Source organism: Myotis nattereri (genome assembly GCF_964212035.1).
Source record: "Myotis nattereri genome assembly, chromosome: 3".
Lineage (NCBI taxonomy): Eukaryota > Metazoa > Chordata > Mammalia > Chiroptera > Vespertilionidae > Myotis > Myotis nattereri.
Genome location: NC_138077.1, coordinates 90,811,508 through 90,955,686, shown reverse-complemented (window position 1 = coordinate 90,955,686; position 144,179 = coordinate 90,811,508). Strand labels below are relative to the sequence as shown.

Genomic DNA, 144,179 nt, shown 5'->3' with positions numbered 1-144,179 from the left:
CCACATAAAAACATTTTTAAATTAAAATGGTATGCTAAAATAATAAACTAAATAAAGATAAAATGAATCCCAAAGAAATACACTAAATATTAAGAGGCAAATAAACCCAAATATACTAAATGTTTTCAAGAAAAAGCAACAATAAGAGGGCAGAACAAATACAAAAATTATATACTAAATAACAATAAAATAAAATATATATGTATAAATTAAATATTTTAAAACACAATAATATCATATTATATATCTGAGAACATTGAATGAAAATGAACACAAAGAAAATTCTGTTACTTTTTATTGAAAAGAAAAAATGTATTTGGTTATTTGAGAATCAGAATTAAAGGCTTAAAAAAGAAAGAAAATTATATCATATGAATTTTCTTCTGACCTTTACAATCATCATTTTTCTGTATTTCTTTGTAGTTTTTACAAACAAATTTTATGGCATAAGTAGATAGATAAAAATATTTGATATTTCAAGGTAAGAAAATGTGAGGCAAGAGACAGTTGTGTTAAATGCAGGATAAAGCAAACGAGTAATTATAAGATATCCCAATTATACCTGTGTTTTTGAGAACCAGACTTATTAGTGTGGAAAAAAATTAAGATAAAAATATATACACGTATTTCCTAACACAGTCCTCAGCAGAGTACTAAAATCAATGACTAGCCTAGAGCAATGAGCATCCACACCACTCAAATTATAATCTTGAAATACCATTGCCCACAAAAGAGACTAGGACTTCTTGGTAAAATGGCTATTTCCAAGTCTAGAGCAGGAAATATTCAAGAAGAGCCTGAACATTTTATCATATTAGAAATTTTAAAAGTTATCAAAACTATCAGTTATGACAAACATAATTAGAAACCATATCTAAGAGATTTCCATTGGCCAATTTTGAGAAAATTTGAACTTCAATAAGTATAATATGTGCAAATAATTGAACCTGTGACTTGTGTTTAAATCATGAGTTCTTACTGAAATTTTAAAAAATAGCTAACCAGTCAACTATGAGGAATAATAGAGGACTGTTTCATTATTTTTAAAACTAGTCAACAAAAAAAATCAAATATTTATCCTGACTTTTCTGCATGAACTAAATCAAGGGGTAATTATATAGTAGATCAGAAAAACAGCTCTACAAGAGACAACCTAACTTATTGTCTGGTGTTGAAAGGACAGAGTGCCACCATGGTTATGCTAAAGGCCTTATATATAGACTAGAGGCCTGGTGCATGAAATTCATGCGGGGGGGGAGGGGTCCACTAAGCCCAGCCTGCACCATCTCCAATCCGGGACCCCTCAGGGGATGTCCAACTCTCGGTTTAGGCCTGACCCCTGGCAGTTGGACATCCCTCTAACAATCCAGGATCACTTGCTCTTAACTGCTCACCTGCTGCCTGCCTGATAGCCCCGAACTGCCCCCCCTGCCAGCCTGATCACCCTTAGCCACCTCTACCTGCCAGGCTGATCGCCCCTAACTGCCACCCCACTGTTTGCCTAGTCGCCCCACGCAGCCTTGCTGTTTGCTCGTTACTGTTACTGTGACAGCATCCCAGACAATTTGCATATTCCTCTGTTGTTAGTATAGATTGTGCAACACAAATGTACACTGAAAACCTAAGTCTGATCAAGCCTCTGGATCCATATGACATTTTACAGGAAATAAAAAAGCATAGAAATGTTGAACAATGAGTATACAAGTGGCAAAATTCACAGTATGGAAAATCTTACATACCAAAGGCTTGGTTCAGATCCTTCAACTGTTACAGGTAAGGAAAGTGATTAATATAAAATAACGGATAGCAGATACATTTGTAAGAAGGAAGGGATTGTGATGGTGATAGAGCATATACATGAGAAACTAAGGAGGCTGGTGATGTTCTACATTTTGATGGGGTTGTGTGTTCCAATGGTGTCTGCCTTAAAATAATTTTGCTATACATATTGTTCATATGGTTGTGTAGATTTCTATTATCTGTCATATATTTCAGTAAAAAGTTAAAAGTAAATTAACACTGACTATGAGAAAAATATATTATAGGAAAAATAAAATGTACAAATAATAATTTTGATTAATCATGCACTTACATAAAAAACTAGAAATAATAATACATTACTATGAATTTATAATATAAAAAATTTTGGCATAATGACATAATATTTCTTAACAGCAACTTGAAATGACATATACATGAATATGAACATCAATTAAAATTAGTGTAAGATTCATAAATTTAGAATAATGAATGAAAGTTATAGGTTTGAAGGTAAGCAAGGAATATGGTAACAAATTCATTTTGGTGAAATATAAATGAATAAGCTAGTTTATGATTTCATAAAATGTAGAAAAAGATATTTACAATTAAATTTGTCCATCAAAATCAGAAATGCTGGTTATCAACAAATGTCAGAAAAAAATCACAGTATTATATACAAAATAAATGAATATGGAAAAAAATGTAGTTTAATTTAATAAGCAGACTTATAAACTGCTATAATTTAAGATGAAGTCTTCAAAATAGTCAACAGATTAGAATGTTAGTAAAGAATGGTATTCAATTAGAGGAAAGCAGAGAAAATTCACAGTGTAGGTAAAACCATCATCAGCACAGTGATACTGAAACAGAATTTGTAGCTTTTCTGGGTCCACCACCATCCTATTGTGGTAATTAAACAACTTATTGAGTTCCATACATACTCACTGTTGAATGATTAATTTTATTTAGGTTTAGGAAGAAAAAGAAAAGTTTTTCCTTATTATGATTTTTTCCCATGAATGTGAGTAGATTTCAAAGGAGAGGCTCTTTCTGTGATCATCGTTTTAATTAAACATGTGAATAAAATAATATTTTAATGCAGCATTCTACATGCTTATACTGCCATAACTATAACAGAAGGATAACAAAAGAAGGGGAATTGATGTGAATTAACAAGAGAAAGGCACTAGCTGAAAAGAAGAAAAAGGGAACACAGAAAACAAAACCAAAGTAAATATACTATAAATACATAGAATCTTAATATTATCAACTTCCTAGAAATATAAATAATAGGTTAAAAGTATCATTTTAATAAAGATATGCTTTTTAAATTTTTTCCTGTCTTTATTGATTAAGGTTTTATATATGTGTCATTATCCTCCCATTACCTCCCCACCCCCTTGCTCATGCCCTCATCCCCCCTGCTGTCTGTGTCCATTGGTTGGGCTTATATGCATGCATACAAGTCCTTTGGTTGATCTCTCCCCTTTATCTCCACCCTCCCCTACCTTCTCTCTGAGGTTTGAAGGTCTGATCTATGCTTCTCTGTCTCTGGATCTGTTTGGTTTTTTTTTTTCATTAGTTTATGTTGTTCAATATATTCCACAAATGGGTGAGATCATGTGATATTTATCTTCCTCTGACTGACTTATTTCGCTTAGCATAATGTTCTCCAGCTCCATCCATGTTGTTGCAAATGGTAAGAATTCCTTCTTTTTTATAGCAGCATAGTATTCCATTGTGTAGATGTACCACAGATTTTTAATCCACTCATCTGCTGATGGGCACTTAGACTGTTTCCAAATCTTAGCTATTGTAAATTGTACTGCTATGAACATAGGGGTGCATATATCTTTTCTGATGGGTGTTTCTAGTTTCTTTGGATATATTCCTAGAAGTGGGATCACTGGGTCAAATTTGCCCTTCCTCTTCCCGTACATGACTTAAAGCAGTTTTAAAATATGTATATTTAAAAAGTAGTAAATTGGGAAAATGATAACCAAGTAAACGATGAGCATTCATATCAACCACAATGATGACTAGAAATAAAATAAAAAATCTCCAGAAAGCAGGCTGGAACACATGGGAATATGTGATATAAATGACAGAGATTTCAAGATTGCAATTCTGAAAATTCTCAATGAGATGCAAAAAAGTATCGACAGGCAATTTAGTACACTCAGAAAACAAATCAATGAACAAAATGAGTGCTTTACTAAGGAGATTGAAACTTTGAAAAAAAATCAGAAATCCTGGAAATGAAACATGCAATTAAGGAGATTAAGAGTAAACTAGTGAGCATGGAAAACAGAACCAAACAGATGGAGGAAAGAATTAGTGATATTGAAGATAGTAATCTAGAAATGATGTACAGGGAAGAAGAGAGAGACCTGAGCATAAAAAAATAAGAAAGAGAAACATTAGTCATTGTGGAGGAGGAAGAGAGGAAACATAGAATGTAGAATCTATTAAAACAAATAGTGGATGAGAACTTCCAAAATCTATGGAAAGAACTAGATCCTCAAATCCAAGAAGCAAACAGAACATCTACTTACCTCAAGCCAAAGAGGCCCTCCCCAAGGCACTTGGTATGGAAGCTTTCAAAAATTAATAACAAAGAAAAAATTCTCAAAGCAGCCAGGAAAAACAAGGAAGTGACCTAAAAAGGAAAACCTATCAGAATTTCATCTGACTTCTCAACAGAAACTCTACAAGTCAGAAGAGAGTGGAACCAAATATTCAAACATCTGAAAGAGAGAAATTACCAGCTGTAAATAATATATCCAGCAAAATTATCCTTTAAATATGAAGGAGAAATAAAAACATTCTCAGACATACAGAAGCTGAGGGTATTTATTATTATTTTGGTTAATCCTTACTCAAGGATATTTTTCCATTGAATTTTAGAGAGACCGGCAGGGAGAGGAAGAGACAGAGTGAGAGAAACATTGATGTGAGAGAGACACATCAATTGGTTGCATCCTGCATGTGCCCCAACCAGGGCTGTTGATGGAGACAGCAACCAAGATACATGCCCTTGATCAGAATCCAACCTGGGATGCTTCAGTCCATAAGCCGATGCTCTATCCACTGAGCCAAGCCAGCTAGAGCTGAAGCTGAGGGATTTTATAACCACAAAACCTCCATTGCAAGAAATACTGAAGGGAACTGTTGTACCTGAAACAACATAAGGTCACAACACTATGAGTAAGATAAAAAACAAAACAAAAAAACTTACAGCATAAACAAGAATGATTTGTGACAACAAAAACATAAAAAGTCAAGAGGGAAAGGTCTGTACTGACAAAAGAAGATGAAGATTAGATGCACTCAAGAGGAAAAAAAAAAACAACAACTATGGTATACACTGAGTGGCCAGATTATTATGACCACCCCATCAGTACTTCGTTGGGCCACCTTTTGCCTTCAATACTGCGGTGATTCTTCTTGTCATTGACTCCACAAGATGTTGAAAGGTGATGCGAGGAATCTGACACCATGCCTGATGAATAGCACTGTCCAGTTCTGTGAGATTTGATGGCTGTGGAACCAGCTGCCTGAGACTCTTTTAACTTTGTCCCACAAATGCTCAATTGGATTGAGATCTGGTGATTGCGGGGGCCACCTAAGCAAGGTAAAGTCTCCCTCATGTTCTTGAAACCATTCCTGCGCAATACGAGCACCTTGGCATGGCACATTGTCTTGTTGGAAGAAGCCACCTCCATTGCGATACGCCATCAACATGATAGGATCAGCAATAATACTTAGGTATGTTGTGCTATTCAGACATTGTTCCACATGAATTAAAGGGCCTAAATCATGCCAGAAAAACATGTCCCAAACCATAACCTGCCCCCACCAGCTTGAAGGGTTGTACTCATTCATGTGCAGTGCACGCTTTCATGCTGGCTGTTTCTGCCAAATTCTCACTCTGCCATCTGCGTGATGCAACTGGAAACGTGATTCATTGGACCACATGACTTTTTTCCAATGCTCGACTGTCCAATCCTTGTGTTCCTGTATGAACTGGAGATGTTTTATCTTGGTAACTGCAGACAGCAAAGGTGTTCGAACAGGCCTTTGGCTGTTTTGCTGATACTCGCTCCATAGCTCCAAGCGCCAACAATCATCCCACGTTCAAAGGCTGTTAAATCGCATTGTTTACCCATATCTTCAGAAAAAAATCACTTCCACTGTCGTGGTAAACAACCTGCTTCTCTATTAATAATGTTCTGGCCCTCTAGCAACTTTAGCGTGAAAATATAGCTAATTTGCCTACAAACATCAGGTGGTCATAATAATCTGGCCACTCAGTGTATATACAACTTCATTCTTTATAAACCTAATGGTAACCACACACAAAAATCTCCCAAAACCAGGACATATAGCTTAAAGGAAGAGGAAATATGTATGAAATATCACCAAACAAAAACAATAGACAGAAACATAAAGGAAGAGAACCAATGGAGACACAGAGCTACCCAAAAACAAAAGGTAAAATGGCTATAGGAAAATCCTCATACATCAATAATTACCCTAAATGTAAATGGTCTGAATTCATCAATAAAGAGGCACAAAGTTGCAGAGTGGATAAAAAAAATGCAACCCAAACATACACTGCCTAGAAGAGACACATCTAAGCTGCAAAGACAAAGGTAGACTCAAAGTAAAAGGGTGGAAAATGATTCTCCAAGCAAATAACATCCTCAGAAAAACAGGTGTAGTCATATCTATATCTGACAAAATAGATTTAAAGATAACAAGGGACAAAGATGGACACTTTGTACTGATAAGGAAAACATAAGACTTCTTAATATATATGCACCCAACCAGGAAGCACCAAAATATATTAAACAATTATTCACAGAACTAAAGGGAGAAACAGAGCAAAACATAATCATAGTTGAAGACCTCGATACTCCATTGACAGCTCTTGGACAGATCAACCTAACAGAAAATCAACAAAGAAATATTAACTTTAAATGACATAATTATAAAGATAGAATAATACAAAAAAACCTAATTAAAAAAAAAAACTAAAATCATAGTTGAGGATGAAAAAATTAGGTGGAATTTAAAAAAAAAAAAAATAGTGTGGTGAAGGCCAGGGGTGGGGCAAGGGGTCAATGGGGGAAAGAAAAGGGAGCATCTGTAATACTTTCAACAATAAAGATAATTTTTTAAAAATAGGGTTTTGAAGTGTCTTTATTTGAAGACCCTCTTAGAAGACAGAATACATCCATTATACATGGGTTTATAAGTATAGGTTCCAGATAAATATTTCAAAATTAAGGGCTACACTTTGTAGAAATGAAGGAATAGTCAAGGTTGTATAAAGGTAGAATGAGATAGCTTTCTAGGCTTGTGTTCTCGTATCTAAGGTAAGAAGTTTGGATGTGTGATTTCTAACATCCTTTGCAATTTTACTGTGGTACGGTGTTATCTATATCTATATATATAAAAGCCCAGCAACCGTTACAGTAGAGCGACCAGAACTGCCGGAACGACCAGTGACTATGATGGGCACTGTGGCAGCCAATCAGCCTGATCCTCCAGGCCCTGATTGGCCATGCCCCTCCTGGCCAGCCTGGCCCCTGATCAGCCCCTAAAACCTTTGTTGTGAGCCTTTTTGTGAGCCAAATTAATAAATTCCCACTGATTTGACTAGTGAGTCAACATTCAGGTTGAGTCACCTACTGACTCAGTAAACCTGGCTGGAGGGAGGGGGGAAGGAAGAAGAGGGTGGGAAGGAGGAAGGGGCGGGGGAAGGAGGCAGTAATCAACACAACAGCTCAAAGGCAGGACCCATAAACATCAGAGTGAAGTGACCACACCCAAATTAAAAGCACATGAATGAAGTCAAGAAGTGATGAGAAAACCCAGGTTCAGTTTCAGAAATTAGAGGTCAAATTAAGAGAATTACACCAACCACAGAGGGAGCTGCCCTCCCTCCAGCTACCCCCACCCCCAATCAAACCCCCCACCCTAATCGGGGGTGGGCCATCTGGCCAACCTCCTGTGGCCCCTCCCCCCCCACCAGCCTAGCCTGATGGGCCCCCATCAGGACAGGCCAGCTAGACCCCACCTATGCACGAATTCGTGCACCAGGCCTCTAGTATTTTAGATATCAATCCCCCCTCCCCTCTGCCCCAGTGCCTTTGTAGGGCCTATTCCTATGGAATAGATCAGAGGTGGGCAAACTTTTTGACTCAAGGGCTACAATGGGTTCTTAAACTGGACCCGAGGGCCGGAACAAAAGCATGGATGGAGCGTTTGTGTGAACTAATATAAATTCAAAGTAAACATCATTACATAAAAGGGTACGGTTTGTTTTGTTTTTTTTTTAGTTTTATTCATTTCAAATGGGCCAGATCCAGCGTGCGGGCCGTAGTTTGCCCAAGGCTGGAATAGATACTTAAGGTGCAGAAAATAAGATGAACCATGTTAATACATCTGTTTGCCAGTGATATAAAGAAAATGCTCTAAGTTCTTTTATTTGCCCTTGTCTTTTCCAACTCCTGTCAACGTTAGGTTCAATTACTACCAATACACAGGCTCTACTTTACTTAGCTGCTGTTCTAATCCTGAAAAACAAATGTCAGAATATTAGGATATCTTCAGACTTGTCAGTCTGGGCAGTCAGTCTGAGGTTAGTTTTGTTGTAAACCTTGCTATTTTTCTGAACATTTCCCATTGTTTATGATTTAATTAGTATTCTGTTTAAAAATAGACCTAATGGAAACACTTTTAGCCTGTTTTATTAATGATACAGTCTAGACTATTTCACCCTAGACTTTTCCCTTCAAGGTGAACCCTCTTGGATCTCAAAGATAGCCTGAATCAAGCCATGTATGTCACCTCCCTTTAATTATTCTAGTTGGAATTAGTTTTTACGCAACAACAAGGCCAACCCTATACCCAAGACTCTTCTTTAGTGGGCCAGTCCTAATCAAGGTGTGGGATTCTACCTCTTCCTATAGTCACTACGGCTCTTTGAGCAGAAAGCCTTCTTTTTTGGTGAAGAGAGAGGGAAATCCTATCCTCACTGCAAAGAGGCATTTAAGGCAACATCACCAGGCCTCAAAACAGTTTGTTCCCTTCTCTTTTCACCTCTCTCCCCCATATGCCCAGATAGTATGAAACAGATGCTCATTAATTCTTAAAATTCCTTTAAAATATATAATACACATTCTCAGATTAGTGAGGTTAAGACACATGGTAGTTATATAACTTGCAATATGCCCTATTATCAACTGCACTATTAGCAAGGTAGGCAGTCAGGCCTAAATTTTTACCCAAAGCCTGAAAAAGAAATACCCTTCAAACTGCCATTGGTTGTCATAATCTGAGCAAACAAATGGTATTGTTGCACACTGTCAACAGCCCACATTCTATGCCCTGTTTTGCTTTTAACAGACTGTGAAAAGACCAACAGCTGTTACTGAGTTAAGAAGAACTAAAGGATTTACAGTAGGTGGTACCACCTGTGCTTTTCTTGTTCTACCCTTTAAAACCTGCCATGTTATTTTAGAGCTGGGTGGAGAAGATGGTGGTGACTCAATGTGTGTATGTGGGGTGGGGGTGAGTAGTCAACTGTGGCTCAGTTCTGGTTTGCGGAGTAACATCAACTTTACATGTCACAGTAATGTGTGTTGATCAATATCTTTTCTTGCTTTTGCTTTACCCATTTCAAGTATCTAGGCAAACACCATAAATAAAAAACAAATCTGAATTCAGCTGACTTCACTGTAAAATGAAAAAAAGATTTACGACCAAGATATAATGCAAGATTCTCTATGTATGCAATTAATGATCTCTCCTAGCTTCTTTACCATAAAGACTAGAAAAATACACTTGCCAAGTCACTGCCAACTTGATCCTCTTAGCTGTGGAATTTTAAATTTAAACAGCCAATCGGTGAAACATGTCTTCTATTTCTAATGAAGTGTTTAAGGGATTATGGAAAAGAGAAGTCATTTGGGGACAAAAATAGTTTTAAAATGTGGCAGCTTGAGTTACCAAACACTTATATATGACGTTTCCCCTAAATGCTAAGTTTTAAAACATGATATTCAGAATAATTTAAGGCATATAATATAAAGTTTTGTTTTTTTTCTTCCCCAAAAGCAAATGTATTGAGTGCCTCAACTGAATCAAGGAATCCCTATTTAACCATGAGGTGATATTTCTGCACCTTGCCATTCTAAACTAATCAATGTTAGATAAATCCAACTGGGATTTATTCAATGAAGAACCAACAGGTGATAAACCCCTCTCTTGTTTTTACTTCTTTTCACATTTTCCATAGTTAATATGAAAATTTGCTCAATACTAGGCCTGAGTGGGGCCTGAGGTCCAAATATCTAAATCACGTACAACATATATTCTTTAGTAATTTGTATTGATTGATGAAGATGGTAAGTGGCAAAACAGAAAGGAAGCTTGGAGACCAACAACACAAGGCAACGTGGTGGGTATTTTCTCATCCGTTGATACCAGAATCCATTAATTAGTTCTATTCATTTCTTCACATTATATTCAAATCTTGCTCCAATTTTGTTTGTTTTCTGAAGAATACTTGCCTGAATAAACTACCTGTCAATATAGTATATTCCAACCCCATCTATTTTTAACAACCTTTCTTGCCCTCTGAAACAAGGAAGCAAAAATAGTATTCTTAGACCTAAAATATATAGCATAGATTGAAAGCATTTTCCTTTGGATGACTCAGTCTGGAACTTCAGCAAAAGGAGCAAGGCTGTTTTTCTGCTGCTGTTTTGGAAAAACGCTTGGACCTATCTGAACATGTTAAATATAACTTTCATCTATAACCTTTACAATAGGTTTCATTTATAATCATGAATTAAGTACAAAGTCAAAGAATGGCTCAAATTTACTCCATCTCAGTTCTTGTTATTCATCTTAAACTTCTCTATTAGTTGTTCCTTGAGACTTTTTTCTCTATAGTAATATTAATAAATAATATCATTTTCAGATAGTTCTTAATTACTCTAAGCACACCCTTTATTGAAGGGCTATTTACTTATAATTTTGTGTTTTTCTTTTCATTGAGACACAGCACATGATGGCAACAGTGCTATCCCACACAGTGAAATCTTCCACTCTGATTACATTAACTGTTGGTACTGCTGCAATGAATTTGTCTAGATAGCTATAAAATACCTTTCCCTTATCAGCATTTGTCTTGTCCAGGACATAGTCACTGATGTTGGTGGCACAGTGTTTAGAATCAAAGTGAATAGTTTGGGGTATTTTGTGACAAGTGGCTGTCACACTGACAGCTGAGACCCATCACTAGGTAAAAGGAACAACTCCCTGAAGGCTGCATAGTCAGGGTCGTTCACCGTAAGCCACCGCTTATCAAGAATTACCTAATGTAAAGAACAGATCCCTCAAGTGATGTTTTTCCCAGCAAAAGAATGTCAGGCTTTCTTTTACTCCTCCACAATTACTTCTGCTGACTTGAGGAACATACTTCAGGAGACTGCTAGATAGAGCAGTTGACATCTGATAGCTCACCTCTGCAAAATGAGAAGGGAGCTGATATCACAATGCAGACTCATGAAAGATACTCTAGTGGCAGACAGTAGGGAGGCAGGGACATGTGCTGGGGGGTGGGAGAGGCCAGGGAGAGGTCAATGGAGGGAAAAAGGAGACATATGGAATAATTTTAGCAATAAATAATTTAAATTTTAAAAATATGGAATAAAATAAAAGTGAATAAATGAAGTCTCTAAGGACTTAATTGGAAGCATTTACTAAATGAAATAAGTCTTAAATAAAAATATTTTTGAAAACATAGGTCACAAAATTTGTGCTACTAAAAGGGGTGAAAGATAAAGAGGACAAAGAATTTAGATGGCGGTCTTGATTTTACAAAAGATGAATGCACGAATGAGAAATGTTCTGCTCAGAATCATTACAAAATTTAAATGAATACCTTGGGTTACCCCTCAGTCCTCTTGGCCTCTTGGCCAAGTTTCTTTTCCCAGAAGACCAGGCTATATCAGATTTTAATAATCAATAACTGCCAATCAAACCATATTTCAGACAATGAAATTACATCAAAGTGTTTTGCCTGTCTAGAATGGGATAAGGATAAGGCCATTAATTCTAATGTGAAAACACTTACCATTCTAAGAATTTTATTTATGATACTGAATGTACAGTTGACAAGAGTTATACCTAAGAGTAGAAAGATCATACCATTTCATCTAGGAATAAATAGGGTTCTATATGGACTTACCACAAAACATACCTACCTACTAGACAGCATTCTTTTTCTTTTGTTTTTTTGCAGTTCATTTAATAACATACATTTGTATTAGTAAAAATTGTACTTAATGTGTTCTGAACATTATGAAAGTTTTCAAACATGGTCATAGTTCATACCACCTGCTCAAATCTATTATAACCCTCCTTGAATCTGGATTAGACTTCTGACTTGCTACAGTAGATTCAGAAATGTTCTGCCAAGTCTCCTCTTCAAGGAAAGACTTACTGCCCAGCTGTGAGGTGCACAGTTATCAGTAAGCTGACAGTTTTCACCCTGCTTCAGTTATAGAGAGCCTTAACACTTAAAGTAGTTTTCTTTCCAGGTTGCTTAATTTCAGTGCACGAGCAAAAGAAGAGAATAAGGGCCCAGTCACTGTGGCTCAATGCAGGACAATGGGACAGGCAAGGCATACTCCAGAGTTCACCACATTGGCTGAGACTGTTGAACCTGCATTGCATATAAACTTCCTCAGCCAAATTCTGTTTACTCTGTTTCTCTCATAGATGTAAATCTATAATAAATAACTTATACCCCAAATACCATAAGAATATCTGCTTCTGGAGAACATAACCTATGACTTGTTTTGGCCAATAAAATGTGACATAAGTGGCATCGTACCAGCTCTGAGACTGGACTTCAGAACCAAGATAAAAAATCCTATGTAGCCCTAACCGGTTTGGCTCAGTGGATAGAGTGTCGGCCTACGGACTGAGAGGTTCCAGGTTCAGTTCCAGTCAAGGGCATGTACCTTGATTGTGGGCACATCCCCAGTAGGGAGTGTGCAGGAGGCAGCTGATGAATGTTTCTCTCTCATTGATGTTTCTAACTCTATATCCCTCTCCCTTCCTCTCTGTAAAAAAATCAATAAAATATATTTTTAAAAATTCTATATAATAAAAGCCTAATATGCTAAGTGTCTGGTCGTCCAGTCGGCCGTTCAACCAATCAAAGCATAATATGCTAATGATATGTTAAGGCTGCTCAAATGCTCACTATGATGTGCACTGACCACCAGGGGGCAGACAGTCAACCAGTCAACCAGCCACTATAACGTGCACCAACCACCAGCAGGCAGTTCCTCCAACTGGTAGGTTAGCTTGCTACTGGGGTCCAGCTGAAGAGGACTGAGTGAGACAGGCTGGACATGCCCTGGAGCCCTCCCACAGTCCCCCCCCCCCACCCAGGGGACAGATGCAGAGAGCTGAGTGGTAAGGAGCAGCAAGCAGGCAGGCAGTAAGGAGCAAGAGATCCCAGACTGTAAGAGGAATTTCCAACTGTTGGCATAGGCCCAATCCTAAGCAGGCCAAAGCCAGCAGTCGGACATCCCCCAAGGGTCCTGGACTGCGAGAGGGTGCAGGCCAGGCTGAGGGACACCCCCCCTCCCCCCAGTGGACAAATTTTGTGCACCGGGCTTCTAGTATGAACAATAAAATGGCAATAAATACATGTCTATCAAAAGTTGAATGTTAAAAATAAAATAAACAAACAAGCAGAACAGATACAGAGAACATTTTAAAGGGTGCCTGGTGGGAGGGTGGTTGTGGGGGATGGGTGGAAAAGTGAAGGGATTAAGAAGTATAAATTGGCCCTAACCGGTTTGGCTCAGTGGATAGAGCATCGTCCTGTGGACTGAAGGGTCCTAGGTTCAATTCCGGTCAAGGGCATGTACCTTGGTTGCGGGCACATCCCCAGTAGGGAGTGTGCAGGAGGCGGCTGATCGATGTTTCTCTCTCATCGATGTTTCTAACTCTCTATCCCTCCCCCTTCCTCTCCGTAAAAAAATCAATTATATATATATATATATATATATATATATATATATATATATATATATGTATAAATTGGTTGTTACAGAATAGTCATGGGGATGTAAACTATGGCATAGGGAATATAGTCAGTAATATAATAACCATGTATGGTGTCAGATGGGTATGAGTTTTATCAGGATAATCACTTAGTAAGTTATATTATGTCAAATCATTGGGTTGAACACCTGAAACCAATATGTCAACTGTAATTGAAAAAAAAAAAAAAAAAAAAGCCTTGCAGATAGCTGGGAACCATACCAAGGCACCATTTAAACAAGTCCTGAAGTGTTTGCTGAAAAATGAGAGAGCATGTGAAGCAGATATGAACCATTCCAGCTGAGGGCTTCCAAAGTAACCAGAACTCAATCCACCCAGCACTTGACTGTAGACAAATGAGTAAACTCTTCCTACACTCAAAGATTAGCTCAGCTGAGCTCAACCAAAATTTCTAAATAACAGAAAAAAGGAGCTAAAGCTATTTTAAGCTATTAAATCCTTTTAAGCTATTAAATCCTTAGGATGATGCCCAGCCCAAGTGGCCCAGTGGTTGAGTGTCAACCTATGAACCAGGAGGTCATGGTTTGATTCCCTGTCAGGGCACATGCCCAGGCTGTGGGTTTGATCTCCAGTGTGGGGTGTGCAGGAGGCAGCCAGACAATGATGCTCTCTCATCATTGATGTTTCTTTCTCAAAATATATAAATATATTTTTAAAATCCTTAATATGTGATTTTTCAAATAGCAAAATCTATTTGATTATATAAGCATACTTAACATTTTGAAAAATAAACTTGAATTTGTTTGAATTTTTAATGCTTTAATTAATTTTTATAAAACGACACTATACTAATTAACATACAGCTCACATTTAGCATCGGTACTTCCACATGGATTCACTCAGCTCTGTGCTTATCTCTGGGGGATGCCTGGAAATACAGCACTGACTTTTGGCCAAAATAAAGGCATTGGGCTAACTAATGATTTAGTGTGTGCTGTTTCACATCTGAAACTCCCTTGTGGCACCCCAGCCCAGTTGGTTTATTGATAGCTTACTCCTAGAGTAGCCAGTTAGACAGCCTGACTTAACTCTTGTAAACAAAGGGTCATGAAAGTCCCCACTACAAACTTTGAAGTAGATCTCCCCAAATCAGTACTTATTGCACAAGTTTTGGTGATTCAATCTAGAAACAAAACACATTCTGTGTTCACAGCAAGTACTTAAGGGATATGCTTCTGGAAGCTTTTGGACCCCTAATTCTTGCCCAAATTCTCTTTCTCCCGAATTCATCTTCTTTATAGTGTCCTTTGCCTTTATTAAATGCCTTAATTAACATGCTCTATGGTTGTCTCATGAGTCATTTAAATTAACCATTGTCCTTTTTTGCAGGTGTGTGTGTGTGTGTGTATTTTTCTAGGTACTCTTTGCAAATTCAGAAGAACAAGATTTATGAAATTTCTTAGATGGTATAGAATTAAGGAAAGCATATTTGCACACAATCAAGATCAAAGTTGAATATCGTTTTGGTTTTTGATAAGGGTCTTTGTAAATGTCTATGTGTATTTTCACTTTTGCAAGGGGTAATACTACACCTGAACTATTGAGCTGAGTACAGCACAGTACTCAATGGTTTAATGTATTTAACATGATCCAAATGCAAAATACAACTGAAGAATAGCTTAATTCCACTAATATTGTATTCCTTTATATTTAGGTAATAGATTAATAAATCCTTTCCTCCTTCATGAGAATCTGACCTTAGGTTAATTTTATAACTCTGTCTACCTGGCAGCCTAATAAAATTAAAATATGTTGTATTTCTAAGAAAGAAAAATTATAGTAAAAGCTAGAGGCTTGATGCACACAATTTGTGCAAGGTCCTCAGCCCTCATAGCCCTGGCTTTGTCTGGAAGGTCATATGGAAAGTCATTCAGCTGTCTGGTCTAATTACCATATTTATTATTTTATTATTATTGATGACCTCTGTTGGCAAATGTCATCTGGACTAAGAGATCTAGAAATGCTTGATAAGAAGCCACAGATTCATCATTCCCTGAGTCGGATGATTCTAGGAATATCTCTTGAGAGGACTCTGAAAACTAGGTCTATGAAATTGTGACAAAATACATTGGCTTTTGTGGTACCTGACATATTTGCCTCCTGTCAGATCCTGCACTCACCTGAGGTACATTTCCTCTCCTTGCAGTTGAACAGTATGGGGTATGAAACAACCACAGAAGAGGAATGCTGACAAATTGTGTTTTATATTCTAACTAGAGGCCCGGTGCATGAAATTTGTGCAGGGGGGTGGTCCTCAGCCTGGCCTGCACCCTCTCCAATCCTGGACCCCTTGGGGGGTCACAATTTGGGACTGCTGGCTTCTAACTGCTCACATGCCTGCCTTCCTGATCACCCCTAACACTCTGCCTGCCTGTCTGATCACCCCTAACTGCCACCCCCGCCAGCCTGATCACCCCTAACTGCCCTCCCCTGCTGGTCTGATCCTCCCTAACCACTTCTGCCTTGGCCCCCACCACCGTGGCTTTGTCTGGAGGGAAGGAAGGATGACCGGAAGATGGCCGGTCGACCTGGTCTAATTAGCATATTACCTTTTATTAAGTATATTGATAGCCTGGTGACAAATGTGGTTTTTAAAAAATATATATTTTTATTGATTTCAGAGAAGAAAGGATAGGGGCAAAGAGATAGAAACATCAATGATGAGTGAGAATCATTGACCAGCTGCCTCATGCACACCCCACACTGGAGATCAAGCCCATAACTTGGGCATGTGCCCTGACAGGGATTCAAATCATGACCTCCTGGTTCATAGGTTGATGTCCAACCACTGAACCATGCCAGCTGGACCACAAATGTGGCTTTTAAGAGCCTTAGAATTTGACTGTCACTTGATTCTATGAAAATCCCTTGCACTCCACATATATACAGAAAAACTATGCTAATAAATTGTGAGTAGCTCTTCACTATTTTGAGCGCTATCATCTGCAAAGGCTCTGTTTCCAAATAAGGATATAATTACAGATATTGAGGGTTAGAACTTCAACATATTTTGGGGGGATACAATAAACCCAGAAGAGAAACATAATTCTGCAGAACTAAAATCATAAAGGTCAGACAGATTGCCTAGTTAACTAAAAAGGTATCCCTGGATGTTGTTCAGTTCCTTTTAAGTTAGAAACAGCATAGAGATAGTAAATGTTTCCTTCCATTTCCAGCAAAAATTTCCTCTTTCTTTTTTTTTAAAATATATTTTATTGATTTTTTACAGAGAGGAATAGAGAGTTGGAAACATCGATGAAAGAGAAACACTGATCAGTTGCCTCCTGCACACCTCCCACTGGGGATGTGCCCGCAACCAAGGTATATGCCCTTGACCGGAATAGAACCCGGGACCTTTCAGTCTACAGGCTGATGCTCTATCCACTGAGCCAAACCAGCTAGGGCCAAATTTCCTCTTTCAATGTCCAATTGATTTCCTCACATGATGAAACCAAAATGATGTGAAAAAGAAACACTTCCACCCCTTTCCCACTCCCCAAAAGCTTATTATAATACAATTTCAAAATGTATGTTTCAAGTTGCATGACAGATATTGAGTAAGATGACAATGTAAGCAGAATATTTAGAAAAACAGTCTGCAACACATACAAGTATAGGACAGTAGTCTTTCTCATGTACTCCATGAGTGGAACCTTTATTAGAGTACATTTCTGATTTATGTACTCGTTAAAACAGATACAAAGAAATGGGATATAATCCAGTGTATGAAATCAATATCTTAAGAGGTATAAAACAATTAAAAGATCAGTTTCATAATAAGAAAGTATATGACAAATTCTACTCATTGTTCACGGTTAAAAATGTTTTCATGACGATTTGCTAATCAGAATACTTGAGGTTGCTAGTCAAACACCTAGCTTAAGTATTTTAAGTTTCTAAAAGCTATTAAGAACTCCTTCATGGGTATCGGGGGGCAGGCTGGGAGAGGACAATGGGGAAAAGGGAGACATGTAATACTTTCAATAATAAAAATTTTTTAAAAAGAACCCCCCAAATAATCCAAATACATGTTTTAATCATATTTTCAGCTAAAATGCACTTTTAAAAATAAAGGTGATGATATTTTACTACCAACGTTATCTAAAATTGATTCCTGACCTATGTAATGTTACATATCTTTACTTTTTAATAGGCCTTGCTGTGAGGAAATATTTATTGCCACATGAGTCTTCAAAACATAAACAAAACGAGCAATACTTGGCAAAATTCCTGGGTCAATGATCTGCAGGGTAAACCTCCAAACACCTCATATTAAGCCAACTATTTAAAATAGTTCTAGAAATTTTGAAAACACTAGAGGCCCAGTATACGAAATTCGTGCATTTGGGAGGGGGGTCCCTCAGCCCAGCCTGCACCCTCTCGCAGTCCAGGACCCCTCAGGGGATGTCCGCCTGCCTGCTTGGAAATCCCTCTCACAGTCTGGGACCCCTCGCTCCTTACCACCCGCCTGCTCGCTGCTCCTTACCACTTGGCTCACTGCTACCTTAGCGCTGCCACAGGGGCAGGAGAGGCTCCAGGCACCACCACTGCACTCGCCAGCTGTGAACCCTATCTTTCTGTGTAGTTGTCTGTGGACCAACTGCTCTCTTCCTTCTCATTTAGGGCGAGAAGCATGTGAGGGCAGAGTGTGCTGTCATGGAACATTGAGGGCTGCCCAGAGCTGAGGGGAGTAGCCAGGCCCATGGGGTGAGAGGTGGACACAGAGGACCCTATCTCACCCAATTGTGGGGAGGGCTGGCTGTCCTTCATCTGCCTGACCCCACCTAGGCAGGTACCGAGCAGGGTGTCCGCCTCTCCATTCTCTATCCTTCTCTCTAACACCTGTCACCCTTGCCAGGCCTCCCCCAAAGTGAGTTCAGCTCAATCCTGGAATGTAAAAGGGCATGGGGTGAGGGGGGCTCCACTCCAGTGCCCCCTGATTCCCAGTGACAGGACCTGGTCTCAGGACGGTGGCCACAGCTGCAGAACATAAATCTATTTCAAGAAAAGTTGGGAATGCAGACTTTCATATGAACCCCTATTCCAAAAGGTGGCAGTTTATTCACATTGTGGCAAAGACACCTTCAAGAGTAACATAAGTGGGTAAAGTCAGGGCCAAACCAGACCATTTCCTCATCCAATTTCTCTGAGGTACCTAGACAGAACCAAGTCTCAGGTCTTCGCAGGACACTTTCGGGGTTTTTTTAAACCTAAAGGACAGTAGTCTTTCTCCATTCTTATTCTTTAGGATTTTTTCATTGTAGGATAAAAGGATACGCACATTGGGACAATCCTCTTGAGATACAATATTCCAGTTGCACCCATGTGACGATGACAGTACCCCTCAGAGGGAGGGAGCCAACAGATGGGGAGCAGGGAATTCTGAAAACCAAAGCAACGGTTCAGAACACAGAAGAAGTGTTTGGTGTTCTTCTGAGAAACTTGGACTCCTTCCTCTGCGGTCACACAACTGTCATAGGCCAGGCAGTCACTCAGAAATATCTTGGCATCAACCAACTTACGGAATTCTCCCTTCTCTCTGTTGTCCTGAGCCGGACTCCGGACGTTGACTGCAGCATTCTCTTGGCCATCATTTTTTGTTTTTTGTTTCCCCCAAATGTTACAAAGTTTATATGAATATAACATACAAAGATGCAGCCTCCTTTTAGGAACAGGGAAGGAAGGGGTGGTTAAGTAAGGCACATGGAGCTGCAGCAAGCACCAGCTGTGGGGAGGGCCAAGGGGGAGAGGAGCTGGGTACTGGGGCCGAGGCCCTAGAGCCGTTGCTAGAGAAGTACGGACCCCCTCTGCCACGTTCTGAGGCTGAACTAATTGGTCAAGCTGAGGCAGAGGAGGGTGGCCATATCTTCCATCTTCTGTGCTGTTTACCCTTTCCCACCCAGCTCTGTTGTAAAACCCCAGAGCCCTGGATTCCAAAGGCCCATCCAGAGCAGAGGCCCTGGAAGGGGGTGAGCGGAAGTGAGTAGGGCAAGTTTGAAAGACAATATGCCTGTGTGCTGAGGGATGGCCAGAGACAGTGGTGAGAGGTAGCAGGGGAAGGGCTCTCATACCTACCCTTCTGTGGGAGCCACAGGAGAAGGAGGCCAGGGGAGTAGGGTAGGGATGGGGCACCATGACCCCAGCCTCTGGGGCATCCCTGTCTGTCCTCTGCAGTGTACATGGAGGAAAGGGGCAGCCTCTGAGGAGGGGCCAGGCCAGGTGACTATCTTGAGTTCTGGCTCAGGTGATGGTCCTCACCCTGAGATGCCGTCTAACTGGTGATGGACCCAGGCGTGACTGACTGATGGACGGACTGCCGCCATGCTGTGGGTGCCTGGGACACAGGCCTAACTCCCGCCTCTGCGGGTGCCCAGGACCCAAGCCTGACTCCCGCCTCTGTGGGTGCCTGGGACCCAGGCCTGACTCCCACCACTGCGGGCGCCCAACACCCAGGCCTGACTCCTGCCGCTGCGGGCTCCTGGGACCCAGGCCTGACTCCCACCTCTGCGGGCGCCCAGGACCCAGGCCTGACTCCTGCCTCTGCAGGTGCCCAGGCACAAAAAGCCCCCCTGCTGCGCACGCAGCCTCCTGCTGGCCTGTTAATATGCAAATTGGTCGTTACTGTGATGCTGTTAGAACCAATTTGCATATTACCTCTTTATTACATAGATGTTAATTTTTTAAATGTATGTAAATCACATGGGACACTACTGAAAACATCAAATAAATCATTGAGCATTATAGTGAGACGGTGCTAAAGACCTGCATTTGTAAGACCTGCTCAGCATGTGTTCCACATTGTGTTAGATTATCCTCCTGCAGTAAACTCAGGTGGTTCTTCAAACCACAGTCCCTATACAGATTCACATTTCATTAAAGGTATCCATCATGTCACATCAAATTATTGCCTTAGACACATGTTATAAAGAATGCCAAAATAGTCGGACAGTTTAAGCTGGCATTTGTCTGTTCCATACACATAATATTTATTTTAGCTTCCTTTTTCCATTTCTGAGATATTGGATAAGATTTTCTTTACTATAGTAAACTATTGCTTAACTTCTCCCTTGAATTTCAAGCTAGAGATTGTAATATAAACATAGTCAATGCAACTTTCCTAGGTGAAGGAGAGACATTATGCTTTAAGGGGTAACCATGTCAGTCCTCTAGTTCTCTTTCCATGTTTGAAAATGTCTGTGCTATCTTTTGATTAATTCAAAATAGTCTTTGCATGGGCATGCTAAAAATACCAAAAATTCCTCCCCAATTTTATCCATGTTTAAGGACCTTGTGAGAGTTCCCTTATTCTAAAAAGTCAGCGAGTAAGAGAACTTTCTCCTATGGCAGAGCCATTAACCCTGACTTAACACATTTTAAGTTCATTGTTTCAGGCCTTTCAAGAACACCATCTCTTTTAATTCTTAAGGATGCTATTAGAATTCACATGATCATGACTCTGAGGCTTAGAGAATTAGGTTGATTTTTAAGATCACAGATCTAGTGGTGAGCTGTCGCATATCTGTGATCTGTGTCACTCCAAAGTAAAGCTCTGCCTGTCCCATGAAGCTGTGCATTTCTCCCTTTAATATTCTATTTCATCACTGGAAAATCATAAAAACAATCCAAATATTTATCATTTGTAAAAATCTGTTTTGTGCTATGGTCATATTACCTATTATTTAATACTAGTGGCCCGGTGCACGAAATTCATGCACTTTGAAAGGGAATTAATTAGAGGAAATATTTTAATATTGCTATTTGCCCTTTCTCTATATTAAAAGTGTGAGAGATAAAAGGAAATGAGTACAATGCATATGAAAATAACACATAATTTTATTAATAAATAAACAGTAATAAAATGATATAACAAACTCATGATGTAAAAACAACACTGATGCAAATAATTACTGATAAAGTGATTAAACTTATTCTAATATCTCCCTGTACACCACATTAAGAGTAAAAACACTTTCAGAGTGCTTGACTAATTTCCCTTGGGATAAAGTATTTATAACTTTAACTTTAACATTACACGCTCTTCGAACTCGAGAGAAAGCAACATATAATTGACCATGTGCAAAAACTGGTTCAGGTAGGAATATGCCTACTATGTCTAGAGTTTGTCCTTGTGATTTATTAATAGTCATTGCAAATGCTGGCATCACGGGAAACTGTCGTCGAATTAATTTAAATGGGAGTCCAGTGTCAGATGGGGACAAATCAATTCTTGGAATCAGAACAACCTCACCCTCTGCAGATCCTGTTAATACCTCAGCTTCAATAATGTTAGGTAGTAATCTTTTGATAATAAATCTGGTACCATTACAAAGACCCCACTTACTATTGAGATTTCTCAATAGCATGATGATTGCACCCACTTTCAATTTTAATTTATGACACAGCATTCCCAAAGGAGTAACACTATTAAGAAATTCGATGGGAAAATTTTCCTTTTTAGCATCATCTGTGGAGTCAATGGAATCATCACTCAAATATGTGTGAAAATCTCCATCGAGTATATCCAAAATTTCTTCATTTAACTTTTAAACATGCTCATTTTTTGGACAAAGAATTGCACGTTTAGATATATTTTTAATATTATCTATAGATATACTATTTCCAAAGGTGGCTTCAATAATAGATCCATTACAAATCATTTCATGGGGAATTTCAATAATATCTGTTCCTAAATGAAAACTGCTATCAAGTTTGCCATCTCCAAGTTTTACTAACCATTCACTATAAGCAGAATCCTGTGCTCTCATATTTGTTGTAAGAGACAACTTTCTGAAACATCCCCAAACATTGCAGTACTTTAAACTCGTTTGTACTATGGCCGACCGCTTAGCATGTGGTACAATATTGAGACATTGTCGAAAATCCCCTCTGAGAAGGAGAACTTTCCCACCAAATGCAACATCCAAATTCATAATTTCTCTTAGTAATCTATCTATGGCATTTATAGCATGACTGGATGCCATGGTGCATTCATCAATAATAAGAAGTTGGGCCTTTTTAATGATTTTAGCAACCTCACTCTTTATATCGAGTCTTGAAATTGAAGTTTCATTTAATGGAATTGGTAATTTATATTGGGAATGAAAGGTTCTTCCACCAAGAAGTAAATTTTCAGCAATTCCTGTAGATGCTGTGGGTAAAACAGTACCACGATGACCTCTAATATAATGTGTTAAAACTTTATACAGATATGTTTTTCCACTACCACCTGGACCATCCAAGAAAAAGCATTTGGGGTGTACAGTTTGATCTTTGATGGCTGAAGTTATGGTCTGAAAGGCTGCCAACTGTTCATCATTCAGAGAATTTATCAAAACCTCTGCCCTTTGTTACTCATACAATTGATCACATGTATTTGCATTCGTTTAGAAAGGATAGTCCGGAAGTTTGAAATGTGAACATTTCATTCCATGCAATGTGAATACCTCCTGAATTTTGTTAAGGGCATGCGTTTCACAGTTTACACAGGCACCTTCTCTTCGGAGTAATTTCCAACAGAAATCTTCAATAAAATGAGATTTATTCTCATCCCATAATTTGTCTGCAGCAGAAGGATATCCAAACACACATATATATGCAAAAAGTTGCCGTAGTTGTTTGGGCATATTAAGGATGATTGCATCGTCAATCGTATCTTTCCAGATAGTGTCATCAAGTAATAATCCCCGGTGTTTAGCAGCTTCACGAAATGTATCATAAGTTACACCTCCTACAGTTCGCAGATCCTCAAAACTTACCGCACCTTTTACATGCAGAAGCAAAAGTCTAAGGTAATATCGTTCTGGTTCTCTAAAGCTCACAGTGAACAGTCTACCTAATACTTTATTTCCAACCTTTCAGCATTTTGTCCACAAAGAATTAGTAAACACATAATGCTGTGGGATCGCCCAATAATAATAATTATGTGCATCAGAGTCTTCTCTATTCAATAAGAACCAAGCCATCAAAGTCGAGTTATGCCTTTTAGCCCTATCTAAAACTTCAGCAAAATCATCTGCATGAAAAAATAAATTCTGATCATTTGGCAAATGAATAGCTAATCTTGTGATTGCATGAGATTGGTCATGCATTCGCATTCCAAAAAGTCTCCAAACAGCCTCAGGAGTGCTCACATACCTGGAGTCAATGAAGTCCTGTACCTCATCATGACTGATAATATTTTTCTCAGAAATTTGAATATTTGCACAGTCGTGCCCTTTATAGACATATTTAAATAGATACTTGACACTTCTAATTGATACACAGACTTCAACATTTATATGACAGTTATACTTGAGGCACAAATACGGGTTGTAAGGGACAATCCAAGTATTATCGACAATTTTATTTCCAATAGAAATGGTGCTACCAGATCTTCGTTTGTATTTGGGATATCCATCAATATTTCCAATGGTCGCATTTTGAAATTCTTTTGGATATCCCTTTGAACATTTTCCATTTTCCATACATGGACTGCTTGGATTTTGCATTCCACATGGTCCATGTACCATATTTGTTTTTACAATCTGAAAAAGTCGAGGACACTGGTTCTCATCTGGAATTTCTGCCTTAACTATATGGTCAATGTCATCTTCTGAACGTAATTTGGACTCATTATCTAATATCCATAATATGTGAGCGTGAGGCAGTCCGCGTTTCTGAAATTCAATGACATGAATCTTAGCTATTACTTTGCCAAATAAATGGAATTTACAGATATCATTTAAAAGAGCGTTCAGCTTAATATTAAAAACTCTGGCTACCAAGTCAGGTCTGTTTTCAACTTTTTGCCAGCCTTGTAAATTGTTTGTAATATCTGCCCATTTGGGGTTGCATGTCATGGTTATAAATAAATCGGGCTTACCATACTTCGTTACAATTGCCATAGCATCCTGATATCGCTGCTGCATATTTCTGGGACTACCCTCAAAAGATGATGGAAGTATTATCATTTTACCAATTGGCACATTGTCATTTTGAGATCTAGATTTGAGATAATCCATCAAACCACTATATTTTTCAACTCTCAACTTAGATTGGTTTGCTTTGATGAAGTTTATCCGATTGGCCTCCATTTTTGAATACGAATCCACAATAAACTGTTGAGTTAATTTTCCTGCATTTAAAATAGGATTGAATGTTTCCCTCACAGAGAGATGAAATCCATAATACTGCATTTGTGTGAATCGTGTCCTTACATTTTGTCTGGTATTATTGTTGGCTACACTGTTGTCTCTGAGTCTTAATATCTGTTCCCCAGCCTTTTTCACCATGTGGAAAAAGAATAGGATATGTCATTGCATCTAATGTAGGAAACAGGATACTGATTTGTTTCGTTTTAGTGGCACTTGGATTATTAGGATCTGGTTTACAATGAATGAGCAAGTCCCTTTCAAAAGGAGGTTCTCCATCTTCGTTTCTGAATATGACAGCAACCTCAGTTACACGGGGAAAATTATATCTACCCGGGTCACTGTTACGATGGTATTTAATTGCCATTGTTACTTCTGTGGGAGGAATACCTTTTGCTGCTGCTTCAGATTGGGCTTCCTTTTCTACCTCATGTAGCATCTTGTATGATTTTGTTAATTCATTTATTTCATGCATGAGGTTGTTAATGTTGATCATGAGTCTTTCTGAGCAGCCCTGGTTTTCTGGCATTGCTAGTCTTTTACTTGTAGCTTCAGCTGTATCCAAAATATAGAGTTGAGCAAACTTCTGGGAAACACCATCCGAAGGATGTAAAGTTTCAGTATGGTGATAAACTTGTCTGTGTATTCTAAGACAGTATGGCCCATATCCTGATGGTGATGCAATATTAGCACCCATGGAAGCAAAAGCAAAAGAACTATTTATGGATCAAATATTTTCCATGAAATTTTTACTGTCAGAATCTTCGTTTGTCATTAATCTTTTTAAATATGCCGGGTAATCTGGAAAATGTATATCATTTGGACAGACTTTCCCTTTGCTACAACATCGAGTAAATTTCCCATCAGATGGTTTTTCATCGGAGAAATTTAGGGATAGGCAAAATTCACATCGAACTGTCATTCCACCACAACTATGTTCGAGGATTGCATCCTCATGCACTCCATTTTTGCTGAGAAGGCAGTTCCTACTGGTATTCCTAGTACTTGTTGATGACTGTTCTCTAGACATATTTTGTCGTCGTCACCACCGTCTTTCCCTTTCAAAGGCACGTTGCTCTTTAGACATTTTCTGTCGATGACACCTCTGTCTTTCGGCCTCAGAGTGACGTTTTTCCAGTAGCTGTTCTTCAGATACATTCTGTTGCAGACGTCGCCTTCTTTCAAGATCAGACGCACTTTGCTCTGCAGACATTTTCTGTTGATAACACCGGCACTTTTCGGCTACAGAGCTACCTTGTATCAACCGTTTATCTTTGGACATTGTCCTACCTGTCTATGGACACCGTCTGAGATGCAGGAGAATGAGAGTCCTGCCGGTCAGGCCACTGAGAGCTATGTGACTAAGGGCTGATTCTGGCTGAGTCTGTGGGGGTGGGACTTCCTCCTCCCTGCTGTCACTTTCCTCAACTGTGATGAGGAAGCTGGGGTGACAGGTCACACTGTCCCCGGAAGCCTGGGTCAAACACTGGAGGGCCGGTAGGGGCCTTGACTGGTGGTGAATTGCAACCAGTCTGGATCTCCCCCAAGAGGACCTTGGGGCTGTGACTTCTGGCCACCACTGTGGTTGCTGCACCAGCCCCGATTCCCCGGCGGGAGAGCCTGTTGGGCGGGAGAGCGGGTTGGGGTTGAGTCACCCCGCCGGCCTGCGTCTGGGTCTGCTGGCTGGATCGGGTCGGGCGACCGCCGGCACTCACGCCCCCAACTGGCTCTCGCGGATTGGGGGCGTGAGTGCAGGCGGATGACGCAGCTGCCCAGCCGGCCCGTGTCCAGGTCTGCAGGCAGGATCGGTCCCGGGCGACCACCAGCACTCACACCCCCAACCTGCTCTCTGATGGCCTGTACCATCCTGCGTGCAGTATGCAAATTAGCCGCCATCTTTGTTGGCGGTTAACTGCCATCTTGGCTGGTGGTTAATTTGCATATCAGCCTGATTAGCCAATGAAAAGGGTAGCGGTCATATGCCAATTACCATGTTTCTCTTTTATTAGTGTAGACTAGAGGCCCGGTGCATGAAATTCATGCACCGGCAGAGTCCCTAGGCCAGGCTGGTGATCAGGTCCAATCTGTGGGGCGACCAGTGGGGTGGTTGGGGCCTCCTCTCTCACCCGCCTTGGCCTGGCACCACCCGCTCACCTGCTTCATCATCCCACCATGGTCCCGCTCTCATTGGGGTCCATCAGAGCCAGCAGTGCCTCCTCTGCTTCCCGCTGCCAGTGCCTCATCGCCATGTTCCATGCCGCCCCCTGGTGGCCAGTGAATGTCTAACTCCTGGTCAATCGAACTCCTGCCTGTGGGGACAATTTGCATATTAGCCTTTTATTATATAGGATAAGACATCTTTGAGAGTGTAAGGGCACTATTCATAATTATGCCAGAAAGGCAGGCACACAATGGGTGGGCAAGGTGGTTCTCCTCTATAGACTTCTCACAGGGGTGTTCTCATGCACTGCTAATCCCGTTCTGTTTATTTTCCATAGAGTAATTATTTGTGGCTTCTCCCTCACCACAGAAATATACACAAAAGTAAGGACCTGTTTTTGCTTACCCTTTTATTCCTAGAACCTAGCACAAATTCCTGAAAATTACTAGACAATAGATGATTTCCTTAATGTATAAAAAATATATACATATTAGAAGGGTCCATGACTCTTTGGTCAAATGGATTAATGGTTGAAGGAAAAAAAGCAAAGAAGAAAGAAGCTATGAAAAATATAATTAATTAAAGTAAACCAGAATTAAATGTTTCTTAGTAATATATGTAGAACCTTAATTTTCTAAGTATTTAGTTGAAAGAGATTAATTTCTCTATCAATTGCTAAAGTTCAAGTAAATCTCATTGTGATAGTCTTATTTTCTACTTTATTCCTGAGCTTTCACATTTTGATAATTATTGCAGAACTTCAAATATATGGATAAACATCTTGGATTTATGAATAATGAAAAATTCCTAAGTTTATATCTGACATTCATTTCATTGAGAAAATCTGAAAAGTCAGTAATTTTTAAATATGTGAGGCAATTACTCAATTATTTCAAATCGTAAGATAATCATCCCAGAACAAATCAAACTTCAATGTGGATCAAAGAATTCTAAAATATACAAAATATTTTAAAAGAGAAAACATTTTTTTATAATTTCTGGGGTTGATCAATGAATAATAAAAGGCACACTTACCTAATCAGTAAACAGGAGCAATTTGGAAAAAAAAAAATAGAGAATGGAAATTTAAATGTGGACCTGAATTGCTGCAAACCTTGTGCACCCAGTGTGAGTTCTATTATTGAAAGTACCAAAACTAGTCTATGATATATATTTTATGAAATTCTCCTTTAGGCTATCCATCTGTGATAATATCCCACTGCTACCTTTCATATTGACTTTTCCTTGTCTGTAATATAAGGAGAATGAAGCTAAAAGATTATTCATGATAGAAAGGAGCAACTAGCATTAAAGTAAAATGTAAAAAAAAAAATCTGGTGTAAGTGGTTCTTTTCTATAGCTTAGGAAACTTTTCCTCAGGTTAAAAATTCTTTTTGATATGTTGCAACCAGAGAATTTGTCTCATAATTAACTATCTTGGGAAATTGAGGGATCCATAGATTTTCACGTCCCCTGTGTGCAAAGTTGCTTTCATTTTGTTATCTTTGTAGTCATTTCCTCATCTCTCACCTGAACCCTCACAGCTGATACTACCAAGCAGAGCCTACACACACGCGCGCATTTTATCAAGGGGAAATTATCTCATATTCTAGACTGCAACAGATTCCATGTATGATCAAAATAGATGAGTTAATAGCCTTTAAATCATTTGACATGTTAAGAAAGACATCATGCAAATCAAAAGTATTACTCTGAAAAGCATTAAATCTCAGAAAATTAATTCTAACTAGTTTCAAGACATTTCCTTTATAGTATGTATTTCTTACCACACAGAATATTTCTACTTGAGGTGCCAAGGAAGCTATCATTATTAAAAGACTGATGATTAATAGAAACACTGCAAGTGTTCAAAAATTCATGTCTGTTATTAAAACCATTTGTGTTTTCATTAGAAAACTTTTCTACCACAGAAGTTTGGTTAAAGTGTGTTAATTTAATGCTTTTAAATAACAATTCATGTGCATTAATGTACTTATACCTTTTTCTAGAATTTTTATGATCTTCTTTCTATGCTTGTATTTAATTCACCCACACAGAAGATTGTGTGCTTACCAACAATTAACTCCTTGGGTATCTCAACTAAAAAAAGATGGGTAAGACATCTTAGGAGATGTAAAGTCTCATGCTATGGGATTAAACATTCAGCAATACAGTTATACTGAAAATAATAACCATATAAAAATAAAATATAAATGTCAAATAACTGTACTTCAAGGCAGGATTCTTTAAACTGTCACACTGAATTAGACAGAGAATGAGACAGCTTGAATAACTAGGTTGAAACCTTTAAAACAATTTTAACCCTGGCATGCCAGTGAAGACATTGATTGCTGTACATTAATGAAACCTTTGATTCTCTGATTAAATAATAATCTATTTTTCTTCTTTCTAAACTAAATCTTATGGATAAACTGTAAAAGCACACATAAACAGTATACATCTTGTCAAGAATGCCTATGTGTATGAAGGAAATATAATAGCCAGCCCATCAATTTCAAAATATTCTTTCTCTCTTCTGCTAAAATCTCTTTTAAAAAAGTGATGAAGACAATCAAGAATGTATTTTACACTAGAGAATCAGAATAAAATCTTGAGAAATAATTACTATACCTTTTTATGTAAGCCCAGATAAAAAAGTACTAAGATACAGAATATATAGATCACTTCCACAAGGAAAACTTACTGAGTTTTTTAAAGTACTGATTCAAAAATTGCTGTCATTTTATCCCAATCTCAATTACAGTGCCATACATTGATGACCAGCTTCATTATGCCATTTTATTTCTTAAGTATACTCATGGAAGCAACAATAGAGAAGACTTGGCTACATATTTTATTTCATAAGAATACATCAAATAAAAACTATTATATGTCCTGAAATCTTACACAAAAATAATAAAATATTAAGGTACCTTAATTTCATTCATTACAATGATCTCCCAACAGTTTTGGAAATTTACTGCATGTGTGTGTGTATATATAATGTATCTTTATATACATGAACACATGTATATAATTGTATTGTATATTATTTTTGATTAGTACTTGACATCCAACCCTAGCAGGCTTTCAGTATTACAAAATCTGAGAAGCGACATATTGTAAACCTCAGATTTTCTTGAAACTAGAGTTATGAATTCAAATTAGATTCCACCAATGAGAGGCACTTGTTCAAGTTCCTGAAAATGAGTTAGAGCACAGATCATCTTCCTGCTGTAATTCTTACAAGCCAGAATAGTCACAGAGATGTAAGTATTGGGGACTTTCTCCAAAGTCTAGATAGACATCAGCTTCAAGAGAATCTTGAGGCAGTTGAGTAAGATTCTGTCTGTATCCCAATCACTAGCCATCAACTTCACAAGTGGAAATAGCTGAAGAGGCAGAAGCTGTGTCTTCTCCTCTGGGTTAAAACTAAGGTATTAGCACATAATTGAAATTACTAATCCATTGACAGTCACTTTACTTTTGCCTTTCCAGATACTGAACAATTGTCAAGCATGTAATGTCTTGCGTGTCGTGGACCATTATCCTGAATGATAACACAAATAGGAAAAATCAAAATTCTCCCAAATAGGCCTTTGAAAGACTGTGGTAGAAGTGTAGAATCTTCCATTATCTTTGTCTCAATGCTATATCCCCCTCCTTACACTATGTGCTTGAATAAAATATTCTTTTCTGCAAATATTGAGAGGGAAATGAGAGAGGGAAAATATTACAAGCAGGAACTCTAAACATATATCAGTGAGGAAGGCTTTGAAACCTCAGTAGAACATGTAGATTGTGGGAAGTGAAGACTTTAAATTTAAAGTAGAGAACACTTCCATTCTGTAGCAATAAAGAATTTAATTAATCACTGAGCCTCTTATTTTTTGTTTATAAAAATTATGAAATTGGACAGTACATGGGTATTTTGTTTACCCTGAATCCAATTTTATGAATAATCATTGTTCCTTGATTTGACAACTTTTGACGCCCATATGGGTAAGGTATGCCGAAAGCCCTGATTTCAATGCTTTAGTAAAGCATACTTAACGCGGCCTGAGCATTCAAGGAGCTTCATTATCTTGGCCATCAGTATGGTTCAAATATCCTTCCAATTAGAGTCCTTCCTTGGATTATAATCTATATATATCTTCCCTGGTATTAAAAGCTGCAAAACCTACTAAAGTTTGGAGTTCCCAGGGCTGCCCTATACCCATGTGGAGAGACTTACATCTGTGAATTAAACCCTGACAAGATGAACAAAGCCAAGAATTTGAATCCTTGGATACAGATGTGCTAGGAGGGCATTTATACTGTATCCTTTGAAGTAGCACAAATACGTTTTTAGCTTAAGTTTAAATTAGCACTTGTAATATTGGAACTCAGTGGATCCTAATACAGATCCAATCATTGAGTAAAAACTCTGAAACCATTTTAAATAAATCAGGAAACAAAAGGCAACAGAAGGGCCCTTGGAGCTTAGGAAAAAGGAAGGCAAAGAGAAGAGGCCTGTGGGAAGAAGATGTGGCAAGGGCTGTGTGCTCCAGAAAGAGCATGCCTGGGGAGAGAAGGGGGAGGGAAAGCACAGGCATGCTCTAGAGCAGCCGTGGGCAAACTACTGCCCGCGGGCCGGATCCGGCGCGTTTGAAATGAATAAAACTAAAAAAAAAAAAAAAAAAAAAAAAAAAAAAATACCGTACCCTTTTATGTAATGATGTTTACTTTGAATTTATATTAGTTCACACAAACACTCCATCCATGCTTTTGTTCCGGCCCCCCGGTCCAGTTTAAGAACCCATTGTGGCCCTCAAGTCAAAAAGATTGCCCACCCCTGCCTAGAGTCTAGAGAGAGTGAGCACTCACTGGCTCTTTTGTCTTGAAGTTCTCAGGTGAGGTTCTTAATAGAATGTTCATCAGCTTTCCAGGTGTGTTCCTTTAGGGTCATGATTGCTTGGTATCAGGGTAGGGGGTCATCAGTTATTAAAGCTGATCGTAATGTCACCAATAGTATCATTTTGTCTGGTTTGCTGTTTTTCTGGACCTGAAGCTGAAATGCAACTGAGGGCCTAGATATTTTCTCTAGTTTGACCAAAACTCTTTCTCTGTGGTCAACAGACCCAAGGCTTATTATTTGATGCTGGTCAGAACTGTGCAAGGTCTTATGTAGGAGTCATATGAGACTATTCTCTGCCCCCGCTTAGTCCGCCCTTAATGGGGTCTACTGCATGGCTGGCGACATGCCAGAGGAAGGAAGATCAGGGGAGGCTCTGAACCACATGGCCAAGGATATTAAAGGTCAGGGCGTTAAACTACATGACCAGTGATATACTAAGAGAGAAAGGTCACCCCTGGGAGGGAGGTCCCACCCTGCAATTGTCTGTTGCTAGGCACCCTAGGTTCTTTGCCATGGGTGACCTTCTGTCTCTGGTCTATCATTCCTATTCGGTGCATGTCTAATTGTCTACCACATCACAGTCATTCAAAGGTAGTAATGTAGATAGTAACATAAGTAAACCCTCATGATAAAATTAAAACAAGACAAGTGAAGCCTTTAATAGTAGAAATAAGTTTGAAAGTCATTTTTAATCCTTTCTGAAACAAAGTAGATTTTAACTTAAATGGAGCAGCTTATAATTTAAATAAATAATAAACTTTATTAAATTATATATATATTATATATATTGTGATGTGTGTATATGTGTGCATACTTGTGTGTTTATTTACTTTTTCCCTGATATTCTAAATTGTTCCACCTTTGTTTTCAAGTAAATTTTTTAAATATGCCTATTTCATAACTAAATAAATTTGAAGAATAATTTGAACTTTTATCTTTCTGTTTCAATTATACATTACTGGAAACAGACTAAATAACCATTCTCATTCATTTTTAAAAAGTCCCACTAATTGGTACAGTAAAAAGCATGTTATATTGACTCAGCATGTTTCTGTATTCAGAATGTTAACTTTTGCTAAAGTTTAGATAACTCTTTTTTTAATCTATTTAATTATCCTAGACTACTTTTCTCTTGGGAGTTACTCACAGAACAACAGAAAAAGAAGTAAAACACTTTTTTATTTTATTCCTACTGAGTTCTATTTAATCTTTTTTTCTTTTTTCTTGGCTAACATTTTAATATTGAAACTCAAATCTAAAATTAATATGAAATTTTACACTCTATGTTTTCTTAAGTAATATCAATTACACTTTCACCTTCTCTATGAAACATTCTCTGATCATCTCAGTTGAAAGTAATTCTCTCTTGCTTGGAGGTTTTGTAGTTTATATTGCCAAATATCTTGTTTGAAACTTACAATTAAACATACTTTTGTAAAATTGATTTTTAGAGAAAGAGAGAGAGAGAGAGAGAGAGAGAGAGAGAGAGAGAGAGAGAGAGAGAGAAATATGTTGTTCCACTTATTTATACATTCATTGGTTGCTTCCTGTATGTGCCCTGATTGGAGATCAAAACCACAGCCTTGCATATTGAGACTATGTTCTAAACCAACTAAACTACCCAACTAGAGCCTAATTAAGTTTCTTTTTAAAATGCATCTTTTATATAGTGTCTACTCTTAGGAATAAGATATAATTCTTTCTTGGTTTCTTTTCTTCCTATATTACCCAATTATTTCTATTCAACATGAGCTCATAAATACTCATTGATAATGGACCACAATTCACCACATCTAACAATATAAGAAATGAAAATGTGTATCTTCCTAAAGAAGAAGTATATACATACTATGTAGATCTCATCATCACAGTATTCTAGATACACACTATCCATGGCCAAACTGGCTAACAGAAATCCCTTTTTCTTCTTCAAATTTTCTGAAAGTGGGCCATACACTCTGCATTTCAGGAGCTTCAAGGACACTCTTCCCTTTTCTAGGATATACTAAAGAAGATAAATTTGTAAGCGAAAGGGAAATACTATTCATAATGCTGTGTCTTAAGCTGAAAAGTATTGGGAATGATTTTTCATAGAGACTAATGTTTAAATTGTAAGTAAGCTTAATGTAAAGGATAGTTTTATTCTGTTTTAGTGGGATTATTAACTAAAAGGATTTATTCTGTATGATTGGAGAGATAGAGCAATATGAAGAATATATTTCCTTTGAAAAAAATGCTTTATGTGTTTCCAACAATTGACTTGCATTAAAAACTTTTATGCACAAATGTTTGGTGAGTTTGGGACTGGCTATACTAAATTCTTCCCAATCTTAAAGTAGATTGTTTTAAAAATAGCAATACCAGCATAAAAGCTATATAATGTTTCAGAAGAAAGAAACAACTACTAAGGAAATTTTCTATTTTGACTTTCAAGCCTTGGCATAACTCTTTTACAGAGCATGGAGTACATTTTAGCTGAATATTCGGGAGGGGAAAATATGACCAGTTAATTTGGAAAAATATATATATGGAGAGAGAGAGAGAGAGAGAGAGAGAGAGAGAGAGAGAGAGAGAGAAAGAGAGAGAGAGATCTAAGACAACATGCTTCACTGATAATCTGAAAATTCGGATTTAAAGAAGGAAAGAAGTACAGAGGGAGAAACTATCCATTCTTTTGGAATTATTAATGCTTTCTAGAAATATCTTGATCACTTTAAAATGTTTCCCTCAAGTCTGATTCATGCAATTCTTTTGACTTTTTAAAGACTCCTCCTGAAATGTCAGCCACTTCCTCTTTATAATCTATTTTTAACATTCACTCTTATTTAAACATGTCAGTTTCTCTTCTTGAAACCAAAGTCTTTGGAGGAGGTTATAGTCCATGACAATATAAAATGGAGTGAATGCCAGATAAGCCCCTCCTGCGTAAGTCATTTATTTTCACATATTTATTGCCTTGTGTGCTTTATTATATCAAATTAATGTCTATAAACTGTTTCACACTGATACCCCTATAAATATTTAGTCTGGTCATCCCTGGCATCAATATTAATTAAAGGTGCTTTGTAAGAACTGTTTACAAAATGTTTTGAAATGTCCAGATGATAGTTGTATAAAATGCATCACATTGATTAATATTTATTACCTGTTTAAAATTTATATAGTACTATCACATTGAAACTTCGACATTTTGACAAGAATACAATTTTAACACTAGAATAAAAGTGAGGAAAGAAAGAGTATCTTATTTTTTAGGTCAGCCCATGCCCAGGGATAAATTCTATGCAATTAGGTAAATGTGGCTTAAAAAGATGACTTGAAATTTGTAATTAATAGTAGCACTCCTGTCTCTTGTCCCCCTTATTTTTCTAGCTAATTTTTACTCTCTACTTCCCCTAAATATTGATTTCACACTTACACTCAATGACACCCACTCACTTTGTTCTGAATCCTATGACACTCTGCTCCCTCTTTCTTGGTCCATCTCTCTGATATTCATGTTCCCCCTCTACTCATGCCAACGCGCCTTCTCCCTCTCTGACACATACATTTTTATTCCTCTAGTCTCCTTCCATGTATGTGTTATTGTCTTTTTCACATATAATTTTTGGGTGGAAAATCTATTTCAACTTAAACACATAATGGTTTGAGGAATGAGGGTCTGTTCAATTTGGAAATTTTACACATGGGCAGGAATTTCATATTTAAGAATTATTTTCTATAAATTTTATAAAGGACTACTGGAAGAAAAGTAATATACTCCAAGAATAGGCAAGATATGGTCTAACTTAGTAATTATATTTTATATCCATAATCTTACCACATATAATGAGCTTTATGAAATTTGCTTTTCTTTTCCATAAGCACTTAGTAACTTTTTAAACCTTTATGAAATGCTACATTATTTTCCTGGGATCAGCACAGCAATTTCAAGGACTTCTCACAAAAGGAATTGTGTGTGTGTGTGTGTGTGTGTGTGTACACATTTAGTTTTATTGTAACAAAGCAACTTGTATACTTTTAACGTTTAAAACTGAGCATCATCTTTCCTTTCCTGTGAAACAAAAATAAAATTTTAAAATAAATAGGAACAAAATTACAATAGAGAAATGTCAATTCTGAATAAGATCCTACAGGTTCTGCTGATTCTCCCATTGAGCAGCAGGGCTCAAGTCATCATTAGGAGAGAATTTTATTTAAAAAGTGTCATCTTAGACTTCAAGGATGTCCATTAAACATCACAATTAAACATACCAAAGGAGAAGCCATGCTGTAAAATGCCCACTTATCCCACCCAAATATCTCGAACCCACCCTTTGCTGACCTTCTATAACACCCCCTTTTTTAAGTCTTTTTTTCTCTTTTTTTAAACAAGAGAAAGTAGACAGACACATATTGGTAAATGCTAACTGTCCATATTCACATAGAGACACAGTGTAATCTCTGAGCCCAATGTACAGAGAAAGGAGGAAAAAGTTAGAATTCTATGCACTACTACACAGGGGCCTACCAACCTCCAGCTCCCAGCAGAGCTAAGGGAGTAGAAGGTTTTTCTTTTTTCCCACAGAGCATGGTGGTGTTGATTCCATTAAATTTTTCTTGAGACAGGAAGGGATAAAAATGAATTTGGAACAGAAAGGGGCAAAGATTCTTTTCCCACTGCTTTCTGCTCAAGGTACACCCCCCCCCCCAAATAAGGTGAGAACCATGGTGTAAAGGAGAGAAAAGAGTCCTCAAAAACAGGGCGACTGAGTACAAGAAGGGGAAAAAAATAAAAATTAGAAAAGGACTGTAACTTGCTCCCAGGGACTGGAGAAAATTAAAAAAAAGGTTGGAATCCATCACTGTTCCTTAGTCATCTTCTCCTTCTTCTTCTCCTTCTTCCCCCTCATCATCATCTTCATCTTCTTCACCTTCATCCTCATCCCCTTCTTCAATATCTTCCAACATTTCTTCTTCTTCTCCTTCTCCTTCTTCTCCTTCTCCTTCTTCTCCTTCTCCTTCTCCTTCTCCTTCTCCTTCTCCTTCTCCTTCTCCTTCTCCTTCTCCTTCCCCTTCCCCTCCCCCTTCCCCTTCCTCATCATCCATGTCAGGAACCAAGTAGTACTGTAATGGATTTGGCCAAATGTCATCTTTGATGACTTCTCCCAACTCATCTGCACCTGCATCAGAATGGTCAGTGAACCAGGTAAAGAAGCTTTCTGGTTCCTCATGCTGTCTCTTCCTGCTGGCTGTATTCTGTGTTTGACTTGAACGTTTTGTCAGATCCTTTCCAGATTTACATTTGATTTCAGTGGACTTTGAAAATGGATCACCACTCTCATTCAGATGAAACTCTTTTGAGAGAACTTTATTTTCGAAGTAAGGATTTTCATCAACATTAAAATCTGTTCTGTAACCTGATTTAATATCTTCAAATTCTGTCACTTCAACTCTTGTCAAATAATGCAGTGCCTCTTCATCCTCTTCCCCAAGCAGTGCAGACACTTCTGGATGGTTGACAAATGTTGTTACCCCAAAATTTGGGATTTGGGCAATCAATTCTGACCTCTTCTGAAAAAATGGTTGGCAGAGTTTGTTATATTTCTGTTCTACTTTCAAAATCTCCTCACTGGCTTATTCATTAAGTCTGTCTATTTCATTTTGTACTTCATCAATATGTTCAATCGCTTCTTGCTGTTCTTTTTCTCCTTTTGGCATGTCCTTAGGGGTCGGCTTCTTCTCCAGCTTGGGAGCTGGAGGCAGTTTTGGTTTCTTTCTTCATTTGAAGTGGGAGCGACGACTGACGTTTGGGGGGCTATTTTGTGAGGAAAGTCTGAGGATCTAGGCGCTGGGAAGTTGCCAGACACAAAGGCACACTGAGCACTCAGAAAAGTAATTTTTACTTTTTAGAGCACTTTCAGGGTCAAATGCCAAAAAGACCTGGGTGCTTTTTAAGAAGCAAAATATTTTTAAATGATCTGAGATACCCAAATGTTTAGACACCATATAAAAATAAAAATAAAAATTGACTATATTAGCTCTGTTTTCTAATGGATATGGATTACTTAAACTATCAGGCATTATAAAGCAACTAGAGGCCCAGTGCACAAGATTTGTGCATGGGTAGGCTCCTTAGGCCTGGCCAGCGATCAGGGCTGATCTGTGGGGTGACCGGTGGTGCAGTTGGGGGCCCCCACTGGCACCCAGCTTGGCTGGCCTGGGACTGCCCACTCGCCAGCCCCACTGCCACTGCCAGTTGGGCCTGTGGGCTGGGGGCAGTTCCTGCATTGAGCATCTACCCCCTGGTCGTCAGTGCACATCATAGCATTTGGCCATTTGGTCAATTTGCATATTAGTCTTTTATTATATAGGATAAACTTGACTATTTTTTGGTAATTTTTATGTGTGCTTGTCAGAGATATCCTATTCTGACTTGATAATCACCTGTCCACACTCTATAAACTGTCATATAATTCAAAAAATATTCTGGTGATTTATGTCAATAAAACAGCATTTATCTAGTTTATTAAAGATAAATCTGATGATATCTTAATATATACAAAGGTTCTGTCATATAAAAAGTCATCCACATTTACACTTAGGACTTTAAAGTCAGGACATAGAGAAAAGTTTCTGTAAAAAGGCTCAACTTGATAAAAATAGCACTCTGGTTGCATCGCTCCTCAGAAACTTGGAGAGAAGGAAAAGGCATTGTGATAACACATTTGTTATTGGTTGAGGAAATAAGCAAAACTTTCAGATGGTGATGTATACATTATCTTAATAGTTTAATTTGTTTTTTATTTCATGTTCCATTGAAGATTATAATTTGTCTTAATATGCTGAAAAGTTATATAATTTCCCTCCAAGATATGATCAGATATGGTCAATTCAAATTCCATTTCCCTAATGAGATTAGTAATAAATACAGTCAAAATGCTATAAAGAAACATCAGCCAAGCATTTTACACCAATTTTATCCATGTTTTTTTTTATAATAACTATCATTGTTCTTAGTTTTGATAAAAACGAGGAGTATGGTATGAATTTGTATGACTCTATATTTCAGCATAACTTTAAGATAATTATGATGCAAAAATAGAGTAAATTTAATTGTTGTCTTAACTCTAGTATATATAGGATGTTCCCCAAAAAATGTATACACACACTTTGAATACTTACAAAGGCATTGTTTATTAAAATACATTTCATTTTAAAAATTGAGCTATTAGCTGTTAAAGTGTTTATACGTTTTGGGGGCACATTCCTCTCTAGAAAATGAATTTATCTTTCCTCCAGAGTGGTTGAGAAATGTCATTTGAAGACATCCAATCAACCTTAAACTAACTATACCAAAAGGCTGTGATTCATTAATAGCTAAATTCAAGATGAATTTTAACAAACACTTTAAATAAACTTTTAAAAATGCAATATTTGAACACTAGAAATTTGAATTAATTTTTATTACCAATTTAGAAAAATAAAAATAATTCAGTAAATGTAACTTATATCCTAAACTTTTAATTAATATCAGGGACTATTTTATTATCATCATGAGAAAGCAAAATTAAGAAATCAATTCATATGACAATATGAATGATAACTTCTACTCTGTAGTGCATGATAACATCATTCAAAAAGAAGTCAATGATTCTTAAAAGAGCAATTTGTAGGTTTCTCAAATTGCTTAGTCTAAGATGCAAGTTTTTTATTTTTATTTGTTTGCATTGCTACAAAGATATGATAGGAATTAAATTGCATCCACGCATAACAACATGTAGATAGAGCTGTGTTGTGCATAAAGGAACTTTATATTTTTTTATGAACAGTTGAAGGTAATCATATTTGCACTCCATAAAGTCCACTTTCCAATTCATCTGTTGCCATATAGTTGAAAATTTACTTCTGCCCTTTTGTCATTATTTGATACCCTGTTCTGTAACAATCTGCTTGAACCTAGTTGCTAAAGCAATCAAAACATCCATAACTTTTAAAGAATTCTAATTGAACAATGAAAGCACCCTGAGCCCTCTACCAAATTATCAAGAGCTTATCAGCCACACTGTCAATAACAGCATTGTGTTCTCTTTACCAGTTTCTGCACTTCAGAATGAAAGACACTTCTTTGTGCTGAAGTGAATTAGGGATTATATTTTGTAAGAACCACTATGGGTGATGGACGCCTAAGTGATCTCCTGCTGCTGGCCTTGGACCGTGAAGCAGCCAAGAATACTAATAGCAACAAACCAAGAGCAGCTTTTGCTAGTTTAAGATCACGCCAGTCTCTATTGAGGTAAACAGGGATTTGATGGATGCAATGATCTGTCTGCTCTTACAAGCAGCACATAAAACTTATTTTAAATTGCTTATCCTCTTAGATTTCATCTGAAATGCAGGACAGACTGTGACAGAACTGATGATAATATTGGAATACGACTTTGAGGCACACAATTAAACTAGCACACTGCTTTTTTATCACTGTGTCTTTTTGCTTTCTGTCAGTTACCATCCCTGCAGAATTTAATGAAAGCAAAATAAAAATTTAAAAGAAAAAAATGAAATGAAAAAAGTGATGCTTCGGGGAAGACCTACTGCTTCAAATCAGGGATAAAGGGAGAATATAGCAGTGTGGGTTGCAGAAGCAGCATTTAGGGCCCTCACTTAACTGCTGATTTCCCCACTATATTCTATCAGTATGTGTGTGTCTCAGATGTGCAGTACCTTGCAGCAAGAGACTCTCCTAGAGAGAAAACCTGTTTTCAGAGTCTCTGTTCTGTGGCGCCTTCCTCGCCAGGATTCACAAAATGAACTCTTGTTTTCCAGACTCAGCATTTATTCCTCTTGTGTTTTGCTACTGAATAATAGTTATGTACAGTTTGGCCTAAAAATGGCACCCTGGAGTGAATTGTTGTAGCAGTAACTAATGTGAAAAGTTGATTTACAGATTTCCCTGTGTCAAATGTTCATTTCATGGCATTATCACAAAGCATTTCTTCAAGCAACAGAAAAATAGAGGACTGACATTTCTAGACTAACGTGCTGAAATTCTTGTAAGGAAGGGTAAGAACCAGGCAATAAAAAAGTAAGTGCAGAATGAGGCAAAAGGCGGTTTATAGTTGTATGTGAAACACAGGTCAATATTGTACTATTATTTAGTAATTATTGTATTATTTTCTACACAAACAACTGTAAATCTACTTTTGTTCTATCCTGTATTTATTACCAATGCTTCCATACCTGTCTGATCAGCTGACCTGGTACCAGAAGGATGGCATCATATCCACTTGGAAAATGCCAAATATAAAAGCTATAGCTTATCAGGGACAAAGCATGGGGTATAATGGTTTTATTAGTCAGATTCTCCTCAGTGATACCCAAAGCATGCATAAAAGAACTACTGTCTTTCTGTGTACAGCTGTATCTTGTTGTATTGTGCTTCATTTATTTTGTTTTACAGATGTGAGATTTTTTTCAAATTGAAGACAAGACCCTCCATCAGCAAAAAGAATATGACTCACTTTATTGCATCACTCACTTTATCAGAAGCCCCTCAAACCTATGTTTCCCTCCTTCTTTATAATCCATCACCTACTCAATAATGTTTATCTTTTTTAAAAATATATATCTTTATTGATTTCAGAGAGGAAGGGGAGGCAAAGAGAGATACATACATCAGTGATAAGAGAGGATCATTGATTGTCTGCTTCCTCCACGCCCCCTACTTGGGATCAAGCCTGCAACTAGGCATATGCCCTGACCAGGAATCAAACCGTGACATCCTGGTTCATAGGTCCATGCTCAACCACTGAGCTAGGCCAGCCGGGCAATAGTGTTTATCTTCACTGCCCTCAAACCCAATGCTGTTTCAATTATTTTTATTCTCCAAATTCTAAGTTCTTTCCCTCTCAGGCTATATCTGGATCCTCATTTCCAACCTACCCAGTGGAAAGAAACCTCCCTTCCAATAGTTTTCCATTGGTTATGAACTGGTGAATCATTTAAACTAAGTTATTAATAAAAGACAATTCTCAATGTGTAGCTCCTTCCAGGAACAAAAATCCGACCTGAAATTAATAAAAAGGTAGAAAATGAAAGAACGATGTGTGGAGGCAGTATATTCTCTTTTATGCTCCTCAAATGCCAACACATCCTAAAGGAACTGTGTTCTCTCTCATTTGGAATAACTCTCCCAAGAGTACTCTCTTAAAATGAATCCATAGAAACAACATGCATCCCAAGGTGCTGAGGACAATCCCCCTGGGATCCTACACTGTACTCCCTTGTGGACTGATTAAGGCATTGCATCTTTGCTTCTGGTAGCAGGTGGCACATTATATCACTGTGACAGATAGCTGCTAAAATTGAATTCTCTCTCTAGTATAATAAGCAAGATATCAGAAAATTTGCCTAAAAGAGTGAATAGAATTAATTCAAATAATTGCTTTTGTTTAGTTATATATTCTTTTTACTTAGGTGATCTTTAAATCCCCTTTGGGTTTTATATCTAGCAACTGCTATCTTTATGTGATAGCACTGAGAGATACCATTGACCTGGACCGCAGACTTATGGATGGACCTCCTAAAGCCGGGTTTATTTCTCAATTAACCTTGATTTACTAGCCTAATGCTAGGTGATAATGGAGGAGAGCTGCCTACAAATTCTCTAAATCACTTTGTATACCACACAAGAGATACTCTGTAAACAAATATCCCTGATATAGAGGATCATCAATACAAAAATCAGTTTAATGCTTGCTAAGAAAATGTTGTTTTCCCTCACCTAAGCCACTGCTGAAAATGATACCAAAATAGTTATAACCATAAGCATATATCATATATTTACATAATGCTTTAGAATTTTCAAAGAGGTTATGCATTTATTATCCTATTTGATTCTCACGACTACATGGGATTTTTGAGAACTTGTTTGGAGATTCTAGGAGGGGAGCGCAGTTACTCTTATACCCTTGATGGAAGACTGTGTCCCCTCCTCTCGGGGGAAGCTTGTCCTCTTTGACCTAGGGTACAGCTGTGGGAGGGACTCACATAGATCGGTGAGGGAGGAGGGGGACACCTGCTTAGCCAGCCAGATCAGCCAAATATACCCTGGTGATCAATGGGGTGACAGATGTCGCAGCCAGATTGCCCTCACATCCTACATTGAATTTTTGGATTTAAAAACAGTATATAAAGGTTAATGGGTTATACAATAGCATGAAGTATTGTAGAGCTAGTAAATTAGAGAATATTCCTAGCCTGAACATGTATATTTGGATTATATTTTAGCATTTTATTGCATTTGTTATAATACTTCTTACTATATGAAAAGATATATAAATATATAAAATTGATACTTAGTAAACAAAGCAAAACTAGGATAAAACCCAGATTTTCTAATTTCTTATGCAAGTGCTCAATAGGCTTCCCTCTGCACTTCACACCATGATATTCTGACTCCTATTTAAAATAAACAACCTCCATTATCAATTCAGTAACCAAAGCTGCCAGTATTGCCAGTCTTTTATATACATGCCAGAAGGTATCAATGACTGTGGATTTGGACATGTGTCCTCTTGAATTATCATAAAGTATTCATGGAGTTCTCACAGTGTTTGATGACACTGTTTTAGGTCCTACTGAGAAAAGTGCACTGTTCCCTGCTAGGAAGATTTTATAAAGATCAATGACCATCAGATAGTAATTATTTATAGTATTGATTAATATAGAGTCTGTGATGGGAAAAGGAGACTGTTAAAACTAAAATAAGGAGCATATTACAAAAAAACCCCCAATATTTAAATAATTAATTATATTTCTCAAATTAGATTATTCCTTAATTATAATTTGTACTATATGAATAGTTCTAACAACTTAGTTTTTCCCCATAATCTAATATTGCTTTCTAAAGCTAATCTGCCTGAGTTAAAAATAACTTTCCAAACATGATAACATATTATTTGTATGGATTTAATAATTTTCCCAAAAAAATTATATTGATGCTTTTTATGTTTAATATAAATGTTGATGCTGGAAGTCAGGTATTATTATAATAATTTTATAGATAGATTCACAGAGAATTAAATTTATGTTTTTTTAAAAAAAGGTTTTTGGAGATTGCACAGTATTTGAATATACCGAGTGCTGACTTGAGACAATTATTCCACTAGTACAAAGATGTAATTAAGAAAATATAAAACCAAATGTCAGGTATGTCCAGTCACAAAATTAGAAAAATTGTACACATTGCTCATTGTTATTTTCTCTTCATTGCTAAGGAAACATTCATGGGATAATAATTATGCTTTGGGGCATATCTGCCAAGAAGTACATTTGGCAATTTACTTCATGAAGGGTTCTGTTAAAAAACTAGAAATACTGAAAAGGCAGTATTATGGTTTAGTCATTATGGGTTAGTCTAATTTTGCTGGATACTTTACATGTTTTTAGAAGTTCATGAAACTCAAGGATATGTTTTTATTCCAACACAGACTTCAAATCAATTGTCAGTTGTTGTTTTTTTCCTAACAGGCATTACGTAGAAGTTTTATCAAAAATTTTTATTATAGCCCTAACCGGTTTGGCTCAATGGATAGAGCGTTGACCTGTGGACCGAAGGGCCCCAGGTTCGATTCTGGTCAAGGGCATGTATCTTGGTTGCCGGCACATTCCCAGTAGGGAGTGTGCAGGAGGCAGCTGATCAATGTTTCTCTCTCATCGATGTTTCTAACTCTCTATCCCTCTCCCTTCCTCTATGTTAAAAATTCAATAAAATATATTTTTAAAACATTTTTTTAATTATAAAAGTTAAACATAGGAAAATAACCTTCTTCCTCTTCCATGTCAAATAAGAAAAGTCACATGATCTATGCTCAGCCAATCATTTAGAGATATTAACTTCAATAGTTTGCTTGTAGTTAGCAATTGAGATTGCTGACAAATTCAGGACTAGATAAAAAAATGGTATGTGCATAGGTGCACATATATTTATCATGTTTTGACATTTTAATGTCTACAGCACACACAGATTGTGAAAAATTTGCTTAGATTCATCCATTCTTCAATTGTAAAATATGTCTGTAGTGTGTCTTGATCAATGCTGTTTTGGTCGAAAAGAACAGAAAACTAATTGAGTCAGCCATTTGTGAATAGATCCATAAAACAAAGGTAGAAAGAGAGACACTTATTCCACTGAAATAAAATGATAAAATGTAAGAAAGGAGGTAGATGTGGTTATTTTTGAAAAGGAAAAGCAGATTGGTATGGGTGTTGATGCTGCTATAGCCCTTAATCTCCCAGGAAATGTTTGATTGATAAGACAGAACATTAGAGCTCTGGGCTTCTGCTTCTCTGCTTTGAATGCTAGAGATAGGAAATTTGAAAAATATCAAAAGATTCCTGCTTTTACAGGAAAAGTGGAAAGTGTGACCTTGCTATTGTAGGTGGTAACATGACAAGCTTGATTATCTCCCTCTTTCTTTTGAATCATCAATTCCACTCTTTCTTCTGAGTCATTTCTATCAGGACAGAAACATGCTATCTTATGCCCATTTAAAAAAAAAAAACAAAAACAAAAAAAAAAACCACTATTTTCCCAGATGCCTCTCTAGTCATTAGTTTCTTTCCTTCTCTTTATCAAAAGTTGTCCAAATACTTCTCTCTCCTTACTGCCTGCACTTTCCCAATTCCTACTGTTGTGTTTGGATTTCTTCCAAGCCTTTGTCCTAATTTTTATCAAATCACAAATGACTGCCATGTGGTCAAATCCTGAGTCTTCATCTCTATCAGCACTTCAACAACTTGTCATGGTGGTCACTCCTACAGTCATGAATCATCTTCACTTTGACTTCATGAGCTCATATACATCTGGTTGGCATTTGGCCTCATAAGCCATTCCTGTTTAGCCTCCTTTCTGAATATTCCTTCTTTACCTAAACTTTAAATGTTAAATTATATTGGGACTTCAATTTTAGACTTTTTTCACTACATTTATTCCGCAAGTAATCTTATTTGGTCTCATGGCTTTAAATGGAATCTCTATAGACTACTTCCCAAATATATGTCTATACAGATGATCTTGCTTCCTTAACTACAGCCTTAACTATCCAACTGCCCATTCAAAATCTCCCTGCGGATACCTACTTGGTAAATCAAACTTAACTGAGTTGGGACTACCCCAAATGTTTTACCCCTAAAATCTTGCCCATTTTGATCAAGGCAACTCACTCATACAATTGTTTGAACTAACATTGGAACTGTTCATGATTTTTGTTTATTTTTCACACTCAAAATTCACTCTATTAGCAAAATCATGTCACTGAAACTCAAAATGCATGCCAAACTCAGCTACTCTCAATATCTCCAGATGAATTCCAAGAACCATTGTTTTTACTGAGCTACAGAAGTAACTTCTTAACTGATCTCTCTGGTTCTAATTGTACCTCTTTGCAAACTATTTTCTACAGGGTAGTCAGAATGTTCCTTTGCAAGCATACTCCTGTTAAAACCATTTGTCCAATAAAGTAGATGTTCTGATAGTTACCATTTCAGAGAAGAAGAAGAAGAAGAAGAAGAAGAAGAAGAAGAAGAAGAAGAAGAAGAAGAAGAAGAAGAAGAAGAAGGAGAAGAAGGAGAAGAAGAAGAAGAAGAACTCAACATACGGAGCTTATAGACCCAGGACTCATACTCGTTCCCCATCTCACTGTTTTTAGAATATGATTTTGCTACAATTTTGAAATTATTTGATCTCCTGAAATGTAATTCCAAAATCGTTGAATATTTAAATTGCTTATAGTTTTTTGTTATTATACTTTGATATAGTGAACATCTGGAAATATATCTTCATGAGAATCTCTATATATTCATACTATAAATTCTAAGAAGGCCCTAGCCAGTTTGGCTCAGTGGATAGATAGTCAGAATGCAGACCCAAAGGTCTCAGGTTTGATTCCAGTCAAGGGCATGTACCTCAGTTTCAGGCTCTTTCCCAGCCCAGGCCCTGGTTGGGGCATGCGCAGGAGTCAATCAATCAATGTGTTTCGCTCACATCAATGTTTCTCTCTGTCTTTCCCTTTCTCTTCCTCTCTCTCTAAAAAATCAATGGAAAAATAGCCTCAGGAGGATAATTTTGAGGATTAACAAAAAAGAAAATAAAAAATAAATTCTAAGAATGGGAATTATTAGCCAAAGAATTTATAAACACGTTAAAGGCTATTGACAAATATTATCAAATGCCCACTAATAAATTCATATTAATTTCTTAACCTACCAAAGAATATAAAAATGCAAGTTTGATGCATCCCCAGACAACACCATGTACTATCTATTAAAATAAATGCAAAAACAAGATGACATAACTTTATTAATATGAGATGACAAAGTCATGTTTTCCCATTTTACCTTATTAATGAGACTGCACATTTTTATAGCTCTGGAGATCTTTATGTATTTTGTGATTTTTTTTCTTTATCACTACTCATTTTATTCTGAGTTGAGAATCTTTACCTTATCTTTCTATCCTTTGTTTAGCAAATATTTGTGTAAATACTCTTTCCCAGTTTACCTTTTGAATTTTTTTTGAATTTTTTTATGATGCTGACATTTATGTGATCAAATATGCACATATATTATTGTTTGTTTTACTCATTTAATATTTAATAATTGGTAGTCTTTTTCAATTCTGAGATTTTTGTGTGTTTTGCTTTTACTTTTCACAAATGTAACCTTTTATCCATTTACGAATTATTTGGGAGTATATTCTAAGGCAAGTCTCTTATTTTTCTTTAAATGGTTAACAATCTGCTAGAAAACAAATTATTTAATAATCCTTCATTTCCCCATTTTTTTTTTTGTATATTCAGATATCAATTCTATTCTCCCAAATTCTTTGTTTGCACTCATTACTATACTACATAGGCTGCAATATTCTTGCTTTGTAAGCAGTCAGGGGTTTTGTCTATATTTCTAATATTTTATCGTAGAACTAAGCAAGTACCCAATAAGTGTTTTGTTTTTTTTTAAAGTATGAATGAGGTGAGTTACTGTCATACAAAACATGGGAAGTGGAAGAGATGTTTGGAATGGATATGCTCCAACTCAGGGTCTCTGGCCACCAAGCCTGGGCCTCTTAAATGTTCAGCAATGCTCAGGAAACAGAAAAGAAATATTTATTTCCAGTTCTCTTGAGTTTATGTTCGGAAAAGAAAATTTTCTCCAAGAGCAAAATCTTACACTCTTCATCAACTGCTGGTCAATTATACAGTTTGGGAAATATAAGAATAAAGTTAATCTGTTGCTTTCTTAAAAATAGCAGAAAGCATTTGCTTCCATCAAGGCGGTGGCATAGGTAAACATGGTATTCACATCTGCCCATAACAACATCAAAATAATAATTAAGCTATAGAACAACCATCATTGAGAACCACCAGAAATCTAGCTGGACAGAAGATCTATAACTAAGGGTATACAGAAGCCGCCTGTTAAAAGGGGTGGAGATGTGAAACAGGCAGGTCCCATCCCACGTGTGACAGTTAAAAAATCAGAGGAATATCTCAGCTGAGGTGGTCCCCTCTGAGGAGTGAGGAGACCCAGCCCCACAGTAGCATCTCCAGCTTAGTGTTCCAGAGCCAGGAAGAGCAGTCCCCATAACTTCTGACTGTAAAAACCAACAGAGATTGTGGTCGAGTGATATGGCGGGCTGCTAGATCTCAGGTGTTCTTCTTAAAGGACCCATGCACATACTTACCAGACTCATTCATTTTTTTTATTATTATTTTTTTATTGCTTAAAGTATTACAAAGGGTATTACATATATGTCTTTTTCCCCCCACCCTTGACAGTCCCCTAGCCGCCCCTATGCCCCAGTATCTTATGTCCATTGGTTATGCTTATATGCATGCATACAAGTCCTTGGGTTGATCTCTTACACCCCTCCCTCCTGTACCCCAACGCTCCCCGGCCTTCTCACTGCAGTTTGACAATATGTTTGAGGCAGCTCTGCCTCTGTATCTATTATTGTTCAAAAGTTTATAATGGTCTCTATTATCCATGAATGAGTGAGATCATGTGGTATTTTTCCTTCATTGACTGGCTTATTTCACTTAGCATAATGCTCTCCAGCTCCATCCATGCCATTGCAAATGGTAAGAGTTCCTTCTTTTTTTACAGCAGCATAGTATTCCATCGTGTAGATGTACCACAGTTTTCTAATCCATTCATCTACTGATGGGCACTTAGGCTGTTTCCAGATCTTAGCTATGGTGAATTGTGCTGCTATGAACATAGGGGTGCATATATCCTTTCTGATTGGTATTTCTGGTTTCTTGGGATAAATTCCTAGAAGCGGGATCACAGGGTCAAATGGGGGTTCCATTTTCAGTTTTTTGAGGAAACTCCATACTGTCTTCCATAGTGGCTGCACCAGTCTGCATTCCCAACAGCAATGCACGAGTGTTCCTTTTTCTCCACATCCTCTCCAGCACTTGTCCTTTGTTGATTTGTTGATGATAGCCAGTCTGACAGGTGTGAGATGGTACCTCATTGTTGTTTTGATTTGCATCTCTCAGATGATTAGAGACTTTGAGCATGTTTTCATATGTCTCTTGGCTTTCTGAGTGTCCTCTTTTGAAATGTGTCTATCTAGGTCCTTTGCCCATTTTTTGATTGGATTGTTTAACTTCCTTTTGTTAAGGTGTATGAGTTCCCTATAAATTTTGGAGATTAGGCCCTTATCAGATATGACATTGGCAAATATGTTTTCCCACACAGTGGGTTTTCTCGTTGTTTTGTAGATGGTTTCTTTTGCTGTGCAGAAGCTTTTTATGTTGATGTAGTCCCATTTGTTCATTTTCTCTTTAGTTTCAAGTGCCCTAGGAGCTGTATCAGTGAAGAAATTGCTTCGGCATATGTCTGAGATTTTGTTGCCTTTGGATTCTTCTAGAATTTTTATGGTTTCCTGTCATACATTAAAGTCCTTTATCCATTTTGAGTTTATTTTTGTGTATGCTGTAAGTTGGTGGTCTAGTTTCATTTTCTTGCATATATCTGTCCAATTTTCCCAACACCATTTATTGAAGAGACTATCTTGGCTCCATTGTATGTTCTTGCCTCCTTTGTCAAATATTAATTGAGCATATTGGTTCGGGCCGATTTCTGGGCTCTCTATTCTATTCCATTGATCTATATGCCTGTTCTTGTGCTAGTACCAGGCAGTTTTGAGAACAGTGGCTTTGTAATACAGCTTGATATCTGGTATTGAGATCCCACCTACTTTGTTCTTTTTCAGGATTGCTGCAGCTATTTGGGGTCGTTTTTTATTCCAGATGAATTTTTGGAGAGTTCGTTCTACATCTGTGAAGTATGCCGTTGGTATATTAATGGGAAGTGTGTTGAATTTATAGATGAGATGGCTTTGGGTAGTATGGACATTTTAATGATGTTGATTCTACCAATCCATGAACACGGTATGTTCTTCCATCTGTTTATGTCTTCCTCTATATCTTTTTTCAACGTCCTGTAGTTTTCTGAGTTGAGGTCTTTTACCTCTTTATTTAAGTTTATTCCTAGGTAGCTTAATTTTTTTAGTGCAATGGTAAATGGGATTATTGTTATAATCTCTCTTTCTGAAAGTTCACTATTGGTGTATAGAAATGCCTCAGATTTCTTGGGGTTAATTTTATATCCTGCTACATTGCCAAATTCATGTATTAAGTCTAGTAGCTATTTGATGGAGTCTCTAGGGTTTTGTAAGTATAATATCATGTTGTCTGCAAATAAGGACAGTTTTACTTCCTCTTTTCCAATTTGGATGCCTTTTATTTCTTCTTCTTGCCGAATTGCAATGGCTAACACTTCCAGTACTTTGTTGAACAGGAGTGGTGAGAGGGGGTATCCCTGTCTTGTTCCTGTTCTTAGGGGAAATGGTGTTAGTTTTTGTCCATTGAGTATGATGTTGGCTGTGGGCCTGTCATATATGGCTTTTATTATGTTGAGGTATGATCCTTCTACTCCCACCTTGCTGAGAGTTTTTATCAAAAATGGGTGTTGGATTTTGTGAAATGCTTTTTCTGCATCAATTGATATGACCATGTGGTTTTTTTCTTTCAATTTTTTTATGTGATGTATCACGTTTATTGATTTGCGGATATTGTACCATCCTTGCATCCCTGAGATAAATCCTACTTGGTCATGGTGTATGATCTTTCTGATGTACTGCTGGATCCAATTTGCTAAGATTTTGTTGAGGATTTTGGCATCTATGTTCATGAGGGATATTGGCCTATAATTCTCTTTCATTGTGTTGTCTTTACCTGGTTTTGGTATTAGGGTGATGCTGGCTTCATAGAATGAGCTTGAAAGTGTTCCTTCCTCTTGAATTTTTTGTAGTAGTCTGAGGAGGATAGGTTTTAGTTCTTCCTTGAATGTTTGGTAAAACATCCCTGTGAAGCCGTCTAGTCCTGGGCTTTTGTTTGATGGAAGCTTTTTGATGACTGCTTCAATTTCTTCCATACTTATTGGCCTGTTGAGATTATTAGATTCTTCCTGAGTTTTGGAATGTTGTATTTTTCTAGGAATATGTCCATTTCCTCCAGGTTGTCTAGTTTGTTGGAGTAGAGCTGTCCAAAGTATTTTCTAACAATCATTTGTATTTCTGTGGGGTCTGTTGTTATTTGGCCTCTATTGTTTCTGATTTTGTTTATTTGGGTCCTCTCTCTTTGCTTCTTGGTGAGTCTGGCTAGAGGTTTGTCAATCTTGTTTATCCTTTCAAAGAACCAGCTCTTGGTTTCATTGATTTTCTGTATTCTTTTTTTTTTGGGGGGGTCTCTATGTCATTTATTTCTGCTCTAATCTTTATTATCTCCTTCCTTCTGCTCACTCTGGGGTTTTCTTGTTGCACTCTTTCTAATTTTTTGAGTTCTAGAGTTAGATGATTTACTACCATTTTTTCTTGTTTTTTGAGATAGGCCTGTAGGGCTATAAACTTCCCTCTCAGGACTGCTTTCATTGTATCCCATAGGTTTTGGATTGTTGTGTTTTCATTGTCATCAGTTTCCAGGATGTTTTTAATTTCTTCTTTGATCTCATTGGTAACCCAATCAATATTTAATAACATGCTATTCAGCTTCCAAGTGTTTGAGTATTTTGGGTTGTTTTCATTGTAGTTTATTTCTAATATTATGCCATCGTGTCTGTGAAGATGCTTTTTAGGTTTCAATCTTCTTGAATTTGGAGATACTTTGCTTGTGACCCAATATATGGTCTATTTTTGAATATGTCATATGAGCACTTGAGTAGAATGTATATTCCGTGGCTTTGGGGTGAAGTGTTCTGAAGATGTCTATTAAGTCCATCTGATCTAGTGAGTCATTTAGGATTGCTGTTTCTTTGCTGATTGTTAGTCTAGAGGACTCATCCAGTGCTGTCAGTGGTGTATTAAAATCCCCTACTATGATTGTATTGTTGTCGATCTCTCCTTTGATATCTTCCAGGAGATTTTTTAAGTATTTGGGTGCTCCTGCATTGGGTGCATATATGTTTTCCAGGGTTATATCTCCTTGTTGTATTGATCCCTTTAGTATTATGATGTGGCCTTCCTTATCTCTTGTTATGGCCTTCACTTAGAGGTCTATTTTGTCCGATATAAGTATTGCTACCCCAGCTTTCTTTTCCTTTCCATTTGCCTGAAAGATATTTTTCCATCGTTTCACTTTCAGTCTTTGTGAGTCCCTTCTAATGAGGTGGGTCTCTTGTAGACAGCAAATGTATGGGTCATGTTTTTTTATCCATTCAGCCAGTTGATGTCTTTTGGTTGGAGCATTTAGTTTGTTTACGTTTAAAGTTATTATTGAAAGGTACTTGTTTGTAGACATTTCTTTTTTTGTGTGGCTGTTTTCTTTCTGAGCTTTTTATTTCTTCTTTTTACACCAGTCCCTTTAGCATTCCTTGCATTGCTGGCTTGGTGGTGATAAACTCCCTTAGCCTATTTTTGTCTATGAAGCTTCTTATTTCCCCTTCAATTTTGAATGATAGCCTTGCTGGATAGAGTATTCTTGGATTCACTCCTTTGCTTTGCATCACTTTGTAAATTTCTGTCCATTCTTTTCTGGCCTGATGTGTTTCTGTTGAGAAATCATTTGATAATCTAATGGGAGATCCCTTGTATGTAACTTTCCGTCTCTCCTTGCAGCCTGTAAGATTCTCTCTTTGTCCTGAACATTTGCCATGGTAATTATGATGTGTCTTGGTGTGGGTCTTTTCGGGTTCACCTTATTTGGGACTCTCTGGGCTTGTGTGACTTTTTTCTTCCCCACGTCAGGGAAGTTTTCTGATATTATTTCTTCGAATAGGTTTTCTAATCCTTGTTCATCTTTCTGTTGTTCTGGCACCCCTATTATTCATATATTGTTTCGTTTCATGTTGTCCCAAAGCTCCCTTATGCTCTCTTCTTGTCTTTTAATTTTTTTTCTCCAAATTACAGTACAGTTTGGGTGTGTTTTGCTTCCTTGTCTTCTAATTCACTAATTCGGTCCTCCACTTCTCCTAGTCTACTGTTGATACTTTCAATGGTGTTTTTTATTGCAGCTATATCACTCTTCATTTCTTCTTGGGTCTTACTTAAGTTTTTGATTTTTTCATCTGTTTCTTCTAGCTTCTTCCATATGTTATTGATTTTTTCATCTCTTTCTTCTTGCTTCTTGCATAGGTAGTTGACTTTTTCATCTGTTTCTTCTAGCTTCTTGCAGAGGTTGTTGATTTTTTTCCTCCATCCGGTTTATGCACTCTAGGACCCTTATTCTGAATTCTTTTCCTGTCATCTTGCATGCCTCTGTATTACTTAGCTGCTTCTCTGGAGAGTCCTCCTTCTCTTTCCTTTTGGGGTTTCTTTGTCTACCCATGTTTGATCTCACTGACATATCTAGACGTTGAGTCGTTCAGTGGCTGCTCCCTGGGTGGCAGTGGCTCCTTGGGCTGTGGTTACTCCTTGGGCTGTTGTGGTAGCAGCTGCTCCTCAGTTGGCAGCAGCTCCTCTGTTGGGTGCTGTTCACAGCTGTGGTGGCTCTTCTGGCTGGTGGGGGGAGGTTTCACGTACAGCTGCTGTTCCTCAGATAGAGGGTGTGGTGTCAGGAGGCTGCTGCTGTTTGGGTCTACTGCATTGTTTTAAAGGCACAAAATACAACACAACAAGGCACCACGTACCAGGCACTAAACACAATTATATTCACGATATTAATAACCCCAAATAAAGGTGACCACCTGAATTAAGAGAATTAGGGGACAAGGAAGAAGAAGAGAAAAAGATAAAAGAGAAAAAAAGAAAAGAAAAGTAGGGAAGAAGAAAAAAAAAGTAGTGCAAAAATGAAATTGGGAAAAAGGAGGGTTAAAGAAAAGAGGAAAAAAAATGCGAAAAGAGAGAATGAAGTAGAAGAGGGGAAGAGGCTATGTATATGAGGAGAAAACTCCTATAGAACCGCCACTAATCCCAACAAACTCCAGCAACAGCTCCCTGGAGTTGAATGCAAACTAGAAACAACCAATAATATCAAGAGAGGCAAGGGAAAACAGAAGCACAAAAATAACCGGGGGTGGGGGGGGGGAGGGAGGGGAAAAAACAGCAGAAAAAAAGAAAAAGAAAAACAGCCTCACAACCAGTCCTAAAACACACACATACACACACACACACACACACAGACACAAAAAAACAAACAACAACAAAAAAAACCAATATACTCAACAATCAAGCAAACAGCAACAAAACAATAGAAAGATAAAAGAAGAAAAAAAATTGAATAGTGAAGAAAGATAAGGGATATGTGTATAAGGATTTAGAGCAGTGGATTGGAAATAGGATATATAAGTAGGGTGAAATTTTTACAGGAGGTAAACAGAAGGAATAGGGAAAATCTAAAGCAGGAATAGGGTAAGAGAAACAGGACAACAAAAGGGGAAAAGTGAGGGAAAGGGTTTTAGCATAGAGGTAAAATTGAGGTAGGGAAAATTGATGCTAAAGGAATGATGAAAATAGAAGAGAGAACACTAATCCCAAAATGAAATAAAGAGAAAATAAAATGGCACTTTAAAAAATGGTAAAATGGTAGCAGTAATAATACTGGTTAAAAATAAAAATGTAGTAATTAAAAGGGTAAAATCAGGTGCTGGACAAAAAGAAAAAAAATTGGTTTCTTAGTTAAAAGGTGAAAAAAGAAAAAAGAAAAAAGAAGAAAAAAAATTGCAGTAGTGAAGGTCCTTCGGTTCTTCTACTCATCAGTCTGGCTCGCCTTAGTCCTGTCAGGTATTCAGGAGAGTGTTGAATTTCCCTGAGATACACTCTTCCTCCATGTTGTAAACCACAGTCCTGATTTTAAAGCAGGCTGTATTTGTTTCCCAGACTGCCTTATTTTGTATTTAGCTAAGAGTCAGTTTGTGGCTCAGCCTCTGGGTGGCAGTGTTTTGGGGTTGGCCTCTGAGGCTATAGGGCCTCTCTGTCCAGTAGCTGGGTTTATCGTCTCTATTGCACTTAAAACTGGTGTGGGGAAGTCCACTACCCAGAGCTGGTTCCTTAATAGTTACCCGCTCTGTGTTGTTGCTGGGATCCCTCATTCATTTTGAGCTACAGCACTGGAGTGGCAGCTCAAAAGGTGCCAGGGACATATAGGATGAAATGAATTGTCTGGCTTCAGTGCAAGAGTTGGAGGTGCAGCTTTCTCCAAGACACCTCTTTCGGTGCAGGTAGGTACAATATCTGAGTCTTCATTACCCCGCCCTGATGAGTTCCTGACACCCTGACTCACCCAACTTTAGGGCCCACCCACGCCACTTCCAGTGGTGTTTCCATACAAATGGATCATGCAGCAGACTTTCCTAAAACCTCTCAAAGGTTCACAAACACCAAACAAGCAGCATCTAGCCTCAGTTTACCCTGTACTTCTTGCTCAGGAGTGTTAAGCTTGATACCAATGGCAGCCAGTCTTGGTTCGCAGCTTGGCCTCTCTTTGGCAACTCCACATTAGCATAAGTGCGAACCATCTAAATATCGCTTTTTAGTTCATTTCAGGTGACCCCACATGGGGCTTAGGCAGTGGCTGACCTTGGCCTGCACCTCCCCTGAGACCCTAGAGCCAGTGTACCCAGTGAACAGCTTCAGACCACGTGGGAGAAGTATTCAACCTCTTCAATGAGTGACACATTCAAGGGTTGGACTTGACCGGCATCAGAGCTCCAACTGAAGCAAGTCTTGCTCCATGGGGTCAGCCCCTGTAGCCATGGCCAGTCCTCATAGCCAATTGGTGTGGGGGCTCAATCCCTCCCTCTAATATGCCAACAATAATCAAGGCTCAACTACACAGCCCATATGGGAGGGGGTGCACACCCAAAGTGCCCTGTTCTGGTGAATAGGGAGGCTGTGCACTGGGCAGCACAGAACACCTACTATAGAAGCCTGTGATAGCAAGACTGGGAGACACAGCAGCTCTATTTAATACACAGAAACAAACTCTGTTGGTGGCCAAATTGAGGAGACAAACATATCTATATATATATAAAAGCCTAAGCGAACTTTACGATGGAATGACCGGGATGCCCACAATGACCAGAATGACCGGTCACTATGATGCACACCAGGGAGCAGATGCTCAGTGCAGGAGCTCCCCTGAGCCTGTAGGGCCAGATCGCCAATGGGGCCTGCTGGCCAACCTCCCAGTACCCCTGCCCCGGCCAGCAGGCCCCGATCACCCAATTGGGGCCAGACCCCCAGGCTGGGATGGGGAACATGGGGTGGGTGGCTGCAGACATGGCCCTTTTCCCAGGGTGGCTGAGGGCCGGCTCCCTTCTCCAGGCTGGCAGCCAATCTCCTGGGTCTCTCCCCCTGTCTCTCCCTCCAGCCGGCAGGCCCCAATCAGCCTGTTGCCCACCTGCCATGATGGCAGTTGGCCCCTCCCCCTGTCTGGCAGGTCCCGATGACCCAATCATGATAGAACAGGGAACTGTGGGTGGATGACAGCAGACATAGGCTGTAAGGGAAGGTCAGGGAGGTGGGGAACCACGTGGTGGCTGCATGGGTGGCGAGGAAAGGAGGAGGTGGGGATGCGGGGGAGGCAGGGAACCTGATCAGCCCTGATCGCCAGCCAGGCCAAGGGACCCCACCTGTTCATAAATTTCGTGCACCAGGGCTCTGGTCTCAAATAGAAAACAAAACATAACTCTAGAAAAAGCACTAAACATAATGGAGACAAGCAATCTACCAGATGTAGAGTTCAAAACTGGTTATAAGGATACTCAATGAACTTAGGCTAGATAAACTCAGTGAGAACTTCAACTAAGAGATAAGAAAACATAAAAATTAATATAGAAAACATGAAAAAATACCAGTCAGATATGAAGAATATAATAATTGAAATGAAGAATACATTAGAAGGAATCAACAGATTAGATGAAGCAGAGGATTGAGCTGGCAAATTGGAAGGTAAGGTAGCAGAAAACACCCAATCAAAACAACAAAAAAGACAAAGAATCCAAAAAATGAGGATAGTTGAAGGGGCTTCTGAACAACATGAAATGTATCAACATTTGCATCATAGGGGTTCCAGAAGAAGAAGAGAGGGAGCAAGGATTTGAAAACCTATTTTTAAAAAATAACAGAAAACTTCTCTAAGTTGGCCAAAAATATATGTACATAAGTATAGGAAACACAGAGTCTCAAACAAATGAGCCAACACCAATATACATCATAATGAGACTAGCACAAAATATTAAAAGTGATGAAAAACAAGGACCTACAACCCAGACTACTCTACCCAGCAAAGCTTTCATTTGGAATCAAAGGACAGATGAAGAGCCACCTAGACAAGAAAAAGCTGAAAGAGTTCATCACTATCAAAACAATATTACAATATTAAAAGGTTTTCTTTAAGAAGAAGAAAAAGATCAGAAATAAAAATAATAAAATGGCAAAAATACATATCTATCAACAATTATTTTAAATGCAAATGGATTAAATGCTCTAATCAAAAGATTCAGGATGCCTGAATGGATAAGAAAATAAGACCCACATAAATGCCATCTATACGAGACTCACTTCAGATTGATACACACAGACTAAATGTAAAGGGATGAAAAATACATTTCATAAAAATGAAACAAAAAAAACTGGGATAGCCATACTTATACCAGATAAAATACACTTTAAAACAAAGCAATAACAAGAAACAAAGAAGACTCGGTAATTCCACTTCTGGCTATTTATACGAAGAAATCCAAAATACTAAAATGAAAAGACATATGTATCCATGTATTCATTGGCACATTATTTACAAGAGCCAACATATGTGCTCATCAATATACAAATGGATAAAGAGTGGTGTATATATACAGTGGAATATTACTTGGCCATAAAAAAGAATGAAATCTTACCATTTGTGACAACACATATAGATCTAGAAATTATAAATACTGAGCCAAGGTAAGATGTCTAACATACTGGACTTGGGACATGGGGGTCCCATACAGTTGGGACAACTGGGGCCAGGACACTGAACTTTCATTGTCACCACCTCCTGGGGCACTGCCTCCAGGGACATTCCCAGGTGCACTGGCCCCTTTGGGCTACCACCATAAAATGGTCAGCAATTAAGATAGTTCCATCATTAATGTGGAAGAATAAATTGGCACATTGCCCAAGTTTCTTGAAAACAGATATTTTAAATAACTTTTTACATCAATCTCTTTGTGTCTACTTGGGACTAAAGGGGTATTTCTTAGCAAAGTGTCCCCAAATGCAAATATCAGACACTCCTCACATGATCATGTCTTTATTTTCTATAGTTTCCACTTGGATAAGCAAAATGACCACCTTTCCCATGTTTGTAGATAAGATCTGGCCAGTGATTTCTGCCCACTAGAGTATTGGTGAAAATGATATGTGCCACATGCATGCCACACTGTATAATATCTTATCACTTCTCATATGTTTTCCCTACTCACACTAGTGGACATGTAAGTCTGAGGAAAAGGGGAGTTGTATGAGGAAAAGAACTTGAATTCTAAGGTCACTTCCTAGAGCAGTGATGGCGAACCTTTTGAGCTCGGCGTGTCAGCATTTTGAAAAAGCCTAACTTAACTCTGGTGCCGTGTCACATATAGAAATTTTTTGATATTTGCAACCATAGTAAAACTAAGGCTTATATTTTTGATATTTATTTTATATATTGAAATGCCATTTAACAAAGAAAAATCATCCAAAAAAGTGAGTTCGTGTGTCACCTCTGACACACGTGTCATAGGTTCGCCATCACTGGCCTAGAGCAAAGATGTTTAAGATGCACCTGGTCAGGGACATTTGCAATGGCTTTGCATGAACTAGAAATAAAATTCTTGGGTTACACTAACATATTTGGGATTTAATTATTCCAATAAGACAGTCCTAACACAGATAGTATATGCTTAGTATATACTTAGCAATGAGCAATGCCAGTCCACACTGTGCCTTGAGACAGATTTTATAAACTTTCTCCTTTAAATATTAGATAGTGTAAAGAAATGAGCCAATTCTTTTTGAACAGATATATTTGCCTTACCTCTCACTCTCTCATCCACATCTAATAATATTTCCTCCATTTTAATATATAGGGAATTAAAAAGGCTTGTATCAGTATTGGCTTTATTTGTATAATGAGAAGCTACCAATTCAGGGCCTATTTTTCTAAGGAGCATCTAGAATATGTTTTATATCTTCACAACAGTTTCTTAAATAATCAAATCAGAAAGTTTAATATGCAATATTTTAATATATGCTTATATTGCTTTTTAAGTTTTGGTTTCTTTCCCTAAACACGTTATGCAAAACTGAAATTGTGTCCTGCTTTATAAGACACTACAAGCTAGTGAAGAGACAAGTTAGCATAACTAAATTTAGTAAAAACATACTCAATATATGAGATGTCCTAATAAAGTCACATATTATATTACATTTTAATAGAATCAAGAAAACTTAAAGAAAGTGAATGAGCACATGATAAAACAATAAAGTTTTGACATTTTAGTTTTTGAAGCATGGTATTTAGCATTTCAACATGAAAGTCATGGTATTTATAAATGCTAGAGATTACAAAAATGCTTTTTGACTCTTTTCAGATGCACTGGTTTGCTATAAGAGTACATAACTCGTAAGATAAGATATCAGTAATGTCATAGAGATGGTAGAGTTCATGAATAAAAATTGATAAGCAAATATCACATTTCATGTCTCTAAAAATATAAAGATAGCATGAGGTAGAACAGAATGAAATCTAAGAGGAACTAAATTCTTTAAAATTATTAGTTCCTCAAGTTAGTAAAGGCTTGCCAATTTTGAAAACTTACCTAGACGCTGTCAAAAACTAAACTTTCCTTCAATAGGGCCATAGAATATATAGAAAAAAATGTTACAGTCAACTTTAAATAATTTGATAGCCAATTTATATGTACATTCATACCATCTTACACAGAAAAAACTTCCAATATCATCTTCCAATATCTGTCGTCTGTTATCAACATCAATAACAATGCAATAAGCCCAGCTGGTGTGGCTAAGTGGTTGAGCATTGACCTATGAACCAGGCGGTAATGGTTGTGATTCTCAGTCAGGGACATGCCTGAGGGCTGGATCCCCAGTAAGGGGTATGCAGGAGGCAGTCAATTAATGATTCCCTTTCATCATTTATGCTTCTATCTCCCTCTTCCTTCCTCTCTGAAATCAATAAAAATATATTTTAAAATAACATAATTAAAAAGAGAAGACAAAACAAAAGAAAAAAGGTGTGGTGAAGGCCTGGAGTGGGGGGCAGGTGCAGGATAGAGGGAGGGTCAATGGGGAATAAAAGGAGGACATCTGTAATACTTCCAACAATAAAGAAAAATTGAAAAGAATAAAATGAGAAGAAATGAGGTGGAGATAAAAGTGAAGATTATTCCACAAAACTAAAAAGCAACATAAGAAAATGTTAGAGAAAAATAAGTTATATATTATTTACTTTTGAAATGCACTACTTTACAATTGAGTGATAATTGTATCTTCTACCTGGAGAAGGAATACTTATTTGTTAGAGATATAAGAGCTGGAGACATAAGAGACCAAACAACTCTTTTGCAATTTGTAATCCAGAGGTACAGAGGGATGAAGTTAGAGTAGTACCAATGAGACTGAAAAAAGAAAAGGCATATTTTTAATCTATCTCTAATTTTCCTCAATAGGGAAGATTGGGCATTACAAATGACATGGTTTTCTTGAAAGAAAAAAGAATAAAATGGTAGTAAAGGCTGATGAAATAAGAAATTCTGGGAGATGTGTGGTGCTAAAGATATAAGCTATAATAGCTTCACAATTATTAATTTAATGTCGTTTCAGCAATTTTTAAACCATCAAAATACATATATAATAGAATTACACACTTTGGTAAGCAAGTCCATTTTCTCTACATTGATAGGAGACACTATAAAATTACAGAACACCTTTAAATAAATGCTACATAAATTTCCCTTGATTTTACAGCCATGTGAAAAGCAAAAATGGTAGATGGTAAATTGAGCCTCCAAGATACAAAAAATCATTAGAATAATTCTGCCAATTATTATGACGTCTTGTGTCTCAGTTCATGAAATTCTGTGTAGAAACAAGGTTAAATAGAATATTCAACATTTAATTTCAATGTCAAATGGTTAATTTATATAACAAAACACCTGTTCCACATGGCAGTGACCTACCACAAACTGATACAGGCGCAAGATAGCATTCTGCAATTTGAGGTTTGAAAAACTATTAAAATAGGTGCTGACAATTTCATTTTTGCTTGCAGTACTTATTGCTGTCTCCCTACTCACTTACTAAAAAATCAGAAAATAGCTTTATCACAGTTGCCCTTTTTAGGACAATAATAATAAATTTAATTTTGTCAACCCTGGTGTATGTGGCTCAGCTGGTTGGAGCATCTTCCTGTACACAAAAAAAGCATGGGTTTGATTCCCGGTCAGGGCACATACCCAGGTTGTGGGTTGGGTCCTGTTTGGGGCACATACAAGAGGCAACCGATCATGTTTCTCTGTCATCTCTCTCTCTCTCTCTCTCTCTCTCTCTCTCTCTCTCTCTCTCTTCCCTCCCTCTCTCCCTGCCTATCTCAGAAATCAGTAAGCATGTCCTTGGGTGAGGATTTTTTAAAAATTAATTATGTCAATTTATGTGTCATGAGAAACTTCCAACTTTGTACAGTGATTTATTTCATCACTACCCAAATTAAGGTGTCATCTTGTTTTGATACTATTTTAGCAGTTATGTGCCTTGCAGACATTACTTTTTATTTTATTTTATAAGAGGTAATAGTTACCTATATCATTACCTGTGCCACAAACTTCTAAAAATATAGTAACACAAAGAGGATTTAACAGAAAACATTGTGCACTGTTCTGTGGGGTTTCATCTACCCGGTAAATGAATTTGTCGTATACTATGTAAAATCTAGCTATAAATGCGGTTTTGCCTTTTAAGAAATTTTCTGAGTGACATCAGCCTGGTCTATCCTCATTTATGCCAGTTTTCCTTTCTATCCGTTCTATACACAGCTGCAGAACATAGGCAACATACAAATGAGACACATTTAGAAAGAATACTTCGTATTTCTCAGAGAGTTTTCCAACTCATCTATAAATAGTCTTTGCAATTTAGATAGCATAGGCCTTGTGTAAGAGTAAATGTTATAACTAGGTAAAACTCAGAAATAACACTTCCTGTCATTTACCTCCTCAATCTATCTACAGCTTTGGTGATCTAAATTTCTTTACCTATTGCAAAGGACTATGGAAAAGAGGCTAGAGGCCTTCTTATGATTGGCTTTAATATAACAAAAAGTAAACATTTACTAAATTAATTTTCCAACTTGACAAAATTTTAGTTTTCTGAATAGTTATCATAATTGAGGTTAGTACAATATTGGATGTACATAGGAAAAAAATTAAAACTCAAGCACGTTTAGACAATGTAGGAAGCCATTATCAAGAAGTGGCATCTGAATTCAATAAAGAAAGCCATTTCAGGTAGAGAAGAAAGAATTAAATGGGTATTTTGAGAGAACTCAGAGGGGTTAGAAGGTTATGCTGCAAATATAGATAAATATATCATGTTAAACAGTTTGAACGTCCCTGTAAAAACAAGTTAAATATAATTACACAAACAAATAGTCAAATTTCACTGAGCATTTACTAGTTACCAACTGCTTGACTTAACTAAATTTTTAAAATGACCTATGAGCTGGATATTGTAATTTTTCCCCATTCACTAAAAGGAAAGCTGAGGGGGTAGACAGACTAATTCATTTGCTTCTAGTGGCAAAACCCTAATTTGTACCCATGCAACCAGAATTCACAGCCTATAGTCTTAAACACTGCAATATTCTACCATTCTAAGAAATCATATTTTTATATTATGATGTGAAAGTATAAATAGGCCAAAGACACTGCCTCCTTATAATTACTTAGTAATGTTTAATTATATAAATCTTATTTTAGTTCAAAATCTAATGAACAGGATAAAGGTATCTTGAAATTACTGAAAATATCTTATTAAGTAATATCTCATACTATATTTCATACAATCAAATATTCTTTCAATAAACATTCTTTTAACTTTCTTGCTTACATTCCATAGCATTTTTCTTTTAGCTTTTATGATCCAATTTCTTTATAAGTGTTTCAGCTATCATTGTTAGACATGTAATCTAAGGGTTTCTATTCTTAGGTTTTTTGTATGTATCCAAAACATTCCACAGTGTATCACAATTGAATGCCTAAAATAAAGTACCAAAATTTTACCTATGCTCTGGCCTTCAAGGTGCTTGAGTCCATAACCTAAAACAAGTAGAATAGGTTTTGGAATCTGACTCAGCTGGATTCAAATCCCAGACCTACTACTTACTCAGTATGACCATGACTGTGACTTTGGTAGGTTATCAACTTTATTTGATGTCAAGCTTTCTTATTTCTAAACTGTAAATACTAATACTTCACTGATATACTTCTGATGAGGAATATAAAATGTAGTATTAAATTATATAATATACATTGTAAGATATATGAGTTTTAAGAAATGGTGCTACCAATGTTATCCTTACTGTCCTTGCTGCTGTTATCACTAAGAGTTGACTAGCCGAGTTTTTTTCCAAAGTCACCCTTCCTAGCTACCTTAGTCACTGATATTCACTTATTGCCAGATTTCCTATGTTAATGTGAAAAGTCAATTTTTTAAAAAAGGTTACCTCTACTTAAGCTCTTCTACCAGTGACTATTAGCTGGTACAGTGAAATGACCATGGGATATATGTCATTTCCAGACACCCTTCAGGGGTGATGCTCTTGAGGAATGGCTTTGTATCTAGTCTCTTTAGCATAATGATGAACTTGAAGTAAAATAATCTTGACACTTAAGGCAGAGAGCTTTCTTTCAGCTGTTCTAGTATAAGAATAATATATTTAAGAAACTGAATGTTGCCAGTTGAATCTAATGGGCTGAATTTTTTTTTTTTTTTTGACAGAAGGAGGAGCTGAGACTGACATATTCTAGTAGATACGATGCTCTACTGGGTTTTATCTTGGATACTTATTAGTTTTCAGATAGTTTTCAAATATTTCTCAGTTTTGAATTTTCCCAGAGATCAGATCAGATATTGCTGACAAATAAGGTTGAAAAGAGGAAAGACAAACATTGTCTGCTTTGCTTCTCTATCAAAACTTTGAGTCCTATAATTTCCCTAAGAATTTGGGTTTTAAAAGAACATCTGGGATTAACAAATGGAACAAAAACATATAGGTTTAGTTATTAATCTTTCCTTTCCAAATTTAAATCTTATCAAAAACCTTTTTCACTTATCATTACCAGCCATGTTTACAAATATTTTTAATTGAAGGTTTGAATCCTGGATAAATTTGTATATAATTCATATATGAAAGTATCAAAGTTTTTTTAGTTTATTTTAGTTTTCCAATATTTAATACAAAAGGTATCTGTATATATATATACATACATATGCATGTGTATACACACACATATAACTTTATGTGTATTTACACAAAATATACTTTTTAATTGGTTATTTTTATTTCCCTTTTATCTTATCCAAAATTCTGCTTATTTTTTGGTTTCAACATAGTGTCACTCATGTACCTTCTATCATGTTTCTAGTTCATTATACTTATTATTGCAACTATCTTAAAGCTGCAAAGTAAGTTCTTAAAAAGGGCCTCATAAATTTTGAAAAAACAGAGACTTCCTCCAAAAGTCAGTCATTAGTTTGTATTTAAAATATCTCACTTGAAATCACTGAAATTCTAATTATTAATTTGGTTCAAGTGAATTCAGTTATAATGTATAGCATTATTCATAAGTAAAAGGGAATATTCAAAATGCTATATTCAAAGCACCAGTATCTCTTCAGATCAATGGCACCTCCCAAAAGTGAATTGCTAAATTTCAAATATAATTCAACTAATGCAATAATGCATAGAGGTTATGTTTCCTGTGTTAGACTATCAAGATGGTCAACAGGAACCTAAAGGATAACATTCATTGCTTTAGCAAAATCAAAGGTCTGACTTTCAATACTGCAGATACATAAACTTGATTCTGTCAGCACATACAGAGTATGTCCATCTCTCAGGACCAGATATGGATCAAGCTCATGTAACTGATGATAAAAGCAGAAGCTCAATCGTTTTGTGGATAAAGTGTGATAGGTTTTTAATCCTCCTTTTGGCTATCACCCATTGGTTTTTACTTTTAATCAAATAATCCCTTTAATCTTACTACAAATGCAATTTCTTTCACAGCATAGTCTTCTAGCAGCTATGAAGTGGTGAATAAAATCAGAGCATCCCCAATTTTATTTCCCATCCTTTCAGAATGTTTTCAGGATTTATGAGCAGAATTTCTCAACAACTTTTTTCCATATGCCCAATCTCTTCCGACAGAAAGGAAAGATTAACCCTCTAAATAAAAGTAAAAATATAAAGCAAACTATTCCTTTAAAGTTCCACAAACCCTAAAAGTTTAATGACTCCCTAAATTTTAAGTGGATTTACCTTCCCCAGTGAATATATGACATCTGCTTTTTTGTTTTATTGAACAAAATATTTTGTCAAAAACTGCCTTGCTATAGTCCTGAACTTGACCCCAAAAGGTCTTTTCAGAAAGGTCACTACCAATTACTCTTTAAGAGCCAAAACATCAGATGCTTAATAGCAGAAAGTTCTCACATGATCCATGATTTCCAAACTCCATTTCCCATTATGTCTGCAAAGGAATTGACTGGAAAATGTTCATATAGGACTATAATCCTGACACCAGCGTTTCCAAGGTCAGAGAACTCCTGTGATAAAATTTGAGCCAAAGGAAAATAGGAATCCCTCATGCTCTGATGCCAATTCAGAGAGATTAAAATCACCAGTGAATCAAACGCCAACCTATTTCACCAGGAAAGGCTTCAAACAATTCATACTCGTGTCCATTAAAAAAAGGCTGATGTTGAATCCCAATTTAACGACCATCCTTGGAAACTCCTATACGTGAGACCATATATCTCAGCTACCCCAGGAAACTCCCATATTTACCTATGATCCTGGCATAAGTATTAATTTTGTTTAGCTTTCCCAAAACTGTCCCAGTTTGAAAAAGTTTTTCTTGCAAAGTCAATCCATGTCAGCTTCTACAGATCTTATTCAACTTCCACCTCAGTACAATCAGCTACAGTCTAATTGGCTTTCTGTATTCTCATCAAAGCCATGTTCATTCTCATCACATGGTCTTTGTATACCTGCATTAATGGAGTGTTTTTTACTCCCTACTTTCACCTAGTAAATACTATGCACTCTTTATATCTCAAGTCAATAATCATTTAGGACGTTTCCTTGACCTCAGTGAATAAATACCATATCTACCCATTATTCACCAATATCAATGAATAAATACTTATATCCACCTATTATCCACCCCATTGTCAAATGCACATACTCATATATATTTGCATTTCTTACATATAGCTATGATGCATGCATATACTTCTGTCATCTGACTAGACTAAAAACTCCATGGAAGCAAAAGTTGGCAAGGTTTTGAAGACTGTAAGTTTTTATGCACAGAATAAAATAATCCTTTCATATTTGTTGAATGAACCAAAACAATTTATTCAAAAAAGTAATGAATTTAAGAACTTTTATACAATCAATTTTAAATTAGCTATTTATTTATTTATTTATTTTTATTCTACTCCTAAAATACCCATCCAGTTCCAAGAAAAATAAAAGAAGAAAAAAAAAAACACATAATGGGACTAATAATGGAGGGCCTACCACTCTGACTGTGTCTAGAAAACCTTGTGCTAGTCTTATTTACATGTGTCATTCTATCTCTGTGTTAAAAAAAAAATAGAGAAAATATTGAATTTGAAGGATGTGTGTGATAGAGGAAGCATTGTTATGTCATGCCAGCCAGTTCCATTTACTTTGAAACCTTGGCAGCAAGGCTTGTGGAAGGGAAGGTTGTACTGATCTTCTAGAACTGACATCATTTTAAAAATGTCCACAGACTTAAACTACCTTTCTTCACTTTCCACCTCTGTATTTATACTTAATATTAAAGTAATCTAGTAATAGTAATTTGCACTTCACAAAAAATTACCTTCTCTTCCCCATAACTTTTATAAAAATACTAGAGGCCCAGTGCACAAAAATTTGTGCACTCGAGGGGGGGGGGGTCCCTCAGCCCGGCCTGTGCCCTCTCGCAGTCTGGGACCCCTTGGGAGATAACGACATGATGGCTTAGGCCTGCTCCTGGGTGGCAGAGGGCAGGCCTAATCCCTAGATGCAGCCCCTGGTCGGGCTCAGAGCAGGGCCGATTGGGGAGTTGGGGCGCCGCCCCCTGTCATGCACAGAGCAGGGCGGGATGGAGAGGTTGTGATGCCACCCTCAGTCATGCTCAGGGTAGGGCTGATTGGGGGGTTGGGGCACCGCCCCCTGTCACACTCAAGGCAGGGTCGATGGGGAGGTTGCGGCGCCACCCCCTGTCACACACAGAGCAGGGCCGATCAGGGGGTTGGGGCGCTGCCACTGTCACACTCAGGGCAGGGCTGATGGGTAGGTTATGGCTCTACCCCGTCACACACATAGCAGGGCCTGTGGGGTGGGGGGGTTGGGGCGCCACACCCTGTCACACACAGAGCCCCAGGGCAATCAAGGGGTTGGGGAGCTCCCCCCTATCAGGCACAGAGCAGGGCCGATCATGGGGTTGGGGCGCCGCCACTGTCACACTCAGGGCAGGGCCAATGGGGAGGTTATGGCTCTACCCTGTCACACACAGAGCAGGGCCCGTGGCGGGGGTGGGGGAGGGTTGGGGCGCCGCACCCTGTCACACACAGAGCAGGGCCGATCAGGGGGTTGGGGCGCTTTCCCCTGTCAGGAACAGAGCAGGGCCGAGAGGGAGGTTGTGGCCCCGCCCCCTGTCACACACAGAGCCACAGGGTGATCAGGGGGTTTGGGCACTGCCCCCTGTCACGCTAATCCCGGTGCCAGGAGGCCTCTCTGCTCCGCTGATCCAGGTGCTGGGAGGCATATTACCCTTTTACTATATAGAATAGAGGCCTGGTGCATGGGTAGGGTCTGGCTGGTTTTGCCCTGAAGGGTGTCCTGGATCAGCGTGGGGGCCCCCACTGGGGTGCCTGGCCAGCCTGGGTGAGGGGATGATGGCTGTTTGCAGATGGTCACACACCCTTCAGGGTGGGGGTCCCTACTGGGGTGCGTGGCCAGTCTGGGTGAGGGGCTGAGGGCTGTTTTCAGGCTGGGACTGAAGCTCCCAACTGCTCCTTTTTTCTTTTTTTCTTTTTTTTTTTGTTCTGGGCCAGCTGTAGCCTGGCTCCAGCTCTGAGGCCTCAGCTACTGAAAGCAGGTATCTGGTTTGTTTAGGTTCTATAATCGAAACTCTGTATCAACTCCAGCTCTGAGATCCCAGCTCACTGAAAGCTGGTTTCTGGGGTTTTGTTTAGCTTCTATATTTGTTACAATGTTTCTTAAACTGCAAGCTCAGAGGCCGGCAAGGCAGGCAGGGAATGTTGGAGTCCTCCGTCACTGAAGCAAGCAAGCCTCATGTTAGTTTCAAGCTGCCTGGCTGCCGGCCGCCATCTTGGCTGGCAGTTAATTTGCATATTGCCCTGATTAGCCAATGGGAAGGGTAGTGGTCATATGCCAAATACCATGTTTCTCTTTTATTAGATAGGATAGGTTTTTATAAGAAGCTAAGATAATGGCTTTTTATCAAAAAGAATAATTTTAGGCAAGTTCTCCCAGTGGTTCCCATTGTGGGAGCCATTTTAAAGGATACAGCCTTGAGAGAGCAACATGGTGTTGAAACCACCTGGAAGATGCACACGATGGACCCTTTAAAGCCTCCATGTAAACTTGAAGACTCTGGCAGCACAGAAGCCAGATTCAGAGATATGAAACTGAGGTATAAAGAGGTGAAGTGATTTGTTCTGAATTAGACTGCTGATGAAAGTCAGAGGGGATAGAAAATGTCAGCTAAATAGGCAGATATGTCCTGTGCCTTGTCTTGGAGCAGATAGAAGGAACAGCTAAATCGAATAACATCCACCTGGAATTGGTGAAGTAGGCACAGCTGGTGAGACAACTTGCTTCCAGGAAGGGCAGAGGATGCCTGGAGAATGGTAGGATTAGGATCTAGGCTCAAGTGAGACATGGGACCACCAGGCTGAGAGGGTCAGAATGAAGCTGCACAGCACCAAGTCTGCATTCCTTGGGGACAGGCATAATATCCAATTGTGGAAAGGAAGTCCACAGGGCTGCTGGCAGCTGGGGGATCTAGATCTAAGTCCACAGCTGCAAGAGGTGAGGCTGCACCCAGGGGGGTGTTCTGAAGATTTTCCCAAGCCACACAGTCCCAGGGACAGAGAAACTCACAGTCCTGTGGCTGTTTTGCTTGTTTTATCTTTGCTTTTATTCACTAAACCCAATTCACTGGACCTTTCAATTGCAAACACTCACACAAGGCTGCTGTGCAGGTGGAGGTGCAGATTTGTGGAGTCTGGGGACAGGCTGTGGAGGGGAGTGGGAGGGGAGAGATGTCGGGCACTGAGACATTCCTTACACTCCAAACTTAAGCAGCCATTTTGCTCCTGAAGAGCCAGCCCTCCCAGCAGCCTCCAGACAGCTAATACAGCCACGACCAGCCTACACCTTGAGCTTTACAAAGGACACAAAGATTCTGAAGAGCCCCAAAGAGCCCTCAGGGACTGGGTTGAAGAGGGGCTGTTCAGGCCCAGGGAGTGATACAGCACCACCCTTACCTAAAGCCCTGTCAAAAACAGATGCTTTAGTGATTAAGATTGACAGCAGTCAGACAGGTAAAGTGGACAGATTGGTCCCATCTGCTTACAGCCAAGGCTGTGGAGATAGACACAAACAGAGGAGTAGTGGATTGCTTAGTACTTCACCACGGTGCTGACTATCTAACAGGAAACTGAAAAGTGGCAGACGGAAGAGTGGGATCCTAAACTAGCCCCCATGGGGCATTAACACTCAGCCAAATCAAATGACAACTCACTTTTTATTTTTTATCTTTTATTTAATTTTTTTTCTTTATTTTTAATTTTTACTTGTTTTGTATTATTATTTTTCATTCTATTTTTATTGTTATTTTATTTTATCTTATTTTTTCCAACCTTTTCTTCATCACTTCATCCTCTTTCATTCTGTTTTCTCCTGACCCCACTTTAGTTTTCCCTCTCTCATTTCTTTATACTCCTTGTTAAAAATTGATCTTCTTTATCTGCTTTACTGATGTGTTATTATTATTGTAGTCTCTGTTGGCTTACCCATATATCTAATTTCCTCTCCTCTTCTCTAAGTCCATGTCCCTTCTCCTTTCTCTTTCAACATCAGTCACTTTTTTTAATGCTTATTTTTCCTCTCCTCTCTTGCTCTCTTCTTCTCCTAATTGTGTAGTTTTACTCACTAAACTCAAGCTTACCTGCTCTCTCCTCTATTCTCTTTTTCTAAACATAGATGAATAAATTAAAAAACAATTTTATTTATTTATTTATTTATTTATTTATTTATTTATTTATCTCTCTTTCTTTTCTTCTTATCCATTTATTCTCCTACCTACTCTATACTGAACTGTGGTCCTTCCCCTATTCAATTCCTTAACCTCACTTTCTGTATATAACTCTGCCTCTACAAATTCTGTCTGTCCCTTTTTCTGGGTGTTTGTTGTTTTCATTTTTTGGTTTACTTGTTTGTTTTTGATGTTTTCTCCCCCATATATTTTTTTCTTCTTTTTATTTTCTCTCTTACCTATTTCATTTTCTGAATATCATGTTTGCTCTCTTTTCTCTTTCCTAAATATTTTTTTCTCTGGAATTCACTTTTTTGGGGTTATCTGTGTCATGAGCACATTTGTGTATTGTTTCCTTTGTGTCATGTCTTATTGAGTTGTATTTTATGCTGTTCAGTCAACATGAGAGAGAGCAAGCCACATAACCAACCACCCTGAGAGGAGACACCATCCACGACAGGGACAATAACACTCAAGATCCAACTACACCAAAGAGCACCATAATATCCCAAGTAGGGGGCATCCCTAGAATACCCAGCTAAGAAGACTTGAGAGATTGCACCATCTGGTCCAACAAAACATCTATATAAGAAAAACTAAAGCCCTAACCGGTTTGGCTCAGTGGATAGAGAGTTGGCCTTCAGATTGAACGGCCCCAGGTTCGATTCTGGTCAAGGGCATGTACCTCAGTTGTGGGCACATACCCAGTAGGAGATGTGCAGGAAGCAGCTGATTGATGTTTCTCTCTCATCGATGTTTCTAACTCTCTATCCATCTCCCTTCCTCTCTGTAAAAAATCAATAAAATATATTTAAAAAAAAGAAAAACTAAAAATCTGGGTGGCATAGCAGTTTGACCTAATACATAGAAACAATCACAAAAAAAAAAACAGCAAAAATGTAGGACAAAGAACAACCCTGCCAGGAGCCGGTCCATCCTTGCTGTTTCAAGGGACCTGGCATATATGGCATACTGTTCTTAATATGTTTGCTCACCTTCTTGGCACTATGTGTTTTAACCAAGGTCTCTGAGAAAGGTTGTTTCCCCAGGTTGGGATTTTCCCCTGAAGTTAGGGAGGGAATAAAACCTCTTAACTAAGTGCCAGGTGGGTAATTAATCACTTTAACTACGAACAATCATGCTTAAACTACATAATCTTTACTCCCTGGAATGGAGATAAGAAACGCCCTAACCTTTGAAATAGAGATTGATAGGATTGGAATCAACTGGTATAAATACAGATGTAAGAAGACAGAACAGAGAGAGAGAGACAGAAATTGGCACAGAACCTACACAGAACGTTCTCTAGAGACAGAAGAACTTCGCTGGAGAGAACATGGCAAAAGATCCTGAACTGAACCTGACTACAGAAATTGGCAAGAGAACCTGACTAGAACCTGGTGACTGAACCTGGCTGGAGAACCTGGACAGAACCTGGCTGGAGAACCTAGCGAGGGAACATGGCTACAGAACCTGGCTGGAGAACCTGGAGAACCTAGCAAGAGAACATGGACACAGAACCTGGCTGGAGATCTGAAGCAGAACCTCTCTGGAGATCCTGACCAGAACTTGGCTAGAGAACCCAACCATGCTGATCAACTGAACGCTGTCTCCGTGTCATTCCTTCTTCGCCGACTCCGTCCACACCTCTGGGGACCCCTGGACCCGCTGGGGTTGGACCCCGGCACAACCCCATATGAAAGAAAAGGAGAAATCACCAGAAAAGAAAATATATAAAATGGAGGCAAGCAATTTGCCAGAGAAATAATTCAGAGCAATGGTCATAAGGATGCTGAAAAGGATGGAAGACAAATTCAACAACATGTATAAGAATCAAGAGGAAATGAAGAATCAAGAAGGAATGAAGAATAACATAGCTGCAATAAAGAACACAATGTAAAGTTTCAACAGTAGACTAGGAAGAGCTGAGGACTACATCAGTGAGTTAGAAGAGGTAGGAATAAACACCAAAGCAGAGCAGCAAATGGAAAGAAAGCTTAAAAAGCAGGAGGAGAGCCTAAGGGAGCTTTGGGACAACACAAAATGAAACAAAATTTGCATAATATGCATGCCAGAAGGAGAGGAAGCTGAGCAAGAAACAGAAAACCTGTTCAAAGAAATAATGACAGAAAACTTCCCTGATGTTGGGAAGAAAAAAGTCACACAAGTCTAAGAAGCACACAGAGTCCCAAAAAAGATGAACCCAAAAAGACAGAAACCAAGACACATCATAATTAAATTGGCAAACATCACGACAAAGTAAGAATCTTAAAGGCTGCCAGAGGGAGAAAGAAAATTACCTACAAGGGATTTCCTATTAGACTATCAACTGATTTCTCAACAGAAGCACATCAGGCCAGAAGAGAATGAAATGAAATATACAAAGTGATGCAAAGCAAGGGACTGAATCCAAGATTACTATACCCAGCAAGGCTATCATTCAAAATTGAAGGTGGAATCAGGAGCTTCACAGACAAAAAAAAAAAAAAAAAAAAGGCTAAGGGAGTTTATTACCACCAAGCCAGAAATGCAAAAATTGCTAAAGGGACTGCTGTATAAAGAAGAAAGAGAAAGGGAAGAAGAAACACAGGCATAAAGCATAAAAATAGCAACAAACAAGAACCTATCAATAATAATCTTAAACGTAAATGGATAAAATGCTCCAACCAAAAGACATAGGGTAGCTGAATTGATAAGAAAACATGACCCATATATTTGCTGTCTGCAAGAGTCCCACCTCAGAACAAAGGATTCACACAGACTGATAGTGAGGAGATGGAAAAAAAAATAGGCAAATGAAAATGAAAAAAAAAAATACTGGAGCAGCAATACTTATATAATACTTATATTTGACAAAATAGACCATAACAAGAGATAAAGAAGGCCACTTCATAATACTAAAGGAATCAACTCAATAGGAGGCTATAACTCTGATAAACATATATGCACCCAATATAGGAGCATCCAAACACACACAAAAAAAACTTCTGGAAGGTATCAAGGGAGATATTGAGAGCAATACAATCATATTAGGGGACTTTAATACCCATTGACACCACTGGATAAATCCTCTAAACAGAAAATCAGCACAGAAACAGTAATCTTAAATGACTCACTAGATCAAATGGAACTAAACGATATCTTTAGAACATTTCACCCCAAAGATACAGAATATACATCCTTCTCAAGTGCACACAGGACATTTTCAAAAATAGACCACATTATGATTCACAAGTAAAGTCTCTTCAAATTCAGGAAGATAGAAATCATATAATGTATCTTCTCAGATCACAATGGCATAAAATTAGAAATCAACTACAATAAAAACAATGAAAAAACTCAAGCAGTTGGAGGTTAAATAGCATGCTATTAAACAATGATTGATTTACCAAAGAGCTCAAAGAAAAAAAAAAGAAGAAATAAAAAGCATCCTGGAAACAATGACAATGAAAATACAACAATCCAAAATCTATGGAACACAGTGAAAACAGTTCTGAGAGGGAAGTTCATAGCTCTACAGGCGTCTCTCAAAAAACAAGAAAAAATCATAATACATTATCTAACCCTACAACTTAAAGAATTAGAAAGAGAGCAATAAGAAAAGCCAAGAGTAAGCAGAAAGAAGGAAATAATAAAGATCTGAGCAGAAATAAACAACATAGAGATTTTTTAAAAAGTACAAAAGATCAATAAAACCAAGAGCTGGTTCTTTGAAAGCATGAACAAGATAGATTAAACTCTAACCAGGTTCACCAAGAAACCAAGAGAGAGGAGCCAAATAAGCAAATGAGAAATGAAAGAGGTGAAGTAACAACTGACCCCACAGACATACAAAAGATTGTAAAAAAATACTACCAAGTGGATAAGTACATGTGTGTGCACAATCTTCATGATATCAGCTATGAGTCCACCCAAGAAAAACAGAAGAGTGCTAACAAAATTTGTTCCAGTTATTCTCCTTTATTTAAGATTTTATCACTTATCAATTCCCCACATGAATACTCATTGTTTCATCAGCTATGTTAACAGATTTACTCAGGTAACAATTAGTCACATAGGTCTTCCATTGCCCTGCATATTTTTACTCTATTGTGTTTATTCTAGTTACTCTCTCAAAGAACTATTGCACTCCACTTACTTTCAAGTTCTTGAGTGAAATCTAACTATAGTCCCACGTAACACTATTTATTTTCATATACTAAATATTTCTCATACAACAACATAAGTTTGATTAGTCTATATTTATGTAATGTGCAGGGTCTCTTTAAATCCAGTCATAATAGAAAAAAAAATACATTTCTTAAATGATTAATTTGAACAAATTATGTCTCTTTTTGATCCACAGCACAGGTTTGTGAATTCTAGCAAAAGGACCAAGTGTGTCTTGATTAACATGAGCAATCAACAACTGTAAAGATATCACTATAATTAAATGAAATTTATTGAACACATTGTCTTTTTTTTAGGCATCAGAGAGGAAAATTCTCAAAATTTTTATTAGAAATCTGTGTATGAAGAACCCTGTATGTTGGGATTCTACATTAGGAAATCAAAAGATAAAGCAAAAGATGTAAAAATTCAAAATACTAATTGTAACTTCATACGTAACACAACTATTAAAATTATTTCTTTAAGTGATATATGAATTATTAATATTGCAGTAAAACTCATATATAAAATTTCAAAGCTTGCTCTGTCAAAGCAAATTCCCTATCAAGTTTAGTCCTGTTGAAATACTAACTGTTAAACTCTATTTCTACTTTGGCTGGAACCACAACCGTGACTCTCACTGTTCACAGTTGCTTAAATATAGTAAGTGGAAGTTGAAATCTGTTCCCATGGCCGATAGCAGTTTCAATTATATTAGTCAACTGCCTCCTTAATCCAAAACCCAGCATTAGATTAACCCTATATTTTTTAAGACCAAAAACAAGGTAACTAAGTTGAGGCAGAGAAAAGTTAGCTATCTTCATGAGAATGTTGCTTCTAGCTTTTCAGAGGATATAAAAACTAAAACTTTCTGAATGACATTCTAGAAGGGAGAATTTAAATTATAGTCCATATATCATGTAAAAGAAGCATTTTTCTTGAAGTTTTAAACCAAGTAATCAAATAGAACTTTTCCACGTGATCTGTAACTAGATTCTTGCATGGTTCATGGAATATCAGTGGCAGCATCACATGGAGCTCCTTAGAAATGCAGAATCTCAGATTCTAGACACAATCTGAATTAGATCTGCTTTTATTAAATTCTCCAGGCACTTTGATACGTACCATGAAGTCTGAGAAACATTGGTCTAGAATGTCTTCACTAAAAATATAAATTAGGTTGCATGTGAGTTGCTTAGAAATTTGTTTTAATGCATTTATTTCAATGGATTTTGGAGTTATATTTGCATATTCTTTCCTAGTTACAAGCACTAAATTAGGGTCAATAAGATAATTCAAATATTTGAAATAAACAACCTTAAGATGCATCCAAGCTAAGCATTACTTGTTCAATTTTAAAAACAAATGTATTTCAAAGAGATATAATCTATATATTTTAACTAATTAATACAAACATTTTATAGCATAATTTTGATGTCTATAAAGTTTCAAGAGGGGTGTGTGTGTGGCAGGAAGGTTATATGTCTTTGTTATTGTTAATACCATAACTTCAGAATGTTATGCATAAATCCTGAAATTTAAAACTAAAGTTTTAAAATTTGTTTAACTAAGGAAACTATAATTTACAATTCTAGTCCAAATTAATATTACTTAAAATATTTTGAGAGAGAACCAAGATGGCAGTATAGTGGGGTACTAGCTGTCTTCCACAACTACATCAAAATTACAACTAAAAAACAGAATGACCATCATTAAGAACCACCTGAAAGCTGGCTTCATGGAAGACCTACAACTTGAGAAGTAAAAAAGAAAGCCCATTGAAACTGGCAGAAGGAGTAAAGGCACAGTTCAGGCTGGTCCAGCATCCAAATATGCTGTATTTTGTTTGTTTCTTTGGTTGGTTGGTTGGTTGGTTGGTTGGTTGGTTGGTTGGTTGTTTAATCTGGAGGGAGATCATCTTTGCAGAGATCTCCCTGGAGGAACAAAGGTTCCAAGCCCCATACTAGACCCCCAGCCTAAGTTTCCAGAGCTGGGAAGAGAAGACTCCATAACTACAGACTGTAAAAACCAGCAGGCATTGTGACTGAGAGACACCAAGGCTGCTGGAGACACAGCTGTTCTTTTTAAAGGGCAGGCACACAAATGTACTCAGAATCAATACCTCTGAACTCCAGCAACAGGCAGCTCTTGGGGACCCAGACACATATGGGGAGGAACTGGATTGTTGGTCATCAGGACAGGAATGCAGGGGCTACTTTTCCAAGACAAGGGTGCTCACAAGGGTCATTGTTCCTGTACTGGGACCTCTCCTATTGCAGGGCTGACTGGCATCCATATCTGAGTCTCAATAAGCCTGGAGCATACTGTTAGCTCCACCTTGGGGATTCCCTGAGACTCCTCTCCATCCAATTTGCAGCCCACCCACACTGTTTGCAGCAGCTTTTCCATATGAATGGGCTGTCCTGGCCCAGGCTTCAGACTTTGCTAAAGTCTCTCAAAAAAGCTGTAGCTGGTGACAGTATGCCCCCAAAATATCAATAAAAGGCCCAAGACCCAGCACTAGCACCAGCCTGCCTTGCTTCACAGCTGAACCTCACCTCCGGTGCAGCAGCTCTCCCATTGTAGTTGCAGCTTGTCCTCACAACCAATTGGCTTGAAGGCCAACTTCTCCCACAGATGCCAACAGCAATCAAGGCTCAACTACAAGACTGTGCACACAGCCCACACAGAGCACCTAGAATGCCCAGCTCAGGTGACTGGGAAGGCTGAGCCAGGGGGCAACACAGGACACCTACTACACAAGGCCACTCTACCAATTCCAGGAGACATAGCAGCTCTTCCTAATACATAGAAACAAACACAGGGAAGCAGCCAAAATGTGGAGACAAAGAAACATGTCAAAAATGAAAGAAATGGAAGCAAGCAAACTACAGAGTTCAAAACCATGGTTATAAGGATCTTTTTGAGACTTTCAAGGATCTTAATGAGAAGGTCAAAGACATGAAAAAAGACCAGCCAGAAATTAAACATACACTAACTGAAATAAAGAAAAATTTACAGGGATTCAACAGTATAGTAAAGGATTCTGAGAATCAAATCAATTATTTGGATTATGAGGAAGAAAAAAAACACCCAAGCCGAAGAGCAAAAATAAAAAATAATCTAAAAACATGAAGATAGTGTAAGGAGCTTCTGGGACAACTTTAAGAGCACCAATATTTGCATTATGTGGTTGCCAGAATGAGAAGAGAGAGATAAAGATATTGAAAACCTATTTGAAGAAATAATGACAGAAAACTTCCCCTACCTGGTGAAAGAAACAGACTTACAAGTCCAGGAAGTGCAGAGAGTCCCAAACAAGAGGAATCTAAAGAAGCCCACACCAAGACACATCATAATTAAAATACCAAGGGTTAAAGACAAAGAAAGAATCTTAAAGTGGCAAGAGAAAAGCAGTTACCTACAAGAGAGTGCCCATATGACTGTCAGCTGATTTCTCAACAGAAACTTTGCAGACCAGAAGGGAGTGGCAAGAAATATTCAAAGTGATAAATGATAAGGACCTAAAGCTTTCATTTAGAATTGAGGATCAGATAAAGACCTTCACAAACAAGTACAAGCTAAGGTCACCACCAAACCAGTATTAATGAAAATTTTTGAAGGATATTAGAAGAAGAAGAAGAAGAAGAAGAAGAAGAAGAAGAAGAAGAAGAAGAAGAAGAAGAAGAAGAAGAAGAAGAAGGAGGAGGAGGAGGAGGAGGAGGAGGAGGAGGAGGAGATGGAGAAGGAGAAGGAGAAGAAGAAGGAGAAGGAGAAGGAGAAATTAAAATATGAACAATAAAATAGCAATAAATACATATCTATCAACAATCGAATCTAAAAATCAAAATAAATAAGAAATCTAATGAACAAAATAAATGGGTGAATAAAACAGAATCAGAGGCATTGAAGCATGTAACAGACTGACAAATCTCAGAGGTAAGAAGGAGGGATGCGGGAAGAGATTACCCAAAGATTTTACCTGTGGACACAGACAATATGGTGGTGAAGTCCTGGGGTGGAGTGGGACCTGGGTGGAGAGGAGCAATAGGGGGAAAAAGCGGGATATCTGTAATACTCTCAACAATAAAGATTTTTTTTAAATCTTAGAAGAAAAAAATGTATACACACACACACACACACACACACACACACACACACACTGAGTGGCCAGATTATTATGACCACCTGACATTTGTAGGCAACTTAGGCATACACTACATCATATGGGATATGGAAGCAAAAGGCCTGTTCGACCATCTTTGCTGTCTGCAGTTACCAAGATAAAACATCTCCAATTCGCACAGGAACACAAGGATTGGACAGTCGAGCATTGGAAAAAAGTCATGTGGTCCAATGAATCACGTTTCCAGTTGCATCATGCAGATGGCAGAGTGAGAATTTGGCGGAAACAGCATGAAAGCATGAACCCCACATGCATGAGTACAACCCTTCAAACTGGTGGGGACAGTGTTATGGTTTGGGGCCTATTTTCCTGGCATGATTTGGGCCCTTTAATTCATGTGGAACAACGTTTGAATAGCACAACATACCTAAGTATCATTGTTGATAAAGTTTATCCTATCATATTGATGGCATATCCCAATGGAGATGGCTTCTTCCAACAAGACAATGCGCCATGCCATGGTGCTCGTATTGTGCAGGAGTTGTTTCAAGAACATGAGGGAGACTTTACCTTGCTTAGGTGGCCCCCACAATCACCAGGTCTCAATCCAATTGAGCATTTGGGGGATGAAGTTAAAAGAGCCATCAGGCAGCTGGTTCCACAGCCATGAAATCTCAGGCATGGTGTCAGATTCCTCCCATCACCTTTCAACATCTCGTGGAGTCAATGCCAAGAAGAATCGCCACAGTATTGAAGGCAAAAGGTGGCCTAACAAAGTACTGATGGGGTGGTCATAATAATCTGGCCACTCAGTGCATATATATATATATATATATATATATATATATATATTATTGCACCAAATTTCCAAGATAAAGAAAAATCCATTTAAAGAAATCAATTTGCTATTTTTAACACTATGCAGCAAAATATAGTTATTGCTTTGATTATGTAATTTTAAGTAAAATAAAACTAGTCACATATGTGGGTGAATGCTTAATTTTTTCCCTTATATTACCTCTTAAGCAATTTTCAAATATTAAGGCTAAAAATGGGATTTTCTTCATTGGTAAGCTGTTTAGTTGTAGGTGTAAGATTGATAGTAATATCCTAAAAAAGAATCTCCAAAAAGTGCAAAACCTGCCAAATACTTCAACAAAAAGTGGAGAATTGACAATTAATGGGGTGCACAAAGTCTGAGAGGAGGCATTAATTATATAATCAGATCTATCATATTTCCCATAAGTGTGTAATAGGGTTGCATTAGCCTTCTTTATAAATGAGACAGGAGTTGGCTAGGCATGCTATTCGTTTGTCTCTCTTTCACTAACATATATGTCTTCTTTCTCCCTAATCTAATTAATGATCGATATGATGTAGCTATGGGGATATTGACTTGGTTTTCCTATGGTCTCAGAGAATAAACCTTACTGATATTTTGGTCATATATAATTCTTAAAATAATACTGCTAAAGATGATAACTTATCACATCATTTCAAGTACATAAATCTATTAAAAACATTTTAATGCATGTTGCTGCTTCTCTAAATTACCATATACATTCTCCTTAGTTATTGAAACTTGATTATATAATAATGCATTTTCTTATTAAGTTCATCACTAAATATCCAGATAATTCTATTCTATATCTATGCTCAAGGTTAAACAGATTTAAATTGGGATACATTACATCAACTGTTTTTATTTCAAGCACAGTCAAATTTCAGGTCTGTAATAGACATATCTTTTATTTCAATAATCCTTTATTTTATCTTCCTCCCTTCCTTCTTATTTTCTTCTCTTTTTTGTTTTATTGTTTTGTTTCACAAAATGTTTATCAATGCCACACACTTAGAATCAGAATCCAATCAAGGAGTTACCAAGAACTAAAACCTGGGAATAAAAACTGTCCTTTTCTTTGTTATAACCCTTCAGCATCTAGCTTATGAATGAATTTAATATGCTGTCTTAAATTTATTTTCAGAAAAAAAGCTATGCATAGAAATACTGACAATAAGCAAGCTAGAGTTTCATTTTCCTTCAGATTCGTTTTTTATAGTAGTCTATACACTTACAGCCCGAATTTCTAATGTTAGGCAATATGAAAAAAAAATGCCCTAATGAGACTGCCTTGTCAGCATATGTATAGCCTAACCTATCCTTGGCATCTCTCAAAAAGCTAGCTCAAGGTCATGCAGAAACAGAAGTCAAAATTGGTGTGTAAGAAACCAAATCTTTGATAGAGCTACAATTTCTTAAGGTGAATTCTTACCTTATACCAAGCTTAAAGCCTGGGACCATAAGAGTGCATTAAGCTTGCATAACAACACAGGTAGTAAGAACAATAACCCTAACAAAGTTTACCCTCCAGGGCAGGGGTAATAAACCTCTTTTCTGCCCAGGGTATTTGGACATTTATAACATCATTCACGAGCCACACAAAATCATCAACTTAAAATTTAGCCTGCTATATTTGGTCAAACATTTAATTAACTCACTCCAATGCCTTGGCAGGGCCAGAACAAATGATTTTGTGGGCCTTATGTGGCCTGTGGGCTGGACATTTTCCACCTTTGCTCTAGGCTAGGGGAAAGACAGCTTTTTAAATAGGCTGTTTTAAGTATCCCAGTTTCTTACTATTCAGTTAATATTTCCCAAGTGCATAGCAGGATTGCACTTTTAAAATGTCACATGTCACATGTCACTTTTTCCCTTATTCTAATCCAAAAACACTAGGTTTTGACCAATTTAAGTCCCCTGAAATCTACTCAACTCCTGAGACTATGAGATCAGAAGCTAAACTTTCATAATCTTAACGTAACTGATATATTCAAGTATTTTATGTTGTAGCCCCAAAAAGAACTTATGATCCTGCCTAATGAACTTGAATACTGGCAACTTGCTTGGTAAAATGTGGACAAATTAACATTCTGTCTTGATCTGACCTCTTGACACATTCCATTAAATTAATTTAGTTATTTCCTACTGAATACAACTACGAAATTAGATATAAACCCTAATATTTTTCAGTCAGCCTTTGTTAAAGAAACAAAACCAGTGGTCTATATAATTAAACTTAACCATTACTGTTTGGAACTTCAGTATATTAGATTTTGAATAAAAATGATATTACAAAGAAGCTTGGCTGAGATCTGATATATTTCTATTCAGATCAAACTATATACCTAATTGAAGCAAACATTACCAAAAAATCATTTAATTGATTTTGGAGGAGAAAAAATATTTTAAGGGGTAGCAGAGGGTAGATATGACTGTTTGTTATAAAAACAATTTAAATCAATGGTTGAGTGGACAACAGGAGTTGAAAGATTCCTTACTATTTGCTACATACTGTATTGAAACTTTAATGCTTATACTATCATCATACATGTCACATTTTGAAAAACTAAAGCATTAGCATTTTAAGTAGTCAAAATCAACTCAGAGATAGAAATAATATATTTAAAGATAAAGAAATTAAAGACCTACTAAAATTTTTTTTCTGGGCTACATTAAGTCACTAGTCTCAAACCACTTTGTAGAGCAATAGCAAATTAGACACTAATTACATATTACATATAAATGAGTGCAACAATTCTTCAAAGAAAGGAATGAGGGAGAAATGAAGAAAGAGGCATCATTTCATCTCAAGAAAAAACAATATTATTTCCTTCGTCTTCTAAAAAGCACAGAAAAGACTGCAGTGACAGGTCTGAAGAGGCTAAGGAGGTGCTTTGATATGCATTATCTGACTACAAAGACAAAGAGATTAAGTTGTCAGTGATAAAAACAAGAAGAAACTATTAAAATACTTCAAAAATATAATAAAAAGAGTGGCCAAAAACTTCAAAGCAAAAAGTCTAAATATTGAAAAAATACAATATTTATTTTAAGTTAAAATAGATAAAAATAGATTTACTGTAGGCAATGACCAGGAGACCCAAAGGTTCAAGAGTTTCCAGAGCAGTCCTACTTGGGTGGTGGCTTGGGAGTCAGACTTCCTGGGTTTTAAAGCAAATTCTGTATATATATATATATATATATATATATATATATATATATATGCCTTCCACTTGCTCTGCATACCTTGTGGAACAATTTTTAAAAGGTTGAGTTTGCAAGACCAAAAAAAAAAAAAAATTTCATGCCAGCAAAAGAAAAAATTCCTGAGTCATAGTCATATTCATATTTGTGACTTTGCATAAACACTTCATCAATCTACCTGATTTTCCTCCTTAGGAATTAATATGTGAAAATAAAGAACAAGAAATTGGGGGAATTCCTTGGTTTTAAGATTCACTGCTCTAATTTAGCATTTCAAAGTAAGGCCTATTTAATAACCCTCCAATTACCTAAACACAAAACTCATAATGACTGATCAAAAATTAACATAGTTTGTGTGCGAACATCACACAACACACCAGACCTCTGTAGGAGCATCACCTGCAGAGCTGTTAATGAGCAGGCGTCTGAGAACATGCTTGACCTTGTTTCTCTAGATAGAGGGGAAAGAACACAAAGAGGGCGGAAGGAATATTAACCAAAGAGAAAGAACATAAAGAGCGCAGGAGGAATGTTAACCAAGGCAAGTGTAATTCAGAAAAGTTATATATAAATTCAGCTTTCCAAGAAAGAATAGATGATTGCAATGACCATATAAAGAGAGCCATATTTGGCATTCAAATAATTAAAGAAGCCTGAGGAACTCTATCTCATGGCAGAAGTACATAGTGACAATAGCAACTATTCAGGTATATATGTGTGTCCAGTTCCTTGGACTATTAGGTATTACTAAAGGCCTCGTACATGAAATTCATGCACAGGTGGGGGTCCCTAGGCCTGGCAGGTAATCAGGGCTGATCAGGGCCAGGCCAATTGGGGCCCAAAGTCCCCGGCGGGGTCAGAAGAGGAGGTGACTATCGCCAGGCCAGGTGCAGAAGGAAGAGATGCCAGACGCCAACGCTGCCCTCAGTGCCCCACCACTCCATGGTTCCCCACCTCCCCCCCACCCATCCTTCCCTTGGTGCCATGCTGCCACTGGGGGCTGGCTGGCCAGGGGAGGGATGGAGGAAGTGGAAGAGGGAGGTTTCAGTCCCCAATTTGGAATGTGCAGGAAGCAGCAAATCAATGATTCTCTATCATCATTGATGTTTCTATCTCTATTTCCCTCTATGAAATCAATCAAATATATATTTTTTAAATGTTTTTAAAGGAAGAAAGGTAGGGCAAGGGAGCTATTGACAGGAGGGCATTTGAGATCTTGCTCACATTTCAAATAGGATAACATAACGTGGTACTCAGGGGGTGACAGGTGAAGAGTGGCAGTGGGTGGAGCAGGGCACAGCAGGCTGAGGAACAGACTATAATGACTGGGAATGTCTGTGACAGTGACACTGAGAGTGTGTTGGGGCCATTGCTGGGATCATTCATCCCCAAGAGGTTTTGATTCTGGACGAGAGGAGAAACATGGAGATCAGTGGGCCTTTCTTAGCCTAGAAGATGATGCAGCTAGCAGGAGTGGATTGCCCTGCTTCCCTACAAATGTAAACACACAGGGTTATTGCACATAGATATCAGTCAGGGGCCAAATCAATGCCCAGCCAGCCCTGGTGGCTGTGTCCAGCCACTCTCTGGCTGTGGGCAGCACTATTGACCGGGGAGGCCAAAGCGATACCCGCAACCTCATGTAGTATATGAAGGGGTGGGCAGGAAGCCAGAGCTGAGGCGCCTGACAGCAATGCGTCCGCCATGGAGCTGGATGGGTAGCAGCTGTCATGCAACCAGCTTTGGAGTCAGAGGGGCTGTGCTTCCTGCACATCACTGGTGAGTCCCCGGAAGCCCGCAGCGTGCCAGCCAGTACAGGTGGGGCCTGGGGAGGCCTTTCCCTCCTGGAGCTGTTCTTCCCAGGGTGGCGGCATTAGGCTGCTTTTTATTTTCAGTTTATGTTTTTTATTAGAAAGCAAGCTCTGGGCTGGCAGTTCCTGGGATCCCTGAGCCATAGCATGCACCTCCAGGCCTCACTGTGCCCCTCCTCCTCCTCCACAGTTGAGCATCTGGCTCCTGGTGGTCAGTGCACATCATAACGACTAGTGACTGGTCATTCTGGTTGTTCCACCGTAATGGTCACTGGGCTTTTATTATATAGGACTAGAGGCCCGTTGCAGGAAGATTACTGCAAGAATATGGCTTCCTGTGGCCAGAGAAAAGCAGAGAAGGGAGCTGCCTTCTCCGCTGCCTTGTTCCCTCTCATCTCCACTGCCTTGGCTCCGCTCCAGTGTCCACTGCCTCAGCTCCCTCCCTTCTCCGCCACTTCGCTCCCTTCTGCAGCACTTGGCTTCCTTCTATGCTGTCTTCAGTCTTCGCTCCGTGCCTGCATATGCAAATTAACCACCATCTTTGTTGGGTTAAGTTGCATACTCACTCTGATTGGCTGTTGGGAGTAGCAGAGTGATACCAATTTGCATGTTTCTCTTTTATTAGTGTAGAGATTAGAGGCCTGGTGCACGAAATTCATGCACTGGGAGGGTGTCCCTCAGCCCAGCCTGTGACCTCTCATAATCCAGGATCCCTCAGGGGATATCCAACTGCTGATTTAGGCCCAATCCCCACAGGCCAGGTTGGGGATCTGACTTGTCTATTCAACCCATTTGTGTTAATCTCACTAACCAACCTGTAAGTTACTTAAACAATCATAGAAAATTCAATACATTAAACTAAAAGCTTGTAGTGTTTTAAATTAATTTAAAGGTCCTAAAATTCTTTAAAATGTTGTAGTCTTCTATTAAAATAAAATCACAAGTGTCAGTAAATTACTAATACATATTTTAAAATCATATAGGCAATGCTGCTCTATAATTTGTAAAATTCTTGAAGATGAAAAGGCATTTGCACTTCTAACAAGTGCAGGTTGGCCTGTGGGGATTGGGCCTAAACTGGCAGTCAGACATCTCCTGAGGGATGTAGCAGTGCACCAAGTGTCAGGCAGCAAGGGAGGAGCCCGAACCAGGGCCAGCCACCACACTCCTCACACTCAACCCAGCCTGCTGTGCCTGCTGCCGCTGCTCAGTTGTGCTGCTGCGGAGTTGGGAGAGGCTCCTGCCACTGCAGCTGTGCTCACCAGCTGTGAGCCTGGCTTCTGGCTGAGTGGCACTCCCGCTGTGGGAGCACACTGACCACCAGGGTGCAGCTCCTGTATTGAGCGTCTGCCCCCTGGTGGTCAGTGTGCATCATAGCGACTGGTCAACCGGTTGTTCTGGCCATTCCAGTAGTTCCATTGGAACAGTCACTTAGGCTTTTATATATAGAGATAGCTGCAGGTAAGGCATTTTAATGGTTGAGAGCTGCAAATGTATAATACTATGACCCCATTACCTTGCAAAGAACACAGATTACAGTGTGTTACTAATACATTGAATGTTATCACATATTCTGATGACTTAAACAGTATTTTTGTTTTACTCTTCATGGAAGAATCTGATACTCTGATATTTAAACTTAAAGAGTCTACATTTTGGAAGTTATAAAAGGAAAAGTGAGCAAGTAAATACTCCAACATAAAAGATGAAAAATGCAAAAGATCAGCATATTGTCCACAAACATATACTAAAAATAAAGCAATTTTTATGTAACTATGTGCTAATGGACAGACCCAATTCTCAGAATATTTATATTTAATGAAAGAGCCAATCTTGGAACATTAAATGTTAAAACATCTTCGCTTAACTATTCCTTCCCTGATATAAATAACCATCATCTCAGGTCAGATAACTGTGATTTTGAACAAATGATAGATTTTCCTCTTTATACTCACTGAATACCAATGATAGCATACAACAAAATATATGCCATCTGTTTCTGTTAATTAAGCTCTCTTGTGTGTTAGCTATTTCAAAAATCGAAGAGAAATCACAATTTAGGGTCTCCAGTTATTATTGATTTATGGTTAAATTATTTCTATTACTCTCATAAATATTATTAATTTTCAAGAGGTTTTTAATTTAATAAATGGTTAATATATACAATAGATTCTTTATTGATAGTGATACTCAAATGAGGACACAGAGAATTTTTCCAAAATTGTATGTGATTTTCATCAAGCTTGCACCTAAATACTATTGTTCTAATACAAAAATGGGCAAATCATTAATTTATATTATTATTGAAAACTTACTGAGGCACATTTATTAGGATTCTAAGTTCTATGGAATCCTAAGTTTCTTACATTTGCTTGATGAAAAACTGAGCATTCTTGGATATTTATATTAAATGAAGAGCCACTCACTCTTGAATCTCTCTTTCATTTATCGGAAGATACAGTAGAGTTTTTGTGGAATTTTGAACAAACATTTACATTCAGAACAAATACACACGTGCTTCCTTCTCTGTGTCCCAGCCTAGTCTGATTGGACTCAGGGAACCTGTGCCTCTAGATAAGCACAACAAAGCTGAGCCACAGATTAATATGAAATGTGATCACTAAGTTTACCCCACAATATATTAACTGGATGGCTCTGCAGACGTAGCTCTATACTAGTCAAAGTCATTTGATCTGAGTATTCTTTTGTTAATGTTTGCATGGCAGAAATTAATGCCCGGGAGTGGGTTGCATTGGGGCCATATATATCACCAAATGTCTGAAAAACTAAAAACCCTAGAACTTCAGTTGAATTTTAAGTAGAGCAGAAGTTAATGAAATACAAAAAAATGTCCAGGTTGCGGCTTGGTCCCCAGTAGGGGGCTTGCAGAAGGCAGCCGATGGATGATTTGTTTTAAAAGGGTCAGTATTGCCTAGTGGTTAAACAATCTTGAGTCAGACAGCTTAGATTCACCACCTGACACTGCTACATACAAACCCAATAATTCACTTAATCTTTATAAGTATCACTTTCTTTCGTAGAAGGATAATAAAGCCACTGTTTATAATAAAGTTAGGAAATAAATTAGATGCTGTATGCAGAACACTTCCCACTGTGGTAGGCAAATGATAAACATTTAATAAATATAGCCACTGTGACTAGGTCCCAGGTAATGGGGCTTGGAGGATGAGAAGAATTAGAACAGACAGAGGAGCAAAAAGAGAACATTCCAGCAATGGACAGGAATGATGAATAAATCTTAGAATAAAGATATTATTTACACAGTCTTCATCACCCTGTATGATCTAGTTTCTATTGATCTCTCTAAACTCCTTTAAAGCCATCTCAACATTCATTGTAATTTAGCCACACTGGCATTCATTTCATTGAACATGCTCAGATTCTCCCCATCTTCAAACTGTCATCTTTTACCTGTCTAAATCTTGCTCATTCTTCAGGTTTTATTATCTATCTATCTATCTATCATCTATCTATCTATCTATCTATCTATCTATCTATCTATCTATCTAATTGATTTCACGGAGAGGAAGGGAGAGAAAGAGAGTTAGAAATATCAGTGATGAGAGAGAATTATCAATCAGCTGCCTCCTTCAAGCTCCCTCCTGGGGCCTGAGCCCACAACCTGGACATGTGCCCTGACCTCCTATCAGCCATGGGCAAACTACCGCCCGCAGGCCAGATCTGGCCCATTTGAAATGAATAAAACTATTGAAAGAAAAGACCGTACCCTTTTATGTAATGATGTTTACTTTGAATTTATATTAGTTCACACAAACACTCCATCCATGCTTTTGTTCCGGCCCTCCGGTCCAGTTTAAGAACCCACTGTGGCCCTCGAGTCAAAAAGTTTGCCCACCCCTGTTAGTTCATGGGTCAACACTCAACCACTAAATGACAAGGACTGGTTTATTCTTTGGGTTTTAATTTAATGTCCCTTCTTCAGAAAAATCTTCACTGAGACATGCATGAGCCCCAATTACAGCAGTTCTCACTTAAAATCTCATTGAATTTTGAAAAACAAAAATCATGATTAACAATTTATCTGTGGCCCTAACCAGTTTGGCTCAGTGGATAGAGTGTCGGCCTGTGGACTGAGGGGCCTGGGTTCGATTCTGGTCAAGGGCATGTGCCTGGGTTGCAGGCACATCCCTGGTGGGGGGTGTGCAGGAGGCAGCTGATCGATGTTTCTCTCTCATCGATGTTTCTGACTCTCTATCCCTCTCCCTTTTTCCCGGTAAAAAATCAATAAAATATATTTTTTAAAAAATTTTATCTGTGTAACTTTACAAATCTTTCAGTTCTCCCACTGAACTTTGAATCCCATGGAAATAAGAACCATATCTGATTTGTATACCAAGATAGCACAGTGAGCCTAAAATAGCACCCAGCATACTAAACATTCAATGTGTATAGCTGATACATGAATGCGTGAATGAATGAACATGCAATAAGTTTTCAACCTTTTCTGAATTTGTTTGGAAACTAACTTAGATGAAAGAAAATACTTAAGCTAAAAAATAAGATAATATCAGGTTAGATGGGGTCAGTTGATGGAGAGTTTGATTATTAGTCTAACTTTTTTGTGCAAAAAAAAGGAATTAAAGATTTTGTGGTTTTACTTTTTTTTGTTTCTTTGTTTAAAATTTGATTCTTGTTCATTTTTTTTAATATTAGTTCACATAGCTTTTAGGAAAGTTTTGTGGGAAGTGTAAAGATTGAAATCTAAGTAAGTAGGGTATTCTTACAAAGAGACACATGAAGTGATAAATGAGATAAATTACTCAATGGTAGAATAACTCTGAAATTTTCAAGAAAGTACATTTTTATAAAATATATTTTTATTGATTTCAGAGAGGAAGGTAGTAGGAGAGAGAGAGATGGAAACATCAATGATGACAGAGAATCACTAATCGACTGCCTCCTGCACTCCCCTACTAGGGATCAAGCACGCAACAGGGGCATATGACCTTGACCAGAATCAAATGTGGGACCCTTCAGTCCACAGGTCGATGCTCTATCCACTGAGCCAAACAAGGTAGGGCTGAAAACACATTTTTAATATGAGAAAAATCAGAATTTTATTATATGTTCTTATATTTCATTGATTGTTTTATATACTTACTAGAGGCCCAATGCATGAAATTCGTGCAAGAATAGGCCTTCCATCCCCTGGCTGCCAGCACCGGTTTCCCTCTGGCACCTGGGACCTGGGCTTCCCTCCAGTTGCCAGCTGGCACCCGGGACCCAGGCTTCCCTAGCAGCTCCAGCTTCATCTGGAAGATTGTCCAGAATGACATCTGGTCTAAGTAGCATATTATGCTTTTATTATTGTAGATTTTTAATTTGGAGTGACATTTAGGTGGCAGTGGTAAGGACATTGGTAAGACCTCTAACATCTTACTCCCAACATGTGACCCTGGCTCAGCAGCACCAACAAAGCTGCAAGTTTCTTGGAAATGAAGAATTCACCAGGATCCACCCTAGAACTGCTAAAATAAAATCGTCATGTTACCAAGATCTACATATAATTTCAAAGCATAGTTAACTATGAGAAACTCTGTTCTAAATGTCTGAGTGTGGCCATAGTCGATGCTATCCTGAAATAGGATAGAAACACAAGATAGTGAGTGAGCAGCAACAAATGAAAGAGAAGATCTTATAGATCCTGGAGAGACTATATTTAGAGATAAAGTAAAGGCAACTTGTCATTGATTTTAATATTTCAATATTAATAACTGATAAAATGACAGTGCATTTTGAAAATAACAAAGAAGAAAAGCAGAATTTAGATTGCAAGATGCTCATGTGAGGATATACTCAAAAATTTTTAAAGGTGTTTCTGTAATGACATCTGGACTCAAGGTGCAAATTTCAATATAAAGATGATGCTTCAGGTTGCTCCTATTGCCAGAAAAATTGGTAATGTCCTGCTGCATATCTATAAACAAGTATCTTATCAAATCTTTCCATTCATGAAAATATCCTGCTACTTTTTGGAAGTTGGAGTCAGTAACTTCAGATTAACTATTCTGAACCACATGACACTGTGTTCAAATTATTAATATTAAGGTAATCTTATTTTTTCCTAAACACCAAGTCTTCCTTATGGACTAGTTTAAAGTTGAAATCTCACCTATGAAGAGATTGGGACTGCTCTAACTCAGATGACCTAAATAGCATATTTATACTGTATATTAAAAAAAAAAAAGATGAATGCAATAGTTTTAAAACAAAAATCTTTGTAAACTGTTGTTTATTTCCTCTTTGGTTACACTCATTTATGATTTCAGTTTATGGTCTCTTATCTCCTTATTGGTTCATATTAGCTAACCATCTATCAAATCTTTACCAATTCCATCATTTATCAGACACAAGTTTGACATTAGAGAGACAGAGAGGAAAAGCCAATAGCATCTGTCCTTCCATATGTTCACAGGCTTATGACAAAGATATTAAGTCATAAATTTTATTAAAATATGGTGCTTATGAGAAAGCTACACAAGCTACTATACATGTATAACCAGTACACCTTGAGAAACAGAGAAACAGTTTTAAAGTATTTTGAGGCCTACTCCATGCCTTGTTTTTTATTTTCCTATCCTCACATACCTTTTTTTTCTTTTATTTTTTTTTCTCTTATGGCATAGAAATATAGTAAACAGTACTTAAACACTTCTGAATAACTGACAAGTCATGTTTATAACCATATGTTCTATCAAGAACACAAAAACAAAATTAATAAGATTTTCAATTTGAGAAATATTTGTAAAATTAAAATCATGTTTTTTAATTACCTTTATTTGCTCTACCACTTTTGAACAAAAAAAAAAACCCCAAAAAAACAAAACAGTGACTCAAGAAGGATCAGTTAATACCTTAATTCTCAGAACTTTGAAATAGATAACAAACAGTTGCATGAAAGTGTGCTATTTTATTTAAAGGTAGATACGTACCTCAATGGTATTATACTGGCAGCTATTTCCTTTGCACTTACTTTTAAAAAAAAAATATTTGTATTGATTTCAAAGAGGAAGGGAAAGGGAGAGAGAGATAGAAACATCATTGATGAGAGCGAATCATTAATCGGCTGCCTCCTGGACATCCCCTATTAAGGACTGAACCCACAACTCAGGCATGTGACTGACTGAGAATCTAACCGTGATCTCCTGGTTGATAGGTCAATGCTCAACCACTGAGCCACTCCTGGAGGGTTGCACTTACTTTTTAACATTGTACTTTTTTAAGTAACTGTTTTTCACTTTAAATTGATCAAACTGTGTCTCAAATCATTTGGAATAAGGAAAGACTGATCACTAGACAGGACAGCTGAACAAAAACATTACCTTCCCCAAATGCTACAACCTGCCTCAGGCACAAAGGGGAAAGTTAGAATAGCCTAAGTCCCCTCATTCAGAAATTATCCTTTGTACAGATAAATTTAAATAGGGGATCCTTCATTTCCCTGATATTCCTGGGAATTCTCATCCTCCTCTTTCATTCTACCTACAGCAGAATCCCACTGGTCACCTAAAATATTCTTCTCGACAAACCCATACCTCATCCAAATCTAAACTTCCTCAAACTACTACTAAAGAAATAAGGATGAAGTCCTCTGTGGTTGAAATTATGCTGCTGAAGGATGACTCTAAGTACCTCATCCACCTCAGTCCTTCCATTCATGACCTATTTTCATGCTTCCCTCTTTGCCATCTTGAGTTTGTCAGTCAAGATGAATGGGAGAGATGGAACAAAGTGAGGGACATTGGTCAAGCCATTGTTCAATCCTCTGTTTCCCAAGCCCAAAATGTAGGACATTGAGAGATAAGGTTGATGATTCCCATTTCAAAATCCTGATTGTGAGTACCAAAGATTTCATTAATTTTAATTTATTATTGGTTGGTTCAGAATGCCCATGCCTACTTTGGAATATTTTAGGATAATGGGTACTCTGACCATGGGGAATCAAGCAAAGCGATAATTCTGACAGTTAAGGTGAAACATACCCTTTTCCCCCCTGTTTCATATTTCCTAACTTCTCTAAGAATAAAGTTATACCTTATTTAAATTTATTGGGATCCCCAGGGATAAATGAAACTTGAGCTTCAGTATTGATAAAGCCATGAGATATTCTCATTTGGTACATTAGAGCAGAGGTTAAAATTAATTCAGAACCTATGTTGTAGAGGCATAAAATTTAATTAGCATTTTTATCTATTTGTTGCAGAAATTGTTTTAGTAAATTTTAGATTTCCAGAAAAGTTTGAATTTACAATTTAGCAAATTGTGGATCTCTATTTCAGTTTTTTTTTTCTTTGTTTTTTGACTGGCTACTGAATATATTTCGAGGGAGTCCTTCTCATATTTATAAGTTTCTTCCTTCAGGAAGTCACACATCAGAGTTAGGGGTCTCTCCCATGGCAACATTAGCTTTATTGGGCTTAATAACCCTCTTTAAGGACCCTCCACTGAAACTGAGTTTGAATAGTGCCTTAGCTGAGCCATAAGGGTATCTTGGGTGTTTTTCCCTATATTGTAAGTATAAGGATTTTTTTTTTTTAACACAGGCAAAGGGATTATTAAGACCATAGTGGGTCATCTGTTTTAGGGGTATGGCTGTCAGCGGACTAAATAGTGACTACTCTTCACTACATGAGCAACCACCGATGGGCCTGCACATTTCCCTTAAGCACTCAACAGGATGGGGGTAAGTGCCAGACTGAGACACACAGTGGTCACAGGGTAAGAGTCATTCCTTTCAACCTGATTCAGTTATGGCTTATTTTAGAATCAAGACACATGATTCAACCTGAGACACACAAATAGCTCCCGGCCAAGACACATGAACTACAGTCATTTTAAGGAAGTCCCCAGTTCCATACTACTGTCCCTAAATGCCAATTATCAAAACAGCCAACTCAGGTCAGTTAAATCTGTAGGAGAGACTTTGGAGGGCTGAGCAAATGAAGCACAAAACATCACAGCTCAAAGCACCAACTAGCCAGCGGGCAGCAGCTCAAAGTGCATGCTTGCCAGCAGGCAACAAAGCCAGTTAGCAAGCAAAAGCCTCAGAAGACACCTTCATTTTGCCCCGGTTGTGGCCATTGCCTGGCTTTCGTCCTCACAGTGCTAAGTTGATTTATTTACCCCGCCAAGGTGGGATGGATCCCTCCACACACACACCTAATGTTTTTTTACAATATTAAGACTCAATTAAGAGATTTTTTGTGTTTTTTCCATGGTCACCACTATATCAAATTTGTCATTCCGATGCCACTAATATAGCCAGAGGTGCTCATGGTGACATCGCACAAAATTATCTGCCTTCTCGTTTCTGCCCAAAGAGAATGTCTTCCCATTGTTTCTCCACTCCCACCCCCCATTCTGGGGGAAAATCCATTAGGGGCCATTTACCCAAATAAACCTCTTAAGGTGCTTACTTCTAATTTTGGAGGAACGTTTGAGTTCCCTTCTGAAGAAAAATTTTTTAAATGTGGGGTGTCCTATACCCTCCCCGACCCCCATTGGCCACCTAAGTACCTGCTGCAAGGGAATCTCTGTTGTCTCTGAAATCTTGAAATAAATAGTTACCAAAAGAAAAGGCATCGAGTGTCAGGGTGAGCGGTGGCACGGGCGGAGCATCCCTGTACCTGGTCGGTCCCGAGGTGTCCTGACAATGCCCGGCTGGTCGCTGTAGTTGATCGTGGCCCCGCTGGTGCGGTTCTGAGTGCCGCCAGGGGCTGTAGGCGCTGCGGGGAGGCCCTCCTGGATTTGGCCAAGAAGGGGTCTAGGCTGGGGTGCCTTCCTTCTGGCATCTGCGCGAGTGGGTGTCAGCCACCACCTGGCAGGGCGGCTGGTGTCCTGGAAAGATTCTCCGAATAGAATCGGTTCCTGGTCAGACACGTCGGGGAGGAGGCTCGGCGCCTCGGCAGCAGGAAAGCCACAGGGCTCACCGGCTGTCAGGCCCTCACAAATCTGGGGTTTCCAGCACCTGGGGCTCCTCGAGGACGTGGCCCGGCTTCCTATTCACACATGACAGATGCCACCTCTGTGTGCAAACACGGGATCACCGCCAGGTCCGAGGGATCCCTGGGGGGCTGGGCGGTCAGCCCTGGGGGGAGGCAGCACCTTCTCCCGGTTCCCCTCCCGGGCAGCGCAGGCAGCCTGTCGCCGTGCCTTGAGCTCCTGGAGGCCCTCTCGGTGGTGTTGGGGTCGGTGCCCTGGGTCCCAATGTACCCCCTCTGGTGGGCTCGGCTGCTCCCCACTCATACTACCCAGCCAGGCAGTGGGTCTGCCGCCTGAGCTGCACGGACACCTCACCCTGGAGGGTGTCCCAAGCCAGGCACTGGGGGCTGGCTCGTCTTCATGGAGAGCAAACTGCTTGGGGGCCCTTGGACAGGCAGAGCACGGCAGCCTCCCCGCTGGCGGCCTCGCTGGGGGCGGGAGGTGGGGGAGGGTTGGGAGGGGGTGCGTTCTATGGGAATATGCAGTCGTGATCGCCCCCAGGGTGCGCTCCGCCCTTAGGTGATGAACTGCACCTCACAGTCTAAGGCGACCAGGCCCCCCACCAGCCGGGCACCGGGCAGGTTGTCCGGGTCCTTGGCCTCCAGGGCGATACTGACAACAGGGTTCACGCTGAACTTCATCTCCCGGGTGTGGATGTGCTGGCGCCCGAAGGTGGTGCTGGTGCCCGGATTCACCGGGACTGGTCAGCGCAAACTGGGCCCAGGACGGCCCTGGGAGGCACGTCCCCCCTGGGACCACATCATCGCGCATCGTAACCTGTTCTCTGCATTGGCTTCAGGTAGGGATCCTTCGCCCGCACGTAGTTGGTGGTATGTAATGGGGGGATAATTTCACAGTACATGAGTAATTTGAGTTAGGAGCTCTGTCACGGAACGAATTAAACTCATAAGTCAAGGCCCCACTGTATATACAAATCATGATGCTGTACACATGAAATTAATGTAGTGTTTGTTATATGTAAGTTAAACCCCAAAAAATATTTCTTGCAAAAAAAAAAAAAAAATTAGAGGGCATGAAACGGTTTATTAATCACATTAAGAAGTTTTCATTAGAAAGCAGAGTAAGCTCTCAAGCAGGTCAAAAAGTGGTAGCTTGAGAGAGCAGAGACCAGTTTGGCCTTTATTGTGATTAAGGGGTGGGCTTGGTGTGAGGGTTTCCGTGAGTGGGCTGGAGTTAGTAGTGTTTAAAATTCTTGCTCTTGCCATAGGAGGGAACACCTAATTTTTCTTGTCATTTTAGCAGTTATGGGGCAGAAATACAAAGAAAAATAGTAGTTCTTGAAAACTGTCAGTAATTAAATGTCAAAAATGAGGTTGGAGTCATTAAAATGCTAGTTCCCTACATCAGGGCCTTTGCAACTACTTCTTTGTATGACATGAATATTCTTTCTATTCATCAACATGTGGCAAGATGTTGCTGATTTCTTTTGTTATTATAGAATTGTGGCTTAAGATCATAATACACTGAGTGGCCAGATTATTATGACCGGCCAGATTATCATGACCACCCCATCAGTACTCCATTGGGCCACCTTTTGCCTTCAATACTGCAGTGATTCTTCTTGGCATTGACTCCACCAGATGTTGAAAGGTGATGCAAGGAATCTGACACCATGCCTGATGAATAGCACTGTCCAGTTCTGTGAGATTGGATGGTTGTGGAACCAGCTGCCTGATGGCTCTTTTAACTTCATCCCACAAATTCTCAATTGGATTGAGATCTGGTGATTGTGGGGGCCACTTAAGCAAGGTAAAGTCTCCCTCATATTCTTGGAAGCACTCCTGCACAATATGAGCACTGTGGCATGGCGCATTGTCTTGTTGGAAGAAGCCATCTCCATTGGGATACGCCACCAACATGATAGGATGAATTTGATCAACAATGATACTTAGGTATGTTGTGCTATTCATAAGTTTATAATGGTCTGGCCCTCTAGCAACTTCAGCGCAAAATTATAGCTAATTTGCCTACAAACGTTAGGTGGTCATAATAATCTGGCCACTCTGTGTAGACTGCCCTAAGCACTTCACACTCTAAATTCAGAGTCACCAGAAGTTGACACTATTGAGAGGTGTAAGTAAGAGAATGGACATGTGTCAACCTACTCATTCCTCCTCATTTCTGTAGAATTAAAATAAAGCTGTAGTTGACATTTTCTAGAGATGCCTCCTTATGGAAAGTGAACTTTTCCCACTTTGAAGAGATGGAAGGGGACTCTATGAGAGTCCTTTCTAAAATTGGTAAAGTCTTCAAGAAGAGAAAACACTTTTCATTCCTTGTGCATCTGTTTAGGAGGAGGACACTGTCATAGGTACTTACACTAACTGAACAGAAGAGATTTGGAAGGAGAATAAAAGGGGCTGAGAAAGAGAAAGCGAGCCAGAGAAAGAATATTAATGTGTGTGTGGGTTGCAAGACATAGAGGGAAGCAAGAATATCTCCTCTAAGTGTATAAAGAAGCATTCTGCAGGGGCTCACTGGACCTACAAAGAGAGGTAGTATTGTAGGATATAGGATTGACTTTACACCTACAGATGTGGGGAATAAAGAGGGAAGAGGGACATAAGAATTAGAGGAAAACAGTATAAAGGTCATCAGCTAAAGGCCGACTAACAAGTGAGGCCAAACCTCAGATGTAAAAATGCCTAGAGTAGCAGCACACGAATGCATACCCTATCATCATGACATGTTGGAGCTCACAGTCAAGGAATAAGATAGTTCTATCCAAGCAAGGAAACTCTGTAATCCTGCCCAGGTAAAGAAGGGATTATTGAACATTTTCCTTTTCCTACTCATGCCTCAACACACGAGAGGATCTAGCACCTAAAAGAGTGGGGAAAGAAGTATATAAAGAACAGACACTAATTTCCTCACCTTAACTTCATCTTTCCCGTAGTAATGCTGGTCTATGCTGGAACTAGATAAGGAGAGGAAGAAAATTTACTGTTGAGTTTGAAACTGAAGCTTCAATTTGCAGCAAAGTCTTTAACAAGTGGGAAAGTGAGATAAGTCTAGAAACTAAAAAAAGACCAGAAAATGTTTTGAATCTGATCTTTTAGTGAACTTTTAGAAGGAAATTTTATTAGCATGGTACCATTTAAAGATAGGTTTTTTTTAAGAATAAAATTTTTAAAAATGTATGCCAGATACAGTCACATGACAGAATTTTTCTCAGTCTTCAACTCTCAGGTGTTAAGTTCCTGAGGAACCTGTGATCATCATATTTAACTGTTTTGTCTCCTCAATCATGAATAGTGGAGTTGGGAAATTACAGTAGACAAATTGAATCTGAAGCTCACAGGCCTTCTCTTTTTCACATGCATGTGTTTGTGCCCACAAAGTTACACAAATGTATTTATTATAGATGTTCACCTATGGGGGGATACAATAAGAAAAGTAAGAGACTACAGACTGAACATTGAGAAACATCAATATTTATTAAAGAATTGCTTATACAGAAATGAGAGAAAGCAGAATTAAAAAGTTGGGACCAGAATAACATGGAGTAAAAAAAAAAAAAATAGGAAGGGGGAATAATAAAGAGTAACAAATCCTGCAAAAAAATGTCCCTAAGCTATATACTCAGATGTTCAATTTCAGGTTGCACTTTGGAGAGACCTAAGTGTCTTAGCAAGAGGTATTTTTGTAACATCAGAGCAGAGTCATCCGAATAAAGAATGGGGAGTAGAGAAAAGTTGTTAAATCACCAACCATGAGGACATATGGAAGTCCTTATATGTGGTAAAACAAACTGTTTAAAAAACATCAACAGAAAATTAAACAAATGAAAACTATTTTATCTATCTAATTTTTAAAATTATCTCAGCTAGAAAATGTGTGCCTGTTGTGTAACCACTATAAATATATAGTTCCTATCTGGTTTGCAATTTTACATTATCTGATGATGTCAACTATGAAAGCTCTAATGGATTGCTATCTAAATAACACTTCAGATTAGAGAACTTGGTAGCTGTGCAAACTACTGAAAACATTTATTTTGTCTGGATGCTCAGTTTATGAACTGAGTCAGTTTTGATTCAACCTCTAGATGTTATATATTTTTTTATATTCATACCAGAGGCCTGATGCGTGATATTCGTGCAAGGGTAGGTTTTCACAGCCCCAGCCTCTTCCCCCCCACCCCCCACCCCCATACCTGCCTTGGCCTGGAGCTGCCTGCTTCCACCACCACACATCCTGGGTTCCCTGGTCATTGAAGGCTCCCCGCCCCCCCTGTGATTGATGGCCCTGCCTCCCTCTTTGGGGTGATTGTGGAGCCCCCCATTGATTTCCCCACTGGCTGGTGGCCTGGGCCTCCCTCTGCAGGGCGATTGTGGGGCAATACCCCCTCTTTGCTTCCCCACCAATCGCATTGCACCTTCCTTGGCTGGCCTGGCACCAGTGCTTGTCATAGCATGGTCCTCCGGATGGTTTTCTGCTATTGGGTTGATTGGCATATTATGCTTTTATTATTATAGATGTCCACATATAATTCCAATTCACACCTAGTGTAGGAGAATTAGACTATCATATTTATAATGCTGATATCCCACTTGAAATCTGTATAAGTTTGGGCAGTTAACTTATGCTCTCAGTTTTCTCATTAAGTAAATGGGAATAATAATTATAGTCACTTCATAATGTTATGAGGATAAGTGAGAAATTATATGTTAAGACCTTCTCAGAGTGCTTGGCATAGGTAATAGGCATAGGTAATTGCTTAATAAATGTTACCTATTATGCTATAATTGCATGTAATTCTAAAACAGAATATATATGTATTCACAGACACACACACACACACATATATATTCACATATACATGCAAGATCTTATATGGATTGCGCATGTACTTCTTTAAAAATATTTAACAATTTGGGTCTTTATAAAATCATTTTCCACAAAATTAGTATGTATAGATATGAAGCTTGAAAAGTAGAATTTCTAGCTCTCAAGGATTCATACAAGAGGGGAAAAGATTCTTTTCATGACTGGAAAAATACAAATACTTTTAGAAAAATATGTACCTGAGACTATAATCCACTTTCCTTTCCTACCTTTGCACCGACAGCATTATGAACCAGAAAATTGTTTGAGCAGCCACAGATAAGGAATTACAAATCTGGAGGTTCAGGAGCCATATAAAGCAGATGTAAGGTTAATTTGCATGGTTTAGTTGCCTCACAGATTTTTTTCAACATATTTCAATGGCTTGAAACTCTGAAAAACTGATAGCAAATAAAAGGTTTTCTATAGGCTGCCTGATTTCTTGCCGACTCAGCTGTCTGAAGGCAAAGCCAATTACTATGGCTCGCATTTCCTTGTGCAGAAACCAGAACATACTCATTGTTAAATAGAGCCATTAAATATTTAGGGGAGAGAGGAAAGTTTTATGAATTGAAATGATAATAGTGAAAAACTGCCTATGCACATTTTCATCTTAAACAACAAGAAAACACTTTTGAAGAGTTTGAAAATCTCAAGCATGACATATGATTGGATTTAATATCAATTTAGTGGTCTTTTTAAATGTTGATTTTTAGGTTGGCATATAAGAAAAAAATCCTCTGGTATAAAGCTAAATTTTATCCTCAGTGTAATAAAAGAACCAATATGGTCTCATGAACAAAGAACTAGCTGAAGAATTGGGATTCTATTTTTGGCCTCACCAGTGACTTGCTCAGTGACCTTGGACATATCACTTAAATGGCTTTATGCCTCAAAGTCCCCAGCTGTAATATAGAGATTATAGTGCCTGCCCCTACTTCATGGGACTGTAAAACTATTTCAGTGGAGTTTGTTTAAAACTCCAAAGGCTTTTGAAACTCTCAGAAATAACTTTGAAATTCAAACAAGGTTGTATTTTATTGATTTATTTTTTACTGTTGGATTTGTTTTTTTCTCTAGACTTTCATAATCCTTCTCCTGCTAAAATAAATCACTGGGATAAAATTAATAGGTAATTTTATTGGGTATTAAGGAACACTTCTAATAGTGAAGGAAAATTAAAAATACATTTCTGAGATCAACTGATATAATTTCTATTCCTTGGAAGATTTAACACAAAAGAGAATTATGATCATGTAACTTAAAACTTTTCAGTAAATCTGTAATTGGCAATTTTCTTCTTATTCCGACCTCCTTTCTGTGATTTCTTCCCATCAAGATTCTCTCATAATGTCTCTGCAAATGCACTAATAATCCATCTTCATCTATCCAAATCCAGAGGACCCATTAAAACTCTCCCAAATACCATATTCTCCTAGATTCCTTCTTTCTGCATAGCAATATTTGTCATCCAATAGGAAGTTCTGACTAATTGGAGGACTAAGTAAAAGGGACAATTCCTTTGTGATTTTTGTGCCCTTTTGGGGACTTCAACTGTAGAAAAATAGACTGAATTAGGACCCCTGGATAAAGAGATACCAATAAAAATATATACTTATTTTTAATTATGATTTTTGAAGTTATTCTTCTCAAACTTCAAACTAGATTTTGAGAAGAATAACTATTCCAACCTTGGAAATATCTTCCTTGCTCTTCTCTCACAATATCTCTTAGAGCCTTGGACTTTCACACTATCCTAAAAAAACTGTACACTCAACATTTTTATAAGTGGAATAGCCTTGAACTAGACATTCCTCTTCCTGTCATAGTCCTCAATCTCTGGAACTACATTTTAAAAATTTATTTGTGCTTTTTGTTTTTGATTTTGCTGCTTAAAACAATCTCTGAGTATAATGCTAAAGTGTTGTCTAGTGTTCCTAAGTGCAAAAGCCTATGATGTGCCTTACAAAGGGAAAAAAAAGTGAGAGAGAGAGAGAGAGAGAGAGAGAGAGAGAGAGAGAGAGAAAGAAAGAAAGAAAGAAAGAAAGAAAGAAAGAAAGAAAGAAAGAAAGAAAATTATGTTGTCTTATAGACAGATAACAGTATGATGATTACAAGAAGGAAAGGGGGTGGGGGAGGTAGGAAAAGGTAAATGGGAATAAATGGTGATGGAAGGAGACTGAACTTGGGGTGGTGAACATACAATACATTATACAGATGATATATTGTAGAACTGTATCCCTGAAACCTATATAACTGTATTAATCAACATCACTACAATAAATTCAATTTTTAAAAAATCAATTGAGCCCTAGCCGGTTTGGCTCAATGGACAGAGCATCTGCCTGCAGGCTGAAGGGTCCCCAGGTTCGATTCCAGTCAAGGGCACATACCTTGGTTGGGGGCACATCCCCAGTAGGGAGTGTGCAGGAGGCAGCTGATTGATGTTTCTCTCTCATGGATGTTTCTCTCTCATCAATGTTTCTAACTCTGTATCCCTCTCCCTTCCTCTCTGTAAAAAATAAAGAAATTTTCAAAAAAAAAATCAATTGATTTGCTACCTTAAAGAAAAAGAAAGAATATACAGGCAGGAGTTATAGTGCTATTTGCCATGAATTCAAAGCTAATTAATCAACTATATATGAAATAAGGTGTATTTAAACAGAAACACATAAAAAGTAATATATTGATCAGTTAATAAAAATGTTATAATCAGAGGTTCTCAGGAATCTAATCCTACATTTCCTCCAGAAACAATGGTTTTATATTCACTATTTTAGGGTTTGTGGTGACTTTCAAGAACATAACTGTGTGTCAATAACAAGAATTGACCGTACGTACCTATTTTATTTGTTTGTAAACTGCCATCAGCCTTTTCTCTCCTTTTTTTTACTCTCCCTTTAAATTCCACAATAGCACATTTCTTGTGCAGTTTTCTAACTTTCTTGTCATTTCAATTACAAACAAACATTTGGCCAACTTTGAAGCTTCAATCTCATCCATTTTATTCTCACCTCCTTTCTCCTAAAACTAACCAGATAACTAACCCAAGAGTGGGTATCAGGTTACAACTTTTCTTCTTCTTCTTACTATTCTGGGTTTCCTTCTCCTGTGCTGAAATGGAAAAGGACATTTGCTTTACTTATCTGAGAGTTGCTATAGTTCCCTTTTCTATACTCCTACTGCCCTCACTCAGACTAACGTCACTGATGTTTTCTGTGTGGCAGGCATCCAAATACCCGATCTCCATTTATACCCACTCTGCACACTGCATGTGATTATATTAATGCACTAGAAAACAAGTGAACATTTTCTTCAATATCTGCCATGTCTTTCTTCCTTTAATCATGCCAGTCTTTCTATCTGGTATATGTGATCTTCTATTATTTGTCCTTTTAATAGCTACCATGGAAATCATTACTATTATTCTCAGATATTCGTTTTTCTACTTTCTTGGAAATGGTAGTATTCCTCTTTGACACACTGGGCATTTTATAGACTCATGGATTTTTTACCTTTAAGAAATGGTATAATTTGCCATGTCCCTTTTTCATTGACACAGCAATCTACATCTCTGCAGACAATAGAGTCTCCATCAAATTAATTATTGAGGGAATACAATGTGGGGACTACACCCTGTCCTTGGTATAAAACACCGAATGCTGCCTTTAAAAATAAGTTATATGGACTTGGCTTATGAATTCAGCATATTATAAAATAGAACTTTTATTGGCAGTTAAAAATTACAATGGAGAAATATCCTTATAAAATTGTTTGAAATAATTTAGAAGGAAGATTTGGTACTTTAGATATGAAGTTTCGAAAACAAATATTGGTAGTGTGTTTCAGTTGCTGGTGATTTAGTTAAGAAATGTATTAAAAGAAAGAGACAAGCTCAGAAAAAAAAAGTGGCCCGCTTGCAAGTAGGAATAAAAGGGAAAAGAAAAGATTTTAGAAATTTGGGGACTTCAACTATAGAAAAATAGACTGAATTAGAACCCCTGGATGAAGAGATAAAATTGAGAAAATAATTTGATCCACAAAGACAAGTCAAAATTCATTCTCAAAGTAATTTAAGTCTATCAACATGATGTAACTGGATATGAAGTTGAAAAAAATTTACATCACTGGCTACTGCTAGTTAATTGGAGCTGGTTCCAGCACCCTCTGTTTCTCATCTTCCAGCAGGCTATCCCAAGCTTTCTCTCACAGTAATAGCATGAGTAACAGGAAATAGGCAGAAGTATTCAATACTACTTGAGACTTAAACACAGAATTAATACAATATCATTTCATTTGTATTTTATTACCCAGAGCATGTCACAGGAATAGTCCACTTCAAAGATGTAGAGAGAGACTCCAAATCATAATATGAAATGCTGCAAAGTCCCACTGCAGTAGGCATGCATCTGCTAACCCTTGCTAAACATTGCAACACTATAAATAAGAAAGAATATTAAGGAAAATATAATTAAATGTAGTATTAATATGTTCCATTTTAACCAACGTTTCAATTAGAAACGTGTATTCCATCTACATTTTGAAAGTTGAAAGAATTTACAAAATTTCATTTCACCCGTTAACCATCGGCCAGCTATTAAATTAGTTAGTTTTATAATTATTTTTACATTTTTCAAGTTTCTAAAGGCTGTGTTTGAAAGATTTACTGTGGTAACAAACAGCCCCCAAACTTCAGTGGCATGAAACATTACTATCAGGGCTCCATGTCTGAAGCAGCTGCTCTGCTCCATGTGTCTTTCCACTTGGACTTGGACTAAAGGAACAATCTCTATTTGGGGCATCTCTGATATTGGCAAAGGGGAAAAATAGCTGAAAGAAAATTAAAATTATTTTTGCTACTCAGGTGTGTTCTAAGTTATATCTGGTCACACTCAAACAGTCAAATCACATCTCATGGTCATGTACGAATGGATGTATGTATGGATGTATTCTTCTATCACAGTGGGTGGGAAGCTATAATTCCTATAGCAATAGGAAGGGATGTAATATACTCTTATAGCAAGCAAATAAATGGGTATAACAGTAAAAGTGCCAGTGTCTGCCCTCTTGATCATTCATGCACTCTCAAAGGAAGTTACTCCAGCAAAAGTCCTATGTAACCACTGAATCCTGCTTGAAGTGTCACAATCCTCACTTCAGTCCTCAGTTCATACCATCTGAAACCTACCCTCTAAAATAATAGCAACAATAATCAATAAAAATAAAGTTATTTCCTCACCACACACAATTATACAATGGCGAATGTGTACAAGATAGCCACAATAAGTTATTTCAGGAAAGGGGAAGAGTGAGAGGTTTACAGCAGTCAGTGGTTCATTGAAGCTCTGAAATACTTCTGAGAAACCTAATGAAGGCACTCAAAGTTTGGGGGAGGAAATCTTATATAGGCCATTCTCCGCTACTTAGAAATGGCTTCCAAGTCTATTGTCCTGTTTAAAAATTGACTCCATGCTCTTGGAAATCCTTCTTTTTTCAAGATCATACTTGGGCACATCTTAAAATGGTAACAAAACAAAACAAAAAAACAAGAACCCCAGGTTTATTTATTGTATCCACATGAACCTAAAATTCTCCATACACTTTCCAAACACCATAACACTATATAATCTCACACGAACTATATATTCACCATTACTGGGATATGGAGTATACCATGAATTTACTATTTTAATTTGTGAAATACTAACATATTCCAGTAGAGCTGCAACTGAAGCTTCTGGAGCTGCAAGCTTATGGACATAAATAGTGAGTGAATGGAGTTTAATTAGTTTCCTAGGGCCGCAATAACAAATGACCACACATTGAGTGACTTAACACAAGAGAAACTAATTCTCTCACAATCCAGAGGTTAGAAGTCCAAAATCAAGGTATTGACAAGATGGGTTTCTACTGGAGTATTTTGAGAAAGAATCTGTTCTGTGGTTCGCTTGTAGATTCTGGTGGTTGTTAGCCATCTTTGGCATCACTTGACTTGTAGATGAAATACCCTATTCTTTACCTGTGTTTTCATGGTGTTCTCCCCTGTTGGGCCTGTGTCCAAATCTCTCTTTTTATAAAGATACCATTCATATTGGATTTATGGCCCACCTCAAGCCAGCATGTCTCATGTTAACTTGATTATACCTACAGAGACAATATTTCAATCCTAGCAACAACACAGAGCAGGGTAATGATTAAAGAAACAGCTCTGGACAGTTGACCTCCCCAAACCAGTTTTAAGTGCAACAGAGAAAATAAACCCTTGCTACTGGATAGAGAAGCCATATAGCCTCAGAGGCCAACCCAAAAACACTGCCACCCAGAGGCTGAGCCACAAATTGACTCTTAGCTAAACACAAATTAAGGCAGTCTGGGACACAAATACAGCCTGCTTTAAAATCAGGACTGTGGTTTACAACATGGAGGAAGAGTGTATTGTAGGGAAATTCAACACTCTCCTGAATACCTGGCAGGACTAAGCAGATCAAAGCAACAGCAGCCTGCTGAGCACCATAACCTCTGTCTAAGGAACAGCAGCTGTACGTGAAGCCTCCCCCCCCCCCCCAGCCAGAAGAGCCACCGCAGCTGTGAACAGCACCCACCAGAGGAGCTGCTGCCAACTGAATAGCAGCTGCTACGGCAACTGCCCGAGGAGCAACCACAGCCCAAGGAGCCACTGCCACCCAGGGAGCAGCCACTGGATGAATCAATGTCTAGATATGTCAGTGAGATCAAACATGGGTAGACAAAGAAACCCCCAAAGGAAAGAAAAGGAGGACTCACCAGAAAAGCAGCCAAGTGATACAGAGGAATGCAACATGACAGAAAAAGAATTCAGAATAAGGGTCCTAGAGTGCATAAACCGGATGGAGGAAAAAATCAACTTATGCAAGAAGCTAGAAGAAACAAATGAAAAAATCAATAAATTATATAAGAACCAAGAAGAAATGAAGAGCGATATAGCTGCAATAAAAAACACCATTGAAAGTATCAATAGTAGACTAGGAGAAGCAGAGGACTGAATTAGTGAATTAGAAGACAAGGAAGCAAAACACACCCAAAATGTACTGCAATTGGAGAAAAAAATTAAAAGACAGGAAGAGAGCCTAAAGGAGCTTTGGGACAACATGAAACGAAACAACATATGAATAATAGGGGTGCCAGAACAACAGAAAGATGAACAAGGATTAGTAAACCTATTGGAAGAAATAATATCAGAAAACTTCCCTGAGGTGTGGAAGAGAAAGTCACACAAGCCCAGAGAGTCCCAAACAAGGTGAACCCGAAAAGACCCACACCAAGACACATCATAATTACCATGGCAAATGTTCAGGACAAAGAGAGAATCTTACAGGCTGCAAGAGAGAGACGGAAAGTTACATACAAGGGATCTTCCATTAGATTATCAAATGATTTCTCAACAGAAACACATCAGGCCAGAAAAGAATGGACAGAAATTTACAAAGTGATGCAAAGCAAGGGACTGAATCCATGAATACTATATCCAGCAAGGCTATCATTCAAATTTTGAAAGGGAAATAAGAAGCTTCATAGACAAAAATAGGCTAAGGGAGTTTATCACCACCAAGCCAGCAATGCAAGAAATGCTAAAGGGACTGGTGTAAAAAGAAGAAATAAAAAGCTCAGAAAGAAAACAGCCACACACAAAAAGAAATGACTACAAACAAGTACCTTTCAATAATAAATTTAAACATAAACCGACTAAATGCTCCAACCAAAAGACATCGAGTGGCTGAATGGATAAAAAAACATGACCCATACATTTGCTGTCTACAAGAGACCCACCTCATTAGAAGGGACTCACACAGACTGAAAGTGACGGGATGGAAAAATATCTTTCAGGCAAATGGAAAGGAAAAGAAAGCTGGGGTAGCAATACTTATATCAGACAAATAGACCTCAAAGTGAAGGCCATACCAAGAGATAAGGATGGCCACTTCATAATACTAAAGGGATCAATACAACAAGAAGATATAACCCCGTTAAACATATATGCACCCAATGCAGGAGCACCCAAATACATAAAAAAACTCCTGGAAGATATCAAAGGAGAGATCAACAACAATACAATCATAGTAGGGGATTTTAATACACCACTGACAGCACTGGATGAGTCCTCTAGACAAACAATCAGCAAAGAAACAGCAATCCTAAATGACTCACTAGATGGATTTAATTGACATCCTCAGAACACTTCACCCCACAGCCAAAGAATATACAGTCTAATCAAGGGCTCATGGGACAGATTAAAAAATAGACCACATATTGGACCACAAACAAAGCTCCCCAAATTCAAGAAGATTGAAATCATAAAAAGCATCTTCTCAGGCCACGATGGCATAATATTAGAAATAAATGACAATAAAAACAACCCAAAATACTCAAACACTTGGAAGCTGAATAGCATGTTATTAAATATTGATTGGGTTACCAATGAGATCAAAGAAGAAATTAAAAACATCCTGGAAACTGATGAAAATGAAAACACAACACTCCAAAACCTATGGGACCCAATGAAAGCAGTCCTGAGAGGGAAGTTTATAGCTCTACAGGCCTATCGCAAAAAAACAAGAAAAAATGGTAGTAAATCATCTAACTCTACAACTCAAAGAATTAGAGAGCAACAAGAAAACCCCAGAGTGAGCAGAAGGAAGAAGATAATAAAGATTAGAGCAGAAATGAATGACATAGAGACCAAAAAAACAATACATAAAATCAATGAAACCAAGAGCTGGTTCTTTGAAAGGATAAACAAGATTGACAAACCTCTAGCCAGACTCACCAAGAAGCAAAGAGAGAGGACCCAAATAACAAAATCAGAAACGATAGGGGCGAAATAACAACAGACCCCACAGAAATACAAAGGATTGTTAAAAAATACTATGGACAGCTCTCCTTCAAAAACAAGACAACCTGGAGGAAATGGACAAATTCCTAGAAAAATACAACATTCCAAAACTCAATCAGGAAGAATCTAAAAATCTCAATAGGCCAATAACTATGGAAGAAATTGAAGCAGTCATCAAAAAGCTTCCAGCAAACAAAAGCCCAGGACCAGACAGCTTCAAAGGGGAGTTTTACCAAACATTCAAGGAAGTACTAAAACCTATCCTCCTCGTACTACTACAAAAAATTCAAGAGGAAGAAATACTTCCAGGCTCATTCTATGAAGCCAGCATCACCCTAATACCAAAACCAGGTAAAGACAACACAATGAAAGAGAATTATAGGCCAATATCCCTCATGAACATAGATGCCAACATCCTCAACAAAATCTTAGCAAATCGGATCCAGCAGTACATTAGAAAGATCATACACCATGACCAAGTAGGATTTATCCCAGGGATGCAAGGATGGTACAATATCCACAAATCAATAAACTTGATACATCACGTAAAATAATTGAAAGAAAAAACCACATGGTCATATCAATTGATGCAGAAAAAGCATTTGACAAAATCCAAGACCCATTTTTGTTAAAAACTCTCAGCAAGGTGGGAGTAGAAGGATCATACCTCAACAAAATTAAAGGCCATATATGACAGGCCCACATCCAACATCATACTTAATGAACAAAAACTAACACCATTTCCCCTAAGAACAGGAACAAGAAAAGGATGCACACTCTCACCACTCCTGTTCAACATAGTACTGGAAGTGTTAGCCATTGCAATTAGACAAGAAGAAGAAATAAAAGGCATCCAAATTGGAAAAGATCAAATAAAACTGTCCTTATTTGCAGACGACATGATATTATACATACAAAACCCTAGTGACTCCATCAAAAAACTACTAGACTTAATACATGAATTTGGCAATGTAGCAAGATACAAAATTAACCCCAAGAAATCTGAGGCATTTCTATACACCAATAGTGAACTTTCAGAAAGAGAGATTATAAAAATAATCCCATTTACCATCACACCAAAAAAATTAAGCTACCTAGGAATAAACTTAACTAAAGAGGTAAAAGACCTCTACTCAGAAAACTACAGGACGTTGAAAAAAGAGATAGAGGAAGACGTAAACAGATGGAAGAACATACCGTGTTCATGCATTGGAAGAATCAACATCATTAAAATGTCCATACTTCACAAAGCAATCTATAAATTCAACACACTTCCCATTAAAATACCAATGGCATACTTCATAGATCTAGAACGAACTCTCCAAAAATTCATCTGGAATAAAAATAGACCCCGAATAGCTGCAGCAGTCCTGAGAAAGAACAAAGTAGGTGGGATCTCAATACCAGATATCACGCTGTATTACAAAGCCACTGTTCTCAAAACTGCCTGGTACTAGCACAAGAACAGACATATAGATCAATAGAATAGAATAGAGAGCCCAGAAATCGGCCCGAACCAATATGCTCAATTAATATTTGACAAAGGAGGCAAGAACATACAATGGAGCCAAGATAGTCTCTTCAATAAATGGTGTTGGGAAAATTGGACAGATATATGCAAGAAAATGAAACTAGACCACCAACTTATACCATACACAAAAATAAATTCAAAATGGATAAAGGACTTAAATGTACGACAGGAAACCATAAAAATTCTAGAAGAATCCAAAGGCAACAAAATCTCAGACATATGCCGAAGCAATTTCTTCACTGATACAGCTCCTAGGGCACTTGAAACTAAAGAGAAAATGAACAAATGGGACTACATCAACATAAAAAGCTTCTGCACAGCAAAAGAAACCATCAACAAAACAACGAGAAAACCCACTGTGTGGGAAAACATATTTGCCAATGTCATATCTGGTAATGTCCTAATCTCCAAAATTTATAGGGAACTCATACAACTTAACAAAAGGAAGTTAAACAATCCAATCAAAAAATGGGCAAAGGACCTAGATAGACATATTTCAAAAGTGGACATTCAGAAAGCCAAGAGACATATGAAAACATGCTCAAAGTCACTGATCATCTGAGAGATGCAAATCAAAACAACAATGAGGTACCATTTCACACCTGTCAGACTGGCTATCATCAACAAATCAACAAACGACAAGTGCTGGAGAGGATGTGGAGAAAAAGGAACACTTGTGCACTGCTGGTGGGAATGCAGACTGGTGCGGCCACTATGGAAGACAGTATGGAGTTTCCTCAAAAAACTGAAACTGGAACTCCTATTTGACCCTGTGATCCCACTTCTAGGACTATATCCCAAGAAATCAGAAACACCAATCAGAAAGAATATATGCACCCATATCTTCATAGCAGCACAATTCACCATAGCTAAGATCTGGAAACAGCCTAAGTGACCATCAGTCGATGAATGGATTAGAAAACTGTGGTACATCTACATGATGGAATACTATGCTGCTGCAAAAAAGAAGGAACTCTTACCATTTGCAATGGCATGGATGGAACTGGAGAGCATTATGCTAAGTGAAATAAGCCAGTCAATGAAGGAAAAATACCACATGATCTCACTCATTCATGGATAATAGAGACCATTATAAACTTTTGAACAATAATAGATACAGAGGCAGAGCTGCCTCAAACAGATTGTCAAACTGCAGCGGGAAGGCCAGGGACGGTAGGGGGGCAGAAGTGGGGGAGGGGGAGGGGAGAGCAAGAGATCAACCGAAGGACTTGTATGCACACATATAAGCATAACCAATGAACATAAGACACTGGGGGGTAGGGGAGGCCAGGGGATTGTCAAGGGCAGGGGGGGAAAAAAAGGACACATATGTAATACCCTTTGTAATACTTTAAGCAATAAAACAAGAAAGAAAGAAAGATAGAAAGAAAGAAAGAAAGAAAGAAAGAAAGAAAGAAAGAAAGAAAGAAAGAAAGAAAGAAAGAAAGGAAGAAAGAAAGAAAGAAAGACAATATTTCATATCAGGTCACTTTCTTAGGGTTCCAATGGACATATATTTTTGGTGGACACTAGTCAGTCCAGTACAGGAAGCTGAAGAGATTCTATGAAAAAGAGAGGAGGGGGTTCAAAACTAAAGTCAAAGCACAGACAAATTGTCCCTGAAAGAGCAAGTCCAACATTAAGAACTAAATTAGTAAACAGAACTCTGGAAATCAATAATACCCATCCCTTGTTCCAGGGATGAAACTTTGAAGTTAATGAGATTAGAGGTGGAAACCAGGGAGATACATTGCTCTGCAGAAGAAGATTAATAGAGGAGGGTAAGTAGACATTTGAGATGAGTTAGTAAACAGAAAAGAAAAGTATATTGAATTAAAAAAAACAGCACGAGCTGCTTAATCTTTAAAGAAATTACATTTTAAAACTAAATCTGCCCATAAAATACCTAGGAATAAAAATGGCAAATAAAATCCATACAAATTTACCTTAGCAAGAGAGAATAAAATTAAAATGAAGTCATGACTATAAAAAAATTTCACTGCTCTCACCAACAGAAACCTTTTCTAAAAATGAAATTGATCAATAAGCTGATGACAGAATGTAATCTTAAAGTAGGAATCTATCCATGAAAAGTTTAAGAGTGAGAAACATTAAACCAAGTCCATACAAAATTGCTGTAAATGAAAACAGATAAGAAGAATCAAAACATTTGAGGTAATGAAATTCTCCACCAAAAGTAATCACAAAATAAAAGAAAACAATACTATTCACAAATGAAACTAATTTAAAGTAAAAGAAAACAATACCATTCACAAATGAAACTAATTTAAATAGACTAAAAAAGCATATGAAAGAAAAACCCAGAAATTCAAATGCTGCACAAAATCAAAAGCAATATTGAAATAAATTCAAAGATTATTGACTTAGCTTAGAGAAGAAATAGAAGAAAATGACAAAACAATCTCAGTATGAAGAATATTATAATTTGTCCAAGAGAGAAGTGAATAGAAATTTATTAAGCAGAACAACAACCTCACAATTCATGGAGCATTGGGTAGAAGGCTCTGAAAGGTCATAACACAAATTGCCATAGAATTAATGCTGCTCTTTCCTCACATAATAAATCATAAAAACAAGGCCTGAAAAGATCAACACTGTACAGGTAAGTTAACTGAGTCTCAGAACAAAGCTTAGTTATGTTTATAAAAATGAAAAAAATATATCAATAAACAAATAAAAATATACAAATGACTACCAATTAATAAAAAGTTACCAGATATGCAAAGAGGCAACAACAACAAAACAAACACACAAAAAACACATATCATATTGAAGAGGAAAACTAATCAATTAAAGCTGATCCAGAACCTATAAAAGAGCAAGAATAAGTAGATAATGATGTTAAAATAATTATTGTATTTCACATATTCAAATTAATTAGGTATTGAAAATATAAAAATTACACAACTTCTGGAGGAAAAAAATTACAATGGCAGAGTTGAATAATACACTTGATTGGAATAAGCAGATTAGATACTGCAAATAAAAATATTCATGAAATTTAAGAAAATAAAATTGAAACTTGAAAAGAAAACAGTGAAATAAATTAAAAGAATGAAAAAACATGAATAAGTTGTGTGACATAACTTGACCTAACATATGTATCATTTTAGTTTCCAAAAAAAGGAGACAAATGAAGTGTCAAAAAATATGTCTGAAGGAATAATAGCTGAAGATATTTCAAATTTTATTAAAATTATAATCTCTAGAGATTTAAAGAATCCAATAAACCCATGCACAAGACATAAAAAATAAATACTCAAATCACTTTATACTCTAATTGCTCAAAACCAGTGTTAAAGAGAAAGTCTTTGAAACACCACCCTCCCAAACAAAAGAAAAGAAAAAATTATGTACCAAGGTACAGAGATAGGACAGCAGATTTTTCTCACAAACAGTGCCAGCAAAAAGTCAATCAAGCAAGTACTTAAAGAAAAGAATAGTTTGACTTAGAATTTTATAGTCACCAAGAAATGTCGCAAAAATAAAGGCAAAATTAAAGATTTTTGTCACCATTAGACCTACATGACAGAAAAATGTTTCCAAAGGTCCTTCGGAGTGAAGAAAAAAAGATGAAAAGTGGATCTACAAAAAGAAATGAGGAATACCAGAAATGTTAACTACATAGATAAATATGTAAGATATTTTAATATTATACAATGCTCTTCAAATGATAATTGACTTTTTAGGAGAGGATTCAGGGAAGATGGCAGAGTAAAAGGCTTCAGAAACCTGTCTTTCCACCTAGATAACAATTGCACTAAGGGAATCAGTCTGATGAAACTTTTTGGAACCCTGGAGTCTATAGTAGGCTTGCAACTTCCAGAAGGAGTCTTGGATGATAAATTGTGTTTCATTTCAGTCAGTTTCACCTCTTAGCTCAATAGCAGCTACCCATCCCTCACCCTCCATGTCAGGCAGTCCTGCACATCCTGAAACAGCTTGCAGGAGACAGAGTGGACAATAAGGAACACATTTTACAAATATTAGGGATATATGTTCTGATCAATGATTGTTGTTTCTAATTAAGAAAGTGCTGTGACAGAAGCAGACAGCCATTGATGCATAGTCCCTCTCGCTTCAGATAAAGCACAACCTCCCCCTTCAGATAAAGTGACTTCCAGAATATGTAAAGGACTGGCTCATTTCTCCCCTCATTGTTTTGCTCCTTTTCAAACCTTTCTATGACCACACATTCAAGACTAGACAATTCAAAAATAACCACATACACAAGGGGAATTGGGAAATCACCACTCATGCCCCAGGGAAAACACAGGCTCAGAAAACACCTGAGAATACTTTAAGTTTACATCTTAGGCTGATCCCCTTGGAACAGAGACAGCCAACAAAAATAGAAAACCACAACAACATAAAAACAAAAAACTTTGCGGAAGGGGAAGTTTCTGATTTCTAGAGTTGTGGCATTAATAGATTTAAATGTCTAGTTTTCTGCAAAAAATGAAAAAAAGGACAAGTTATGAAAAGAAACAGGGAAGTGTGGTTTATTCAAAGGGAAATTGTAAATTAAAAAAACTGTCTGAAAATAAAAATGATGGCAAATCTCTTAGACAAAGACTTTTAAACAACTGTTTAAAGATGTTTAAAGAACTAGAGGAAGATATGGAAAAAGTCAAGAAAATTATGTATGAACAAAATATAAACATGAATAAATATCAGAAAAAAATCTAAAAAGAACCCCAAAAGAAATTCTGCAATTGAGAAGTACAGTAACTATTCTGAAAAAAAAAAAAAAATTACTAGATGGATTCAAAGGCAGATTTGAGTAGTAAGTGAAAGAAGCAATCATCTTTCAAAAAAAGACAGTAGAAATTATCAACTATGAGGAACAGAAAGAAAAAAAAGTTTAAAAAAATTAAGCAGAGACACAGAACATTATGAAGTAGACCAATATATACATTGTGGGAGTCCCAGAAAAAAAAGGTGAGAGAGAGGAGAGAATATTTGAAGAAATAATGGACAAAGCTTACAAAAAATTGATGAAAGATATGGATAGAAACAGCAAAGAAGCTCTATGAAATCCAATCAGGATGGACTCAGGGATCCATATCAAAGCCAAAGACAAAGAGGGAATCTTAAAAAGTGGCAAGATAGAACGGATTCATCATATACAAGAAATCCTGAATTAGAAGATAAGCAGAGTTTTCATCAGAAATATTAGAGGTCAGAAGAGAGTAGACTGATATATTCAAATTTTCAAAAGAAAGAAAAATTATCAACCAAGAATCTTATATCTAGCAAAACTGTACTTCAAAAGTGAGAGAAATTAAGACATCTAATCTAGTAAAAGAGAAACATGCAAATTGATCATATCTCCCCTACACCCACAAGTCACACCCACAAGCCACAACCACAAGCCAATCAAGAGCAAATATGCAAATTAACCCAACTAAGATGGCAGCAGCCACGGAGCTGGAGTGAGCAGGAGGCTTGAGTTTCCCCCAGCAATGGAGGAAGCCAAGTTTCCCGCCTGCCCTGCCGGCCCTGAACTCTGCTCAAGGCTACAAAGTTTCAGTCATAGAAGATAAATAAATCCCAGATACCTGCTTCCAGCCAGCATGGCCTCCGCTCAAGGAGGGGCAGAGAGCCTCCATTGCCAGGGGCAACCCAGGCTTTCAGGACCTGGGCTTCACTTAAGGCTACAAAGTTTCAATTATAGAAGATAAATAAATCCCAAATACCTGCTTCCAGCCCAGGGCCATGGGCAGCCTGAAAACGGCCATCAGCCCCTCACCCAGGCTGGCAAAGCACCCCAATAAAGCTCCCCACCCTGAAGGGGCTGTGGCCAGCCTAAGAACAACCATCAGCCCCTCACCCAGGCTGACTAAATCCCCATGGGGTGAGGGTCCCCGCTGGGGGGGCTTGGCCAGCCTGCAAACAGCCATAAGCCCCTCACCAAGGCTGGCCAGGCACCCCAGCGGGACCCCCACCCTGATCCAGGACACCCTTCAGGGCAAATCAGCCAGCCCCCACCCGTGCACCAGGCCTCTATCCTATATAATAAAAGGGTAATATGCAAATTGACCCTAACAGCAGAACAACTGGGAATGACTGGTCACTATGACACACACTGACCACTGGGGGGCAGATGCTTAATGCAGGAGCTGCCCCCTGGTGGTCAGTGCGCTCCCACAGGGGGAGCTCTGCTCAGCCACAAGCCAGGCTGACGCCTGCCAGCACAATGGTGGTGGTGGGAACCTCTCCCGCCTCCTCAGCAGTGCTAAGGATGTCTGACTGCAGCTTAGGCCTGCTCCCCGCTGTCAAGTGGACATCCCCCGAGGGTTCCCAGTCTGCCAGAAGGATGTCTGACTGCCAGCTTGGGCCCAGTCCCCCAGGGAGCAGGCCTAAGCCAGCAGGTGGACATTCCCGGAGAGGTCCCAGACTGTGAGAGGGCACAGGCCAGGCTGAGGGACCCCCCCAGAGTGCACAAATTTTTGTGCACCAGGCCTCTAGTTATCAGATAAAAAAATATCTGTGGGACTTTGTTATTAACCCTGCTTTGTAAGAAATGCAAAAGAGAGTTCCATTGGTTGAAATGTAAGACCACTAGGAAAAACTCAAAAATGTATTAAAAAAAGTTCTCAGTAAATACATAGGAAGTTATCCTATATATTAAAGAGGTAATATGCAAGTTGATCGTCACTCCAACACACAAGATGGCCACCCCAAGTGGTCGAAGATGGCCTTCCCCATGTGGACACAAGATGGCCAAGAGGGGAGGGCAGTTGTGGGTGATCAGGCCGCAGGGGAAGGCAGTTGGGAGTGACCAGGCCTGCAGGGGAGGGCAGTTGGGGGCAACCAGGCCTGCATGGGAGGGCAATTGGGGGTGACCAGGCCAGCAGGGGAGCAGTTAGGTGTCAATTATGCTGGCAGGGGAGTGGTTAAGTTTGATCAGGCTGACAGGCTGAAGCAGATAGTGCAATCAGGCAGGCAGGGGAGCAGTTGGGAGCCAGCAGTCCTGGATTGTGAGAGGGATGTCCGACTGCCTGTTTAGGCCCAATCTGGGATTGGGCCTAAACAGGCAATCAGACATACCTTGAGGTGTCCCAGTTTGGAGAGGATGCAGGCTGGGCTGAGGGACATCCCCCCCCCCCCAGTGCATGAATTTCGTGTACTGGGCCTCTAGTTAATTATGGGAGGGGGTTTTCTCTCTTCCTGTGACCAGTGCAGAGAGAGAGAACGTGGGGGTCGATGAATCTTGAATAGAATGCGACGAGGTTTAAGGAAAAATGAAAAAACACAAGACTGAGACAGAAATAGAGTGAAAGCTGGGCCTGGGTGTGGCATCTGCCCTCTGATGGAGGGGCAGATGCAGAGAGCATCAGCACCACAAGCAGATTTATTTATACTCGAATAACAGGAAGTTACATCACATCTGGGTGCGCCTTGAGTTCCTGGCAACATCATGAGATCCATCCCCTTAACACTGGGCAGGAAGGTCAAACTGAGTGGTGTTCCAATCTCTTGATTAGGTCTGCCCCCAGGGCGTGGCTCTGCCTGCGCTCTGAGTTTCAGCCCACATAATTAAAGACGCCCGAGTGTTTACTAGCTGCCCTCAACAGTTAATATATAAAATAATTTGTTATCTTAACAATGGTTGATAATTAGCTTATGTTTTCCACATGATGTAAGAAACTGGTACTTTTTAAAAAATGTTTTTATTGATTTCAGAAAGAGTGTAAGAGGAGAGACATGGAAACATCAATGTTGAGAGAAAGTCATTGATCAGCTGCTTCCTGCATGCCCCCTACTGGGGATCAAGACTGCAACCAGACATGTGTCCTGACTGGGAAATGAACCATAACCTCCTGGTTCATAGGTCCATGCTCAACCATTGAGCCACACTGGCATGGCCTGATATGTTTTTTTGTTAATTCTCACGAAAGAATATTTTTTTTCATTGATTCTTGGAGTAGAAGGGGAAGAGTAAGGGTAAAGAGAAAGAGTGAGAGAAATGTGAGAGAGACACGTGGATTGGTTGCCTCTGCAGTGGGGCATCTAATCTGCAGCTCAGGTATATGCCTTTGACCAGGAATTGAACCCTTGGACCTTCGGTGTGCAGTCCGATGCTCCAACCACTGAATAACACTGGCCAGGGAATGGAAACAAATATACTTTTTGAAATGCAATTATTAATTTAAAAGTTAGAATTATTGTAATTTTGGTTTGAGACTCCACATTTTGTTTTATGCATAATTTAAAAGATTAATTCATTAAAATATTAATTTATGTATTACATATAAAAAGATGTAATTTTGTAATAGCCACAACTGAAAGAGGTAGGGATGGAATTGTTAAGGAGCAGAGTTTTCATGTTATTAAAGTTAAACTGATATTACTTCAAATTAGTGTTATAATTTTAGGATGTTGAATGTACTCTCCAGAGTAACCACTATGAAGGATAATAGCTATAGAATATACAAAAAAGAAAATGAGAAAATTATTTAAATTTTTATCACAGTCAATCAACTAAACACAAAATATGGTAACGCATTGCAGAAAATGAGGGAGTAAGAATTTCCTAAGGCAAGTATAAGCCAAATAGAAAAATGACAGCAGTTCCTCCTTATCAGTAATTACTTTAATTGTAAGTTGATTAAATCATCTAAAACACAGATTGGCAGAATGGACTAAAAAAATATGATTCAACTATATGTCTTCAAGAGACTCACTATAGATCCAGAGACACAAAATTTATTGGGGAAACATTGGTTATTAACATTATATAAGTTTCAAGTGTACAATCCTATGATACATCATCTCTATATTGTATACTGTGTTTACCACCCAAAGCTTAGTGTCCTTTCATCACTATATATTGGACCCCTTTCCCCTCTTCATCCTTCCCCCACCCATTTTCCCAATGGTAGCCACCATTCTTTGTGTCTATACGTTTGTTTATTGATTTTCATTTTGTAGCTCACATATGAGTGAAAACATATGGTCCTTTTTCTTTTCTGTTTTGTGATCTCTTTAAAATGCAAATGTCTCACATACCTGTAAATTATCTGAAATTCAACTCCTTCTCTTAGATACACGGATATATCAATCTTTAATTAATAATTCACCACAGGCCAAAATTTGGTGAACTTCAAAGTTTTTGGGTTTCTTTTATAGAAATAGTATTACATTTATTTTATAAATAATTGAATATATTATATAACTGGATATAATATTAAGTATCCTATCTTAAAATCTACAGGTTGGAAAGATAATGAAAGTGTTTCCCAGTTTGGGAATTACCTCATTGCCATGTATCCAAAAGTTATTGGAATTAATATATATACTTCCATCATTATATATTTGTTCATACCTGTATAAATTCCTATATTGCAGGCTTCTATCTGAATCTAAGTCTTTTTTAAAATATTTTTATTGATATCAGAGAGGAAAGGAGAGGAAGGGAGAGATAGAAACATCACTGATGAGAAGGAATCATTGATTGGCTGCCTCCTGCACATCCCCTACTGGGGATTGAGCCTGCAACCCAAGTATGTGCCCTTGACTGGAATCGAACCCGGAACCCTTCAGTCCACAGGCCGATTCTCTATCCACTGAGCCAAAACAGCTGGGGCTGAATCTAAATCTTTATCAATTTTAATTTGTATCTATACCTGCATATAATAAAATATCCTGAAAATTTGGGACAATGGAAACTCTTAAAATGAATGAACATATATTTTAGTCTATATTATTAATTGAAAGGATAAGTATTATTACTTTGTTTTTAGTTATGTGTGTATGGAGGGGCATGGATAAAAGAAACATGAATTATTGTCTACTTGCCTCAAACTCTGACTAAATAAACTTGAATTTTTCATTTTAAATGTTACTTGTTCAAACATGTTAAGTTTATTTTTACCTGAGAAATTGAGCAATCACAGAGGTACTAAGACAGTCGTGATCACATTCTAAATAGAGTGTAGATATAAAATATTTTTTTTTTATGTTGCAAGTTTGTAGAGCTCATTTCCATGCTATATAATTCACTAATGCTATTATAGTTAAATTGGAATCTGTCTAGTGACAATGGCACTACATGAAATGTTTCTTCCTAATTATGATATTAGATGAAGATATGCTGTGAAAACTGTTAGTTGCTTAGTTGAAACTTGTAAAATGTGGGATCTTATTGCATCAGGCACATATTTTGAAAAAAAAAAAAAAAACCCACAAAACTTTAGTGATGGATTAAAAGTTTGTATTTTCTTTTCTAACCAAAATAGGTTGTCATAACTGAAATATACAAATTATCTTTATGAGTAGTCCATCTCTGGCACCTATTCTTATTTTGCCCTAGAACAGGAAAAACACTTTTTTTAAAAAAAAAAATATGCAGCTAGTTTTAAAATGGTTCCTTCTTTCATATAATTGAAAATAAACATTTTTATTTATTTTTTTTTTTACTTCAAACTATCATTTTGACTTTGTACTCAAGATTCATTATTCAGGCCTTTAGCAGAGCACTGGCTACAAGTGGACTTAGAAAATCCCCCATCAAGTGGGCAAAACATTACTAACTCTTTATTCTTCCAGAATGATTTTTAAGTATTAGAGGTCAAACAACAAATTGCAGTACAGAATGGTCTTTTAGTCATCGTTAATTTTTTGATATTTCTAGATAATCTTTCCCTCTATTGGTTGCTTCATTTAGGGATTCTCCATGGATTTGGTCTTATTAATATTACTATGCTCTCCCATGTATACATAGTACTGTGAAAATTAGCACATAAACAAATGGGAAAATATGAGTATTAAAAAAACTCATACATATATTTCTATCTACTAAAAGCCTATTACATGAAAATCAAGTTTATAATTGATATACATTTGACAAATAGAATTGACTTTAAGAAACATTTCTACCATCTCTAGCCACAAGTCTTAGCTATTTGGAAAGCATTCCTAAATAAAGAATTTAAATGTACATAGTTTATTTGGGAAATTATTTCAGAAATATTAGTGGAGTGAGAGTCAGTGAGACAGGAAAGAGCGGAGTAAATAGAGGGTACTGATATGGGCAGGTCACTGCTGTGGGCCACCAGAGCCCAATTCTAATAGTGACTTCTGGGAGATTGTGCACAATAGAGATCAGCAAACGACAACTTTGGGGTCAAATCTGGTACAGCACCTGTTTTTGTACCCGCTGCAGTCAGGGCCACTACAACTCCAGCAGTCTAGCACTGAGACCAAGTTTAAAGGTTCTTCTTTGTCCCTGTCTCCCTCTGTTCCTGGCACCTGCCTCACCAACCGATGGCTGCACCTTACTGCTGCACAGGTCCTGTACTGGTTGCCACTTTCACATTGGGGACTCCCCTGTTGGCAACTTCTGGACACCTAGCATTAGAATCTCAAAGTCTCAGGGACTCAGAAAGTCACGTCATTTCTATTCAGCCATTCAAATTGAGTTTGCGAAACTCTTCAGGAGGAGAGTTTTGGGGTAGAAAATAAAGGTGATCAGGGGTAGCCAATACTTCCCATTGTCAGGTGCCAAGGTGATTAGAATGGGATACCTATAACATCTTACACACACAACTGTCTTTTATCACCTATTGCATTATCTATAAGTGATATAGTGGAAGATCTTCATACTATTTTTCAAATAAAATTTTTCCAATCCATACATTTGGGGATGACAGAAAGTCTTCAGTCCTATTTGATATAACTTTATTAACTGGTCCTCGTGCCACTGGAGATGTAATTGTTCTGAGACAGTTGTGTTTAATGTTTCTCTTCCTAGATGATTTGAAAGGTCAATAGTGCCGGAAGCCAGTCCATCCTTGCTGCTTGACACAGTCGCTGCAGGGAAGAAACATCTGCACAGCATATGTTTCAAGGGACCTGGTGTATATGGCATACTGTTCTTAATATGTTTGCTCTCCTTCTTAGCTCTGTGTTTTAACCAAGGTCACCTCTCCGAGAAAGGTTGTTTCCCCAGGTGGGATTTTTTCCCTGGAGTTAGGGATTAACAGGACTAAGGAAGAGAATAAATCAGTGAAACCCCCTAGTGTTACATAAATACCATGTACTACTTATGAAGAACTTGGACTAAGACTGTTGGCAATAAATTTGGGACTTGTTGGGCCCACATCCCCAGGGGTCTGCCCACCAGGGAAAGCACCAAAGCCTATGCCCCTGGAGGCCCACCGACACAGGGCAGTCCCAGGGAAGGCAAGCATCGAGGCTGGGAGGACATAACCTTTACTGGGTAGGATAATCTCCTTCAGTCACTTCCTTGTAGCTTATCAGTAGAGCAGTGACCTTGGAATAGCCCTTATAATGGAACACAGAGATTAACCTAGACAGGATTAAACTCAACAAAACTAGATTAACTAACGACCTAACCTTTGGAATAGAATGGATAGGATTAAAATCAACTGGTATAAATACAGATGTAACAGGACAATACAGACAGAACCTGGCTGGAGATCCTGGCTAGAGAACCTGGCTGGGCTGCTGATCAACTGAACGCTGTCTCCGTCCACACCTTTGGGAACCCCTGGACCTGCTGGGGTTGGACCCCAGCACAATAGTTTTTGTGTCTTCTTTTTACACACATTTTATATGTTAGGTTCCCTAATTCTGTTACACTACTATACTGACTGACTTTGTTTTCTAATAGTTTTCTTTACTTTATTTCCCGTTTTAAGCATAGTATTACTGAAAACCTCCACAACTTTCTTTTTTTTTTCTCTATATAAAGGCTGAACTGTATTTTGAAAATAAGAGAATATCTTTAGATGATTCTTACCATAAGATCAGCTATTATCTTCCCAAAGGGGAAGAAGAGCTAATGCCAATAAACAAAAGCAAAAAATTTCCTGAAAAGTACAGACATTGGGCATTAGGGAGCATGATGGACAGGGATTGAACCTTGCAGCTGAATGAGCAGGATAAATGATAACAAGCTGTAGTGCTAGCAAGACTAAACAACAGGCTCCACTAAGGAAAAATAAAATCTGAACATTGTATGTCAGCAATACACAGAGCCTCAGAACAGATTATCTAAGAATGTAACAAAGATGAAATTAGCATTAGTATCTCTAGAGCATACAAACAACATCATAAAACCAAGATGAGGTATTTTGGTATGCATATAAACAAACAATGCTAAAGCACACCTTTCTTAATTTGGAAATTGAGATTTAGTTTAAAAAGCTATATGGATTAAATAAAGATAGAATTCTCTATTCTATTATTTCACATAAAAATCATAATTAACATATTGCATGTAAAATAAGAAAGAAATTGGTTTATGAAATGGATAGGACTAATGCAAAACTGTCTCTAGAATTTTTTTTTAAAAATCAGTTTTATAGGCAAGGAAGTTGTAATTATATGTTTACGTGATTAGTGTCTTGATGTGTACTTTAAGGTTGTTTTAAAAATTATGTACAAATTTCAGACTAAAAGCATTTTTGGATTTCAAATTTTAACTTTAAAGATTACTCTCAGTTCTATACCATATTAAGGTATAGAATTATTAATATAAGAACAGTACATTCATTCTATGGTCACTGATTTTTAAGCTTACTAGTGTAGTTATTAAGTTAATCTATATCCACAAAGTCAGGAATTTTTTGTTTCATTTTAACAAATTTAAAATAATTAATTTATTCTATCAAAGTAAAGAAAAAATAAGCAATATCTAGTACAGATGATGAAAAACACTCATATGTTCTTTAATATGAAACATTTTTATAAAAATATGTTTGTGCCCTAGCCGGTTTGGCTGAATGATAGAACATTAGCTTATGGACTGAAGGGTCCCAGGTTCAATTCTGGTCAAGGGCACATGCCCGGATTGCAGGCTTGATCCCCAATAGGGGGCATGCAAGAGGCAGCCAATCAATGTTTTTATCTCTCTCTCCCTCTCCCTTCCTCTCTGAAGTCAATAAAAATATATTTTAAAATGTTTATTTATATGATTTTAATGATTTTTATTTATGATAAGAAGGAACACAAGATACAAGTTGTCTATAAAGTAGACTTTGCTAAAGTAATGTACCCCCATGAGTAAGCAACCTGATTAACATAATGCTAAATATTTTTACAGCATATATTTATTTTCTGTGAAAAACTTATTGAAGCATATCTGTAATGGGTTGAATAATCTGAATTCCAAATTTGTATACACCCAGAACTTTAAAATTTGATCTTTTTTTTGAGAAAAGGGTCTTTGCTGATGTAATTAAGGTTAGGATCAAGGTAAGTTCATATTATAATTAATGTGGGTTTTAAGTCCAATGAATGTGTTTATAAGAGACAGAAAAGGAAAAATGGAAACATAGAGAAGAATGCTATGTGAAGATAGAGCCAAAGATTGGAGGGATGTATCTACAAACCAAGGAATGTCAAATATTGCTGGAAGCCGCCAGAAGCCAGGAGAGAGGAATGAACAGGTTTTCCCTTATAGACTCCAAAAGGAACCAATTCTGCCAACACCATGATTTTGTTTTAAATTAAATATTTGTTGAAAGTATTACATATGTCCCCCATTTTCCCCATTGTCTCCTTCTAGCCTGCCCACATCCCACACCCCAGGCCTTCATCACCCCATTGTCTGTGTCCATGGGTTATGCATATATGCATACAAGTTCTTTGGTTGATCTCTTCCCATCCACCCACTCTCCCACCTCCACCTTCCCTCTGAGATTCCATAGTCTTTTGGTGCTTCTGTGACTATGGGTCTATTTTATTCATCAGTTTATTTTGTTCATTAGATTTCACATATGAATGAGATCATGTGATACTTGTCATTCTCTGGCTGGCTTATTTCACTTGGCAATACTCTCTAAGACCATCCATGCTGTTTCAATGGGTAAAAAGGCCTTCTTTTTTACTTCTGCATAGTATTCCATGGTATAAACATACCACAGCTTTTTTATCCCCTCATCTTCTAATGGGAACTTAGGCTCTTTCTAGATCTTAACTATTGTAAATTGTGCTGCCATGAATTTAAGGGTGCAAACATTCTTTCTGATTGGTGTTTCAGGTTTCTTAGTATATGTTCCTAGAAGTGGGATCACTGTGTCAAATGGAAGTTCCATATTTAATTTTTTGAGGAAATTCCATGCTGTTTTCCACAACAGCTGCACCAGTCTGCATTCCCACCAGCAGTGTACTAGGATTTCCTTTTCTCCACATCCTTACAAGCACTTGTCATTTGTTGATTTGTTGATGGTAGCCATTCCAACAGGTGTGAGGTGATACCTCATTGTCATCTTAATTTGCATCTCTGTGATGATCAGTGACTTTGAGCATTTTCTCATACATCTTTTTGTCATTTGTATGTCCATTTTGGAGAAGTGTCTATTTACTAGTAGGTCCTTTGCCCATCTTTTAATTTGATTGTTGGTCTTTCTTTTGTTAAATTGAGTTTCTTATATATTTAGGATATGAAACCTTTACCAGATGTATCATTGCCAAATAAGTTCTCCCATACAGTGGGCTCCCGTTCCATTTTGTTGATGGTTTCTTTGGCTATGAAGAATCTTTTTATTTTGATTTGGTCCCATTTGTTTATTTTCTCCTTGGTTTCCTTTGACCTAGGAGATATATCCATAACATATTGTTATGACAGATGTTTGAGATTTTGCTACCTTTGGGTTCTTCTAGGATTTTTATGGTTTCACAACTTATATTTAAGTCTTTTATCCATTCTGAGTTTATTCTTGTGTATGGTGTAACTTGGTGATCTAGTTTCACTTTTTTGCATGTAGCTGTCCAATTTTCCCAACACCATTTATTGAAGAGACTGTCTTGACTCCATTGTGAGTTCTTGCTTCCTTTGTCAAATATTAATTGAGGGTAATGGCTTGGGTCTATTTCTGAGGTCTCTATTCTGTTCCATTGATCTATATATGTCTGTTCTTGTGCCAGTACCAGGCTCTTTTGATTATGGTGGCTTTGTAATATAGCTTGATATCTGGAATTGTGATCCCTGTAACTTTGTTCTCATTTCTGAAGATTGCTGCAGCTATTTGGGTTTTATTTCAATTTCATATACATTTTTTGAGTATTTGTTCTAAATCTGTGAAATATGTCCTTAGTATTTTAATAGAGATTGCATTGAATCTGTAGATTACTTTGTGTAATATGGACATTTTAATGATGTTAATTCTACCAATCAATGAACATGATATATTCTTCCATTTGTTTACATTTTCCTCTATCTCTTTTTTTCAATGTCCTGTATTTTCTGAGTACAAGTATTTTATCTTCTTGGTTAAGTTTATTCCTAAGCATCTTAATTTTTTTGTTGCAGTTGTAAATAGGATTAATTGTTTAATTTCTCTTTGAGAATTTATTATTGGTGTATAAAAATGCCATAGATTTATTGGTGTTAATTTTTTATCATGTGACATTGACAAATTTACTTATTAATTCTAGTAGATTTTTGGTGGAATCTTTAGTATTTTCTATGTACAATATCAATCATCTGTACATAATGACAGTTTTACTTCCTCCTTTCCAATTTATGATTTTTATGTTTTCTTTTTATGATCACCGTGGCTAGCACTTCCAGTACTGTGTTGAATAAGAGTGATGAAAGTGGACATCCCTGTCTCGTTGCTGTCCTTAGGGGAAATAGCCATTAGTTTTTGCCCATTGAATATGACATTGGCTGTAGGTTTTTCATAGGTAGCCTTTATTATGTTGAGATATCCCTCTATTCTCACTTGTCATTTGCTGAGAGTTTTTATCAAAAATGGATGTTGGCTTTTGTCAAATGATTTTTTTTTTGCATCTATTGATATGTTTCTGTGAATTTTGTCTTTCAATTTATGTGCTGTATCACATTTATTGATTTGCAAATATTGTACCAGCCTTGAATCCATGGAATAAATCCCATGTTGTCTTGGTGTATGATCTTTTTACTATATCGCTGGATCTGATTTGCTAATATTTTGTAGAGGATTTTAGCACTTATGTCAGGGGTCCTCAAACTACGGCCCGCGGGCCACATGTGGCCTGCCGAAAACATTTATCCGGCCCGCCGGGTGTTTTTGCCTCCGTTGTGTGCATAAGAATTTGTTCATAGTTTTTTTTTTAAACTATAGTCCAGCCCTCCAACGGTCTGAGGGACAGTGAACTGGCCCCCTGTTTAAAAAGTTTGAGGACCCCTGAATGTTCATCATGGATATTGGCCTATAGTTCTCTTCCTTTGTGATTTCTTTATCTTGTTTTCAAATTAGAATAATGCTGGCCTCATAAAAAAAAAAAGTTTCCTTGTGGATATTTTTCAGATAATTTGAGGAAGATAGGTGTTAGTTGTTTTTTGAAGGTTTGGTAAAATTCCCCTGTGAAGCCATCTAGACCAGGGCTTTTGTTCGCTGGGAGTTTTTTTGTTTTTTGTTTTTTTGTTTTTTTGTTTTTTTAAATCACTGTTTCTATTTCATCAATTGTTTTGGGGTATTCAGCTTTTCTGATTCTTCCTGATTCAGTTTTGGAAGATTGTATTTTTTTAGGAATTTGTCTATTTCCTCCACATTGTCCAGATTGTTGGCCTATAGTTGTTCATAAAATTTTCTTAGAGTTCTTTGTATTTCTGTGGTGTCAGTTGTTATTTCTCCTCTTTCATTTCTGATTTTGTTAATTTTGGTCCTCTTTCTTTATTTTTTGATGAGTTTGGCTGTTAATCAATCTTGTTTTTCTTTTCAAAGAACCAGCTCTTGGATTCATTCATTTTTTGTATTTTTTTTTTATTTTAGCCAATATACTATTTATTTCTTCTCTAATCGTTATTATTTCCTTCCTTCTACTTACTCTGTGTTTTTCTTATTGTTCCCTTTCTAATTCTTTAAGTTGTAGGGTTAAAGAGTTTATTATTAATTTTTCTTCTTTTTGTGTTATGCCTGTAGTGCTGTGAACTATCCTCTGAAGACTGCTTTATGTGTCCCAGACATTTGGGGTAGTTGTGTGTTCATTTTCATTTGTTTCCAGAAAGTTTTTTATTTCTTTCTTGATCTCGTTGGTAACTCACTCATTGTTTAATAGTATGCTATGTAGCCTCCATGTGTTTGAATATTCATGAGCATTTTTACTGTAGTTGATTTCTAATTTCATTCCATTGTGATCTGAGAAGTTGCTTGATATGATTTCAATCTTCTTGAACTTGTAGAGACTTGTGTTGTGTCCTAACATGTGGACTGTCTCTGCGAATGATCCTAACCCTTAAGCTGTCCTCTGGTTTTAATTGCTTTTTTCTCTTTGGTTCTCTGATTGAGTAATTTTTTTTTCTACTCTATCTTCTAATTCACTGATTCAATCCTTGGTTTCCCCTAATCTTCTGTGAATTCCTTTCACTGTGTTTTTTATTACTGTTATATCAGTCTTCATAGTTACTATATGTTTTCTCATGCTGTTGAGTATATTTGCCATCATTATTCTGTACTCTTATCTATATACTAGAGGCCCATTGCCCAAAAATTCATGCACTGGGGGGTGGGGGGGGGGTCATCAGCCTGGCCTGCCCCCTCTCACAGTCTGGGAGCCCTCAGAGGATGTCCTACTGATGACTTAGGCCCCCATCTGTGGGGGTGACCAGCTGATCAGGGGAAGGCACTGCCCCCATCACCCCCTTGCTGCTGCTGCCACTGCCCGCAGCCGTAGCTGCAAGGCCTGAGCCCCGGGCCTCACAGCTGCCTCCATGGCTGCCTGCCCTCAGCCCTCGCAGTCACTACGGCTGTCTGGAAGGACGTCCAGAAGGACGTCTGAAAGAAATCTGCTCTAAGTAGCATATTACCCTATTATTAGTATAGATATAAAAGCCTAATATGCAAAGTGTCCCCTCGGGATTTCAACCAACCAGGAGTTCGATATCTCTCTATGATGTGTGCTGACCACCAGGGGATGGCACAAAATGAAGAAAGGCCCCCGCCAGCAGCCAGGGAAGGGTAGCCCCGGCCAGCGGCCAGCAGCTGCTAGGGACCCTACACATGCTCGAATTTCGTGCACTGGGCCTCTAGTGTCTGATAAATTTCTTATCTCCATTTCATTTAGCTCTTTTTCTGGAGCATTCTTGTTCTTTCTTTTGGGGCTTGTTTTTTTTTTTTTTTTTTTATCCCTCCATTTTGGCTGCATGTTTGAGTTTGTGTCTGTGTATTAGGTAGATCTGTTATGACTCCCAGTCTCTAGTGCACGACAGTGTCAGACACTGTTTGCGACTGGCCATGAGTACCATGTTTGGAGCTATCACCAATCCATGGCTTGTTGCTCCCTCTACTGGGCTGTGTGCCTTTGGAAAGGAACAAGATGTGCACCTTTCCTAGCCCTGGGCCAGGCTTAGATCAGGCAGTCTCAAAGCCTACAGAGACCCACTTCTGCCTTCAATCCCATTGACACTCAGACTTGATTAGCCTCCGACTATCAACCACAGGGTGGGGTGAGAGGTCTTCCAACAGGGTGGGGCAACTGCCTTTCTTCCACGCTAAACCATCTGGATTGCAAAGTTCTACAAGAGAAAGATTTCCTCTGCAGAATGAGGGAATGACTCAGCACAGGAAACCAGGGTGGCTTCCCTCTGAGTTCCAACCCTGAAGCCCCCAATTCTTGCTTCTGCTCACACAGCTCCATTTCACTCTATCCCCCCTCTGCTGGAGCCCAAGATGAGTGGCTGCACATAACATTTTGTACATTGGCTCTTTAAGAGAGTGCCTGCATTTCCAGCAGCCTCTGTCTGGCAGGCAGCAACCCTGCTGCTTTTCACAGCCAGCTATGTGAGCACCTTTCTCAGTTCTGGTGCTCTGGGCTAGGGAGCTCAGTTTGGTGTCTAAGACCCCACAATTCTCAGTAGGAAACCCCCACAGCTGAGTTATTCTTCTGGAACTTCTGTTGCTGTCAGTGGGGGTCTGACCAGCCCTTTTGCATCTCCGCACTTCCTACCAGTCTTTATGCAGTCTCCACTTTTTATTCTTGGTTAACAGGTTCCTTTCCAGCTAATCTTCAGTTGATTTTTCAGTTTTTCAGTATTTTAGTTGTATTTCCAGTTTGGTCCTGTGAGAATGTCCACATAGCTTCCACTTATTCTACCACCATTTTGGAAAGCAACACCATGAACTTGACCTTGAAATCATAAACTGTGAAAGGATAAATGTCTATTTTTTTAAGTTTTAAAATTGTGGCAATTTGTTACAGCAGCCCTAGGAAATTAATAAATAACTAATAAAGAAAAGTGCAGAGGATCTAAAGTTGATGATATTTTACTCATCAGAATCATGAATCAGAATATTACTAGAGCATCTAGTGATACCACTTTGTATGATTAATCACTGCTATCTTGGTTTCTGTTAGTTTTGTCTAATAAATTAATTTCATCTGGTTGGAAATCAAACATAATGTGCATGTGTATTTTTGCATGTCTAGTTTCTTTACTCAGCAATTATGCTTATAAGATTTAACCATATTATAGCTAGAAAACTTTGTTCTTTTTAATTGTTCATTATTTTATTGTATGACTATATCAATATTTATCATTTATAGTTGATGGGTATTTGTATTTTTTTTCCCTTTTTTTCCCCCTAGAATAGTGCTACTAAGTATGTCATTTTTCACACTCACATGTGCACAATTATGGTTGGAGCATATAAAAACTTCATAGACTAATGTATGTTCAGCTTTGTAATCTCAGTTTCCCAAGGTGATTAAAGTAAACTACACTCCCATTAATACTCTACAATCCTATATAATAAAAGCCTAATATGCAAATCGACTGAATGTCAGAACAACTGGTCAAAAGATCGGTCACTATGATGCACACTGACCACCAGGGGGTAGATACTCAATGCAGGAGCTCCCCCCAGCCTCCAGGCCCCAGGCCAGCCAAGGTGGGTGCCATCAGGGGGAGAGGGCCCCTATCACCCTGCCAGTCACTCCACAGATTAGCCCTGATCACTGGTCAAGTCTAGGGACCCTACCCATGCATAAATTTTATGCATCGGGCCTCTAGTACTAATATACAAGTTTCAATGGTTTATTTTTTTGCAAATACTTGATTTTTTTTTATAATTAGACATTCTAGTGGGGGTGGTGACATCTTATTGTGATTTAAATTTTTATTTCCATGATTACTAGTGAAGTTGAGTTTATTAATAATAAGAATTAGCACTTTTATGAAATGCCTGTTCAAGTATTTTGCTTTTTTTTCTTTCTGTTTTTTATTTTGTTGAATTCTCAAAATTCTTAATGTAGTATTTCATAGTATTCCATCTGAAATTAATTTTTGTTTGTGATGGAAGATCAAAACCTTAGTTTTTTCAATATGGTTCATTCAATTGACTGAAAGCTGTTTTAAAAAGTCTATCACTACCTTTCAGCACTAAAGAATTGTCATAACTTAGGTGACTATGTAAGTGTGATTGTTTTGATTTTTGATTTTTTAAATGTATTTTTATTGATTTTAGAGAGAAAGGAAGAGGGAGAGAGAGATAGAAACAACAATGATGAGAGAGAATCACTGATCAGCTGTCCCCCGCATGTCCCACACAGGAGACTGAGCCTGCAACCCCGGCATGTGCCCCTACTAGGAATCTAACTGTGAGCTCACCGTTCATAGGTTGATGCTCACCCACTGAGCAACACCAGCTGTGAGTGTTTTTGAAATTGTCTCTCTGAAATGAACCAATATTACATGGTCTTAAATACTATCACTTTTTAATAAGCCTTGATAATTGAAGACTCCATTTTGTTGTTCTACCTTAAAATTATCTTGACTATGCTTGCCCCTTTGATTTTCTACAAAAAATTAAAAATCATCACCCTATAAATTCCTCTGGAAAAAAACAAACAAACAACAGCAAAAACCTAATCATCTTAACAAGAATTTCATTAGGTAAATATAAAGAGTATTAGCATCTTTTGAAAACGGAATCTTTCAATCCATAATGTAATATATACTTCCATTTAATGCAATATTAATTAAAACAAATCCTATAATAATGAAAAAAAAGATAAATAATTTACTATACTTTTATACCATATCCTTGATGTTTCTCAGTATTGTGTATATTTCCATATATATAGAATTCTGTGTTTTTCATTAAATTATTTCACAGGTAATTGATAATCTTGCTGCTTTTGAGAATAGTATCTTTTAAGTTTTTCAGTTTTGTGTTTCCAATATATAGAAATAAGAATGCATATTTATATAGACTTTGAAACTATCAATTTTTTTAAAAGAGAACGCATTCTTAATTGTTATTTATTTATTTATTTATTTATTTATTTTTTATTGCTTAAAGTATTACAAAGGGTATTACATATGTGTCCTTTTTTCCCCCCGCCCTTGACAGTCCCCTAGCAGCCCCTATGCCCCAGTGTCTTATGTCCATTGGTTATGCTTATATGCATGCATACAAGTCCTTCGGTTGATCTCTTACCCCCCTACCTCCTGCCCCCCAACCCTCCCCGGCCTTCCCGCTGCAGTTTGACAATCTGTTTGAGGCAGCTCTGCCTCTGTATCTATTATTGTTCAAAAGTTTATAATGGTCTCTATTATCCATGAATGAGTGAGATCATGTGGTATTTTTCCTTCATTGACTGGCTTATTTCACTTAGCATAATGCTCTCCAGTTCCATCCATGCTGTTGCAAGTGGTAAGAGTTCCTTCCTTTTTAGAGCAGCATAGTATTCCATCGTGTAGATGTACCACAGTTTTCTAATCCATTCATCTACTGATGGGCACTTAGGCTGTTTCCAGATCTTAGCTATGGTGAATTGTGCTGCTATGAACATAGGGGTGCATATATCCTTTCTGATTGGTATTTCTGGTTTCTTGGTATATATTCCTAGAAGTGGGATCACGGGGTCAAATAGGAGTTCCAGTTTCAGTTTTTTGAGGAAACTCCATACTGTCTTCCATAGTGGCTGCACCAGTCTGCATTCCCAACAGCAGTGCCCGAGTGTTCCTTCTTCTCCACATCCTCTCCAGTACTTGTCGTTTGTTGATTTGTTGATGATAGCCAGTCTGACAGGTGTGAGATGGTACCTCATTGTTGTTTTGATTTGCATCTCTCGGATGATTAGTGACTTTGAGCATGTTTTCATATGTCTCTTGGCTTTCTGAATGTCCTCTTTTGAAAGGTGTCTATTTAGGTCCTTTGCTCATTTTTTGATTGGATTGTTTATCTTCCTTTTGTTAAGTTGTATGAGTTCCCTAGTCTACTGTTGATACTTTCAATGGTGTTTTTCATAGCAGCTATATCACTCTTCATTTCTTCTTGGGTCTTACTTAAGATGTTGTTTTTTTCATCTGTTTCTTCTAGCTTCTTCCATATGTTATTGATTTTTTCATCTGTTTCTTCTTGCTTCTTGCCGAGGATGTTGATTTTTTCCTCCAACCAATTTATGCACTCTAGGACCCTTATTCTGAATTCTTTTTCTATCATGTTGCATGCCTCTGTATTACTTAGCTGCTTTTCTGGAGAGTCCTCCTTCTCTTTCCTTTGGGGGTTTCTTTGTCTACCCATGTTTGATCTCACTGACATATCTAGATGTTGAGTTGTTCAGTGGCTGCTCCCTGGATGGCAGTGACTCCTTGGTCTGTGGTTGCTCTTCGGGCGGTTGTGGTAGCAGCTGCTCTTCAGTTGGCAGCAGCTCCTCTGGTGAGTGCTGTTCACAGCTGTGGTGGCTCTTCTGGCTGGTGGGGGGAGGTTTCACGTACAGCTGCTGTTCCTCAGCAGAGGGTGTGGTGCTCAGGAGGCTGCTGTTGCTTGGATCTGCTGTGTTGATTTAAAGGCACAAAATACAACACAACAAGGCACCACGTACCAGGCACTAAACAAAAATATATTCATGATATTAATAACCCCAAATAAAGGTGACTGCCCGAATTAAGAGAATTAGGGGATAAGGAAAAAGGAAGATAAAAGAGAAAAAAAGAAAAGAAAAGTAGGGACCAAAAAAAGGTGTGCAAAAATGAAATTGGGAAAAAGGAGGGGGGAAAATAAAAGTGAGAAAAGAAAAGAAAAGAAAGAGTGAAAAGAGAGAATGAAGTGGAAGAGGGGAAGAGACTTTTTATATGAGGAGAATACTCCTATAGAACCTCCACTAATCCTAACAAATTCCAGCAACAGCTCCCTTGAGATGGATGCAAACTAGAAACAACCAATAATATAATGATGAAAATAGAATGGAGAACACTAATCCCAAAATAAAATAAAGAGAAAATAAAATGGCACTTTAAAAAATGGTAAAATGGTAGCAGTAATAATACTGGTGAAAAATAAGAAGGTAGTAATTAAAAGGGTAAAATCAGGTGATGGAAAAAGAAGAAGAAAGAAAGGAAAAAAAAGAAAAAAGAAAAAAAAAGAAGAAACAAAAAGAAAAAAAATTGGTTTCTTAGTTAAAAGGTGAAAAAAGAAAAAAAAATTGCAGTAGTGAAGGTCCTTCAGTTCTTCTATTCTTCAGTCTGGCTCACCTTTAGTCCTGCCAGTATTCAGGAGAGTGTTGAGTTTCCCTGCGATACACTGTTCCTCTGTGTTGTAAACCACAGTCCTTTTTTTATAGCAGGCCGTATTTGTTTCCCAGACTGCCTTATTTTGTGTTTTGCAAAGAGTCAGTTTGTGGGTCAGCCTCTGGGTGGCAGTATTCTGGGGTTGGCCTCTGAGGCTATACGGCATCTCTAGCGCACTTAAAAGTGATTTGGAGAGGTCAACTATCCAGAGCTGGTTCCTTAATAGTTACCCACTCTGTGTTGTTGCTGGGATTCTATTTTTTAAATTAAATCTTTATTACATTTGTTCCTCTTTTTTCCCCCCATAACTCCCCTCCACCCAGTTCCCACCCCACCTTCCGCCCTCACTCCCCACCCACTGTCCTCATTCATAGGTGTGTGATTTTTGTCCAGTCTCTTCCCGCATCCCCCACACCACTTTCCCCCCCTCAAGAATAGTAAGTCCATTCCCTTTCTATGCCCCTGATTCTGTTATAATCACCAGTTCATTCTGTTCATCAGATTATGTATTCCCTTGATTTTTAGATTCACTTGTTGATAAATGTGTATTTGTTGTTCATAATTTGTAACTGTACCTTTTTCTTCTTCTTCCTCTTCTTAAAGGATACCTTTCAGCATTTCATATAATACTGGTTTGGTGGTGATGAACTCCTTTATCTTTTTCTTATCTGTGAAGCTCTTTATCTGACCTTCAATTCTGAATGATAACTTTGCTGGATAAGGTAATCTTGGTTGTAAGTTCTTGGCATTCATCACTTTGAATATTTTTTGCCACTCCCTTCTGGCCTGCATAGTTTCTGTTGAGAAATTAGCTGACAGTCATATGGGTACTCCCTTGCAGATAACTGAGTTTCTTTCTCTTGCTGCTTTTAAGATTCTCTCTTTGTCTTTTGCTCTTGGCATTTTAATTATGATGTGTCTTGGTGTGGTCCTCTTTGGATTCCTTTTGTTTGGGGGTCTCTGCGCTTCCTGGACTTGTAAGTCTATTTCTTTCACCAGGTAGGGGGAAGTATTCTGTCATTATTTCTTCAAATAGGTTTTCAATATCTTGCTCTCTCTCTTCTTCTGGCACTCCTATAATTCAGATGTTGGTACGCTTGAAGCTGTCCCAGATGCCCCTTACACTATCTTCGTATTTTTGGATTCTTTTTTCATTTTGCTTTTCCGGTTGGGTGTTTTTTGCTTCTTTGTATTTCAAATCTTTGACTTGATTCTTGCGATCCTCTGGTCTGCTGTTGGGAGTCTGTATAATATTCTTTATTGCAGTCAGTGTATGCTTAATTTCTAGTTGGTCCTTTATCACAACATCGAGGGTCTCACTAGATTTCTTGAGGATCTCACTACATTTATCGGCAGTCTCACCAGCCTTTACGAGGGCCTTACTAAATTTATCGGCGGCTTCTAGACAGTTCTTGAAACACCTTAAAAGTGTAGTTTTGAACTCTATATCCAGCAGTTTGCTTTCCTCCATTTCTGTCATTCTTGGTGCACCCCTTGTGGTCTTTGTGCACAGTCTTGTTATAGTTAAGCCTTGATTGTTGTAGGTAACACTTGGGGGGGGCGGGGGGGGGGGGCGAGGATTTGACCTCCAGGCCAATTGGCTGTGAGAATCAGCTGTGTCTGCAGTGGGAGAACTTCTGTCCTGATCTCTAGGGAGGTGCTAATCTAGCCTCTGCCTGAGGCTATCCAGCAAATGCCTGCATGCAAGTCTTGGGCGGGGTGGGTCCCAGGGGATCAACAGGGCGGGTGGAGAGAGCAGTTATGGCTGCTCTCAGTCCTGCCTTCAGAGGCTCTGCTTCTCAGTGTCCCTGCAATTGCTGCAAGTACCTCAGAGAGAAAGCTGCTCTCGAGTTCTGAACGATGCCAGACAGTCCCGCTTCTCCTGTTTGAGTCTGGGTCCCCAGAGACTCTCCTGGAACTGGAGCTCAGAGCCTGAGACTCCCTCCCGATTGAAAAAGACAACCTTGCCCTCAGCCACCAGCCCGCTCCACATGCACCTCCGCACCTTAGTATTTTACTTCTGCACCAAACCTCCTCTGAGTCTCGGTATGCTTTTCTCTTTCTTTCTAGTTGTAGAATTTCCACTCAGCCAGCCTTCCTATGGTTCTGGGTGATGTCCGTTCCGTCTTTTAGTTGTATTTTTGAAGTGGTTGTGCGAGGCAGCAATCTCCGGTGTTTACCTATGCCACTCTCTTGGTTTCTCTCAAAACTATCAATTTTTTTAAAATTTGCTTTTGAACTCTATTAATTAGCCATAGATTATTTGAAATTTTTTAAAATTTCTTCATGTCGTCTGAGAATAGGGGCAATTATATTTCAACTTCACTCTTGCTTTTTCTTTCCCTATTGCCCAAAATACATTCTAAATATATGCTAACTTGAATTGGTAATTGTGGGCACTGTCATCTCATTGCCAATTTCAAATGAATGGTTTGCAATATTTAATCATGAAATATCACATTTACATTATAATTGAGATACTCTTTATCAGAATAAAGTGTTCCTACATATTACATACATGATGTGTTTTTACTATAAAGTTGTTTTGAATTTTATGAAATATATTTTTCACATTTATGAGATGATTATATGATTTTTATGTTATTTATTAATGTGAGCTACATTCATTAATTTCCAAATATTATACCATTTTTTCATTATTCAAATAAAGTCAATTTAGACATTATATATTGTCTGTTCAAATTGATACCGAATTTTTGGACTGGAACCTGGATTCTTTGTCCACAGGAATCGAAGAATGAATCCATGGACAGAAAGTGGTATAGCAAAGATGGAGATTTATTGAAGAACAAGTACAGACTGCCAGGTAGGGAGGAGGAAGAGTCCCACAGAACTGACTCCCATGTAGGGAGGGGGAAGAGTCCCACTGGGTTCCTTTTCCCTATCTTTTATAAAAGCTGCAGTTCCTGTGTCTTGATATCCTCTCTGATTGGTCAATATTCCCATTCGAATTGGTGACTATAGTGATTCCTAAGGCCCTCCTTCCTCAAAGTCCTTCCATTCTTCTGGGCTTTCTTCTTTTCCATCTGAATGAAGGGCTTCCTTCTCTTTATTTTGTAAATATAGACCTTTCCTGGCTAGTTCCAGTTCCCTTGTCTTATGTAAATGCAACTGTTGCTGCTCTCTTGTCTTATGGAGATGTAACTGCACCTGGCTTCCTTGTGTTATGGAAATGTACCTTCTCCCAGTATCCAGCCCCACGCTTTTCCATGGACCCCAATTCTAAAAAATCCCTAAACCTGCCTATGTTCCCCCAAAATTTCTGTTTCAAAATGTCTTTCGATTCCACTATTAATATTTTGTTTAGGTTTTTATTTCTTCTGTGAATATGAAAGAAGTTGTTGCATAGTTTTCTTCTGAGCTTTGTAAGGTTCTAGCAGGAAAGTTATACTGGCTTTACATAATGATTTTGAAAGAAATACTTTTAAATAATAACGATACTTTCAAATCCTATAATAATTCGAACAAAGATAGTTTACTATACTTTTATACCATGTCCTATTTAATTTTTCCATTTTTTATTTACTTGTTTATGTCATTCTGGGTAGTGGGAAAGGACCAAAAAACAAAACTTCTTATCACTATGGCAAAAAGAAAAATTTTCAGTAGTATTCATTTTCTTCAGTCTAATATTAACTTAAAGCTTACTAATGTTACAGAAGAGCAAAGAAATACCAAGCACGCTTCATAGAGAAAGGGAAGGACCCCATTTATTAACACTAGTGGACTCCAGGAGTAATTTCCAAATCAGAGTGAAGTAACACGCAGAGGCTTCCCTTTTTATTGTTATGCCCAGATTTCAAGATTCCCTATAGACCAACAGGGAGCCAGCCAAGTCTGATGCAAAAACAGAGAGTCTTTATTATTATTACAGACCTGGGTCTGGCTCCCAGCCTCTACCGACACAATGGCGAGATGAGAGTGCCAGCCCCGTGGGAAAAAGGGGTTTTAATAGGGGGGCGGAGTGAGGCGAAGAGAAATGACTGTGGGCCCTGCCAATTGGCCAGGTGCAAGTCGGGTCTTGTTACACAGGATGTGGTCATATCTATGGCGCGCACGTCCCTTGATTGTCATTGGTTAGTTTAAAGAAATCCTGGGCGTGGCTAGCAGAGGCTTGGGCTTCCGGGAAGAAGGTGCTTTCTGAGCACGTGGCTGCTGCCCCAACATGGAGGATTCAGGGCAAGATGGAGGGCGTAGCCCTCGCCCTTTCATTTATAACGTTATGGGGTCATTGTCTTGCAGATATGGTGGAACCATATGGTTCCGCCCCCTTTTGTGGGCTTACAGGAAGGCCCCCAGGTGTCGATGATCTGTCCTGGGGCCAGCGATAATGACTCCCCCCCCTCTCCCCGGGGCAATGCATTGTTCACAGTTTTTATGGACTGACACACCTTGCAAGACCAGTTTTGTCCTCACTAAGACCACTATAAAACATAACCAAATTATATTCTATTTTTTTAATGTTTTACCTTGAAAATAATGAAAGGAGTTTTGGGGCATAAAATAGGAATTTGGGGGGGGGTGAAATAGGCAGGTTTAGGAAATTTTAAAAATTAAGGGGTCCATGAAAAAAACACAGGGCTACAGAGTTGCAAAAAGGTACATTTCCATAAGACAATGGAACAGCAGAAGTTATATTTCTATAAGACAAGGGAGCTGGGAGACTTTACATTTCCATAAGACAAGGGAGCTAGGAGTAGCGAAAGGTACACATTTGCAGGATAAAGGGAAGGAGGAAGAAAGCCCAGAGGGAGAAGGAGAACAATGAGGGAGGAGAGCCTCACCTCACGGGTCCCATGTGAGGTTCAACCTTTGAGCTGGAGTTGCTATAGTGACCAAATCAGAAGGGGATGGTGACCAATCAGAAGGGATATCAATGCACAAAGATCTGAAGCCTTTATAAACAGTAGGGAAAAGGGACTCAGAGGGACTTTCCCCCATCCCCATGTGGGAGTCTGTACTTGCTCTTCAATAAGTTTCCACTTTTACTATACCATCTTCCATATGTGATTTAATTTTTTGACTCTGATAGACAAAGAGCCGGGGAAAAACCATCCTGCCCAGGGAAACACTGTATGTTTCCAATCCAAAATTCTCGCATCAATAAGAAACAAGATTAACAGGAAAACTACATTTTTTTTACATTTCATTAGCATTACATTATCAGATAATCTCATGAAAACATTTATAAGCTGGTTATTTGTTCATACATTAACCTATGCATTTATTTTTTTCATTCATTTATTCATTCATCTCTATTTTGTCAGGAAAAATTTGAAATTCTCAATATACTTCATGTTGTTTTATCAATTACATGAAGTCAGTAAACATGTACATAATCTAACTGAAGTACCAACAAATCAGTATGGCCTATTTTAAAATCAGGTCATACATGAAAGGCACAATTCAAAATTAGTATAGGATTTCAGATAAATGAGTCATATATAAGATATAAGAAGAGTAACAAGTGGTACAAAATAATAATTTCCAAAATAAGCAGAGTAGATGTAAATTTTACATGTGCTTCAATCACCTTAAAAAGCACTGTTATCTCATGGATACTATTTATTACTGATTTGGCTATTTCCCAAGACTTTCATTTTACCTCATTAGAGAAATTATTTAATCTAATATCAGAGGATAATATTTTATATAGTAAATGATGTGTTATATAATAATAGGTTATAAAATATGAAGAAAGTTTATTTTAGAAAATAAAGTTTTCTGAGTTTTGTGCTCTATTCTCTCATCTTTCATATTTGAGGACATTTTCTGTTCATCCAAGCATGACTCTGAAAAACAAAATTGTGGCTTATGTTTCTTTCCACCCATTCTTTTTGAAACAGGAATTTTAGGGATAGTATAGGACAGGTTTAGGAAATATTAGAAATTTTGGAAATTAAGGAGACCATGGAGGAAGTACAGGGCTGCAGAGCAGCAGAAGGTATATTTCCATAGAATGGAGGGGCTGGCTGCAACAGGTACATTTCCATAGAATGAGGGAGCTGGGAACAGCAAAAGGTCTATATTTATAAAATAAAGAGAAGGAAGCCCTTCATTCAGAAGGAGAATAAGAAAGCCCAAAGGGAATAGGAAAACAATAAGGGGGCGGGAAGAACCTCACATGTCCCATGTGAGGTTCAACCTTTAAGCCCAGGAGTTTCTATAGTAACCAGTCTAAGGGAATAGTGACCAATCAGAGGGGATATCAAGGCACCAGGATCTGCAGCCTTTATAAACCATGGAAACAGGAACTCAGTGGGACCCTTTCCCCCTCCCTATGTGGGAGTTCATTCTGTGGGACTCTTCCCTCTTCCCACGTGGAAGTCTGTACTTGTTCTTCAATAAATCTCCACCTTTGTTCTACCACTTTCTGTCCATGGATTCATTCTTCGATTCTAGCGGACAAAGGATCAGGGTCCCAGTCCAAAAATTCGGTATCATTTTTAAAACCTGTCACCGTCCTTGGCTCTGCTTTTTAATTTAATGGGTAGCTTGATGCCTATTTTTAAAAAGATCCACCCCATCTCTGGTGTCTGCAGTCCCATCTGGACGGTCTGCTGCTTCTAACTTTGCAAGCAGTTAGAATATCTGCTACAGTACCTCTGGTTCTTTTTGCTGGGAATTTAGTGTAATTAATTTAGATTGTGGTCTGATGACTTTAGCTACCTGCAGAACCATTTACATCCTTCAAGACCCTTGCCCTTTGTCATATTTAAGCCTTGGCTCTAGCTGTTATCTTGTGATTCTCACTCACCTTCCTTCTGTTTATCTAAAGCTTATTTCCCATGACCAGAATAATAAGTCAAATCTGCCTCATTGTAGCCTTCTTTTGATTACTTTAGCTGACACTGAACTTTACTTTCATTTCCATCTATCGTATATGTAATTCAGTTTCACAGTTTATCTCATGAATATTCTCTAATTATTTCATATGTTTTCTTCTATCACTACAGTTGCATTATTAGCCTCTTGAAGGCAAAGGTCATGCTCTATATTATTATTATTATTATTATTATTATTATTATTATTTATATATTCACTACAGTAACTATACACACAACGTGTGCAAAAATAAATGAAAAAATAATGTTGATTTACTGTTTGCTTACATATCAACCACTAAGACTGTTCAAACCCAGTTTTTCAGCAATTTTGAATATAAATTGCTGTGTAAATATTATATTCGGATTTTTATATTAACGAGCTGGGCATATGCTGAGTCATTTTTTTTTTCTTTTTTGTATATCTCACAAACTAGGCATAATATCTCACTTTAGACCAGTCCAAGTCTCACACAGTTCTAATATCTTAAAGCTTATCATTCTGAAAGTCTTCTACTATGCATTATGTTTTCTATATAATATATAATGGACAGCTCATAAAGCAATTATGAACTCTTCTGGGGGGGTTAGCCCAGGTACAACTTGGTTGGTCAGATGAGCTTCACTACCAACACTATGAAATAGGGAGATAGTATACCATCTGCTTCCTCACTTCCTCTCTCCCAATTTCTTATATTTGACCAAGATTTTAGTGAAGACCAAATTTTTATTTCTCCATGGCCTCCTGATCTAACATATAGCCTTTTATCTTACATGCCCCCCCAAAAAAATAGCCTGAAGTCTTTATTTGTAAAGTATTTTAATGTTGTGCCCTTTCCAACTACAAATTTATTGTGTCCACTTCCAATATGCTCCTCTTTCTTTCAGCCTAAGAGTATTTTAGTGTTATCTTCACTTATCTTCACTTGGCTAACTGAACCCTCCAAGACTTTACAAAAATCATCAATTGACCTTTTTTGTTTCAAAGTATGACAAGTACTTAAGTACCTTTTAGTCATAGTTTATAAATACAATCGGGTTCAATAATGTGCCCTTCCCCAATACCCTTAACACAACAATAGCCTTTCATTCTCTCTTTTAAACTACCAAAAGTACAGTATATTCTCACTTCCCATTTACTCATCACCACCTTGAAATCAGGGCATTTTCAAAGCATGATGTCTACATGAATTTGAATTCTAGCTTCAACAAGTCTTAACTAAATTTACCTGACTTCAATTGTCTAACTGTTTACAATCGAGATGGAAATCATAACAACCTCACATAGTTGTTCTGAGGATTACATGAGAGAATGCAGTAAATGTAATGAACACAGTACCTGAAGCACAGTAAACAATTTTTTTTGTTATTGTTATTAGTCCACCTGTAATTCTCTTAATAAGGTATCCACTAATCTTTCATTTTTTAAATCCAATGGAAAATTTTCCTTCCCTATTTTCCTCACCCTCTCTACTATAATTTCCTTCATTCATTGAATAGTTACTGAGTAACTGCTATATATCAGGAACACAGCTAAATTTAGGATATACTAGAGGTCCAGTGCACAAATTCATGCATGGGTGGGGTCCCTCCACCTGGCCTGTGATCAAGGCCTATCAGGGGGCCGGCCAGCCGAAGAAAGGGACCCCAAGAGGTTGGCCTACTGCCCTCCCAATTGGGGCCCATTGGGGGGGGGCAGCAAGGAGGGAGGAGGGGCCATGGGGGGTTGGCCAGCTGGGGGGAGGGGCTGTAGGAGGTTGGCCGGCCAGGGGCAGGGGCCATAAGTGGTTGGCTGTGGAGTGCACTGATCACCAGGGTGCAGCTCCTGCATTAAGTGTCTGCCCCCTGGTTATCAGTGTGCATCATTGTGACTGGTCGACCAGTTGTTCCAGTCCTTCTGGTCGTTCGGTCATAATAGTCACTTAGGCTTTTCTATACATAGATATCAATGATAAAATAAAGAACCCTCCTTTCTCCATGGTTAACCAATCTAAAGGGAAAAATAATGAACAAACAAATGTCTAAATATATGTATGTGAGGATCATTGTGATAGGACAATTTACCTAAAAAAAACAGTTATTATAAAAGGGATAATATTGGGGAATTACTTTAGGGTGATAAGTCTGGGACACTTTTTCTAAGAAGATGGTACTTAAGCATAGACCTATCAGGAGATAGCCTGAGTGTAGTAAGTTGACACACATTCCAGCAAAGGAGGCT

The 144,179-nt window shown here is 38.0% G+C and overlaps 1 protein-coding gene across 1 annotated transcript; it reads right to left on the bottom strand.

Moving 5' to 3' along the window:
* Nucleotides 1–36,961: 36,961 nt before the first annotated feature.
* LOC308515410 (uncharacterized protein) lies at nt 36,962–96,143 on the bottom strand (the record flags this gene model as incomplete). The annotated part of the gene is given in 6 exon segments (XM_081086008.1): nt 36,962–37,726; nt 37,730–37,867; nt 37,869–37,907; nt 40,527–40,603; nt 95,018–95,389; nt 95,936–96,143. Coding segments are annotated over 6 exon segments (1,599 nt in total).
* Nucleotides 96,144–144,179: the final 48,036 nt, after the last annotated feature.